Consider the following 138,332-nt stretch of genomic DNA (forward strand, 5'->3'; position numbering starts at 1 on the left):
AAGTCAGCAAAAATTTGTAATGGTCCAGCCACTAACAGATTTAGACGAGACGCCTCTCTATCTTCCAACTACCCAGTTTTGTTGGGTAGCTGTGACAACAGCCACATACAACAGATAAAGGGGCATGACATTATGTATGGGGACGGGAGAGATGGTTCAGCAGTTAAGAGCACTTACCTTTCTTCCAGAGGACCAGAGTTCAGTTCCCAGCACCTGCATCAGGCAGATCATAACCACCTGTAACTCCAGCTCCAGGGGATTCAACTCCTCTGGCCTCTGAGGTGCCTGCACTCATGTGCACATATCCACACATATACATACACATAATTAAAAATAATAAAAAATAACTCATTTTTTTAAAGTATTATCTACAGACACAGGTGGCAAGCTGGATTTGCTTTGAGTGCTGCAGTCTGCACAAGCTGCTCTGCGATGAAACACCCTCTCTTCATCCCCTCCACACCTCCTGGGAAGCAGCACAGCTCAGCACATTTTGGCTTTTCCCAGTCATTTCAGATTTCAACTGGGTCTTCTTTCTTTCTTTTGGTTTATTTGTTTTTATGTGTATGAGCGTTTTGCCTGCATATATATCTATGCACCACAAACACGTCTGGTGCCTGTGAAGATCAGAAGAGGGCGTTGGATCCCTGTAACTTGAGTTACAGATGGTTGTGAGCCACCATACGGGGGCTGAGAACTGAACCTGGGTCCTCTGCAAGAACAACAAGTCGTTGTCTTCCTCTTCTTCTTCTTCTTCTTCTTCTTCTTCTTCTTCTTCTTCTTCTTCTTCTTCTTCTTCTCCTCCTCCTCCTCCTCCTCCTCCTCCTCCTCCTCCTCCTTCTCCTCCTCCTCCTCCTTCTTCTTTTCGGGGTTTTTCAAGACAAAGTTTCTCCATGTAGTTTTGGTACCTGTCTTGGATCTCACTCTGTAGACCAGGCTGGCCTCGAATTCACAGAGATCCACTTGGCTCTGCCTTCCGAGTGCTGGGATTAAAGGCGTGTGCCACTGCTGCCCAGCACAATAAATGTTCTTAATCGTGAGCCATCTCTCCAGCCCATCAACTCAGTCTTGAGTCATCCATCCTCCTCATTTCTCCTCACTTCTCTTGTACATGTGATGACCTCGCCAACCTCAGGACATTTTCCTAGAATCACTGGAGTGAGCCAGAGGCCCAGAGACCAGTGTCCCAGGAGATTCACTGCCTTCCATGTTAGAGTCTACAGAGACACTTGCATTTTGTTCTTCTGATTGTCAAATCTAATCATAAGTGCCCTTATGGGCCTACTAGCCTCTCTTAATCTTGTCCTTCTAAAGCATATAAATTCCAAGGCTTTCCCATGTCACTAATACCTTGAAGAGTCCATGGATTCGCTGTAGTAGCCACAGCACAAAGTACATACACTGCTGCCACCCTGCAGCTAGGGATTCCCGATGGAGTGATCACATGAGACGCAAGGCCAGCTTCCTCTGCTCTGTGTCCCCAGGTCCGAGGGGCCTGTCTTTTTCAAGTCCACCCTCTGGCCTCCAGCATAGGCTTTAACGGAGCCTGGTGTCTCCCAAACGCCAGCCAGGAGTTTGCTGTGGTTACCTTTTATTTGTTGTGATTTTCTTTACTTTTAAAAAAGACTTATTTTAATTTATGTGGCTAAGTGTACGAATGTGCACGCAAGTGCAGAGGCCAGAAGAGGGTGTCAGATCTTCTGGAGCTGGAGATACAGGCAGATGTAAGCTGCCTGCTGTAAGTGCTGGGAACTGAACCACGAAGCCGTCTTTCCAGACCCCTGTTTTGCCTTGAGACAGCATCTCACTTGTAACCTTGGCTATATAGACCAGGATGACCCCAAACTTACAGACATCCACTTGCAGATGGCCCCAAACTTACAGAAAACCTCTTGAATGCTGGAATAAAGTTGGCGATGTCCAAGCCCTTACACTCCCATACCCGGACTGTGCTAGTATCATAACCCAGAAGAAAGCAGTCCCTTTTGAGTCCTGTCAACCTCTAAGTCCTCTACTGCAGCCTGGTGTGGGGTGGTAAAAATTGGGGTTCCAGGGGTTGGCTCAAACTTGTGAAATCTGGAGCAAGCTTCCTGCCCTCTCTGGGCCTCCATTTCCTCACATGTAAAGTGAGGTCATGAGGGCCTCTCTGGCAGACAGTGTTGGAATTAAAGAATCAGAGTGCCTCCATACTATAGGCCTTCAGAATTGAAACCATCCTCCAGTGAGGGATTTGTGTGGCCTTCTGGGGTGGGGCGACCTCTAGGAGGTTCCTGTATGGCCAATGAGTGTATTTCTTTGGCTGCTGGGCCTCGGAGCAGTTGGCTAAGCACTTGGTATTTTCACCTGTTTTTAGGCATGGAGTTAATGGAGTGGATGTGGCGGGCTCAGGGGGTCTGGAAAATTAGGAGGGAGATAGCATTTGTTCCCTTTTAGGAATGAGTGGGCAAACTCTCCCTCCTTTTTTTTTTTTTAAGATTTATTTGTTTATTATGTATACATTTTTTAAAAAAGGTTTATTTATTTATTATGTATACAGTGTTCTGCCTGCAGGCCAGAAGAGGGCACCAGATCACATTATAGATGGTTATGAGCCACTGTGTGGTTGCAGGGAATTGAACTCAGGACCTCTGGAAGAGCAGCCAGTGCTCTTAACCTCTGAGCCATCACTCCAGCCCCTCCCACTCATTCTTTGTGACAGAAGACACAGGCCATCTCTTCTGTGCATAGGTCTTTGATTTCCTCATAAAACACTTCAAACTCAGGGGTTGGGACAGAGGTGTAGCTCGGTTGGCAGGGTACTTGCCTAGCACCTATGAAACACTGCGTTTGATCCCAAACACTGAATACACTAGGTGTGGTGCCATAGACCTGTAATCCCAGCACTTGGAAAGTGGAGACAGGAGAATCAGAAGGTCATCCTCAGCTTCGAGTTCAAGGTTAGCCTGAACTGCATATAGAACCCTGTCTCAAAACAAATGCACAAACTCAGGGATTAACTGGCCACTGGGATATTGTTCCAGACCAAGAGATACTAATCAGTAGAGGCCGCATCTGAGCTTCTACCCTTCCATGAACTATCCTTCTAGGTTATGGCAACCTAGAAAGTCAGGAGTTCATTAGGTTTGGGGGCCTTGCTTTTAATCCCAACTCTTGGGAGGCAAAGGAAAGCAGATCTCTGTGACCTCGAGGCCAGCCTGATGTACATGGTGAGCTCCAGGCCAGCTGGGGCTATACAGTGAGACCCTGTCTCAAAAAAACAAAACAAGGGGACTAGAGAGAAATGGCTCAGTGGTTCAGAGGATCCAAGTTCGATTCTCAGTACCGACATGGTGGCTCACAACCGTTTGTAACTCCAGTCCTAGGGGATCTAAGCTTCTGGCCTCTGTTGGCACCAGACATATGGTGGTGTACACACATACGTGGAGGCAAAACACTCATATACATAAAAATAACACAGTTTTTAAAAATTCTAAAACAAAACAGACAATAGAGATAAAGCCAGGAGCTCAAGAGCCGGAGGTGTTGGTTAGTGTGAAAATACTTGCTAGGCTGTATAAAGCCCTAAGCCAGATCCCCTCTTGGTTCCTCTTCTGCAAGCTATTTCTGTAAATCTCTTCCATTCTTGGGGGTGTAGAGGGGAGGCAATTATTGTACCTGTCTCTCAAGGATTAAAGGACTTAATTTCCTCAAATTCAACGCAGAGAGCCAGGCACAGACAGAAGAGATTTTTCTGTAAGCCTGTGGTCCGGAGGAACTGAGCACCCAAAGTCGGCTTTCCTTGAGGTTTTACAAAGGATAGGTGGGAGGGGCGGGCACGTGTCTCTGGACACCAAGGAGGCCAGAGCCCGCCAAAGGTTACAGAGAAAAAGATCGAGCTGAACTGGAAGACAGATCCGCACTCAAGACAACCGCAGTGCCTTTCCTCAGCTTCTGCGGGTGACGCACCTTTCTCCGCCTCCTCTACTAGTTTGCTTTTCTCAGCTCACCCCTGGCTTCTCTCTAATTCCGTGGTTTCCCCAAATGGGAGGCGGGGTCTTGGAGCAGGAGGTGGGGAGTCCCTGGTCTAAGGTTGGGGAAAAGAGCCTGTAGTTTACTCTGAGAAGGAGGCTTCCCGGAGACCCTGGAAGGAGGGTGAAGTATTCAGAGCCTGGAATAGGGGAGGGGTCTTGTAGACCAAGCGGAGTCCCTCAACCAGCTAGGAGCGGATAGGGAGTCCCTCAGAGGGAATGGCGGGAGAGACTTCATTGGTTCCAGGGGCGGGGATCAGAAAGGGGTGCGGGCTCCCGAAAAGCTATTGGCGTCGCTGACTACAGTTAGGCTAAGCCGCAGGAGGAGGAGCCTCGGGTTGGGCGGGGCCCTTCAGGGGGCGTGGCAGGAGGGGCGGGGCGTGGGGCAAGGGGTGGAGCGTGGAGGTTTGTGTGCTCAACCCTCCCTCCTCCAGGCCCCGAGTGTCCCCGTGACGAGGCTGCACCGAGCAGCCGCGGGCCGAGCCCATCCCGCCGCAGCAGTCCCGGGGTGCAGCAAGGGTGAGGCGGGTGGGGGTGAGCAGCGCACAGAGAGCCCCCGAGCGCCGCCAGGTGAGGCTGGAGAGGTGGAGGGGCAGGGGAAGGGGGGCTGCGCCAAGAGTGCGTGGGGGGCGTGTTTGTGTTTCTGGTGGTGGCGAGGTTAGGGGAGCGGGTCTCAGGGCTAGCGCCTTTGGCTGTTAGCGCGTGGGCGCGTCCCTGCGGTAGCAGGTCGGGGTGTGCTGCGCCCGTCTGGGCACTGCCCGTGGTGCTAGAGGTGTGCGGGACTGTCTGCGCGCGCGCGCGCGTGTTTGCAAGGGGCCGCCGGGTTGTGTATCTGCGTATGCGCTGGGCCGTCATTGTGCCCGTCCCGAGCGCGGGGTGCGGGCCTGCAGCGGCGCAGACCCTCCAGCGTTGGGGTTGTTAAATAGCCTGCGGGGAACCCGCTCTGCTGCGGGGGAAGCCTGATTAGGGAGCGCCGCCCCGACAGGCCTCCTGAGACCGGAGCGGCCTGAGGACCGCAGACAGACACCTGAGGGAGGGAGGGGGCGCGCACTCGGGAGCGATCTGGAGGCCTGCCTGCAGTGCCAGGCCAAGATGAGGAGACTGAGTAGGGTGGATAACAAGAGAAAGGCGAGCGAATAGAGGAAGGCAGGTTGGTAGGAGAAGGGGGAACAGAGTGTGGCAAGAGAAAAGGCAGAAAAGGACAGTGCTGGGAGGACAGAGAGTCATTGAGAACAGACTGACCGACAGAGGCCTAGCCCTGCAAAGAGGCAGAAAGATTAGCGTGAACACATAGATCCAAGAACCTGACAGAGGGGGTAACTGAGGTCTTGGGGTTAAGAACTTAAGCCAGGAACTAAGTCTGAGAGGTAAGGTCCCTTAAGTTCCTGGCTGCCCCTCAGCCAAGCGTATTCCATCCAAAGTTGGTGTATTCCACTGGCCCCATCAAATACCCCGACCCTCTGACTTTGCCATGTCTTTCTTGGCCTTCTCTCACCAATCTCCCTCCTTGGTATCCCAGCAACCTCACCGTTTAGGGGAAGCAGAGTAGTTATTGTAACAAGTGTCGAAGGGTCCCTCTTGCCTTGGCCTAGGGGGCCTTGAGCTAGCCGGAGCTTGAAAGGAGCTTCCGTGGGATGTTGCAGAGTTTTTTCTCCTCTCCCACTCTGCTCAGAATGGTGCTGGAAGGAAACCCTGACGTGGGATCCCCTCGAACCTCGGACCTCCAGCACCCAGGGAGCAAGGGCTCTTGCATCCTCTCTTCTCCTGGTGAAGAAGCACTGCCAGGCGAGGAACCCATCAAATATGGTGAACTCATCGTCCTGGGGTGAGCCTCCCTAGCCCAGGAGTGATGGGCCTTGGGTAACCCCCTCCTTGGGTCAGCCAAAACAACAGTGGCCACCAGCTGCACTCCTCAGGACTCTGCTCTGTTTCTTGTCAGCTTCCCAGATGAAAGACAACATTGACAAAATCCATCTCCGTTCATAATTATATAATCTTTCTGCTTCTCATAAAATTCCTGAGACAATTCTTAACTGCTTGCCAGAGTTTCTAATCAGATGAGAAAGGATCTGTAACATACCCACTATGTGTAGGTGTGTGGGAAAGAATTCTGGTTCTGCACAAAAGTCCTTGGCCCCAACCCTGCTTCTTCAAGTTGCTGAACTTCCCTGTGCCTCTGTTTCTCCATTTTGAAGACAGGGTTGATACTGAGTCACAGCCCCAAAGGTTTTCTGAAGGAAGGAACTTTTGTAAAGTACGTAGACCCAGCACATACCAAGTGTCTGGGAGGCAGGCGATGCCAAGCCTTTTCATGGACATTATTTCATTTCAATCTTCACAAAGATGCTGTGAGGAAGGAGGTGAGGATACCAAGGCTCAGAGAGGGGAAGTGACTGGCCCAAGGGCACACAGCTGGTAAGTGGCAGGGCTGGGATTTGAACCCAGGTCTTCCTAACTGTAGATCTAGCATACTATCACTAAGCTGCAGCTCACTCTTGTGCTACAGATGAGAAAGTGGAGGCTATGAGAAAAGAACTTATGGGCCCTGATGGCTGGACAGGCCCAGTCCTTTCTGGTCTTCGGCTGCCTGGATACCTGCACTTCCCATGAAACTACCCCAGACACAAATCCCTCTCCCTTCCCCTCTGTCTCCTTTTGGCCTTGACTCTGTCCTGAAGACACTACTAATGGGCTGTAGGACCACGATGGAGATTAGCAATGCAGAACAGTGTCTGTCATTTGGTGACTTGTATGTGCCACCTTGCCTCTTTTCAAATAACAATAATTGCTAACTCATATCTTGCTATAGGGGGCTGGAAAGATGGCTCAGTGGTTAGGAGCATTGGCTGCTCTTCCAGAAGACTGGGGTTCAATTCCCAGCACCTACATGGCAGCTAACAACTGTCTGTAGCTCCAATTTCAGGGGATCCAACACCCTCACACAGACATACATGAGGCAAAACACCAATGTACATAAAATAAAAATAAATAACTTTAAAAAAAGGGCTTGCTATAACCATGTCAAACTCTGTCAAGTGTTTTATAGTGCTTTATCTTGTTTAGTTCTCAAAATCAACCTTAAGCAGGGGACTGACAAATGAGCTCCATTTTATAGAGGCTATGTGATGAGTGGAAGAGCCAGGATGTGTTCCTGTGCATTCTTAGCCTGCATCCTGACCTGTCCCCCTGTAGACCTGCCTCTGCCCATGCAGGAGAAGTGTTCAGAAAGGTAAAAGATGTGTTCCTCACAGGGGTGCTTACCTCTGAAGAGCAGCTGCTTTGTGTCCTGATGGAAGGAAGGGCTATTTTTCTGTCTGGGTGCAAGGCTGGGAAGGAGACTGCGGAGACAGAGGAGGGGCCTTATTGACAGCCCTCTGTCCTAAGCAGAGCAGGGAAGCCTCACTCAAGCTGCGGTTCAGAGCTGCTGGAGAACACGTGCAGGTCACACATTGAGTCAGGGAGAGTGGCACACACCTCTGATCCCAGCATTCAGAAGGTAGAGGTAGGAGGCCAACCTTGGTTACATGAGACCTTGTCCCCAAAATCAACAAAAAGAAGAAAGAGGGAAGGAGGGAGGGAGGGAGGAGAAGAGAGAAGAGAAATATGAGATACCGGGAAGAAGCTTACACCGGGAGAGGCAGAATCTCGGGACAGGTCTAGAGAATAGAGATTTTAACAGACTCGCTAAATTCTAATTGGTCCTTGTAGTTGGCTTTTTTTTTTTCTTTTTGAGACAGGGTCTCACATAGCTCAGGCTGGCCCCCATCTATCTCCCTAAGTAGCCATGGATGACCTTGAGCTCCTGATCTTCATTCTTCCCAAGTTCTAAGATTACAGGCGTGTGCCACCAGACTGTATTTATGTGGTGCTAGGAATTGAACCCAGAGCATTGTACATGCTAATCAAGCACTCTAACCACTGAGCTACATCCCTAGCCCTGGATTTGGCAACTACTTATTTCCTTCTCCAAAGCGTTCTGTGACTTCCCCACGACTTACAGAAAAACATTCTTAGCTTGGTATTCATAACTCCATACTATGCTTTACCACTGAGTCACTAAATCCGAGCCTCACCAAACCCTGCCAGTCTTAGGGCCTTGGCTCAGAATCCTCTAAATTGAAGGACTTGGGCAAGTCTAGGTGGAGAATGACTACAATGTGGCTTTTTTACTTTCTTTCTTTTTCTTTTTTGGCTTCTTAGCTTGAGGCAAATCGTTCCTGCCGCCCCACCCCCCCCCCCGCCCCCAGGCCTTGACTTGTCTAATTTATAAAATAGGAAGAAAGACACTTCCCTGGCAGGACATTTTGCAGATTCCATTAGGTAATTAAAAACACGAAGGACCAGGAACAGAGGCAGCAGTCCATGGCAGCAGTCAAGGCAATGACTCACCTCACCGTTGCTTCTCATGGTCCTTCCCCCTGAGGAAGGCTGGAGAGCAAGGTGGGAATCAGACGTGTGGAGATAACGGAGGGAGTGGGATTGGAAGCTGCTTCTTCCTTCGTGGTCATTTATGGTAGTTGTGTGAGGGATGATCCTTTGAAAAGAAGAAGTCTTTCCAGGTCTTCAAGGCCCAGTGTAGGTGTCTGCTCTTCCCGAATTCCAACCCTGGGGTTATTGTCCCACCTACTGCCACTGGGGCTTGAGTGTACTTGACTTGTGCCTGGGTTCCTTGAGAAGCTGGGTCCTCTCCTCCACTGAGGGCACACGACTGTGATGCATCACCTCTACGATCCTAGCACCAGCTGTCACAGCTGAGGCATCCAGGGAACACTGGGCTCACTGAAAGAGGGACCCCATCCCCTGCTCCTCAATGCAGCCGTTGGCTATGCTGGGCTCTTCCGGCTTTGGGTGGTTCTAGCATTTGTTTATCAAGGTAGGGTCTGCTTTGAGTTGACATTTTCCTCCAGGTCTCCTAGGGGCTCATTCTCTTCTTTATCTCCTCCCACAATCCCCGCCCCCCACATCTACAGCTACAATGGGTGTCTGGCAAGTGGGGACAAGGGCCGCCGCCGAAGCCGCCTGGCACTGAGCTGCCGGCCACATGCCAACGGAGTGAAGCCAGACGTCATGCACCACATCTCCACACCACTTGTCTCCAAGGCAAGCAGCTTACCCCAGTGGAATGGATGCCATCCTGTGCTGTGTGCCCAGGCCCAGGTCTTCAGCCTTCCTAGACCTACTTGCCCGTGGCCTTTCTGGAGCAGGGGAGTCCACTGTGTCATTACTCACTCACTGCCTACTGCCTCAGCAGATAAATGGGAATGATGGGGCTGGAGGGATGATGGCTCAGTAGGGTAAGAGGGCTTGCTGTGCAAGGGTGGAGACTGGAGTTCGGATCCCCAGCACTCATGTAATAAAAGCACGTGTGCCTGTAACCCCAACACTGTTGAGGGCAAAGACAGGAGGATTGCTAGGACTTGCTGAGCATCATCCTAACTAAAAAAACACAAGCTCCAGGTTCAGTGAGAGACATGAATCAGAATGATTGATAGAGGACACCATGGCTTTTGTGGGTACACCTGTGCACACATATGCACACCACAGACATACCCCAAAATAGTGATACTAGACATCCTCTGCAGTGTGCCCAGTCCTTAACAGACTTCAAAATGTTTCCTTGACTGCCATACCCCATTCACTGGATGGAAATTTTACTTATTTAAAAATTTTTAAATTTATTTTTATGTGTATAGATGTTTTTGCCTTCATGAATGTCTATGCACCATGAGCGCTGTGCCTGTGGAGGCCAGAAGAAGGTACTGAATATCCTGGGATTGGAGTTACAAACCCTTGTAAGCTGCCATATGGGTGCTAGGAATCAAACCTAGGTCCACTGCAAGAGCAGCAAGTGCTCTTAATCACTGAGCCATCTCTCCAGCACCCATCACCATTATTTTAGAGGGAGCCAAGGCTCCATGAGTGGGATGTAATGTTCACACAGTGTACTAGTCAGGGTTCTCTAGAAAAACTGAACTCATAAAATGAATCTCTACCTACCTACCTACCTATCTGTCTGTCTATCTATCTATCTATAAATAAATATATGGGAGATTTATTTAAATAGCTTACAGGCTGTGGTCCAGATAGTCCAACAATGGCTGTCTACCAATGGAAGGGTCAAGAATCCAGTAGTTGTTCAGTCTATGAGGCTGGATGTCTCAGCTGTTCTTCAGTAAAATCTGGAACCCTGGAAGAAGTAGGCTCCAATGCCAGTGAAGGAATGGATTTGCCAGCGAGAGGGAGAGCGAGCAGGCAAAGAGCGAGAACTTTCTTCTTCTATGTCCTTTAGATAGTCTGCCAGCAGAAGGTGTGGCCCAGATTAAAGGTAGCTCTTCCTACCTGAAAAAAATCTTGATTAAATATTTATCTTTCCACCTCAAATATTTGGATTAGAAGTGGGTCTTCTCACGTCAATGAATTAATTAAGCAAAAAATCCCTCACAGGTGTGCCCAGTGTTTTGGGTTTTAGTTAATTCCAGATACAGTCAAGTTGAACAGCCATCACACGCAAAACCAAAGAGAAAACTTTAGCTTTAGAGGGTTGGCGTGGAAGTTAAGTCTCTGCTGTTTCCAGCTGTGTGGCTGAGGGCCAGTTCTTGTCTCTGACCTGCAATTCCAAACTGTAAAATGGAACAATAGCACATTTTTGAGATAGCTGGAGGATTAAACAAGAGAGCCAGCTAAGAGTTCCTTCTATGTAGTCTCCTCTCCATAGGATGGAGCCGCTCTTTTCTGGGAGTGGCTATTGGGTCTTGAGCTGGCCTCTGGCTCAGAAGTTCTGGCTCAGAAGTTTACACCTCTCCTGTACCCTGGGAAGTGACTGCCTTCTCTCCACCAGGCCCTGAGTAACCGAGGCCAGCATAGCATCTCGTACACACTGTCCCGGAGCCACTCAGTCATAGTGGAGTACACACATGACAGCGACACAGACATGTTCCAGGTATGTCCAGTCTCCCAGCCTCTGTGCTCTGCAGGTGTTCAGGGTCAGGCCATGAGCCCAGACGCCCTGGGAAAGGTGCTTCTGAACATTCACTGTAGTGGGTTGCCCTGCAGATGAGAAAGTAGGATGTCTTAGCCTGGGTTGCTGACTTTGCAGCAGCCCTCTCCTAGAGGTGGAGGCTATACAGCTTTGGAATTCAGAGTATAGGATTAAGCCTCATCATGCCTAGGTTCAGCCCTGTGCACTTACACTGGGTGACTTTGGGCAAGAGTCATTTAACATCTGAGTCTTGTTTTCCTCATCTGTAAAATGAAGCCCATAGTAGCTCCCCCCACACACCATGGGCAGAGTAACTGAGGTCTTGTACAGAAAATGTTTAGCTTAGGCCTAGAGAGATGAGTTAGAGGTTAAGAGCACATATTGTTCTTGCAAAGGAAGGTTCAATTCCCAGCACCCACGTCAGCTGGCTTATAGTGGCCTGCAAGTCAGTTCCAGGGGAATTGATGCCCTCTGGCCTCCACAGGCCCTTGCACACATGTGGTATAATAAAGTCATTCAGACACACATAATATACAAAATAATAAGCGGGTGTGGTAGCTTACACTTTAACCCTATCTTTAATGTGGGAGGTAGAAATAGGCGAATTTGAGGCCAGCATGATCTACATAGCAAGTTCCAGGCCAGTGAAGGCTACATAGTGAGACCTTGCTTAACAGCAGCAGCAACAACAAAAATCTTTAGAGATACATTCTTACTGAAATTTAATTTGCTGTTACTGTTCCAGAATGTCACCTTTTAATTGGTCTATCAGCAGATGAGCTGGTTCTTACTGAGTAGGGTGTTTCTCAGAGCTATGGGGCCACAGAGCAGAAGTTGGCTTCATGCCACAGCTGATCAGATGTAGAGAACCTGCATGCAAGCCCAAAGGGTCTAGAGCAAGCCCAAAGGGTCTAGTTCTCAACCTGTGGGTCACGACCCCATATATCAGATATCCTGCAGAGCAGATATTTACATTATGATTATAATAGCAAAATTACAGTTATGAAATAGCAATGAAATAATTTTATGGTTGGGGGTCACCACAACACAAAGTTCATTAAAGGGCCGAAGCATTAGGAAAGTTGAGAACCCCTGGTCTAGAGAGTTGTGGTGTGCTACCCGCTTTGGGTCTAGCCTCTTCATTGTTTGGGGGCTGCTGAGACACTGGGTGATAAACTTGTGAAATTTCCCTATGAATGTGTTCTTGCCTTCCTCTCCTTGTAGATTGGCCGTTCTACCGAAAACATGATTGACTTTGTGGTAACAGACACATCTCCTGGCGGAGGAGCCACAGAGGGCCCTTCTGCCCAAAGTACCATCTCCCGCTATGCCTGCCGCATCCTCTGTGACCGCCGGCCACCCTATACTGCCCGCATCTATGCTGCTGGCTTCGATGCCTCTAGCAACATTTTTCTTGGAGTGAGTGAGCCCCTGGGCAGGGCTAACCCTTCAACAAAGTGAGCGGAGGGGAGGGAGGCTGGAGAGATGCCTAGAGTGATGGGCCGCATAGTCATCCTCTGCATCACCTACAGCTTAGCAGCTCTCTTCTTGAAGAAGCAATGTGAGATGCAAAGAGGTCAGGTGGTGGGTGCCCAGGACTTCTCTGGGAAACCCCAGACCTTGAAGTGGGGGCAATAACACCTGTGGCGTGCAGCCTTTTGGGAGCTCCTGGGGTTGTGAGCTTATCCTTCATGTGGTCCTAGGAGCGGGCAGCCAAATGGAGGACTCCTGATGGTCTGATGGATGGCCTGACAACCAATGGGGTCCTGGTGATGCATCCAGCAGGTGGCTTCTCCGAGGACTCCGCTCCGGGTGTCTGGAGGGAGATTTCTGTCTGCGGGAATGTGTACACATTGCGGGACAGCCGATCAGCCCAGCAGCGGGGGAAGCTGGTAGGTGGCCTCCTCCATTTCTCCCCACCCTTCCCAGGCCCTCATAATCAGTTCATTGCCTTTCCCGGCTGGGGGATCATCTACAGTACTTCTCTCCATGAGAGTCCCACTAGGTTCCATTTGGTGAACCCCAGGCTCAGCGTGTTCTTGACACTTGTCACTTACCCCGCAGACAGGACCAGAGCAAGGTCCCTAGGCATAGTTTTATACTGCTGGGGATCCAGCAGGTGATATGAAATAGAACTACACAAATGCACTGTGTAGAACCAAATGACTTTGAGGCTGCCAGCAGCTTAGGAAAATCACATCCTCTTCCAAGGGTGACACTTGGTCTGTGTATGAGGAGTTTATAGCCCAGAGTGTTGGCAGCTTGTACTGTCTGTCACATTCAGGGAGGTTTAGTGCTATTATTCTTTTCCAGCAGGAAATGGCCTTTGGAGCAGTTCTTATAGTAGTGGTCCAGAAGTATCCCTCTGGTGCCTTTGGGAGATGGGAGTAAGGTATAGGACACATAGGGCCACGTGGCTATATTCCTTGACTGGACCACACAGAATTCTTCCCAGGTGTCAGCACACGGAAAGGTTATGCGTTCTAGCCCAGCCTGGTCGCAGAGCAAGAACCTGTCTCAAAATCAAACCAGGGACTAGAGAGATGGCCCAGTAGTAAGAGCACTGGCTGTTCTTCCAGAAGACCCAGGTTTGATTCCCAGCATCCCCATGGCAGCTCACAGCCATCTATAACTTTAGTTCCAGGGGATCCAGCACCCTCTTCTGGGCTCCATGGGCACCAGGCACGCATATGGTGTATAGACATACATGCAGACAAAGCACTCATAAAATTCAACAAAACAAAACAAAAAAGCAAAACATACACGTGAACGTTACGTGGATGCACACTTGTTATGTGCCCACTGTATACCAGGCATTGCTCCATGTTTTTGTCTGGTTGGCATAGTCTTCACAAGGCCCACTTGAGATATGGAATCCACTTTGAGGTCCAGGAAAGCAAGACACAGAAGTTAAGTTATTCTCTGAGCGGAGTAAGTGAATGGCAAGACCAGGATTGGGACCCAGGCTCTCTGTCTCTAGAATTCTTGCTGTGATCCGTGACCCCTTAGGACAGCTGCTTTGGGCTAAGTAGACAGTATTCACCGTGGGACGGATTTGCTCCCCCCACTCTATCCAACTTCTGCCATATCGGAAAACATTTCAGAAAAACCTTGCTTTGGGCCAGACCTCCTGGTGTGACCTGTGAAGACACCGAAGCGCAGGTCCTGCTGGGAATAGGGGCTGTATGTACTCGGGGGCATCTGTCCCCCTTGTCTCAGCTGGCCTGCTAGCCCAGGGTGTTCTCCAGGGAATGTCACTGGCCAGACAGGTGGCTTCTCTGGGGTGAGGCCGCCTGACGGCAGGGTCAGAGAGCTCTTGGGCTAAGGCCTTGTGCTGCCTCCGCCAGGTGGAAAACGAGTCCAACATCCTGCAAGATGGTTCGCTCATCGACCTGTGTGGGGCCACGCTGCTGTGGCGCACTCCAGCAGGGTTGCTGAGGGCACCCACCCTGAAACAACTGGAGGCCCAGCGACAGGAGGCCAACGCAGCGCGGCCCCAGTGTCCCGTGGGCCTCAGCACCTTGGCCTTTCCCAGTCCAGCCCGTGGCCGCACAGCACCCGACAAGCAACAGCCCTGGGTCTACGTCCGTTGCGGTCATGTCCATGGCTACCATGGCTGGGGCTGCCGGAGGGAGCGAGGCCCTCAGGAGCGCGAGTGTCCTCTTTGCCGCCTTGTGGGACCCTACGTGCCCCTGTGGCTCGGCCAGGAGGCCGGTCTCTGCCTGGACCCTGGGCCACCCAGCCATGCTTTTGCACCCTGTGGCCATGTCTGTTCCGAGAAGACTGCCCGCTATTGGGCCCAGACACCACTGCCACATGGCACCCATGCTTTCCATGCAGCCTGCCCCTTTTGTGGGGCTTGGCTCACTGGTGAGCATGGCTGTGTCCGTCTAATTTTCCAGGGACCACTGGACTAGGCTCTCCAGGGTCCTTGCTGCCATGCCCGCCTGCCCACCCAGGTCCCCCATCTCCTGCTGTTCAGAGGGAGCTCTGCATGTGGGACTGTGCCTGCTGGCAATAGCCACACCAGTTGGACACATTGGATGGGCTGTGGCCTTCCCCTCAACTCTAGCCTCTAAGAGGATCCCTAAGATCTCCATCCCAGTCATACTGATGGGGACTTTAGCACCAGCTCTGCCCCAGGCTGATGGAGGGCACCCCATGCCGCTGCCTTCCCTGGAGTATCCTACGTCATGCCGCCTACACTGTGCCCCTGGGGGAGTGAAGGGGCCATGGCCCCTGACTTCCAGCTTAGTCTGGTTGTGCCCTGAACCTGCCAATCCAGTAACAGCTATTCCTTCCTCCTGCTGCTGCCCTGGGTTACTCTGTAAACCTTGCTGCTGCTCAGCTGCCCTCACAGATCCACATGTCCCACATGCATGCAATACCTCCAGTCCTCAGTGAGTAATGAGTGAGTAGGGAGTCTGAGGTCAGCCTTTGCGGGCAGGATAGTGCCAAGTGGGGGACACAGGGACAATCAGGTTCTCCACCTGGTGGAGTCCACAGCCTAGTGGAGGGTAGACAGCTTCATGGGTATTAGGATCAGAGAATTCTAGGGCTAGAGAACAGCACTTGCTGGATTGGGGAAAGTAAGAGGTTTCATGAAGGAGGTGGCACAGGAGCTCGGCCTCCATGCTGACTTGGAATCTTCCAGGCCCACACAGTACCCTCTTGGCACAGGCTCAGGGAAAGGAAGCAGGGGTGGAGACACAGATTAAGGGGATGCTGGAGCATAAGGTGTGGCCATGCTTGGTGGAGAATTCAGATCCTCATTTGTGGACAATCAGGAGTCAGCTCCACAGCACTGGCTCTGACCCAAGGGCTACCATCGCTGACTATTCACTGTGTGCCCGCCCCCCATCCTAACAGTAATTACAGCTGTGTTCATTGAGCGCTCACCGGGTACCAGGGCTTTGCTTCTTGGCCGGGGATTTTGTTATCTACTCACAGTGATCCAGGAAGAGAGGTGTCCCCACCTGTGTTTGTAGAGAGAGAAAGTTACAATCTAGTTGCAGGTGGTTATTGGAAGCCACAACTACCCACCTCAGATCATACTAAGGCTGGGCAGGACTGAGGCAAGGCAGTTTAGTGTCTGTTTCGTGGAGAAGCTGAAGAAGAGATAGATGGAGATCTGCCTGCTCAGTGCCCAGCCCCACGCAGGGCCCCAGCACCAAGCAAGGGCTCCCACTCAGAGGAAGCCCTGTGGAACTAAGACCAGAAGCTGATGTCCACATCCCGCTGGCCACCTGTACATGCTGGGGTTGTCCTGAGAACTTTGGACGGCAGAGGCAGGATGGAGTTTGGAGGGCAGTCTGGGTGAGGGCAGCAGCATAGTAAGGTAGGGAAAATGCCTACCAATCAGTAAATGCAGGTCAGCAGAAAAAGAGCGATTGGATCAGGGATGTGGGCTGGGACCTGGTGGGCCTTGGTGACTGTGGAAGTCAGTGCTAAACCCCTCCCTGTTCCTCCTGTTTGTGAGTCAGGTCTTCCTGTGAGCCAAGGGCTGAGCTGGGGTTTCCCCCTGACCATTCAAAGGGAAGTGAACCAGGAAAACAGGTAGATAGACTCTAGAGAAATCAAAGGAGGTGGCTCTGAGTGTAGGTGTGACCTTGTCCTCATTACAAGACAGAAGCCAGAGTTTAGGGAGGTGCAGATTCCACAAGAAACTGTACAAGGCCACACAGCTGGCTGAGGCCAGAAAGACCAGATTTGGGCTGTTGGGAGGACAGAAGGCAGCGATCACAGAGAAGACTGAGCGTCACATAGCTACAGTGGGACGCATGGCAGAAGGGGATGCCAGAGTGCATGAGGAACATTTCAGCCCTCCCCTCAAAACACTAGAAATGAAACTCTACTCAGTTCTTGCTAATGGCCCTGTTGGGGACCAGACAGGGGAACATATTCTGATCTCATTTCTGGTGCTGAATCTCAGACTTTGGGAGGAGGGACAAAAAGGACTTGCCTGGGCTCTGGGAAGAACTCGGGCTGGCAGTGGGAGTCAGCTCTTGGGCTTCAGACGCCACAATTGTTAAATGGAATGACAGTCTCTAAGGCCAGACCTGGTGGCATGTGCTTGTAATTCCAGCATTTGGAAGGCTAAGGAAGGAGGATTGTGTGTTCAATGCCAGCCTGGGCTATGTGGCAAGACTTGTCTCAAACAAACAAAAACAAAAAGTACTTTGTTCACCAGGTGGATGTAAACATACAGAAAAGCCATGACCCATTAATAGAATGTGCTATGGTCAGAGAGGGGAGAGAGAGAGAGAGAGAGAGAGAGAGAGAGAGAGAGAGAGAGAGAGAGAGAGGAGAGAGAGTGTTGGGGCAGGAAGAGGGAACAGTGTAGTGGAAGGTCTTAGGAAATCAAAGATCCTCTTAGTCTAAGTTTTCCAACCTGTGCGATTGGTACAACAGTGATATGCTATCTCAGGGGTTTTGCAAGAATTAAATGAGATTCTATATGGCAAGCTGCTGGTAAAGGACTTCATTCAATAAGTACTCCTATTAATTGAGATTATAAAATGGCATCATGCAGCCGGGCGGTGGTGGCGCACGCCTTTAATCCCAGCACTCGGGAGGCAGAGCCAGGCAGATCTCTGTGAGTTCGAGGCCAGCCTGGGCTACCAAGTGAGTTCTAGGAAAGGCACAAAGCTACACAGAGAAACCCTGTCTCCAAAAACCAAAAAAAAAAAAAAAAAAAAAAAAAAATGGCATCATGCAGCTTGGTTGGGGTCTTGGGTACTGGGATCCTTCACTTGGCTCAGCTACCCCTTGGTGCCTATGGACAGCTCTACCTCTCCTACCTGGTATAGCTACACTTCAACTTCATCTGACTCAGTCAACTTTATACCTATTCTAAAACAATGAAAAAAGGCAAAAGGAAGGAAGGAGAGTTTCCTCAGGACATAAGCATTTTTGCAGAATTCCCTCTTACAATGACAAGCACCAATCAGAGCCAACAGCTACTATCATTGTGGGGACAAGCCAGTCTTGGGTACCTTTTTGGATAAGAAACTGGTGCCTGTGTTGGGCATTGGTTACACTGGGCCCTATACACAGACGTGGCAAGGAGAGTGTTGGATTTTAGTCCAAAGACACTACCTCCTACACAACCCTAGGGGGCAGCACTACCCCTTGATAGTCGCCCATTCCTTGGAGCAGATTCACTTACTAGTTCTTAAGTAAAGCTGACAGAGCTCAAGAGTCAGAGAAATGACCCACCTAAAGTCACATAACCGGTAGGTGAGAGGTCTAATCAGCTTCCAGTCTAACTCAAGCTCTTTGCCATGTCAGTCATTGCAGGAACTTACAGGCACTGGGGGGTCACTCGGACAGACACCACCCTGAGTACTAAAAGCGACAGCATGCTTGCCCTTAAGTAATCGGAGGCTGCTTTTCTATGCTGTTCGGCAAACGGCTGCAAGAAGAAAATAGCAGCTCCTTGCTGCCCTCGTCTTCGCGTGTGTTGAGGAAATGGGGGCTTCAAGTGTTTAAGGGTTGCTTCCAGGCCCATGGCCAGCCAGTGAAGCGCCTGTACCATTTTTCTGCACCCCTGGGTGGGTGGAACTATTTCTGCTCTGCCCGGAGCTTCTTCGCATGTAGCCTCCACTCTTTGCAAGAGCTTTGAAGTCTCCAAATAGCATCTCCAAACCCCAAATCCAGAGAGGAAGGGGATCCACATTGCTACATTCTTCTCTCTACATGCTTGTTGCTAACCGCCAAACCCAGATCGGAGGGATACTAAACCCCGAAGAGGGCAGGGTCCCAGCTACATGTGTGTGGGGGCTCCTGATGTACAGGGATCCTTGTGTTTGGGGACCTTGTCAGTCCCCTCTGTCTGCACCACGCAGCACGGTAACTACGTGGGTTACCGATACCCAAACCACTCCCCCCACCCTTCCCCCTTCGCCACTCCGCCGCATCGAACGTGGCCAGCGGACAAAAGGCCAAGGCTTCAGGGCCCTTCTAAGCAAGCACCACCCACAGCGCCCGGGGGCGGTGAGTTGATGAGGGAGGTGCTGTCCTCAGCTCGTATACTGGCTAGAACCGCCGCCCATCTGAACCCAGGGGCTTGACAATTGGTCGGCGGGGGCGGGGCTTGTGAAGTCCCAATGAATGGGGGGGGAGCCGGAAGCAGGAAGTGAGTTTGCGAACGGAGCAGCTGCAGCAGGTGAGGTGCCGGGCCCTGGTTTCGGGGGTCACGGCGTGTCATCTTCAGGGGATCGGTGCGTGGCCGGGCTGTGCGCGCAAGATCATCCTCTTTCTGTCCACCCTTCAGTGCCTCTTCCAAATCGCTCCCTGCTTTCGGGCCAAGGAGGATTTGCGGGCAGTAAAGAGTTAACACCCCTTTGCGAGCCCCGGCGACTGGGTAGTTGGGGCGGGGCGCGCGATTGGGGAGCACAGAGTCAGGGGCGGGGCGTAGAGAATGTGGTGTGTTGGGAATTCTCTGGGTCCCATCTGGGCTGCAAAGCTTTGGATAAGTTGCTTGTTTTCCAAATGTCAGTGTCTCTATCTGGAAAATGGGTTGTGACCTTGTACGGCTTCCCAGGCGTAGCAACAGAAGAAGGATAATGGAGGGCTGAAGAAAAGGGAGGAGACTGGGGCAGATGCTAGGAAGGAAAAGCATACAAGAACATGAATACTTTTTCGATTTGCTTGTTTTTGACAGGGTTTCATGTACCCCAGACTGGCCTTGGACTCCAACCCAGGGCCTGGTTAGTGTTAGGCAAACACTCTACCAACTGAGTTACATCCCTGCCCTGGGAGTGGCCTCTTCTAACATGCATACCCAGCTGTTGAGCTTGGTGACATCTTCATACTCAGTTTTACAGAGGAGGAAAGAGAGATGCGGGAAAGTGAAGCGGCTGGCTTGGATTTTAGAACTCTCTGATGGAGCAGACTGGAGCAGGGGGTGGATAGGAAGCCGACACCTGCCTTTGTCAGCAGGGATGGGCTGGAGGTGTTGAGTTCTGAACCAAGAGGCTAGGAAGTCTGAGAAGGTGGAGGTGATGGGAGTGGCCTGGCCTGGGAGTCTAACAGTGAGCGTTTATTCTGCTGATTCCTCCTTTGTATGCTTAGAAAAAAAAAAGTCTTGGCATCTTTGAGCCTCAGTTTCCCTGTCTATAATATGAGGTAGTTGGAGTCAGACTTTTAAGTCCAAGAGGCCACAGGCCCAAACTGGCCCACCAAGTATTTGCATCTTTGGATTTCAGCATATCAGGTGAATGGATGCTACTGGATCACCCCTCCTGGGCTTTTGGGTGGAAGAAGTTAGCTCGTGAGAGTTCAGAGACGATGTGAAGATGGTGTGTTCTCTGAAATGACTGTGATGTGTCCTTGCAGGGCCCATGGCAGATACCCAGTACATCCTGCCCAATGACATCGGTGTGTCTAGCCTGGACTGCCGTGAGGCCTTCCGCCTGCTGTCCCCCACAGAGCGCCTCTATGCCCATCACCTGTCTAGGGCTGCTTGGTATGGAGGCCTGGCTGTGCTGCTCCAGACCTCCCCTGAAGCCCCCTACATCTATGCCCTGCTTAGCCGTCTCTTCCGTGCCCAGGACCCTGACCAGCTGCGCCAACATGCCCTGGCTGAGGGCCTTACCGAAGAAGAGTATCAGGTCAGTTCTCACAGGCCAGCCTGGTTTTCTGAGGGGCTTCTAGAAGGGTGTGAAGGACCAGGATCAAAGGGCACAGAGCTCTCTCTTCAGCTAGATAGAGGATTAGACTAAAGGTTGCTAGCTCAAATGCATGTATGCATGCATGCACACACACACACACACACACACACACACACACACCTACCTGTAGCCTCAGACTTCTGATCTGTAGAATAGACATGTAGTCTCCCCTTAGTATTGTGGTGACCTGCTTAGAACAGTGCCCGCTTCAAGATACAGGGAGACAAGTCAGGCTTAGTGGTGCACACCATTAATTCCAGCACTCTAGAGGCTGAGGTGGGAAGATTGTTGTGAGTTTGAGGCCAGCCTAGCCTCCATTGTTCTCGGCAGTCTGCAGTAATTATACAAAGGAATTAGCAGCTGGTATTGAGAGGACAGAAAGGCAGCCTGGGTAGAAATCAGGAAGTTTGAGTTACTCTTCTGCATTGTGAGGAGCGTGGGTAGGATGTTCTACTTGTCCCCTAGTTCTTGTCTGTGGATGTGTTGGCCAGATAACACACAAATTCTTAGTGCATTGCAGCAGTTCAGAAACATACAAAACACAAAAGTCACACATGCACATTGTCTCTCCAGAGGTAGCACTGTGGCCAGTTCTTTTCCGTTCTCTGTCAGTGCATTGGATACGGACACTTGTATGTGCACAGTACATTTATTTAACAAAGATTTATTTAATTTGTGTGTGTGTGTGTGTGTGTGTGTGTGTGTGTGTGTGTGTGTGAGAGAGAGAGAGAGAGAGAGAGAGAGAGAGAGAGAGAGAGAGAGAGAGAGAGAGTGAGTTTTAAATGCCTCAGAAGCAAGAGGCATTGGATCCACCTCACATGGATGCTGGGAACCGAACTCAGGTCCTCTGGGAGAGCTCTTAATTACTCAGTCATCCCTCTAGCCCCCAAACAGGGTCTCATACGGAACTGAAGCTTGTTGACTGACTATAAAGCTCCCAGGATAGCCTGTGTACACACCCACCTTCACAGTGCTGAACTCACATGCGTGCACGGCCATGCCTGACTTTTTTATGTGAGTGCTGGGTATTCAAACTCAGGTCCATCGTGTTCTCAGTGTTCTGTATACTGCCTCTTTTGCAGATCTCTGTGTCCTGGAGAACTTCCAGAGAGTATATATTCATCCGTGTCCTTTTATTGGCTGTGAAGCACTCCCCAGCAGTGTACACTGTAATCAGATTAGTTTTTGTTTTTTAACGTTGGACGTTTGAGACGGTTTCTACTTTTACTTGCAGGCCGTGCCACATGCTCCTCCTTGTATAAGTGTGTGGGCAGGAACTGTTTGTGGAAGTAGAAATGCTGGGTTGAAGGCTCTGCACATTTATAATGAGCTGATTCTGTTAAATTATCTTCTAAGGCCACGTGTGGTGGACACCTTTAGTCTTAACACTGGGGAAGCAGAGGTAGGCAGGTCTCTGTGCGTTCAAGACCAGCCTGATCTACATATTGAACTCTAGACAAGCTAGGGCTGCCTAGTGAGACCCTTTCTCCAAATAAAATGTTTTTTGAAAAATGCATCAACATGTCGTGTTCCCACCAGGAGTGTGTGGACTGGGCCCTGGTTTTCTGTAAGGAAAAGGAAAGGATCAGACTGAGCCAAGGTTATTGTTTCTTCACCTCTTTTGAACTGTGGCTGATGCTTCCTGTCTTTGGGCCTTGGTCTACTGTTTAAAAGAGCAGAACTCTGCGGAAATGCCTGTCAGTGGGAAGTACTACCTAAGTGTCAACTATTTTCTATGGGATTCTTTTGCTCAAAAGTAGCAGAAGCTCAATACAAAGTGGCTCAAAGAAAGCATTATACAAGCTGGAGAGATGGCTCAGAGGTTAAAAGCATGACTGCTCTTCCAGAGATCCTGAGTTCAATTCCCAGCAACCACATGGTGGCTCACACCCATCTGCAATGAGATCTGGCACCCTCTTCTGTGTACATAATAAATAAATAAATTTAAAATAAATAATTTTTTTTTTTTTAAAAAGAAAGCATTATAGCTAGGTGGTGGTGGCATACGTCTTTATCTCTGCACTTGGGAGGCAGAGGTAGGCGGGTCTCTTAGTTTGAGGCCAGCCTGGTCTACAGAGTGAGTTCCAGAACAGCCAGGGCTACCTAATGAGACCCTGTCTCAAAAAAAAAAAAAAAAGGCAAGAGAATTATTAGCTCACATAAACGTAAGGTCCAGGCTAGAAGAGGCTTCAGGTGCCCTTGGATTCAGTTGTTCAATGCTATTGAGATGGGATCTTCATCTCTCAGCGTTCTCTCACCATTCCGGTAATAGAACATGGTGATGTTAGCCAGCTTGACTGCTTATTTAGTTCAGCCTATAGCAAGAGAAGGTCATTCTCTCACTGGCCTAGCAGCTTGCATGCCTACCCTTGGAGCTGTGGGAAGCAGGTTCCTGCTCTCTCCACCCTAGGTGTATTTGGTAGCTGCTGAAACCAGTTTGTCTACATAGTGGGGTCAGGGTGAATTTGATCTGTGACAACAAATTGGGCCAGACTGGGGCCTCCTAGCATCAGGGTTCTGCCCAGAGATTGCCCAGCCTCTTCCACACTGGTATGCCGTGGTGTTCTGGTCTCAGGCTGACATTTTCCTGAAGTCGAAAGGGCGGTGCTTCTCAGGTGTTTGATACTGTGTGGCCTCCACTCCCCAGGCATTCCTGGTCTATGCTGCAGGGGTCTACGCCAACATGGGCAACTATAAGTCCTTCGGTGACACCAAGTTTGTTCCTAACCTGCCCAAGGTGAGTTGGGGAGGGTGGCCAGGAGGCGGAGGTGGGCTGTGGTTGGAGAATGTAGAAGGGACCTTGGTTGGAGTCAAAGGTGCAGACTCAAGCCCTATCCCTGTCAGTGGGACACTGTGACCATGGGTGCCACTCAGTATCCCCAAGGGCTGCAGACACACACATAAAGGAAGAGTACAACCCTCTCAGACTGCTGATCTGAGAGTCAGTCAAGGGCGGGTTGTGTAAATGTGAACTGTTAGATGCCTGCTGGTCACCCCAGGGAATAGGCAGCGCCCATGCACTACTGTTTCTCAGATGTTAACACCTGTACGTGGCCTGGTGATGTTCATGCAGTGTCTGATTGAGCAGGTCCATGGTAGCCTGAGACTCCGCTCTTCTCAGTTTTTGCTGATGCTGCTGTTCTCTGGACTATACTATGAGGTCTTAGGTTCAAGTAGAGGGAGGTACTGGACATTTGAAGGGCATGTGGGCAGGCCAGTGACTTCCTTTTTCCTTGCAGGAAAAGCTTGAACGTGTGATCCTGGGGAGTAAGGCTGCCCAGCAGCAGCCAGAAGTCAGGGACCTCTGGCAGACCTGTGGGGAGCTTATGTTCTCCCTGGAGCCAAAGCTTCGACACCTCGGGCTGGGGAATGAGGTGAGTCCCACCATGCAAGAGCTTGGTAGACTGGAGAGCGTCCTTGAGACTGCTTGGTATGCATGGAAGGGCAACTGATGGGAGGCAGGGGCTCTTCCTCTACTCTCTAGCCAAAGCCACTTGGCACCACAGGCCTGCTTGTCATCTGTAAAATGGGAAGGGAACTGGATGGAATGATTCTAGAATGTTCTTCCAGGTCTGTCCTGCCTTCTGGATATGGGTGCACAAAGAAGGAAGGAAAGAAGAACTAGGAGGAGAAGGGAGTCTAGGAGGGAAGGATGTGGGGGCTCAAGGGTCCCTGCCTCTAGGGATTGCTTGGGCTGCATGGGAAGAGGGGTGGGGCCAAGCTGGAGGAAAGACTGAGTTAGGCATGGCGGCACAAACCTGTAATCCCAGCTCAGGAGGCGGAGTCAGGATGGTTGTGTGAGACCAGTGGGCTGCGTAGTGAGACCCTGTCTCACAGGAGAAAAAACATAAGAAATGTCCAAGATGATAATCTGTTTACAACTCTTCCCCCTGGAAATAGATGGACAGGGTGGAGGTGCTGGGAGGATTTGCAGAGAGCCTAGGAAGGAAGCCATCAGCTGCCGGATGGGGTCCCCCGATCCCCCAGTAACTGCACTCACACCCCTTCCTCACTGTCTCTTCCCCAACAGGGAGTTACCACCTATTTCTCTGGGAATTGTACCATGGAGGATGCTAAGCTGGCCCAGGACTTTCTGGACTCTCAGGTTTGGGAATGGGCAATTTGGGACACTAGTTTGATGGGGCTCCTTGTCCCTGTCCGTTCACCGTGGGCACCTGTTCTTGGGTCCCAGCTTGAACTCAAAAGACATATGGGCATCTTGGGTCCTTGAGGTAGAAAAGACTTAAGGAATCTTTGTGCGTGAGGTAAGCCTGTGCCCGTCAGGGAGACCAAGAAGTTACATGTGTGCCAGGATGCATCCACCCCTGCCATTCCCACACTTCCAAGATGGGGCTCCTGAGGGCCTGTGTTCCTCAGCCACTTGCCAACTCTGCGGCTGTTTCCCAAGTCCATGTCACACAGCTAAGAGCTAGCCGAGGTGCCTCTGTGCCTCACACGGTCAAGCTGATGCTTAGTAAAAGTTACCGCTCACAGGGATGGTGAGTGGTTCAGTGGGTGAAGGTGCTTGCCAGTAAGCCAACGACATGAGTTTGATCTCTGGGAGCTACATAGTCCCTAAGTTATTCTGAGACCTTCACACAAGCACTGTGGCACATGTGTGGACCATATGTGTATATAATATATATAATTTTTTAATTAAAAAATCTGTTTATTTTGTGTGTGTGTGTGCGTCTGAATGTATGTAATGTGTGCCGCCACCTTTATTCAGGAGCCCTTGGCTATCCTAGGGCTGGACTTGGAGATGGTTGTGAGCCAAGCCACCATGTAGGTGCTGGGAACCAAACCTGGGTCTTCTGCAAAAGCAATGCATAAGCTCCTGTAACTCCTGAGCCATCTCTCAGCCCCAGTGTATTAGTTTAGTTTAGTGTTTTGAGGCAGGGTCTCACTCAGTAGACCAGACTGGCCTTGAACACACAGTGATCTGCCTGCTTCTGCCTCCTGGGATTAAAGGCGTGCACTGCTCAGTATTATTATTTTTTTTAAGTTAGCATTTAGTGTGTGGAGCAGTGCATGACAGCCATCCCTGGCCGGCCTGCCTGTCCTCTCCTGGTAGGCTTGGGAAGGTTCCTCAGGGAAGCCCCGGCCTACTTTGCCTCACTGCTGTCCATGGGATGGCCACTCCTCCACCCTCCCCAGTCTCTCTGATCTCCCCATCCCTTAAACCCTGCTCTGGTCTTTTCCAGAACCTCAGTGCATACAACACACGGCTCTTCAAGGTGGTCGACCCGGAAGGGAAGTCCCGCTATGAAGTGCGCCTGGCCTCAGTGCTCAACACAGGTGCGCTCGGGCCCCAGTGTGATGTCAGCCACCTAACAGATGGCTCAGGCAGCAGCCCGGCTCCTCCAGCAGAACGAGTCCTTGGGGCCTGGTTGTCCCTTCATACAGCAAAAGAGTGGCTCTCCACTCGTTTTGGCGTTCGTGAGTGGACAAGGGACAGGGCTCTGATGGGCTCTACCTGGTCTCAAGCCCACCCCAGAGCGAGGTCAGCATCTCCTCAGTCACTCAGAGGGCGAGGCAGCAGTGGGGCTGTTACAGAGCAAGGAGAGTGAATATATTTAGGCCCCTCTGCTGCCCTTTGCTAGTTGTTTTTTACCTGTCCACATCCCCAGCCAGTCCCCAGCCTCCAGCCACGTTCTCCAGCTCCTGATTCGTACATCAAGTCACCAAGGCTTCATACAATTTGTTGCCCACTTCCTGCTCAGAACGACTTCTAGCCTAGTTCATCTTTACCCAGCCAGCTCCTCTCCATCTCACGGCTGGATGTGGATGGCACCTTTTTAGGGACCTTTCCCAGCTCTCCCAGTAGTTTCCTAGTTGGTCTTCTGTGTCTTGACGACGAGCCCTCTGCTAGAAGGGACCATTTGTTTCTGTCATTGTCTTTCCCAGTGCCTAGTGTTTGATAGTACTCGGGTACTCAGTGTGGGAGTGTGGGGTATATAGTGAATGGACATACCATAGGCACTCCAGATAGAGGTAACGTATGAGCCACTGCAGGGTGATGGAAAAGCTTAGGGGACAGCACGAAATCTGTTTTGACTAAAAAAAAGGACACATCAGCTAGAGAGATGGCCCAGCGGTTCAGAGTTCTCCCAGTTCTCCCTGCTCTTCTAGAAGACCTGTGTTTGGTTCCAAGCACCCACATCAGGCCAGCTGTAACTCCAGTGTCAGAGCACCCAACACTCTCTTCCGGCTTTCCTAGGTACCAGGCGTGAATGTGGTGCACATATATATATATATATATATATATATATATATATATATATATATATATATATGCAAGCATTCATCATATACACAAAATAACAACAAATAAATCTTTAAAAAGAAAGCAAAGGGACACAGGTCTGGGAAACAGAAGGAGATCACGATGATGTAGAAACTGGAACATACCAACCACACAGGTTGCAGGGTAGGACGGTGGCCAAGACTGGCTTTGGGACTGGGAATGTGGATCGTGGGAAAAGCACTGGCCTAGCGTGCTCCAGGCCAGGGATTCTATTCCAAGTACTGAAAACTTGCCTTTTCCAGCTTCTAGAAGACTGCCTAGGTGTCTGTTCCTTGTCGTCATCAGCTCCTGTTCCCAGTTACACTCAGCTCTCATGGTTTTTGAGATGTGGCTCTTTTTTTAATTCATTTTTTTCAAAGGTTTATTTCTTCCTATTTTTTCTTTATGTGTATAGTGTGTGTGCCTGTGTGAGTTTCTGTGCACCATGTATGTGCAGGTGCTCGAGAAGGCCAGGAGAGGGTGTCAGGTCCTGTGGTACTGGAGTTACAGATGACCATAATACACCTGATATGGATGTTGGAACTGAACCTGGATCTTCTGCAAGAGCAATATATACTCTTTTTTGTTTGTTTTGTTTTTTTCAAGACAGGGTTTCTCTGTGTAGCCTTGGCTGTCCTAGAACTTGCTCTGTAGACCAGGCTGGCCTTGAACTTACAGAGATCAGCTTGCCTCTGCTTCCTGAGTGATGGGATTAAAGCTGTGTGTCACCACTGTCTTGTCCTGCAAGAGCAATATGTATTTTTTTTTTTTTTTTTTTTTTGGTTTTTTGAGACAGAGTTTCTCTGTGTAGCTTTGCACCTTTCCTGGAACTCACTCTGTAGCCCAGGCTGGCCTTGAACTCACAACAATCGGCCTGCCTCTGCCTCCCAAGTGTTGGGATTAAAGGCATGCACCACCACCGCCTGGCTTGCAATATGTACTCGTATGTACTCGTAACCACTTAGCCATCTCCCTAGTCCCTTTATTATTTTTTAGGACAGAGTCTAACTTTGTAGTTCAGGCTAGTTTGATGGGAATACAGGTGTACACTACTGTGCCCGTCATAACTCTTGGTGTGTGTGTGTGTATGGAGTATTGGGTTTTTGTGGGGGTTATTTTTTGTTTTCTTTTTTTTTTTTTTTTTTTTTTTTTTTGGTTTTTCGAGACAGGGTTTCTCTGTGTAGCTTTGCACCTTTCCTGGAACTCGCTTTGGAGACCAGGCTGGCCTCGAACTCACAGAGATCCGCCTGGCTCTGCCTCCCAAGTGCTGGGATTAAAGGCGTGCGCCACCACTGCCCGGCTATTTTTTGTTTTCTTGAGATAGGGTCTTCTGTAGTCTTTAAGGATACCCTAGACTCACAGTGGACGTGAGAGGCCCTTCGACTCCTCATCTTCCCATGTCTACTTCCAGCTGACGGTGTTGCAGGTGTGCAGTACACACCCTGCTGTTCTGCTGTTTCTTTTCCTTTTAACATTTAGCGTGTGCACACGTGTCCTGGAATAGAAGTCAGAGGACGACCCACAAAGGTTGATTCTGTCCTCTCACCATGCGGAGGACAAACTAGGGATTAAACTCGGGTCATCAGGCTCGATGGTTGGAACCTGTACCCTCTGAGCCGTATCTCCAGGCCCTGTGCTTTTTGAGACAAGGTCTCACTCTAGCTCAGGCTGGTCTCAAACTCAGTGTGATCCTCCTGTCTCCACTTCCCAAACAGGAGGATTACATATGTGCACCTTGCCTAGTTTATGCAATACTAGGTATCAAACCCAGGGCTTTGTGCATGCTACGCAAGCTCTCTGTCAACTGAGCCACATCCCTAGCCCCTAGTGTATGCATGCGTGTTTGAAAAAGAGAAGTTATTCTAATTTCTGTCGGCAATGGGGAGCCTTTGAAGTTCTTAGTGGGCCAGAGTGAAGAGCCTGCTGGGGTGGCCTGGCCTGGCCTTTTCCCTGAGCGTTTCTTCATTCCTTAGACCCTGCTCTCGATTCTGAATTGACTTCCAAGCTAAAGAGCTATGAATTCCAGGGGAGCCATTTCCAAGTCACCCGGGGGGACTATGCTCCCATCCTCCAGAAGGTGGTAGAACACTTGGAGAAAGCCAAGGTAGGGACCTGGCGGGGGGTGGGGGGTGGGGTGGGGCACTTACAACCCTTCTGGGCAGCAAAGGTGGATGGTCCAAGGCTGACCAGAGCTCTTTTACCCCTAGGCGTATGCAGCCAACAGCCACCAGGAACAGATGCTGGCCCAGTACATAGAGAGCTTCACCCAGGGCTCCATTGAGGCCCATAAGAGGGGCTCCCGCTTCTGGATTCAGGACAAAGGCCCCATTGTAGAGAGGTGAGGTGCCAGCCTTTGCTCCCCCTCCATGCCTTCTGCCAGATCTCCTCCATCTCTCCCCTTCTCTCCTCTAGTTACATTGGTTTCATTGAGAGCTACCGTGACCCCTTTGGCTCCCGAGGAGAGTTTGAAGGTAACTTCTCGTGGAGGGGAAGGTTGGGTGGAACTCCCTTTTGTACAGGTCCAAGTTCACACTCCCATTCTCCCTCGAGGGTTCTGTCCTTCCCTCCTAGAAGTAAACAGCAGCCCTGGGGCAGCGGACTTGTGACATCCAGGCCTTGTGTAGCACAAAGTTAACCCACATTGTCTCACTGAGCCATCACATGAGGCTTTTACCATAGTGGTGGCCGAGTCCAGGTACCCTGACTGAGCCATTTGGCTGTTTGGCCTTTTATGCCTGACTTGGCAAGGCTCTAGGTAGACAGATAGACAGACAAACGATTCCTTACTCTGGATTTGCCCGTCTGTTCTGTGATGCCGAGTAGTCAGACCTCTGAGCAGCATGGAGTCTTGTGTGTAGTGACACACTCACCAGCCAGGAGTGGATGTGCCTCTCCCTGGAGACTGATGCAGCCGCCATCCCCAGCTGACGGCAGACTGCCTCGGTCCCCGTCCCACATTGCCGGAGGATTCAGACGGGTCTCTGCCCGCTCTCCTTCTCATTCTGTGTAGAGAGGCTGAATGTTGAGTTGCTAAGCCAGGGACTAGCCTGGCAGTAGAGAGGAAAATGCCAGTGGGACAAGGAGGCTCAGACCTGAGTTCATGGGAACATGAAGGAATTCACATGCCTGCAGCTTTCCTGCCTGGGACCTGGGACCTGAGACCTTGCAGTCCCCTGCAGCCAGCATAGTGCTGCTGCACACAGGAGTGTTCATTGTACGTGGGATGGCTGGAGGAACTGGGTAGGGTGCAGTGGGATCCCAGGGTGCTGCCAAACCATAGCCCCGCCTCCTGGCAGGTTTCGTGGCCATGGTGAACAAAGCCATGAGTGCCAAGTTCGAGCGGCTGGTGGCAAGTGCTGAGCAGCTGCTGAAGGAGCTGCCCTGGCCTCCGGCCTTTGAGAAGGACAAGTTCCTCACCCCTGACTTCACCTCCCTGGACGTCCTCACCTTTGCTGGCTCTGGCATCCCTGCGGGCATCAACATCCCCAACTGTGAGCTTCCTTTGTATCCTCCCAGTTCAAGGAAGTCCCCATATATTCCTCCCCCTCCACACACATTTCTCCCCACAAACTGCCCTTTGCCGCTCACCCTTCTCTCTGCTCCCCCTGACCTCTGCCCTTCCCTGTACCAGCTCTCTTCCTTATCTTCTAGATGATGACCTGAGACAGACTGAAGGCTTTAAGAATGTGTCTCTCGGCAATGTGTTGGCTGTGGCCTATGCCACGAAGCGGGAGAAACTCACGTTCTTGGAGGAAGAGGACAAGGTAAGCACTGGCTGGCTGAGGCTTGGGGCTAGACTACCTGGACCAGCACTGTGGCAAGGTCAGAGTCCAGCTTTGGTCTGGCCTAGCCGCTCTCCTGCTGTTGACCCTTTGTCCCTGAGGGGCTTTCATCTCCGCACAGGGTGCACCGTGGAGGCAGGTCCTCCCCCTGGGTCACTGTGAGTTTGAGTTGGGCCTCTCCGCGTGTGTGGAATGGAGTGAGCTTGGCTTCCAGAAAGCACATTCCCCACATGGGCCTCAGCCTTGCTGAGAGGCCTGGTGTACTATGTGCCCACGGTGAAATGGTGACCAGTGGGGTCTGCGTTTGTCTTGGCAGGACCTGTATATCCGCTGGAAGGGGCCGTCCTTTGACGTACAGGTGGGGCTACACGAGCTGTTGGGCCATGGCAGCGGCAAGCTCTTTGTGCAGGTAAGAAGGGCCAGCAGGGACCTTTTGACCTGTTGCACGCACAGGGAAGCTGTTCCTTTCCAGGGCAGCATGGCTCCCTTCAGGATCTGGAAAAGTACAGGATCCAGGTGCAGAGACAGTGTCACAGCCTTGGCAAGGCAGCGGCAGAGTCTGGCCCTCCCTGGTCTCTGTCTGGGGGCCACCTGAGTCATGCCTTTAAGGGGAGCTTCCCGGCCGGAGCCCAGCAGTCCCCGCTGAACGGTCTTGGAGAGCCCGCTTTACGTATTCAGGCATCCGGGCTCTGGAGCAATTAGGGGGAGGAGGCTCAAGCCAAGTGTTTTCTACTTAAGGGACTGTCTCCCCGGAGCACTTTCCTTTCCCCATTGGTCACAGTGCCTGGAGCCCTTGGCTTGCACTTGGGGAACGTGGAAAGGGCAGACAGTCTTTCCAGCAGGCTAAGGACACTCGTGGGCTCGCAGTGTGGAGCCACATAGCTGAACTATCCCGAGGAGGGTAAGGACTACCAGCGAGAATGGTGTTCTGGGTTGGGCCTGCTCCCATGCCTGGGACTGCCTCTCTAGATGAGGGAGGGCTGGAGCTGGACCTGGTAAGTCAAGAGAATTTGGGAAGCAGCTGAAGAGATAGCAGCCCAGCATGGTGTCTCATCCAGTCTCTACTCAGGCCATGGTCTTAAGTACTTTTCTTCTGGCCGGGCCTCAGTGGACCCATCTGTACAATGGAATTTCTGACGCCATCACATGAACTATTGTGAAGATAAAAGAGGAGGTGAGGCGTAAGCCCTGCACAGTAGGGTTTTAGCAAACGTGTGAGTGTTAGGAGGCAGAGAGGTTGTGCAGCCCGATTCCGTGTGGGGGCTCCTGGTCTCTGAGCCTCCGTTTTCCCACCTGTGATGTGGTGAGGGTGGAGCCTTTCTCCAGGCGGTGGCTGTGAGGAATAAATGTGTGATACATGAAAGACTCCTGGCATGTGGCGGGGGGTGGGGTGGGGTGGTCATGCTGGCAGCATGAGTGTTGGGGCCATGACACATGGGGAGGGCCAAGCTCTTTGGCCTGCCCATCGGCATTCTCCCACACAGCCCGGGTAGTCTGGGTTCACAATTTCAGGTGGTCCCTCCCTTGTCTGGACCCATTTCCCTCTCTGAACAGTGAAGTGAGTGAGTGGTTCCTCTTCTGCTGAGGGATCTGAGGAGGTGGTTGGCATCACAGAGCTCTGAGGGTTGCAGGCATTAGTGTAACGGTGTACTCATGGTTCCTGCCTGCCTGATCCCTTTCCTTGTCTTTCTGAGCCACTTAGATTCTGCCCAGGGACACTGTCCCCTAGCCTACCCCAACATTCATGATCCTTCTTCTACAGGATGAGAAAGGTGCATTCAACTTTGACCAGGATACAGTGACCAACCCAGAGACTGGGGAGCAGGTGAGCAGAGCATCCATGGAGCCAGGCTGCTGGGATGGGGGACACAGGCGGGGCCTGATTCCTGGGTCCTGGGTCATCCTTCTAGATTCAGAGCTGGTACCGGAGTGGAGAGACATGGGATAGCAAATTCAGCACCATTGCCTCCAGCTACGAAGAGTGCCGGGCCGAGAGTGTGGGCCTCTACCTCTGCCTCAACCCCCAAGTGCTGGAGTAGGAACAGTGGGCTGGAGGGGTGGTGGCCGAGTCCCCACACTGGGCAGCTCTGAGGGTGCTGGAGCATAGGGCTAATCGGATCATCCCTGTCTCCCCTCCACCAGGATCTTTGGCTTTGAGGGAGCTGATGCAGAAGATGTCATCTACGTAAACTGGCTCAACATGGTTCGGGCTGGGCTGTTGGCTTTGGAGTTCTACACTCCAGAGGCGGCCAACTGGCGACAGGTGAGATGGGAGGAGCCACCTTCAGGATAGAGAGGGAGCTTGCATGTGGCCACTGTGAGGATTCTGGGTGCAGGGATGGGACAGGTGCACTTCCTAAGGCAGAAACTCCAACCCCAGACTCTACTGTTGGTGGGACAACCCCACCCACTGCATCACTGCTAGAAAAAGAGTCAGGGTCCAAATTCACGCACTTCCTTCTTAGCCATTTGGGGGGGAGGTTGTTTTGTTTTTTGGTTTTTTTGTTTTTGTTTTTGTTTGGTTGTTTTGTGTTTTTCAAGACAGGGTTTCCCTGTGTAGCCCTGGCTGTCCTGGAACTCTCTCTGTAGGGCAGACTGGCCTTGAACTCAGAGATCCGCCTGCCTCTGCCTCCAGAGTGCTGAGATTAAAAGCATGTGCCACTACACCTGACCAACATGTAGTTTGAAACTATGGTAATCAACAGTGATTTAATTTTTTTTTTAATTTATTATTTGTGTGTGTAGAGTTAGTTCTCTCCTTCCAGTTTATGAGTCCTGGGAGTCAAACTCAAGTTGTCAGGCTTGTATGACAAGTGGGTACTCATCAAGCCAGTTTGCTGCCCCCCCCCCTTTTTTTTTTAAGCAAAATCAAGTAAATACAGTTTGAGGAGGCGGTACATGCCATCAAAGGGTCTGCACTATAAGACCTTGCAGCTACTGGGGGAATCGGAGACAGGAGTTTCACCTGAACTCAGAAGTTCCTGAGAAGCCTGGGCAACATAGCAAGACCCCATCACAAAAGAGAAAAGAGGGCTGGAGAGATGGCTCAGTGATTAAGGGCACTGGCTGCTCTTTCAGAGGGCCCAGGTTCAATTCCCAGCACTCACTTGACAGCTAACAATTGCCTATAACTCCAGTTCCAAGGAATCCAACCTTTTTCCTGGATTCCACAGACACTGCATATATGTGGTACACATACATGTAAGCAAAACACCCATGCATATAAAATAAAAATGAAACAAGTTTTTGAAAAACTAAAGAGAGAAAGACAAAGAAAATCGTGTGTGTGCGCATACATACACAGATAAAAGGAAATACATTTTAGAGTCTGGACTGAGGTCTGACCCTGACTGTTCCTTCAGCCACTGTGTGACTTTGGCCAGTCACTTCTTCACTTCTGGGCCTCAATGTTTTGTCATATGTAAAAGAGGGGATAATGATGCCTGTTTGTTTCCATTGCTGAACATGAAGAAGACTGGGAAGGAGCCGGCCGATGGTGGTGCTCACATTTAATCCCAGCACTAGGGAGGCAGAGGCAGGTGGATCTCTGTGAGTTCAAAGACAGCCTGGTGTACAGATCAAGGACAGCTAAGGCTACACAGGGAAATTCTGTCTCGAACAAAACAAAAACAAAAGAGATTGGGAAAGAGAGTCCTCAGTGTCTTGATAGTGAGGGGACCCCAGGAGTCGCTGCTGTCTGGAGCATCAAGAGCTGTGGCACGTGATGAGGGGGTGTAGAGCACCAGGCCCTGCTTACACAGCCTGCCCCAGTGAACAGACTGGGGAGAAGAAAGGAAGGATTGGGGGAGGGGAAGCAGAAGGAGGGAGTAAATGAACGGTGACAGCTGACAGCATGGTGAACACATTAACAAGCTTTGCCTCAAGCACTGAGTAGGCTACACATGACCTCTTTCCCTGGCCTTGATAGGCCCACATGCAGGCCCGGTTTGTGATCCTGAGGGTTTTGCTGGAGGCTGGCGAAGGACTTGTTACCGTCACTCCCACCACAGGCTCTGATGGGCGCCCAGATGCCCGTGTCCACTTGGACCGCAGCAAGATCCGGTCAGTGGGCAGACCTGCCTTGGAGCGGTTCCTACGCAGACTCCAGGTAAGTGGAGGTCTCACCTTGACCCCCTCCAGCCTCATCTCTGGCCCTCCCTCATTCCCTCATTCTGTCAGCACCGCTTAACCTCCTGGCCGGTCCCTTCATCCAGCACGTCTCTAGTGACTGAGAATAAGCGATGAGTAGTTTCTCACATGCTCATAAAGGAATGCAGACATTCATCCATGAATGCAAAAGATGCCATGGCAAAGAGCTGTATGGGTGTGATGGTGAGCGAGATTGGGAAGGAACGGCCGATGCTTGTAGAGCCGGAAGAGGGTGTTGATTTCCCTGGACCTGGAGTTGTAGACAGTTGTGAGCAGTTGGCTTTTTATACTTTTGACAATTTTGGGGGCCCGCCACCCAGCTCCCAAATAAATATAAAACACATGGAGGCTTATTCTTACTTATAAATGCCTGGCCTTGGCTTGGCTTATTTTTAGCCAGCTTTTCTTTTTTTTTTTTTTTTTGGTTTTTCGAGGCAGGGTTTCTCTGTGTAGCTTTGCACCTTTCCTGGAACTCACTTGGTAGCCCAGGCTAGCCTCGAACTCACAGAGATCCACCTGGCTCTGCCTCCCGAGTGCTGGGATTAAAGGCGTGCGCCACCACCACCCGGCCAGCTTTTCTTAACTTGAATTATTCCATCTATCTTTTGCCTCTGGGCTTTTATCTTTATCCTGTATACCTTTCTTTACTTCTTACTCTGTGGCTCACTGTGTAGCTGGATGGCTGGCCCCTGGAGTCTTCCTCCTTCTCTCACTCCTAGATCTCTCTCTCCAGATTTCTCCTCCTATTTATTCTCTGCCTGGCAGCCCCACCAATCCTTTCTCCTGCCTAGCTATTGGCCATTTAGCTCTATTAGCCTATCAGATGTTCTAGACAGGCAAAGTAACACAGCTTTACAAAGTTAAACAAATGCAACATAAAAGAATGCAACTCATCTTTGCAGCATTAAACAAATGTTCGACAGCATAAACAAATGTAACACACCTTAAAATAATATTCTATAACAATTATGAGCCAGCATGTGGGTGCTGGGAATCAAACCCAGGTCCATCTGGAAGAATAGCCAAGTGCTCTAAACCACGGAGCCATTTCTCCAGCCCCTGAGGAACCTATATTTGTAGTATGGTACTTTCTACTAGAACAGGGACATATTGAGTGTTTTCAGCACTACATATATTATAAATCATAAAGTTATGATTCTTTGAATTAGGATCAAAGTATCTCTGTGATTGTATGCCTGTCTGTTTCCAGGAAGGCTCTAAAGAGTCTTTCCATAAAACGTGGGAGTTTGGGGTGATTTTTGTTTTTAAAAATGTGTGTGTGTGTGTGTGTGTAAGAGGCAGGCAGATCTCTGTGAGTTTCAGGCCAGCCTGGTCTACAGAATGAGTTGTTCCAGGATATCCAAGGCTACACAGAGAAACCCTGTCTTGTGTGTGTGTGATATTGAGGAGTTGTGCATGTGCTACAGTGTGTGTCTAGAGGTCAAAGATAATTTGTGAAGTTGATTCTCTCTTGCATTTATGCAGATTTTGGGAATCAAACTCAGGTCATCAGGCTTGTGTGATGATTGTGTTTAACTGCTGGGCTATCGCACCTGCCCTGTCGATTTTTGTTTTTCCGTTTTCATTTATTTATTTATTTATCTATCTATTTATTTATTAGATTTTTTGGGGACCAGGTCAGACATGTATATCCCTGGGAGGCCTAGAACTCCCTATGTAGACCAGGCTAGCCTTGAACTTGTGTCATCCTTCTGCTTCTGCCTCCTAAGTGCTGAGATTATAAGTGCACACTACCACAACCAGCTAAAGCACATGCTTGTAAAGTTAAATAAAATTAAATTAGGGACTGGAGGTAGAGTGTATACTTAAAATATATGTGAGACCCTGGGTTTCATTCCTTCACTACCAAAAAGTAAATAAGGATAAAAGCCACTAGATGAAAAATGTGTCTTCGGTGGGTTCTGGGGTAGAAGGGGCATAGTTGGCAAAGCTAAGGAGACCTAGGTGAGGGCAGGAATTTAGTTAGTGGTAACGGGCCAGTTATGAAGGTGTTGAGGTGAGAAAGCCGTGCTGACAGCCTCTGGGAGCTCACTGTACCGGCTTTAAACTTTTCAATAAATTGAAGATTTTTGCTGCTAATGGCAAAAAGAAGGAGCTGTTCCCAGAGCATTAGCTGTAGGAATCAAGGAGGCTGAGGCAGTAGGTTGTTGTTTGAATCTTAGATGGTCTTTTAATAAAAAGAAATACTCAGAGCCAGATATTGGGGTGAAAGCTGACAGATCAGAGAAGCAGAGGAAGCCACAGCCAACCTCACCTTGCCAACTCCTCAGCCAATCCTGTTGCCTCAGACTGAAAGCCTCTGAGTCCTTACAGGAAAGGGTCTCAGCTGAACTGCCTTAGTTCCTGTTTCCTCACCCCTTATATACCTTTCTCCGGATACTAGGATTAAAGGTGTGTGCCACCACTGTCTGGCCTCTATGTTTAATCTAGTGGCTGGCTCTGTCCTCTGATTCCCCCAGGCAAGTTTAGTAGGGTACACAGTATATCACTACAGTAGGTCCTTTTTCTGTTTTGTTTTGTTTTTTTAAAGCAGGGTCTCACTATGTAGCCCTGGCTGGCCTGCAACTCTCTGTAGACCAGGCTGCCCTCAAACGCACAGAGACTGACCTGCTTCTTTCTCCCTAGTGCTGGGATAGAGATGTTGCCACCATGAGTGACCCAGTTGAGTCCTGTACAGGGGACTGTTGCAGCATCATGTTCAGTGTCCTCAGCAGTGTCCAGAAACAGAGTATGAAGTCATCTTTGATGCAGCTGTGTATTGTGTCAGCCATGTTTTTTTCCTACTGCTATTAACAAAGGTTAGGTGTGTGCCTTTATCTGTGACTTCTTGGGAGCTCTAGCAACAGTGGGCTCCATTCCTATGTGACTAGCTGGCTGGAACTGAGTAGTAGTCCCACATTCAGACATGGCATGGACTGTTCATTTTTCCCGGGGACTTCCTGCTTCTTGTTATTCCTGTAGTCCAATTTCTGTATCCACCAGTTCCACATCCATAACATCCATAAATTCAACCAACTACACACATGCAAAAATATTCAGGAGAATCATCTCATACGTACTGGACATCTACAATATTTTTCTTGTCATTCCCTAAACAGTATGGAATAAGAACTAATTACATATACATAGCATTCTGCTGTCTTGGGTATGATAGTACTGTAACAGGCTGGGCTAGAGGGCATTTTGGTAGAGTGCTTGCCTAGTATACATGAAGCCCTGGGTCCCATCTTCAGAACTATAAAAGTATTGACTCGGACCTGTGATCCCAGCAGTCAGGGGTAGAGGCTGAAAGATCAGGAATTTAGGGTCATCCTTCACTACATGGTGAGTTTGAGACCAACCTGGGTGGACTATGTAGGCTCTGTCTCAAAAAAAAAAAAAAAGTAGGGCTGAAGAGATGGCTCAGAGGGGAAATAGGCTTGCTGCACAAGTGTAAGGACCTGAGTTCCAATCCCCAGAACCTATGTGAAAAGCCAGGCCTGGTTACATAAACCTGTAACCCCAGCACTGTGAGGGGCAGAGACAGGAGGACCGCTGGGCTTGCTGGCTGCCAGCCCAGCTCCAAGTTTAGTGAGAGACCCCATTTCAAGGGAATGGGTGGAGAGAGAGCGAGCAGGTTGCACAATGTCTTTCTCTGGCTTCCTCTGCACACACCAAACACACATGTATATACACTAAACATACACAGAAATCTTTAAGATTTGTAAGAAGTCTAAATGTGATTTAAAATGTACCGTACCAGAAGATGTGTGGAAGTTATACATATATAGCACACCATTTTGGATCAGGGCCTTGAACATTCAGATTCTGTTATCCACCAATGGTACTAGGACCCATTCCCAGGAGACTGTACCTGCCTGAATCACTCCTGATACCACTGGCTCCTCTGGCATCCGTGTTACTAACTCTCCAGTTTGAGCTTCTCAGGTCTGGCTTGTTGGCTTGATGAACATACATTACCAAGAAGTGAGAGAGGTGATCTGAGTCACCCTCCAGGGCCCACGTTGTGGAAGGAGAGAACAGACCCCCACCAGTTGTACATACACAGATTTCGTGTGCACACCAAGTAAACATAAAAATACATTTTGATAAAGAACTAAATAGATTTCCTTGAAATAAACTAGATACCAATGAGATGAACAAAGGAAGGCTCATAGGAAGGACAGATTGTAGATCTAACCGAAGATAAGAAGAAAAAAAATGGAGTAGAAAAAATGTTGGGGGGCAAGATTAAGAATGAAACTTTGAACTTGAGGCTCACTAGGCAAGTACTGTGCCATGGGGCTCTGTCTGAAACTGACTAAGACAAAGGTTAAAAGGGAAGTTAAGCAGTATCCACGAGTGAGACAGTCTAATATAATGGAAGCTTGAGCTTGGGGAGAGACAGTGAGAAGCCAGTGCAGGAGTAGAGCCTATGCTGGTGGAAGGGAAGGGTGCCTCGTGTGGGCCTTAATTCTGTTCACAAAGGGGGAGCCCGGATGCTCTTAACAGCCCCACCTCTTCCTTTATTTTTCATTTAAATTAATTTGGGGTGTGTGTGTGTATGAGTGTGGTGTGTGTGTGGCATATGCACGTGTGTGTCCTGCTCCATCACACTTGCCATGTCTCCTTGAAACAGGGTCCCTCACTGAACCTGGAGCAAGGCTGGCAGCCTGCAAGACCCAGGGACACTCCTGTTTCCCCTCCCCCAGCCCTGGGATGATGGGCCGTGTGTCACTGCCCAGCTTTTTCACGTGGGTGCTGGAGATTTGAACTCATGCTTCTCGTTCTTACCCACTGAGCCATCTCTTCAGCCCCAAAGCCAAACCTCTTAATATACACCAGCCCTCTAAAAATTAGCTATCGGACATTCTGCCACATACCTTTAATCTCACCTGAAGAAGCCAGAAGCAGTTCTGTTGTGAAGCCTGGTTTACATATTGAGATTCCATCTTTAAAAAGCAGGGCGGGAATAGCCATCTAGGATGTTTATTCTAGGATGTTGGTTTTGTTTTGTTGTTTTTTTGGTGGGTTTTTTGTTTTGTTTTGTTTTTGTTTTTTTTTTGTTTTTTCGAGACAGGGTTTCTCTGTGTAGCTTTGGAGCCTATCCTGGAACTCTGTAGACCAGGCTGGCCTCGAACTCACAGAGATCCGCCTGGCTCTGCCTCCCGAGTACTGGGATCAAAGGCATGCGCCACCACGCCCAGCCTGTTTGTTTGTTTTTGAGACAGTTGGGGATTTTTAGCTCAGTGGTAGAGCACTTACCTAGTAAGCTCAAGGCCCTGGGTTCGTCCTCAGCTCCAAAAAAAAAAAAAAAAAAAAAAGAGAGAGACAGTCTTACATAGCTCAGGCTGTACTCCCTATGTTGCCCAGGATGACCTTGAACTCTTGATCTTCCTGTCCCCACCTTCCAAGTTCTGGGTTTGTAGTTGTATGCCATATACCCAGCTAGCTCATTAAATTTTAGCACTGAAATTTTATAGAAGACAAATCATAGTACATCCTATCCAGAGCTAGGGGCAACTGGCCATGATCCCTGGCAGAGTCTTGTGGATGCAAGGTGAGTACCCATCCTAGGCACTTAATTCTCCTTACAGGTGCTGAAGTCCACAGGGGATGTGGTTGCTGGGCGGGCCCTGTACGAGGGGTATGCAGCAGTCACTGATGCACCCCCAGAGTGCTTCCTCACCCTCAGGGACACAGTACTGCTGCGCAAGGAATCCCGGAAGCTTATTGTTCAGCCCAACACTCACCTGGAAGGTAATGGATATTGCACCCATTTGATGGAGCTACCTGGGGTCTTTCCAGAGATCAGAGGCTGCACTTGGTTCAGGGAGGGCTTCTCTCTGCTGTGTTCTTTCTGACGGACCTCAGGCCCAGAACCTTGGCATTTTCCTTCTCACACACATGGACACTGGTTGTCAGGCAGCAGCAAGAGGTCTCAGGAAGGCCAACAGAATAGGAGCTTGTGGGGGCCAGACCAAGGCCTAGAGGATCTGGAAGGTCCTAGCAAGGAGGTAAAGTCAGGCAATGAGCTGGGACTGCACGGGCCAAGTAGGGCCTTCGAGAATTTGAATCAACAGCATTCAGGATAGAGATGTCCTCGGCCGTGCCCCCCCCTTCTCAAGTAACATTTCCATTTCTAGAATCCCTGATCCTGCCTGCATGGTGCTGGTGCCCTGTGTGCCCTTCTACCTCTCCAGTGCACCAATCCACTCTACTCGATAGCCTTTGTACATGCTGTTCCCTTGGCTTGGCATGATGTCCCTCCAGTCTGTCCTGTCTGGTTCTTCTTGTTGATCAGGTCCTTGTTAAATGGCACCTTCCTGAGACATGCTGTCTCCAGCCCCTCAACACGAAGTAACCCCTTCAGTCTCTTATCTCTCCAGGGGAGGCCACTGAGGGAATGGGATCCAGCCATCCCCTGAGGCGGTTCAGAGCGCATTAGGAATGAGAACACTCGGAGATGTTAATCACACAGGGAAATGTTAATGAATGTTTTAAGGATACTAACAGTGCTCTGAACCCTTGGATAAAGAGCCCATCTATATCTTTAGAGTATCCAGGAGAGTTCTTGGGAGGAAGTGGTGATGCTTAAACCATACCTGAGGAACAGGTTGGATTTTTCAAAGGTAGTGGTGAGTTGGAGTATGACCTATGGTAGAGCGTTCACCCAACATGTAATAGGCCCTGGGTTCTACCCCAGCACTTTGGTAGTTGGTAGCAGTGGTGATGGTGGTGGTGGAGGACTTGCAGGTCCCAGGTACTGGGTGAAAACTTTTCACGATATGCTGGGATTGTAGCGAGTGTTTTGCTTGCATGTATGTATGTGTACCATGTGCATACAGTACCCTTGGGGGCCACAAGAGGGCATTGGATCCCCTGGGACTAAGTGGTTGTGAGTCACCTTGTGGGTACTGGAGGCCAAGCTGAGAGCAGCCTGGGTCCTCTGCAAGAGCAAGAAGTACTCAATCCCTGAGCGCTCTCTCTCTCTCTCTCTCTCTCTCTCTCTCTCTCTCTCTCTCTCTCTCTCTCTCTCTCTCCAGCTCCCTGACATAGCACAACATATTAGTCATTTTTGTTAGTGATTGCTAGGGTTTGGTTGGTTTTGTTGAGACTAGAATTATCTAGACTAGCCTTAAAATTAATGATCTTCCTTTCCTCAGCCCCTTGAGTGCTGGGCTATGGTGTGTACTACCATGCCAGACTTAACTCTTGACTTAAGGGAAGGATGAAAGCTGGTAGCAGTTCATTCAAGTCTGCTCCTGTAATTCTGCCTTCCTCACAGGTTATTCTAATGACTAAATGAGATAACTAGCCTAAAGGTTGAAGAGTTTGTGCCACAGAGCTCAGTCAGCAGCACTCCCTGCTCCTATGACTGCTATTATGACTCCTCTTCCCTCGTCACGTCTTTCCGTACTGATGTTTTCTCTCCATCTCCTCGCAGGCTCAGAAGTACAGCTTGTAGAGTATGAGGCCTCAGCTGCTGGTCTCATCCGATCCTTCTGTGAGCGTTTTCCAGAAGATGGGCCTGAGTTGGAGGAGATCCTTACCCAGCTGGCCACTGCAGATGCCCAGTTCTGGAGGGACCAGATCAAGGAGGCCCCAGCTGGCCAGGCTTGAGAAGATTGTGTGATCCCTTCCCCCACTCCATCAAACCAGGGCTGTCAGTGGCCCAGAGCTGTGTGTGTGAGATTAGGAGTTGGGGGAGGGGCAGGAGCTCGGACTCTGGTGCTACCTCAGCTGAGGGTGGTGATACTAACCCTTCCATTTGTCAGCACTTTCTGGTTTACCAAGTACTTCCTCAGTTCCTCGATCTGCACTGCCATCTTTGGAAGGAGCGCCACAGGCTGCCTAGTCGGGTTTCCCACGTGGGGAAGTGGCAGTTCTGAGAAGTGACTGGTCTAAATCCTGCAGGTGGCATGTGACAGAGCCAGGGCTCAAAGCATTCTCACCAAATCCAGCGCTCTTCATGTTTTACTTTTATAACCAGAAAAATAAATACCACAAACAACCGTCCTTGCAGTGTGTGTGATTCTTCCTGTCGGGGTTCAGAGCCTGGGGAGGGCACAGTACCTCGCTTTTGGCTTGCAGTCCACAATAGGATTTTGATGTCGTATCTAAATAAAGCACAAAGGCACAGTGTGAGTGCTGCAGCTCTCCTTTGTGACATATTTTTTTAAGGTTTATTTTTATGTGTGCATTTTCTCACTGTGTGTTGGTACCAGCAGAAGCTGGAAGACGGCATCAGATCCCCGAGAACTATAGACTTATAGAATTGTGAGCTGTCAAGTGGTTGCTGAGAAGCGAACTGGGTTCCTCTGCAAGAGCAGCAAGCATTCTTGTACTTTAAAATGTTCCCAGAATTTAAGAACTAGAACACGCATTAACTTGAGACCCCTCCCTTTAATCCTCGGATCCTGGACCTCTACAGTATGACAATCAGAAAGGACATGACCCTTTTCAATTGGGTTAACCATAAAAATTGAGGCAGTTCATTTTGGAGGTCTTAACCCCCAACAAGGGCCCCTCCCCAGGCCTCGAAGCCAAGGATCCTGTTATTGATGCAGAAACCATAAATCAAAATAATGCTGCAAGGGAAAACGCGGGCAAGGAAACAGGCGCTTTTCTGGTTTGGTTCCAGCCGGGACAATTTCATTCCGGAACGTTTGTTTCTGTACTTTCGGGTGTCCGGGTACTATTGGGCGTTGCGCTACGGCGGAGGTGGTTGCCAAGGCGACGCCAGGAAAGATGGCTGCTGCGTCTTCATCGGATTCCGACAGCGGGAGAGCTGAGAGGTGAAGTCCCGGGTGCTCACGGCTTCCTTTCCCTCAGATGAGTAGACGGTGCCTTGGTGCCGGGTCCTGGACTCTTGCTTTCGGGCAGCGCTGGAAGTTCTGGAAAGGTCCTTTATAAATCAGTAACTGAAGCCGAAGGCCAAGAGTGTCTGTGTGTATGTGATCGGCAGATCACTCCGGGCGGCAATTGATCCCAGATTCGCCTTTCTCCGTGCTCTCAGTCTTAGGCATCCTTTTACTCAGAACTTTCTTCCTTTCCTGTGGGACTCACTTTCCAACTATTCTCTCCTTTCCCTCGCAGCAACGAAGCCAATTCGAAATGGCTGGACGCTCACTACGACCCCATGGCCAACATCCACACTTTCTCCTCCTGCCTAGGTGAGTCTCCAGACCTAGGAACGCCCAGATTTTAGGAGGATGGCAAGATTAGGTAACGGTGAAACCTTTGGGATTCTCATTTACGACCGTCTTGTGTTTTCCAGCTCTGGCAGATTTGCATGGCGATGGGGAGTACAAGGTAAGCAATCAGAAAGTTGAGTGGGGAAAATTCAGAAGTGAGATTCGCGAAGAGGCTCAACATACTCTGGAGCCCACTAGTACTGAAAAGACACATTTAGTTGGAACTTCTTTCTTTCTTTTAATTAATTATTTATTATTATTTTATGTGCATTGGTGTTTTTCGTGCACGTATGTCTGTGTGAGGGTGTCAGATCCCTTAGAACTAGAGTTACAGACCGTTGTGAGCTACCATGTTGGGTGCTGGGACCCAGGGCAGCCAGACCTCTTAACCGCTGAGATATCTCTCCAACCTTGGTATTTCTTTTTAATTTAGAAAGTGAATATTAATTTTATAACATGATCTGTAGAAATAAAACAGAAAGCAAAATGTAGATTCATAATACCAAGACATTAAGTCTCTAAGAATTAATTTGGGGGCCAGGAGTGGTGATGTATGCATGCCGTTAATAACAGCATTTGTGCAAAAAAGACAGATGGATCTCTGAGTTTGGGGCTGGCCTGACAAGTTTGAGACCAGCAGAATTACATAGTGAGACAGACCCTGCCTCAAAAACAAACAAACAAACAACAACAACAAAAAAAAAACCATCCCCATCCCAAAACAAAATTAGCAGCAAAGTTAATTTTGAGATTTTTGTTTATTTATTTAGTGTGTGGGAGGGGACATGAAGTGTGGCGGTCAGGTGGCAGCTTTTGAGAGTCTGTTCTCTCCCATGTCGGTTCCAGTGACTGAACTCAGGTCATCAGGTTTGGTGGCAAGCACCTTTGCCCACTACAGGCCCCAATCCTTTTTGTCTAAGTGTTATTGCTTAATTTTTTAGTTTATCGTACAAAAAAAGGGGGGGCTTAAAAATGAGAAATGATTCACAAAACTGGTTTGTTTTTTTTGTTATTGTTGTTTTGTTTTAAGATAAAGTCTCTCAGTGTAGTAGTCTTGGCTGTCTTGGAACTCTCTATGTAGACGAGGTTCCAGGCTGGCCTCAAACTCACAGAGATCCTCTGCCTCCCAAGTGCTGGGATTAAAGACATGCACCACCCTGCCCAATTTCTGTGTGTCATCTTTGAGTAGAGACTATGCTAATAATCTTCTCTATAACATCCAAGTTTTAGTATATGTGCTGTCAAAGTGAGCATACAGACTCAGAGTTCAGATACTGTGACATGATTCTTTGGTGCAAGGGAAAATACCTTGACTGGGAACAGGCATTAAATTATCATTGGGTATAGGTGCTCGCTGCTAAGCTTGATGACCTGAGTTGGGTCCTTGGATGCATGGGGTAGAAGGAGAGAACCAGCTCTGATCCTCTGATTTCTACATATATGCTGTGGCATGGATGTGCCCACACACATATAAATATATGTAATTTAGAATATGAAGGGAGACAAAACTCAGGGAAGTGAGGTTTTTCTGTTTCTCAAGAGAGCATAAATTATCAAGAGGCTGGTGATTGTAGAAGCTGATAGTGCTTTTATAGGGGTCCATAGTATTTTTCTCTCTACTTTTCCTTATAATTAGAAATTTTCCTTAGCAAAAACTTGATTTCAGCCACGCTGTGGTGTCACACACCTTTAATCCCAGCACTAGGAAGGCAGAGCCAGGTGAATCTCTGAGTTCGAGGCCAGCCTGGTCTACAGAGTGAGTTCCAGGACAGCCAGGGCTACACAAAGAAACCCTATCTCAAAAACAAAACAAAACAAACAAAAATCTTGATTTCAATACAAATATAACATAAATATATTTAGCCTCCTAACAGAGACTATTACAACCGTGTTCAAAGTCCTGGGTTCAGTCCCCACCATCACAGTAAAAGAAAAGGAATGAATGATGGAGAAACCCCTTATCTGTCACCCTGAGCAGTCACCAGCCTCTATAACTCAGGATTCCATTTGATCTTCTCCAGATGTCATAGGGTAGCATTCCCATTTTGCAAGAGAGAAACCTGAGTTCAGAACAGCTCATTAGCTTTCCTAAGGGGATACTTCTTCCAAGCCCACAGCAAAACCTTTGTGCATGTGAGGATGGATTAGTAAACACCAACAGAAAGGCTGAGCCTAAGAAGGTCATTGAAGAAATGACCATTATGCTAAATGGCCTCCTCTCCCTGCAGCTGGTGGTGGGAGACCTTGGCCCAGGTGGGCAGCAGCCCCGTCTGAAGGTGCTCAAAGGACCAGCCGTGCTGACAGAAAGCCCACTGCCCGCCCTGCCGGCCTCTGCTGCCACCTTCCTCATGGAGCAACATGAACCCAGGACGCCAGCCCTGGCGCTGGCCTCAGGACCTTGTGTCTATGTGTATAAGAATCTCAGACCCTACTTCAAGTTCAGCCTGCCCCAGTTACCGCCAAACCCTTTGGAACAAGATCTTTGGAACCAAGCCAAAGAGGTAAGTGACCTAGGCAACAAGATTGCAAAGACAGCAGCTGCTGGATGAGGAGGACCAGACTCAGAAGAGCGGGCTCACAAGTGGGCCGATAGTGGGAGATAGGCTGTGGCCCACCTCTGCCATCAGCAGTGAGATGCTGTGCTCGGCCCCAAGAAATACCTTCCAGGGAGGCACTGAGCCAGGCCCTTTGGAGAGCAGAAACCAGAGAGTCGCTATGCACTAGCCACATCCCCTCCTACCTGTGGGGGAAGGGAAACCGAAGAAGGGAGAGACTCACTATGGAGTGAGTGGGGGATGACCCTGGAGAGTAGGGATCCCTGGGAGAGCAACAGTAAAGAGGATGATAGGCGTGAACATGGTCCTGAGACTGAGTTCAAATCCAGGTCTTGGACTTGGGGTTCATGTCAGGCAGTTAGGAACAAGCATAGAGGAAGAAGACCTGCCCCTTGTCTCCAGATATAGACGTAGTAAGACGGTTGAGGACATGGCTGCTTGAGCTCACAGGCTCTCCCTTCTTTCCATGCTGACACAGGACCGGATCGACCCCTTAACCCTGAAGGAGATGCTGGAGGGCATCCGGTGAGGGTCCGCTTCCCCACTTTCCATGGCTTCATCCCAAAACTTTCCTGTGACCCCTCACTAAAGCCGCCATTTTGGCCATTCTCATTGCAGGGAAAAGGCAGAGGTGCCTTTGTCTGTCCAGTCGCTCAGGTAGGAGTCCTGTGGAGGCAGGGCAAAGCGGGCATCTGTGGACTGGCCCCGGGGGCAGCCAGGCCATGGCATGTAGGTGCTAATTCTGTGTGTGTGCAGGTTTCTGCAGCTGGAGCTGAGTGAAATGGAGGCGTTTGTGAACCAGCACAAGTCCAAGGTTATCAAGCGCCAGGTAACGCCCCTTCTCTTTTTGTTGCCCTGTAAAGGTGCGTACATTTTTTAAATTGTGTATGCTCATGTGTGGGCAGGTGTATATGTGTGCATGCATGGGTGTGGAGGCCAGAGGATGACTTCAGGTGATATCCTCAGAAATGCCATCCAGCTCCTTTGATATAAAGTCACTCTTGACATAGCTTGAGCTCACCAGTTAGGCTACACTGGCTGGCCAGGGAGCCCCAGGGGTGCAGCTGTCTCAGCCTCCCCAAGTGCTGGTATTACAGGGACGTGTCACTCTGCTTGGCATGTCTTGCATGGCTTCTGGGGATCAAATTCAGCTCCTACTTGCCAGGCAAGCATTTTACCAACAGAACTATATCCCCACCTCCAAACACTCACACAAAGAGAGAGAGACCATGCAACATCAGCAGTTAATTCTAACGCTGAACCTGGCCAGTGGCACTCTGCAGTTTTCCTTCCAGCCGTACTCCATGTCTAGGGTCTCAAAGCAGGGTGTCTTCTATATTTGCAGTTAACAGGGATGGCTATGAACAGCTGTGACATGATAGTAATTATCAAACTTGTTTTCTTTTCTTTATTATGTATACAGTGTCCTACTTGCATGTATTCCTGCTGGCCAGTAGAGGGCACCAGATCTCACTACAGAGGGTTGTGAGCCACCATGTGGTTGCTGGGAATTGAACTCAGGTTCTCTGGAAGAGCAGCCAGTGCTCTTAACCTCTGAGCCATCTCTCCAACCCCAAACTTAAATTCTTAAGGGTAAAGATAATAATTCTTATTGCAGAATATTCAGAAAATAAAGAGAAATATAAAGATGATTCCACTACCTAGGGACACCCACTTCTTAGCATTTCTGTACATTTCCTTCACAGATTGTTTTTTTATGCTGCTTCTCTTGAGTAATATTTTGAGAACACCATATTTTGAGCCTTAAATAGCCTTTGAGAACTCTTAACATTAATTGTTTGGTTATTTGTGATTTCTTTCATTTGTTTGTTTTGGTTGCTTTTTTTGTTTTTTGTTCTTGTTTTTGTATTTTTGGCTACAGGGTTTCTCTGTGTGGCCCTAGGTGTCCTGGAACTCACTCTGTAGACCAGGCTGGCCTCAAACGCACAGAGATCCGACTGCCTCTGCCTCCTGAGTGCTGGGATTAAAGGCATGCACCACCACTGCCAGTTTGGATCTTCTTTCAAATCATGTTTTTGTTGTTGTTTAATGAGTTTTGTTTTGTTTAGGTTGTTTTTTGTTTTGTTTTGTTTTGTTTTGTTTTGTTTTGTTTTTCGAGACAGGGTTTCTCTGTGTAGTTTTGGTGCCTGTCCTGGATCTCAGTCTGTAGACCAGGCTGGCCTCGAACTCACAAAGATCCGCCTGTCTCTGCCTCCCGAGTGCTGGGGTTAAAGGCGTGTGCCACCAACGCCTGGCTTGTTTAGTTTTTGAGACAAAGTCTTGCTAGGTGGTTCTGACTGGCCTGGAACTGGGGAACTAGATTTATAAGCCAAGCTCACCTTGAACATGCAGCAATCCTCCTGCCTCTGCTTCACCAGTGCTGGGATTACAGGTATGAGCCACATACTCAGCTCTTAAGTGTGTGGCCATGTTGGTTTTGACTATATGAATAGCTCATAAGTGGTTTAGACAAGCCTCATTGTTTTTGTTTGTTTGTTTGGTTGGTTGGTTTTTGTTTTGTTTTGTTTTTTTCTGAGACAGGGTTTCTCTATGCCGTTTGGTGCCTGTCCTGGATCTCACCACCTGGTGACAAAACTCATTGTTAAGAATTTAGGTTTGGCTGGGCGGTGGTGGTGCACGCCTTTAACCCCAGCACTCGGGAGGCAGAGCCAGGCGGATCTCTGTGAGTTTCGAGGCCAGCCTGGTCTACAGAGCAAGATCCAGGACAGGCTCCAAAGCTACAGAGATAAACCTTGTCTCGAAAAAACAAAAAGAGAATTTAGGTCTGTTGCAAAAACACTTTTGCCATTAACATTCAGAGACGCCTCATGCTTGCTCCTCTTTTGCCCTCTTCCTTCCCTCCTCTGCTCTGGGGGTGTCTGGGGCCACGGTGGAGTCCTTCTGCAGACAGTCATCACCACCATGACCACCCTGAAGAAGAACCTTGCAGATGAGGATGCTGTGTCCTGTCTGGTGCTGGGCACTGAGAACAAGGAGCTCCTAGTGCTTGACCCTGAGGCCTTCACCGTTTTGACCAAGGTCAGTGTCAGGTCACGGTCAGGCTGCATCCTCCTCCTCGTTCTCTCAGTTGTGGGTAGTGTCCATCCACTGAAGGAAAGCGAGAGCTCGCTACTGCTAGATCTAGTACGAAAGCTTTAGCGTGGATCCTTCTAGATGTTCTCACGTGTGGCATGGTTATCTAGCTTGATTCAAACATTCTAATTTTATACAGAGTTTCATGATTGCTGCTGTGGTAAAATACCCTGATCAGGAGCAACTTGGGGAAGAAAGGGTTTGATTGAATTACAACTCCAGGGTCCAGTATATCACTTTAGGGAACTCGAGCAGCTGGCCGCTTGACATCCACAGTCTAGGGCAGAGACAAAGGAATACGCCCATGGAGTCTGCTTGCTTGTGCTTAATCTTCAGCTGCCTTTCTTCACTCAGACAGTTCAGAGCCTGACCAATGAATTCAAGGTGTGCCTTGCCACCTCAATTAACAATCAAGACAATTGCCCACAGGCCAACCTGATAAAGGTAGTTCCTCAATTGAAACTCCTCACGGGTTTTGTTAAGGTGATGTTAAGTATAAGCAGTACAGGGATAAACAGGCTTGTGTGCAGAATCCAACAATTTGTTCTTTCACATTACCATGTGATGTCAGTGTCTTCCTGTGTTTACAAAACCACATCAATCTTTTTGTCTTATTCTTGGCTTTTTTTGTTTTTGTTTTTGTTTTTCAGTGTAGTCTAGGATAGCCTTAAACTTGTGATCCTCCTGTCTCCATCTCCCGAGTGTTGGTATTATGGTGTATCACACCACTCCCAGCTTCATATCAGCCCTTTTAAAGGCCCCACATAGCCATTCTCTATGTAGATACACATGTGAATACATATATAGATGTATGTACCTTGCAACATATTGTCCACTTGAAAGTTTTTCATTATTATTAATGCTGCTACAGCGGTCTTCCATGTTCAGACAAAGTAGACAATTAGATACTTAGATAATTCTGATGCTTTGCTGGAGGCGGCAGAGTTTATCCAAATGGTATAGACTTAAAGCTGTGACCAGTAGGAAGTGAATGAAGCTATTAGGATTTTAACCAAGAATTAACACTTTCTTCCAACTATGGTCAGTATGTTTGGAGCCTTTTCTCTGCAGATGAGCCTGCCCAGTGTCCCTGTCTTCCTGGAGGTTTCTGGCCAGTTTGATGTGGAGTTCCGGCTGACTGCTGCCTGCCGAAATGGGAGCATCTATATCCTGAGAAGGTAGCCACAGTTGTGTGGTGGTTTCAGAGGCTTACAAGATGATCAGGGGGTTGGGGGCTGACTTTGGGATTGAAAAGATAAAAGAATTCGTAAAGGAGGTTGAACTGGTGAGAGTAGAGGGGAGGAGGAGGGTGGCAAAGTGAGAGCCTGGCACAATGGTTGTAATACACAACAGTACAATCAGAGGTGGAGGAAACAGATACAATCCCTTGTGCTTGTTATATTGGTGGGGTTTTTTTTGTGTTTTTGTTTTGTTTTGTTTTTCTTTTTGTTTTTGTTTTTTCAAGACAGGGTTTCTCCATATAGTTTTGGACCCTTTCCTGGAACTCACTCTGTAGCCCAGGCTGGCCTTGAACTCACAGAGATCCACCTGGCTCTGCCTCCCAAGTGCTGGGATTAAAGGCGTGCGCCACCACCGCCCAGCCCCAGATTTATTGAGTATCTACTATGCATTTAGCAGTGTCCAGAGTGTTGGAGGTGATGGAATGCTGTAAACACAGCTCCTGCCTTCCTGGGGAGGACAGGCATCACAGCTATTGCAAGTTAGATGGGTGCTTACTGAGGAGCAGTGGAGGCTCGGTGGGAAGAAACATCCTCTGCGGGAGTGACTTGAAGGGCCGTGCACCTGTAGTCCCAACATTTGGAAGGCTAAGAAAGGAGAATTCCTAGAGCCCAGGAATCTGTACCAGCCTTGGAGCAGAGCCCAGAAGCCAGCGGAGACCCACAGTCATTAGATGGCCTGAAGAAAAGTGGGTCGGAGCCTGGGGTAATTTCTGGAAAAGGAACTTAGATATGTAAATACCTGTGTAGATGTATTTACCTTAGCCACTTGGTGGCCACGTGTCTTTCACTAGTAATGCTGCTACAGTGGTCTTCCACGTTCAGACAAAGTAGATGAACTTGTATGTCTAAATAATTCTGATGCTTTGCTGGAGGTGGCAGAGGTTAGCCAAATGGTATAGACTTAAAGCTGTGGCCAGTAGGAAGTGAATGAAGCTATTAGGATTTTAATCAAGAATTAACAGTTTCTTCTGGAAAAGGAAAAACTAAAATGGAGAGACTGGAAAACTAAAGATCCTTTTCTGATAAACCACTAAACTTCCCAGGTCTAATAGCATTGGCTAGAGTGCTCTAAGGAAAATGTATTCTCAACTCTGAAATCCCAGCTGTTAGACTTGTCACCATTGTGAAGGGCAGGAGGGCAAGGTCACATATCTACAAAGTGGTAGTTGGAGAAATAATCCCATCATCTGCTCAGGACCAGGGGTGCTTTCAGGCTAATCTGGGAGTGCTTAGAAGGGATGGGTCAGCCGGGAGCTAGAGGCAAGGCTCCTCTGGGCAGAGATTGTGTGTTTATTCCACAGAGACTCCAAACACCCCAAGTATTGCATCGAGTTGAGTGCCCAGCCTGTGGGGCTGGTCCGGGTACACAAGACCCTGGTGGTGGGCAGCACCCAGGAGAGTCTGCATGGCTTCACCCACAAGGTGTGGTCTCTGGCAAGCCCCCACCCCTCCACACCATCTGCCCTGTGAGCCCAGAGCTCTCCCTTCCCTTCTGCTCCGGCTGCCCTTTCTTTCCACTTGAAGGCCTGAACTCCCTGCAGACACACTGGCTGTTCCTTGCTAGGGTAAGAAGCTGTGGACAGTGCAGATGCCTGCAGCCATCCTGACCATGAACCTCCTGGAGCAGCGTTCCCGGGGCCTGCAGGCTGTCATGGCTGCCCTGGCCAATGGGGAGGTCCGCATTTACCGTGACAAGGCCCTGCTTAACGTCATCCATGCCCCTGTGAGCACTCCCCCAGCGCTGCTGCCGGCTCTTCTTACCCCAGCCCTTTTCCCTTCATAATTTTTATGTATGTATGTAATTGATGTCATCCACCCACATTCCCCTTTTAACTCCCCACTCCCTGGTACCCTTTTCCCCAACTTTCATGTCTTTTTTTTTTTTTTTTTTTTTTAACCTACTTGCTTTACTCAGGGCTGTTGGCATGTGTATGGGGTGGGTGTATTTACTGACCCATGACCAACTTACCGGTGGCTACACCCCTGAAGAGAAATGACTCCCTACCTCCAGCAGCCATGGACTGCCAATAACTCCTTAGCTTGGGTGGGGCCTCATCCGCCCCTCCCCCATCCACCTGGCCCTGCTTCTTCACTGCCTCTCCTGACCCCGTAGGGACAAGTCTCAGAAATACTGGTTAAACCCATCATGATGTGTACAGTTGCCACAGGAGAGGTGGCAAATCAGTTTGCCAACTGGGTAAATGTCAGAGGAGCACTCTAGACCAGGAACAGCATGAACAAAGGCTGAGGGGCATAAAAGTTCTTTTTTTTTTTTTTTGAGACAGGGTCTAGCTGGCCTGGAACTCACTCTGTGGACCAAGTTGGCCTCTAACTCACAGAGTTCTACCTGCCTTTGCCTCCTGAGTGCTGGGATTAAAAGGCTGTGCCACTATGCCCTGTTCTTTATTATTATTATTAAAATATAATTATATCATTTTTCCTTTCCTCCCTCAAACTCTTCTAATGTACCCATTCTCCTTGCTCCCTCTCAAAATTGTGGCCTCTTTTAGGCCAGGCGGCGGTGGCACACGCCTTTAATCCCAGCACTTGGGAAGCAGAGGCAGAAAGATCTCTGTGAGTTCAAGGCCAGCCTGGTTTATAGATCGAGATCCAGGACAGGCACCAAAACTACACAGAGAAACCCTCCCTGTCTCAAAAACAAACAAACAAACAAATTGTGGCCTCTTTTTGCTTTTTTTTTTTTTTTTTTTTTTTTTTCAAGACAGGGTTTCTCTGTGTAGTTTTGGTGCTTGTCCTGAATCTTGCTTGGTAGACCAGGCTGGCCTTGAACTCATAGAGATCTGCCTGCCTCTGCCTCCCGAGTGCTGAGATTAAAGGCATGCACCACTGCCACCCAGCTTGGCCTCTCTTTCTTTAGTTGTTATTATTTTACACACACACTTATTATCTGATCAGTTCATTTTAGTATGTATATGAGTTCAGAGCTGACTACTTGGTATTGGATAACCAGTTAGAATCTTTTTTTATTAAAATAATTTTGTGTGTGTGGCTGTTTGCCTGCATGCATGTCTGTGCACCGTGAGTTCATAGTTCCCATGGAGGCCAGAAAAGGACATAGGATCCCTTGAATCTGGAGTTACAGGCCACCATGTGGGTGCTGGGAATCAAACCTAGGTCCTCTGGTAAAGCAGCCAGTGCCTTTAACTGCTGAGCCATCTCTCCAGTTCCAGTTCCAGGGCTCTTTTTACACACACACACACATATTCCATGTGAGCATGTGCCAGGTGAGCATGTGGGGATAAGAGGACAAGTTACAGGGATGAGCCCTCCTTCCCCCATGGGTTCCTGGGATTGAACGCAGGTTGTCAGACCTGCACAGTAAGTGCTCTTACCCTCTGACCCATCTCACCAGCCCTGTGTGAACATTTCCTAACGCAAAATTCTAAGTGGTTTTATGAGCACGACATAAAATCTGAAGGCAGTGCTTGGGCCTGATGTACTGGGAGGGTAGGGGTTAGGAGAATACAGGAGAAAACTGGGGAAGGTCGATTGGAGTCTGATGTGGGAGATCTTAAATATCCTGCCAAGAAGAGCGAAAGCCACTGGAGGGTTGTGGTTCTGAAAGGCAGTAGAGACAACCAAGGACACAGTGGAGACACAGACTAGGTGGCCCAAGAGACTGATTAGAAGACCACTCCAAAAAGGGCTAGGGGTGTTCCATGTGGAGCTTAGCAGGGCCGGTGAGGTTGGGAGGGAGATGGATAATCCAAGAAGTATTTCCAAGGCAGCATTGCCACAGCTTCTCTTCACATCTCACCCGTTTTTACTTTGATCTGGGCTCTCCCCTCCGGCCATCTTGCTCTCCTCAAGCTGTTTTCCCCGGTGAAATCTGGTTTCTCCACACAGGATGCAGTAACCAGCCTTTGCTTTGGCCGATACGGGCGAGAGGACAACACCCTCATCATGACTACTCGAGGTGAGCACTCTGGGAAGGACGGGGTGGGCCTGGGGTGAAGAGATGAGATTCTGGGGGGAAGGAGGAGGCTGTGGATAGAAACAGGTGGAAAGCCAGGCCTGCGCACATGTTCTGTGTAAGGTTGGATCAGCTTATCAGCAGTTGGATTTTTCTGCCTAGGAGCTAATCCTGGTCAGGCCGGTGCCTCTCCAGCTTACCCAGCACCCTCAGCATCCACCATAGTGCCAAGAACATCACAGTACTTCATAAACAGCTACTAAAGAAATGAATGAATTGGTGATAGGAGAGTGCTGGAAGCCACATGTGCTGCCACACAGCTGTAATAGCAGCACCTGGGAAGGTGGTCAAGGTCATGTTTTAACACAGAGGGAAGTTCAAGGCTCTCCTAAGCTACATGGGTCCCTTCCTCAGGAGAAAAAAGGCAGACTTGAGATATTTCATTCCTTCTAGAAAGTGAATCTCGTAAGAAAGACAAGACATGTGTGGACATGAATGTAATTGTTTTGAGAAGAATGGGAATGTGGGGTAGGACAGGGGAATGGATATGTTTCTCTTGCCCACTTCTCAGGTGGTGGCCTTATCATCAAGATCCTGAAGCGTACAGCAGTGTTTGTGGAAGGGACAGGTGAGATGGGCCCCCCACTAGCACAGACCACAAAACTCAACGTGCCCCGGAAGACCCGGCTGTATGTGGACCAGACCTTGCGAGAGCGGGAAGCTGGCACGGGTAAGACTCCTGGAAGAACAGAGACTCCCACTGGGGGCCTTGAGCATGGGAGAGACCTCAGCCAACAGGGAAGGCCAGAGGTATAGCCTTCAGGTAACAAACCGATCCTCACGGCAGAGGGTGTGGTTAGTGAGAGTCGGGACCCTTGGCATTCAGAGCCAGCAGTTACTTCCAGATGCAGGAATTCTCGAGAGAAAAGGAGAATTCACCAGCGTTCTTGTTGTTAAGTTTTCCTGCTCACCCATTCATTCGTTACCTATGATACCAGGCAGCTCAGTCCGGCTAACTTCGTGTTGGGTGCTAGATGCTTTCTTCCAAGGGCTGCTGGAGCACAAACAAAGGAGTGAAAAATATTGCTGGGTGTGATGATAGCACACGCCTTTAATCCCGGCACTTGGGAGGCAGAGACAGTAGGTCTCTATGAGTCTGAGGTCAGGGAGAGTTACATAGTGAGACCTTGTCTCAAAAACAAACCAAACAGCCAGGTGGTGGCAGCACACACCTTTAATCCCAGCACTTGAGAGGCAGAGGCAGGCGGATCTCTGTGAGTTCAAGGCCAGCCTGGTCTACAAAGTGAGTTCCAAGACAGCCAGGACTGTTACACAGAGAAACTCTGTCATGAAAAACCAAAAAACAAATAAGCAAACCAAACCAAACAAAATACAACTAAATATGTATGTAAATGTATAAAGTGTCAAAAAATCAGTAGGGAGTTAAGTTCTATAAGGTGACCAGATATAAAAGTCTCAAAGTCTCTTAATCTTGGGCTGGAGAGCTGGCTCAGCAGTTAAGAGCACTGGCTGCTCTTCCAAAGGACCCAGGTTTGATTCCCAGCACCCACTTGGCCGCTTACAACTATCTTGAGGCCTTCTTCAGTGGATCTGATGCCCTCTTCTGGCCTTTACAGGCACTGCACTCACATGCACATACCCACATGTAGGCACACTCATACACATTAAAAATAAATAAATGAATAAAAATTGAAAAACTTGGATGCTTTTTATATGTACCAATAATCTCTGACTGGCAAATATGACAGGAAAATGTCTATTCACAATAGCAGAGAGATCCCTAGAAATAAATATAATGAAAAAAATGTACAAAGGCTAGTAAAGAAAATTATAAAACTATCTTCATGATGGATGTGGTGGCACACACTTATAATCCTATCACTTGGGAGGTGGAAGGTGGGATATGAAGTTCATGATCAGCTACATAGTGAGACCCTGACTAAAAAACAAAAAACAACAGGAAAAACAAACAAACAAACCAGCGCCAGAGCAATTAGAGTGGGGGCTGTGGCTCTAGAGGTGGATTTGAAGAGGGGTCAGATGCATTTGGCAAATGGGTAGGGGTAAGGGATGAACCAAGGGGACTTGGGGACTGGTACAGTGGGTGGGACAGGTGCCGTGAGCCAGTCAGGGTGAGGCTGGTTTCCATTATGTTGAACTTGGTGTGGGTGGGACCTCAGATGGAGATGACCATGAGGCAGTTCAAAGCTGAGGCAGGCTTGGGCACCCACAAGCTGCTAGGGACACACCACACAACAATGTCTACATATATGGAGCTTGGCATGTGGCTATGGGAACAGGTTTAAATCCTTAAGGAGCTAGAAGCTGATGTTCTTAGGGGTGGCCAGAGTCAGAGCAGGTCCTATATTATCCAGAGAACAAGATGGTAGGTGAGAAGACTAAGGTCAAGACCAGCCTTGAAACAGGGAACACCAGTCTTGAAGGCTGGACAGAAGGTACCAGGGATGGAGACCGAGATAAGGAGGAAATAGGGTATGGTCCACCACATCCAGTATGGCACTCCTTATCCCTACATTCCCAGCTTCTGCAGGCCTTGCCTGCCTATCATGTCTTCCTTCTCCTTTCTTCTCACGTGATCTGAACAAGAGTACTCTTCCCCTCCCACTGCTCCATTCAGCCTTCATGTTTCCCTCTGCAGCCATGCACCGAACCTTCCAGACAGACCTCTACCTGCTGCGCCTGCGGGCTGCCAGAGCCTATGTGCAGGCCCTGGAGTCCAGCCTGAGCCCCATGTCAACCACAGCTCGGGAGCCACTCAAGCTGCATGCTGTGGTAAGCACCCAGGGGTAGGGACATTAGGGGCAGGGGTGAGTGGGTCCTCCTGCTGCACAGGTAAGCACCCAGGGGTAAGGACAGTAGGGGCAGGGATGAGTGGGTCCTCCTGCTGCACAGGTAAGCACCCAGGGGTAGGGACATTAGGGGTGAGTGGGTCCTCCTGCTGCACAGGTAAGCACCCAGAGAGGAGAGAGGATACCAAGCCCTGTGCTCCCTTCTTGCCTCCCCACAGATGGAGAGACTGAGGCCCTGTCCTCCTAAGAGGGCTGCTCTTACCTCCTATACTGCTCCTCAGGAGGGCTGCTCAGTCTTCTGTTCTGCCCGCCTGTGGCTGGCTCCAGAGGGAGACATAGTCCCCTGTTCCATGCTGTACCTCAGACAAACCCCCAGGCTGGAGTGGGGTATAAGCACATAGTAGTTACAGTGGGACATTTCTCCCAGGAATCTGGAAGGATTCTTCTGGCCACAGTTCAAGGGAGAGAGTGGTTTCTGTTGGCATGGGCAACCTGGGAATAGGACTGCCTGGTATAGGGAAGGGTTACCTTGACCTGACCCTACATGCCCTGAGCATGTACACACACACACATACACACACACATACACACACACATACACCACACATACACACACACACACACATACACACACACACACACACACACACATACACACACACACACACACACATACACCACACATACACACACACACACATACACACACACACACATACACACACACACACACACACACACACACACACACACACACACACACGCAACCTCAAGGCCCACGGAGCCCCAGTTCTCAGTGAGCCTGAGTGTTGCTGAGTGTTGTTAGAGCCTCCGTGTTCCAGTTGCTCCTTTTCTTTTCTCCCCGCCTCCCCAGACAGGGTTTCTCTGTGTAGTCCTGGCTCTCCTAGAACTCACTCTGTAGACCAGGCTGGCCTTGAACTCAGAGATCTGCCTTCCTGTCCTCCGAGTGCTGGGATAAAGGCGTGCACCACCACGCCTACTTTCATTTGTTTCTTTTCTGAAGAAAGAGGCTGGATACAGAAAAGGTTACAGAGCCACTTAGAATGGGGTGCAGGCTGGTGTTTAAATCGTTGAACCACCAGGATGAGAGTAGGCCGTCAGGCCCTGGGGTCAGTGACGAGCACAGCCGCAGCCCCAAGCCAACTTTACCCACAACTCCTTAAGTAGCCTCTATCAAGACCTTCCCTGATCTTTGCCTTTGCCATCCTGTACGCCTCTGGGCTTCCGTGCCCTTTAAGAAGCAGATGCACAGCCGGGCAGTGGTGGCGACGCCTTTAATCCCAGCACTCGGGAGGCAGAGCCAGGCGGATCTCTGTAAGTTCGAGGTCAGCCTGGTCTACAGAGCGAGATCCAGGGCAGGCACCAAAACTACACAGAGAAAGCCTGTCTTGAAAAAAACAAAAACCAAAAGAAAAAGAAAAATAAGCAGATACACAGAGCTGGAAAAGGGTGGCTTGAGGGCATTGATGTGGAAGCAGCAGGCAAGGTGGTGGTATTCAGTGTTCAAGGCCAGTGGGTCCTAAGGGCCTCTCCATCTACTCTTTCCACAGGTTCAAGGCCTGGGCCCCACCTTTAAGCTAACACTTCACCTACAGAATACCTCAACAGCTCGGCCAGTCCTGGGGCTGCAGATCTGCTTCCTGTACAACGAGGCACTCTATGCCCTGCCCCGGGCCTTCTTCAAGGTACTGGATCTCCACGTTGACATGGCTCCAGCAATCAGGGCTGGGGCTGATGAGGTGCCCCTAACGGTTAGGTTGAGGTAAGGGAGTGGCCAGCAGACCAACACAAGCCAGAGACCAGACTGGGCTCCTGCCTCCACTGCCTTTTTCCCAGCCAGAGAGACCCCAGGGGGCCACACAGAGGAGCTGGGAAAGAGCTGAGTGAGTTCTTCCTCTGCTCCCACCCCACCCGCCCCATGCTGCTGGGGAGGTGGGGGAGCTCCAGAATTCATGCTACCCAGCTGTTCCTGCTGGAGAAGAGGAGCCACCCTTTGCCCCAGTCACTACAGAACCACAGGGCCGGGTTTCCCCCAGGGCTCAAGGTGTCCTCAAGTTGGGAGAAGCAAAAACCAAGACTCTTGAATAGGGAGGAATGAACCCTGGCCTTGGTAGCTGTCAAGGGGTCTAGGTTTAACCAGGCACCCGTGGGCCCCAGCCATGCACTTACCCTCCCGTCACCATGTCCCCTGGATCTGGCTTGTCATCCCTGCCCAGGCTGAAGAGTCCTGAGATGCAGCAGAGAGGACAGGCACAAATGCTTTGAAGGCTAGTTTATTTCTGTCCCTCAAACATAGGTCCCTTTGCTGGTGCCAGGACTCAGCTACCCACTGGAGACCTTTGTGGAGAGTCTCAGTAGCAAGGGCATCTCAGACATGATCAAGGTAGGTTGCCCTTCGGTATTTCAGAGAGCCACGTGGGGCCCTGGGGAGGACAGTAGGATGGGGGTGGACAGGACTCTGGGGCTCTGGGCCGCGGTGGGGTGTGTCAGCACAGCAGAGGCCTCCCAGCCTTCCCGTCCCTCAGACAGATAGGCTGGTAGCCTATCGTTTGAGCCAGCACCGACAGAAGATTTGCTGTTAGCAAAGAGGAGAGGTAAGGTGTGTGCCCCCTTCGCCATGTCTCCTCCCTAGGTGCTGGTGCTCCGGGAAGGCCAGAGTGCGCCCCTGTTGAGTGCCCACATCAACATGCCTGTGAGTGAGGGGCTGGCAGCTGCCTGAGCCCTGGGCCAGCATTCAAGCCTCCGCAGAATGGAGTCAGCCGGATCCAGAGACTTGCAGTGTCCCCAGGCCACGCCCCCACACAGCGATGTAGTGGGCTTCCTGTTTGTCTCTGAAACAGTCCCTGCTCTCCACCTTCGCCACTGGGCCTGAGCCACAAGACAGGGAGTGCTCAGAATCAGCTCCTCCTCCCTCAGACTCCTCCTGAGCACTGTCCCGCAAATCTTGCTGCCTACCAGCCTCCCCAGCTTTTTAAAGAGATCTTGCCGGGTTCCAGGAAGAGATCTGAGGTGATCAAGTGAGCGCAGGCCCAGACCTTCCTTCCTCCCACTCATCTGTTTCAGATCAAGGCCACAATTGTTCAAGGGCGTGGCCTGGGAATTCAGCTGAGACTGAGCCCCTGCGGCCCTTTAAGGTTTTAGGGGCATTGGCTTCTGCCAGCTTAGCTTGCAGGCACACGTGCTAAGCTTCCTCAGATGATTGAGGGGCTCCATTTTCTACCTTGCAGCCCAGGAGACACAGGGCTCTGTCCACAAGTCTTAGACTAGCCACAAAGATTGCCAGAGGAGGTGGTGCAGGGGATAGAGGGGATCCATGTGAGGAGCTCGAGGTCCCAGCCCCAGCCAGAGCTCCCACATAGCAGCTGCTGCTGACCAGAAGCTCATGTCCAGAGACATTGTTCCTGAAATGGAACACCAAGCTAGATAGCAGAGCTGGGGCTGGTGGCACCAGGAGGAGTATTTCTGGGACCTGGGAAGTGGTCCAAGAGGCAGATGCCTATAAGTACCTGTCAGGATGCACTTAGGCCCAGGCCCAAGATGGTCCAGAGGGTGGGATGTTTTCTGTGCAGTGGCCAGAGTATGCATGAGGTCACTGAAAAGTACACGAGTGGTATGAGTGAGGCTCAATATGACATGAAGATGTGTGTGGATCCCAAGTGGCAGCCAACCCTGGCCCTCCTCAAGAACCGTTCTGAACCACTTGAGAACCAGGAGCCCTGCTCCATGGAAACCAGCGTGTTCTCCTGTCTGACCAAGTTCAGCCTGGTGTGTGGCACACAGCTCAGGCCTGCCTCCTGCTTCCACCTCCTCTCCAGTAGAAAAAAAAAAAAAAAAAGAATTTGACTGGATTAATTCTAAACTGCTTTCAGCTCTCAACACCGTCAGGGCTTGGCAGCTCCTCGGGAAGAAGGGAAGAATTGGCCCAATAGGTGATACTAACAAGCTTTTGCCCGCAAGACCAATGGCTCCAAGCTGGCCACCACTGCCCAGTAACAGCTTCTGAGCCCACTTGGGGACTAGGGTAACGCTGCCACCTTGACCCTTCACTGGGGGCCAGGCTAAGAGACAATGAGCCTAGACCAAAGAAACAGCCCATCCCCTCACAGACAGACTGCCTGAGCATGGATGGCAAAGGGTGCCTTGCTATATCAGCCAGTAGAGACACAGCTGGAGCGAGCAGGTCTAATGGAGACGGAAAGATGAGACGGGGAGGGAGTGTTGCTGTCACTCAGAAATCCCAGCCTAACCTGCAGAACTTGGCAGGGATGGAAGGTCTGCTCAAGACGGTGATGGGCCCCTTGTCACGGGGATTATGTGAGTGAGGCTGTGTTATGACAAGGCTAGATTGTGTATTTGGTCAGATGATGTTCCAGTCCCTTTCACCCCAGTCAAGCTGTGAAATCAGAACAAAAATATTTCATGTGCACTCTCTCCATACCTATTCAAAGCTGAGAATTAACCAACCATTTTTGAGCTTTCAGATGTTTTCATGGAATTGGTACCTGCTTTTTTTCCATTGCTTAGTTTTCTAATATACCATTGGAAATTTCCCCATCCAACCTCAGTTCTTTTCTCAGGACACCTCCCTCATACCTTGCTTCTGTGTAGACTCCTATAAGAGAGTTCCCTTATAGGAACTCCCTTTTCCCTTATCCAGGGCTAGACCCCGTCTTCCTTCTTATTCTGCCCTCGTGTGGTAAAGCATAGCCATGGGGAGCTTCTTTTTAAGACCCGTTCTAATGTCGCTTGTCTGGACATTGCTGTCTTCAGCTCACATGTTTAATAGTTCGGGTGGTAAATGAAAGCTGGAAATCGTTTTCCTATACACAAAGCTCCCGTAGCCTCTGGCTTCTGTGCTGTTTCTACTGGTCCTGATTGTTGCTTTGTGAGGTGGGGATAGATGAGCATTCCGTCCTAGGGCTGTACTGTTCTCTCTGGAGCTCCAGTTCAGCCCAACATCTGATAAAGCAGTCATTCCTGAGAGGACTAGATTGATCCTGATTTTCTTCTCTCTTCTTTCATGGTCATTGTTTGCTTTTTTTTTCCGAGACTGAAAATTTTGTGGGCTTTTAAGTTTCAAGCTGTTTTTCTTAGTTCTCAACTCCTCTGTTCAGTCCTCATGGTATCCTTTCAAAGATGTATTTAATCATTGCATTTATTTGTGTGTGTATAGCCTAATAACATCTAATTTAAAAAACTCATACTGAATTTATTTAATTAAACAATCCATCCCCTCTAAAGTCAGAAATGGGCTGGATGGGGGGCGCAGTGATTAAGAGCACTTGCTGATCTTGCAAAGGATCTGGGCTCAGTTCCTGGCACCCATATAGTGTGGTTCACAACTGTCTAACTCCAGTTTCAGAAGACCTGACCACCACTTTTGGCACTAGGCACCCACCTGGTGTACATACATACATGTAGGAACTCATTCACATTAAAAAGTTTAAAGTAAAAAAGCCAGGTGGTGGTGGTGCACGCCTTTAATCTCAATACTCGGGAGGCAAAGGTAGGTGGATCTCTATGAGTTTGGGGCCAGCCTGGTCTATAGCGAGTTCCAGGACAGCCAGAGCTGCTACAGAGAAACCCTGTCTCAAAAAACAAACAAACAAAAAAATGAAGCTGTATTCTATATTGTATAGTGGTCTCATCCATGCAGAGAAGCAAGAACCATAAAAATGTAAAACGAAGCCAGATGCCGGTCACACCTCTAATCCCAAAATTCAGGAAGCTGAGGCAGGAATATCAAAGTTCAAGGCCACCCTGGGCTACATAGTTTCAGGCCGGTCTGGGAACTGCTGTCTCCGCCAAAATAGTCTTTATTTATTTTACTTTCTGACCAAAGCCTCCCCTCCCTCCTCTCTTCCCACTCCCTCCCCCTCCCCCCTTAATACACCCCTCCCCTAAAGTCATTTTTTAAAGGAAGAACAAAGAAAATATGATTACAAATACAGTGAACAGGGCTAGAGAGATGGCTCAGTAAAGGTACCCCCTGCCAAACCTGTCGACCTGAATTCAACCCGTTGCCATGTGGAAAGAACCAACTTCCTCGAGTTACCCTCTGACTCCACGCATGTGCATGGCGTACGTTATTCCTCCCATTCACAAAAAATAAAAACAGATCTAGTGATCTTTATGTGTGCTCAACAATCTTCATAAGTCATGTATAATGAAGATATAAACTACAAAAGTGAATCCACTCAAAAGACATGTTCATCAGAAAAAAAAAAGCTTTATTGAAAATATTTAAAGCTGACATGGTGGTACACACCCTTAATCTCAGTGCTTCGGAGGCAGAGGCAGTAGATCTCTGAGTTTGAGGCCAGCCTGATCTACTTAGTAAGTTCTAGGCCAGCCAGAGCTACAAAGTGAGACCCTGTCTCAAGAACTAAGAAAATATTCAGTGAGGAGATAAACCATGTTCATGACCTGGACAGTTGAATTTCACATAGATGCCAGTTTTCACCAAGCTGTGCCAGTTGTTAGGGTCCACTGATTAGTTCAGTGGAATTACAATGTAGAATGCATTTTCTTGGTCAATAAATGAGCTGGTCCTCGGATGGGTATGGAAGAGTAAGGGCTCCTAGTGGGTGACTCCCACTAAGTGGGAGGAGAAAAAATGACCAGTTCAGAGCTCCATGTGGAAGAGTACCATACCACGACATGCAGTAATTCGAGGACATCTCATATGAGTGAAAAGGCGAGCCACAGAAGAATAAACTTGGTAGGAGTTCATTCATATACAACCAAAGCATATAGAATCAACACAAGCACATGTAGCACAGCAAAGCAAGGTGATGATTAAGATCAGTGTGCCGCTCATCTCCTACCAGGGAGGGCACAGCGGGACTTCAGGTTGTTTTCCCAGACAAGCTGTAGTGGGGGTTCCAAGGAGCCTTTCATATCTCAAATAAAAACATGAAAATTCAATATTCTGCAGGCTGAGGGGGAACACAGAAGAGGACACCAGATCTGCCAAGGCCACACAGCACCAAGGGGTCCTAATGTCTTTCTAAAGCAACAGAGCATGTTGAGGGACAAACAATGACTTCTAGGAGGACAGGCAAAGCCTGTCAGGAGGGTAGGCTCCTGAGGACTCGGCATATGACTATCTGTAGACGACAGCCAACATTTTCTTGCTTAGCTCTATTTTTGATCCAGCCCCCCATTCCTACCTTGGCTGTTGCCCCTGAGATCCAGAGCTTCCCTGGTCCAGTTCGTCCTCATCACCCTACCACCACATCCCAGATACCACCTCATCCCAGAAGGGTGGCTGCAGGGGTGGATGAGGTCTCGGGAACAGCAGTTCATACCTCCTGACGTAAACTGCCAACACCCCAGCCAAGATTAGCCCAAAGCTTCACCTCACCTTTCATAGTGCTGGGGAAGTTCTGCCTTGCTTATCCTCCCCTCTCTTTAGGAACAAGTCATTTTAATTTTTAATTCTCTGCTAAGACAAACAAGCTCCCAATCTCTGTCATGTTTCAAAACATTGTCAGGCTCTTTGGTATACTAACATCTATCTTCTTTCCCCTTATAAATTTATATTATTTTTACTTCTCTATTTTAGAGAGTCTAAAGGCAAACAGATAACTGGGGTGCTGAAGCCTGCCATGTTTAGCTGTTTACTATATTTACATCAGATGCTGGAAGCTGGGTGTGATGGTTCACCACACCTGCATTCCCAGTGATTGGAAGTCTGAGGCAGGCGGTTTGCTGTTGAGTTCCAGGGAAGCCTGGGTTATATAGTAAGTTCCAGGCCAGCCTGGAATACTAAATGAGACCCTGTCTCAATAATAATAATGATAATAACAATAGATTTTAAAAGCAAAAAAGGGGCTGGAGAGATGGCTTAGTGGTTAAGAGTGTATATTACTCTTGCAGAGGACCCAAGTTTAGTTTCCAGTACCCACATCAGGTGGCTCACAAAAGCCTATAAGTCCAGCTACAGAGGATTCAATGCCCTCTTCTGGTCTCCATGGGCACCCATATATACATGACCATGCATGCATTAAAGCACACTCATGTGCCCAGACAGACATACACAAAAATAAATATTAAAAACATCCTTCACAGGCTCTGGAACACCTGGAAGCTGGTTGGTTTTACCCTGATGTTTCTCCTACTCACTTCAGCCGTGAAAAGTAAAGCAGATTAAAAGACCTGGGTTTAACTCTAACCTCTTGGGCCAGGCATGGTGGTGAATGTTTTAATTGTAGCACTCAGAAAGCAGGAGCAAGGGTCTGGAGAGATGGCTCAGCGGTTAAGAGCACAGGCTGCTCTTTCAGAGGTCCTGAGTTCCATTCCCAGCAACCACATGATGGCTCACAACCATCTCTAGGGGAATCTGATGCCCTCTTCTGGCATAAATGCATACAGGCAATTAGAGCACTCATCCATAAAATAAATAAATAAAAGATCTTTAAAAAAGAAAAGAAAGCAGGAGCAAGTCAGTTGTGGTGATGCATGCCTTTAATCCCAGCACTTGGGAGGCAGAGGCAGAGGCAGGATCATCTCTGAGTTTGAAGCCAGCTTAGTCTACAAAGTGAGTTCTAGGACAGCCAAGGCTACAAAGAGAAACCCTGTGTTGAAATTAAAAAAAAAAAAAAAGTAAAAGCAGAAGCAGGTGGATTTCCCTTGAGCATGGTCTACATTTCTACCCCACAATCTTGTCACATGGTCTAGCAGGACTTTATGTTTCTTACAGAACAGAGATCCTAACTCTGGCCCCACATACAGGTGAGCTACAAGAGCTTCCTTGAAACCCCTGCTGCAGAGATGTGTCTACGGAGTGCTATCCTCTAGAGCACACTTGGTTTCTCCGTGTCTGGATCCCACCACACCCTTCCAAGGCCCGTTAGGATCTCATGCCTTCAGTAGTCTCCAGGCCTGACAACCTTGGGAACTGGAAAACAACAAGCAAAACAACGTGAGGGATAGGAACCCAGCAAAGATGGGGGAGGCCAAGAACCAGATGGGCATGGTAGAGGGGCGGACAAACAAGCCAAGTAGACCCCTTGCCAAAGCCCCCACCACTACCACCAAAAGGGGCAGAGTTGCAGTGTCTGAACTCTCCATATGGAAGAGCCCACACTGGGCAGGTCCAAGGAGGGAGCTAGAGCTGCCCACTAGAGGCATGAAAGGCCAACGTGGCCTCCCTCCTGTGGCTGGCATGAAGTTGAAAGCAAGTTCCCAGTGCTCTCCTCTGCTCCCTTCCTCCCTATTCAGTTCTGGCTCTACCTGGACTCAGGAAGCCACAAGACCCATATCAGCTGGTGTCTGGAAAGTGATCCCATCTCCAGGCAAAGGGGAAGCTAGGAAAGGCCAGAACCAGACGAGGGCCCATCTCGGACCCAGGGCTGCCTGCAGGTTGTGACAGGTGCCCAGGTCATAGGAGTGCTGACCCCGAGCCCACTCCCAGGTGGTCTGGCCTCGCAGCAGGAGCATCCCATGGAAAAGCAGTCCAGCACCACACAGAAGTGCACCTGCCACACATGTGTCCACCACAAAAGCTAAGGCGAACTGGGCCAGAGACACTTTGCCTGTGGAGAGAAAACAGAAAGGGTCTCAGGGCTTTTGGCTGGCCTTCCCAAACCCAAATCCTGCCTTCCTCCCACCCAAGAAGTGGGACTCATTCCTCCATTCTGTAAATTCAGTTACTTAGTCACACCTGCGATCTGTGTTACATGGGAAAGTATAGCATCTTTTACCATCTTGGCCTCAGCAGGCAGCTAGTTCCTGCTGAATTGACCACCAGAGGCCATGAAACATTGTGCTAAGTGAAAGAAGCCAGGCATAAGGGGCCATGGGTTGTGGGATGTGCTTTCTGTGAGCTGCCTTGAATGGGCAAACACATGTAAAGTAGACTAATGATTGTCAGGGCTTGAGGAGATTTAGGGAGCCACACGAGGGCTGTTTACTGGTCACAGCATTGCTCTATGGAGTGAAAATGTTCTGAAATATGTGGTAATGATTACACTACACTGTATACTAAATACAGATATTTAGTATGTTTAGAATACTAAAATCTACTGAATTGTACACTTCCAAATGACTGAAGTGATGTGTTTTGTATCAGTAAAACAGTACTTGGTCTGAGGAAATGGCTCATTCAATGAACTGCTTGCCTTGCAAGCATGAGACCCTGAGTTCAGATCCTCAGGACCCCCATAAAAATCTGAATGTGGTGCCATATGCCTGTTATTCCAGAGATGATAGGACGGGAGGCAGAGACAGGTGGATCTCTGGAGCCTATTGGCTAGCTGGCCTGGCCTACTTGTCAAAGTCCCAGGCCAATGACAGACTCTGTCTCAAACAGAAAGTGGTTGTTTTCTGACCTTCACATGCACACGCGTGCATGCGCACGTGTACACACACACACACACACACACACACACACACACACACACACACACCACACCAAACCATAGCAGAAATGCTGTGCAAAAAATACTAAGGGTAGAGGAAATAGACTTCATCTATTTTGATGAAAGGAGGAGAGAACATCCTGCCCAGGAGAGACTCCTAGGAGACAGTGTCAATGGTCTGGCAGTTTAAGAAATCCTGTTGCCCAGCAGATCTGTGTGCAGAAGAAACCTGAAGTGGGGCGGGCTCCGTGAGCAGCTGGACATGCCAGAGTGTGTGGAGGGAGAGGGGAGGACTTTTCCACTCAAGTACAGGATACAGAGTCTGTGGAGAGCAGACAAAAGGAAGATCAAAGGGAGACAGAGATGGAAATATCCAAGTCTGAGCTATAGGTGAGGCCAAAGGCAAAACACGTCAAGAACACAGTGCTGGAAGCTCCTGAGCCTGAGAGGTCCCCTAAAAGCAAGAAGAGAGCTGGATTTCCTAGAGACAGAGCCTGACTTGTACCACTCTAGGTGGAAGGGCAGAGCAGAGGCCAGGTGGGAACAAGGAGAGGCAGGAGGCAGGAGAAAGCAGCTGTGGCCTACACAAGTCCTTTGGAAGGAGGAGGCAAAATAAGGAGAAGGACTATATAAGGTTAGGGAACCCCAAGAAAGCCAATGAATAAAGCTGGGGCACAGGAAGAGGCATGGACCAAACAAGCAGAGGCCTCCAGCAAGGGGGGCATCAGCTTCCCAAAGCCGTGGACCCTCCAGCCCGCCAGGGGGAGTTGAACACAGGAACACTATTGTTCTCTGTTTTTGAGATAAGGTCTCAAAATATACAGCCCAGGCTCACCTTAAGCTCTATATGTAACCCAGGTTGGCCACAAACTCTCAGTGTTCCTGCCAACCTGAGCTTCAAATGGAGAACAAGGTGAACCTAGCCGTGAACATGACATCATGTGTATCTGAAGCTCTTAGTAGCCAGGGGAAGGAAGATGAGCTCAGATGCTTGAGACTGGCAGGAGAAAGGTGGAAATGAAGGGCGCGAGGCAGGAACAGTGCAGATGGGACAGGGAAGATGAATAGAACCAGGGAGAAAGGGCAGAGAGTAGAGGGCACAGAGAGGGACCCCCAATGGGGGTGGCACGTTCTGGGTTCTGACAGGAAGCAGGATGTGAGAGTTGGGGAGTGAAACACAGATAGGGCCAAGAAATGGGAGCCAGGAGTGAGCACATGCCTGCAACCTCATCAGTGCTTGTGAAGCTGGGGAAGAGGATTGTGAGTTCGAAGCCAGCCTGGGCTACACAGCAAGATCGTGTAGAAAAGAAAGAAGGAAGGAAGGGAGGGAGGGAGGGAGGGAGGGAGGGAGGGATAGCAAAGTAAGCCATCTGGGCATGGATAGGGCTGTCGACAGTTTTGTTGCTTTTGGTTTCAACAGGTCCCAGGTTTGACAGGCTGGGAGCCCAAGTCAGTGAGAGGGAACTGTGAGGTAGGCTTATAATGGCTGCAGAAAGGCACCTAGCCTCGGAAAACACAGAACCATCGAGAAGTGTACAGAAGAGCCTGTAAAGGAAACCAGCATGAGCACCTCAGTGGCTTCTAGAGGCTGGGGGAAGGGATATTTGGGACAGAGGACTTAGGCCCATCTCCCTCCCCTAAGATAACCCTCTAGCACCCCAACAACCCATGGACTCTCATACTAGCCTTTCCTCTTCTGTAGCAAGCTCTGGGACCCTTGATTCTGGGGGCTAGAACTCTGCTCGTCTTGGAGCCCCATGTAAATCACAGTACTTCACACTCAGTACGTAGGAGGCTTCCCTCTCTCCTTAAATGACAGGGACTCCAGAATATTGCCCAAGAGCACCAGCTGGACACACCCCCTCCCATGGGTAGGGGCCTTGCTCCCCAGCACAGTGCAAGGTTCAGAAAGCTCCCCACCTGTGAGTAGCATGAGCCAGGGCAACAGGAGGAGAGCCACCGTGTAGAGGGCTGAGTGGGCCCGCAGCAGAGCTGACAGGGCAGGGCTTAACAGCGCTGAGACGTGGAGCAGGACCCCAGCCGCGTGAAGCAGCAGGCACAGGAAGGGCCGGTAGTTATGGAAGCCCACACAGCGGCCCAGTAGGCGGCAGTGGTGGTCACGACGTAGGATGCACACGCGGCAGGCAGAGCAGTGCCCACTGCGTGGTGGCACCTGGCTTTGGCACTGGTAACAGTAACTGCAGAGGCAGGGGAGGGGGAATAACCACGTGTTAGTGCCTCCAACAGCTCTCTGTGCCCCAGACCATGCCCAACCTCAGCCCCAGAGACCATCTTGGCGAAGCAGGAACAGCCACTGTCCTGGCCAGGCACCTCCAACTCCAGCCTTGCAGGTCTGAGGTGACTACCTCCTGTGACATATCCACTGAAAAACAAAGTTTTGAATGGCTTGGAAGTGCTTCCGCCCCTAACACCTCTTTCCCTCTCTCCACTCCAGCCACTGCCCTTGTGGTTCTGGAATATTCTGGACACACAGTGGCTTCTGCCTTTTTGTGGTCCTGTTTCCTCCTTCCAGAAACCAGTTAAAAAAATTCCCAAGTGGCTAACTCCACCACTTCTTTGTACAAATGCCTCAGTGAGGTCCACCTTGACCACTTATTTATTTTAATATTTTAGTTTTTACTTGCAAATGGATGAGTTAGTCTTAATATATTTGCAGGTGCTGTGGCTTTTTGGTAAAATGTGAATGAATTAAATCAAGCTAATTAACAAACCCACCACCTAAAATTCTTGTGCTGAAAATTGACCATGTATTTAAAACTGAAACTTTGGGCTGGGGAGATGGTTCAGTGGTTAAAGGCATTTGCTACACAGGCCTCAAGACCTGTTCAGTTCCCAGAACCCACATGCTAGAAGAGTGAAAGTTGCCTCCAACCTCCACATGCGCGCCTGGACTAGGACACACGTCATAAATACAAACAAAAATAACTGAAACTTATGCTCCTCGCCTTTTTTACACTGACCTATTTTTTTCACACCATCTTTTACCGTCCATCTTATGCAATTTGCTTATTTATTGAGCTTGTAATTTATTATCTGCCCCTTCTGCCTCTGAAATCAACTCCAGGAGGTCGGACATTGTTTTTACTTGAATCCCCGGAACAGTGCCTGATCAGTATCTGAATGAGTAAGTAGCTAGCGGATGGCAGGTTCTAAAGGAGTTCTTTGGCTCTAACAACCCGAATACTAACGTCATCTGGTTTCTGACAACTCAAGTCCTGGGGCCTCTCTTGGTCCCAGCCCCCCACCCCCACCCCGCTTCTGCCCGCAGACCCCGGTGCCCGACACTCACGCCCAACCCTGGCCCAGGCCGCGGCCAGCCAGCATCACTCCCCGAATGCTGGGATCGGAGCGCAGGAAGAGTCCCACGTTGCCCAACAGGTTCAGAAGCTGATAAGCAGCCAGCGCCAGTTGCAAGGCCCGGGCCAGGGGTCCCAGCGGGGGCGGCCCGGGCCCCAGCACCATCACGTAGGCCAGCTCCAATACCACAGCTGCAGCCCACAGCGAGGTGAGCACCAGTGGCAACCGCGCGGGAGCTCCTTCTGCACCCCGAGCCGCCCAGGGCTCCCCCATGGTTCCGACCCACCCGTTGTCGGACCCCTGGGACCCCACCGCTTCCGTATTGGGGAGGGCATAGCAGCGGACGGACGTCTGCCATGACCAATGGGAGCTCTGCAGGGTGCGTTGCGCTCAGAGTCACAGGGCGGAGCCACAGATACAGAGAAGTGATTGGCTAACAGATCAGATTTCGAAATCCGGTTGGTGCTGCCTCCCAGTGTCAAAGTGAAATGGACGCCCCGCGTACCTCAGGGACCACGCCCCCTGGTGTGGCTGGTTGCCACGACCAAAGGATTGAGTTGCAACCCCTGTGGCGTCGGGGTTTCCCGGCTCAGCACATTCTCCCTACACTCCTCTACAGCCGCCCCAGTATTAATAGACCTGGCTGGCCCTATCATCTGGCCGTGAGCCTTTCCCCATGCTCGGGTGTCTCCATCACCCTGGAAAACTCCCCAAACAACTTGTTGCCTCAGTGTTACTGTGAGATAGAAATAAGGGTCTGTTTCTCGCGCGCAGTGCTGGAAGCGGGGCAGACTCGGGTCCAAAGGGCAGCCTTTAGGGTGGCCTGCAGCCACCACCTGGACTCCAGTTTACAGATGTGGAAACAGACAAGGTTCATGGCTCTCCCGAGATCACACAGCAAGCTAACCACAGAGCTGAAATGCGAACCCGCTGTCAGGGCCAGTAGTCAGTCCAGCATCCCCCCGCGATTCCGCAATCTTTGACTCCAGCGCAATCTCTTCTCTGGTCCAGACCCAAGCTCCCTCGCCCCCTATCTGGCCCCACCCACCTCCCCCATATTTAGTACGAATCTGATCTGGGGCTGGGATGGGCCCTACTTAACCCGGCCTGAGCGTTCAAGAGCTCGCCCAGCAGAGCGGAGCAGAGCCAAGATCCTGAGCAAGATGATGATGGTTATGCAGCCTGAGGGTCTAGGGGCCGGGGAGGGGCCCTTCTCGGGCGGCGGGGGCGGCGAGTACATGGAACAGGAGGAAGACTGGGACCGTGACTTGCTGTTGGACCCGGCCTGGGAGAAACAGCAGCGGAAAGTGAGTGCTTACCCATTTCCCAAAGGCAAAACTGAGGCTAGAGGCCAGGTAGTTCTTCCTCGGCCTTCTGGGCAGTTCAAGGGCAGAGCTTTTCTGTAATCTAGACTGCCACTCCCCAATCCAGGCTCTGCCCCATCAGTCATCTGCTGTCCCCGAGGGCTAGAAAAAAGGCTGGGAGTCCTCATGCGGGTTTTAGAATTTCGAGGAGTTCCTGGAATCCTAGCGATCCCCCCCAACTCCCTTGAGCCCACTGCCCCATTTCTGCCGGTGAAAGTAGATTTTGGACAAGGTCCAGAAGATCCAACTTGTTGGGTGGGAGGTGAGGAAGTTTCAGGAAGTTATGTCCCTCTATACACCCACCCCACTCTCCAAGCTAAGTATCCCCAGACCCCATTCTGAAAACATGCCAGGCACACAGCCAGTGTGCGATGTAAGGGAGAAGAGCCATCAAGTACTCTTCCCATCCTCTACTATGTATTCTGCTGAGGGTGGTGTCCACAGTGCCTCTATTGGCTTGACAGTTGAAGAAACTGAGGCCCAGAAAACAGCAGAAACGGGCAGCCTATTATATACTATGAGAAAAAAGAACCCCCCCCTCCATGAGGGTCTTTGTCCCTTGCCCCACCCCACTCCCTGCCTTAGAAGCCCTGAGTCTGCTGAAAAGGCCAAAAGGTCGGGAGGAGGGGAGCCCTGGGTCCCCTTACCAGTAACTTAACCCGGGGGCCCAGATGGACACTTGTGCTGAGGCAGCGCCTTTGGGGGAGGCTCAAGAGGGCCATGTGGGCAGCTGTTGCCCAGGCCCAGCCTTGTAGGGCACTGCCCCCTCCCTCCCTGAACTATTTTCACTCCTAGCTCCCCTGCGGAGGGAGCAAGACACCTGGGTTCCCTAAAGAGAAAATGATTCCAGCTGGACTGAGAAAATGTTGAGGAGCAGCAGGCCAGGCATAGGGAAGGCACCATGTGGCCATTGGACATGCCTTTTGCCGACTATGTGTGATTCCAGGAAAGGGCAAGGCACTGGTGTACCCAGCGGAATTTGTAGGACCTAAGAACCCCAGAATTTCTGCTGGGTTAGATGACAGAAGTTGACTGCCAGGGTGGGGAGACTGAGCTGACTGGGTTGAGGTGCCTGGGGTGATCCACCCTCTACCCTGCCCCACCCCCACATCCCTGCACCTGTCTCCAAGCATGGCTGTGGTCCCTGAGTTCGGCAATCCCCGGGTGATGTCATCCCTGCTCCTGGCTCCAGCTGCCATTTGCTCCTCAACAACTCTTGTCTCTACCCCCAGCCATCCAGCCTTCTCCCAGGTCCAAGTCTATGTGTCCCTACCGGTCTCTTTCTTGCCTTTGTCATTTAAAATATCAGAACCATCTTTTCATTCCAATTTATAGCCACCCATGTCCATCAACAAGGTCCACCCACAACCCCAGTCCACCGGAACAGGGTTGATGCTCTGAAAACCAGTCAGCATTCCCTATAGTTGCACATGTGGGCTATTTCTTCCTCATTCCACATTGTTTAATTAATAAATAATTAATTAATAAGACTGTAACATCCTTGTGGTCAGACACCGCTCTGCCCCATCCATCCGTGCTCCTACATGCCTCTTAGTGACTGCTTCTTTGCTTACCAGTGACTGCAGTAGCCAGGGTCTCCAGCTTTGGAGCACTCCTGCTCTCTCCTGATACCTGAGTCCTCTTCAGTTGACCACATTAAAAAACAATCAGCTTAAAAATATTTCTTGGCTTTTTTAAGGTCTCATGTAGCCAAGGATGACCTTGAACTGATGATCCTCTGCCTCCTCTTTCTTTTTAGACATTTTATGAGATTTATTCATTCTGTTTTACGAGGAGTGTTCTGCCTGTGTATATGTATGGGCATCACATCCATGCTTGGTGCTTGAGGAGGTCAGAATAGTGCATCAGATTCCCTGGCCCTGGAGTTATGGGTGGGAAATGAACCACAAAGTGGGTGCTGGGAATCAAACCCTGGTCTTCTGCAAAAGCAACAAAGCAACAAGTGAGCAATCTGTCCAGCACTTCCTCCATTTCCTCTTCCTTTTCTTTCCTTTCTTTTTTTGTTTTTTTTTTGTTTTTTTTTTGTTTTTTTTTGTTTTTGTTTTTGTTTTTTTTTGAGACAGTGTTTCTCTGTGTAGCCCTGGCTGTCCTGGAACTAGCTCTGTAGACCAGGTTGGCCTCGAACTCAAACTCATAGAGATGGAGTGCCTCTGCCTCCCTAGTGCTGGGCTCCTTCCTCCACTTTCTGATTGGGGGTTGCAGGTATGCACTACCATGCCAGGTCTGAAGTGGTGCTAGGAGTCAAACTCAGGGCATCTTACATGCAAGGCAATCACTTGCCTACTGAGCTACATCCCAGATGTTCCATAAATATAACTCTCCTAAAAAATCTTTTCTTTAAAGCTGGGCAATGGTGGCTCATGCCTTTAATCCCAGCACTTAGGAGGCAGGTGGATCCCTGTGAGTTCAAGGCCAGCTTGGGCTACCGAGTGAGTTCCTGGACAGGGTCCAAAACTACACAGAGAAACCCTATCTCAAAAAAACAAAAAAAAATTTTTTTCTTTAATGATGTATTTTTATTATGTGTATGTACATGAGTGTCCATGGAGACCAGAAGAGGGTGTCAGATTCCTGGAGTTGGAGTTACAGGCAGTTATAAGCCTCCTGACATGGGTGCTGGGAATCCAATCTGGGTCCTTTGGAAGAACAACCAGTGCTCTTAATCACTGGGCCATGATTCCAAACCCATAAATAGGTCATAAGAAGATCCGGAATCAGAATAAAACAAAGCACACCTACACACACACCTCCTCATACCCACTCTCATGTCTTTCTGTCCCTTGTATCCATTCTCACCTCCTCATTTTTCACTTCTGTTCTGACAACCATTGTCCCTGCTCTGCAACCAGAGTGAGCTTTTAAATTTACAGCCCTGGGCTACATTTGGGAGACGGAGGCAGGCACATCTCTCTCAGATGGTCTGTTCCATATAATGAGTGTCAGGATAGCCAGGGCTGCATAGAGAGGCTTGTCTCAAACATAATTAATCAAGTTCTGGTGCCTCCTCCCTTCTGCATGAAGCTTCGCCAACTCTCTGTGGCTCTCAGGATCAAGTTCAAACTCCCTGGCTTAGCACCCAGAATCATGCATGACCTGGCCCCTGCCACCCCTCCGGTCTGTCTCTCCCCACCGACACCCCAACACCTCCAGCTGCATTCCAGCAGAACCCGCGATGCTGCAGCTCCACAGACAGAACAAGTGTTTCTCACTACACCTTCTCCCTGTGCCTGCCCCTGCCTGGCATGCCCTTGTCTGCCCTTCCTGGGCCTGCACAAGCTCCTGCTCTTCCATCACAGCTCTGATTCAAATGTGAGCCTCCATCAAGAAGCCCCTACCTAATTTGGACAGTCCCTCTCCACCCCAGATTCTTCTGCATGTCTCTGCGGGTATACCTCAGAGACCAACATGACTCTGATTGGCTGTGCACTCCTTCAGGGCAGGGCTACAACTTATTAAAACTCATATTTGGGGCTGGGAATGTAGCTCAGTTGATTAAGTTCTGACTTAGCTTAGCATGAATCCCCAGCTTGGATCCCCAGCATCAAATAAACAGGGTATGGTAGTGCATGCCTGTAACCCCAGGACTCAGGAGATGGAGGCAGGAGGATCAGAAGTTCATTGTCACTACTGGCTACATAGTAAGTTCAAAAATACACGAAACCTTGGAATACATAAGACTTGGTCTCAAAAAAAAAAAAACCAAAAAAACCAAAAAAAACTCTCGTGTTTGTCTCCCCCCATCCTCCAAGCCCTCCCACCCCAACCCTCAGCCAAGCTGTCTGGCCTCCTGCCATTTGTAGACCAAGGGCATCTAGACTCTGATGGGAGAAGCGGCTGTAGAAAATATGAATGCAATCTTCTGTGCATGGGTCCCCGTTGCCTAAGGACCCACTTATACACCCCCCTGTAACAGAAGCTCACCATGTTCCCTTAGCAATGACAGGCGTCCAGATTTATAGCATTCTCTTCTACTCCAGCTCCTAGAACACCTGGAAATCTGGCTAAGGAGAGAATTCTAAATGGCCTCCAGGGCTACCTCTCAGGATCATCTGTTTTATGGTGGGAGGAATGATGCTTTTCGGTCAGCTTAGTGGCTGCACATGAATCTACTGATATTTTAATTATTATCTGTGGCCCCAGAGCCCCATGGTCAGTGCCCTGCCAGCCACTCAGGCCAAGGCCTGGCGGGCCTTCCAGTCCCTTGGCCCTGGTTTTGCCACAGCCATGATATGTAGGTTTAAATTAAGTCTCTCTTGTTCCATTTATCAATAAGACTTGGGAGTCAAAGGCTGGAGTGAAAACCTGCTAGCTCAGAGAAGCTGAGTAGCAACTAGCTGATCTTGCTTATTGGCCAAAGACACTGCAAGAGACTCATCTCTTTCCTCATCCCAGAAGCAAAAAGAAGTGCCAAACTCAAGTCCCTGTCCTTACCTCCCTGCATGTCTTCTCTATCCAAATTGCTGACTTCTCTATGGCCAGTTCTGATCAGCTGGTTGCTGGCTCTGCCCTCTGATTCAAGGTATAACTTTATCGGCAAGTCTCGGGAGTGTCAGAGTGTGATCAAAATATTCCACAACAGAGGAATGTTCTGAATTCCTGGATCCTGCCAGGTTAAAGGAAGAATGACCAGAGACATAATAGAATCTGACCACCACCCTTACTTGGACAAATACAGAAAACAAACCACAGAGAGGTTAAGGGCTGGCCCCAGATCACAAAGAGGGATGCCATTTGGGGTTGGAGCTCAGCTGTGGACTCCATCAAGGATCCAGAGCCAGTGGTAGCACTCAGGGTCTGAAGGCCTGGTTGGTTGGTAAGTATATGCACACTCATAGGACAACCCCATTCCCAATAGATACAGCCATATCCCAATCCTCTTATCTCAGGTGGAAGCTGAGGCTGGTTGTAGGGAAGGGGGTCACTGGTGCTGGGAAAGAGGTCATGTAGATTGCAGTACCTGGTCAACTGGTCACTTCTATAAGACCCAGTGGGGATGATAAGGTGTTTAATAAATCATTCTGAATTAACAATAGACTGTTGATCACCTGTGTAATGCTTTTATGTCCAGGGTCTCCCTGAGCTGATTCCCACCTCTCATCTAGATATGATTCCCTTGAGGAGCTCTCAGTTTAGAGACCGTATCTCTGGGCTATCTGGACCCTCAGGGAACTCCACACTTTGAAGTGTGTTAATGTTTTTTAATTCTATCTCCGGTGATGAAGATTAGACAAAGCTGTGTATCAGGTTTTTTCTTTGGGCCACCAGCTCACACACAAAAAATGATACAGAGACTTATTATTAATTATGAAGGCTCAGCCTTAGCTTAGACTTGTTCCTAACTAGTTCTTACAACTTAAATTAACCCATATTTTTTAATCTACGTTCTTTTACGTGGCTCGGTTACTTTTTCTCTGTACTGCCCATCCTGCTTCCTCAACATCTGGCTGGTGAATCTGCTTTCTTCCTCCCCGAGACCTCTCTGTCCCCAGACGTCCTGCCTAACCTCTTCCTGCCTAGCTATTGGCGATTCAGCTCTTTATTAAACCAATCACAGTGACACATCTTCACACAGTGTAAAGAAATATTTCACAACAAAGCTGGAGTGCTGACCACAGGGAGATCCCAAGTCCAAACTGGTACCTACAGAAGGCCCAGCGCCATTTCTCTTCTCTCAGTAGAACTAAAACTCCAAGAGGGAAAGACGCTGAAGGAGGATACATAGCAAGACAGTGGCTGAACCAGGATCTACATCCAGGGCCTTGAGTCCTAAGACCTATCTTAATGGAGCTAGTTCTGTGTGCACCAGACTCGGTTCCAGGCATTCCCCATCCCTAGATCTATTCTCGATGTCCAATCACTGTCTTCTGTCCCTAGACCTTCACTGCATGGTGCAACTCACATCTGCGCAAGGCAGGCACCCAGATCGAGAACATCGAAGAGGACTTCCGAAATGGCCTCAAGCTCATGCTGCTCCTGGAGGTCATTTCCGGTGAGGGCACACATCTGTAGCCAGGGAAATCTGGAGAGTTGTGGGAATAGTAGCAGCAGAGTGCTGGAAGGGAGTTGTACTGGAGAAGGGAGAGCTTGGGAATGGCACTTTTACATTAAAAATTTCCAGTGCTGAGAATCAAATCTAGAGCTTAAGTCAGGGTAGACAAGATTCTACTACTGAGGTACATCCCGACCCCTTCCAATAACCTTTGACCCTTACCCTCTCCTCTTCTACTCAGGAGAGAGGCTGCCCAGGCCAGACAAAGGCAAGATGCGCTTCCACAAAATCGCCAATGTCAATAAGGCCCTGGACTTCATTGCTAGCAAAGGAGTGAAGCTTGTGTCCATTGGTGCTGAAGGTGAGAAGGGGACAGGACTGGCATGGGCAAGGACGCACGGGAGTCAACAGGCTTCTTCTGCAAGACCCAGTGGAGATAGTTATTCCTGTCTATCAGAAGTAACAGCACCCTGCAGGTGTTCAACAAATCATTCTAAAATAACGCTAGATGACCATTGAGTGCTTGCTAGGTGTTTACTAGGTACCAGACCTTGGGGGGGACACAGGGCCAGGAGGCCAAGCTGGAGGACCGTGCACTGAGGCCTGGGCACAATGGCCTGGAGTCCAACCCTGACCCCTGTCCATGGCAGAAATTGTTGATGGGAACCTGAAGATGACCCTGGGCATGATTTGGACCATCATCCTCCGCTTTGCCATCCAGGACATCTCTGTAGAGGGTGAGCAGAGGAGGAGGCAGGTGGAGAGGGCCAGCTCAGACTCTTTCCCAGCTAACACTTCTGTCCCTTTGTCCTCCAGAGACCTCAGCCAAAGAAGGCTTGCTTCTCTGGTGTCAGCGGAAAACAGCACCATACCGCAATGTCAACGTGCAGAACTTCCATACCAGGTCTGTTTGATGGCATCAAGGGGCACAGTGAGCAGCTGTGGTCCATGAAGGTGTAGACTGGCCCCATTCAAACCTCAGCAATTGGAGGGGCTCCAGTTCTGGAACAGCCTCTGAAAAGAGGACTCAGGGTATAACGAAGTGAATGGGCCAGAACAAGGAGGGTTGCAGACTACTCCCGGGGCAAGGAGCAGTTGTGACAGCTGTAGAAGCCTATTTCAGCCAGAGAAGACCTGGATACCCCACACATCTAGAAACTGGTCTGGCCTGAGCCTAGGAATAGGAAGGGATTTTGAGGAGCTTTAAAGAGATGGTCTGGCAATGGGGACAAAGGAATTTGTACTTGACTGCATTTCACAGAAAAGGTGGTCCTGCTTGGGGGTTTTTTAGGCTGAGGGCAGGACATGGCCTCAGCCTGAACCCAAGCCTGACAAACCTTTCTGTCTGTCCAGCTGGAAGGATGGCCTGGCCCTCTGTGCTCTCATCCACCGCCACCGGCCAGACCTCATTGACTATGCCAAGCTGCGCAAGGTGGGCCTCTATAAATTGCAGATCCAATTCTGCAGTCTCTGCCTTCAGCTGACCTTTCCCCTTTCCCCTTCATGCCTCTCTAGGATGACCCAATTGGAAACCTGAACACCGCCTTTGAGGTGGCCGAGAAATACCTGGACATCCCTAAGATGCTGGATGCAGAAGGTGAGATCAGCGGATGAGAGCAGTATTAAGTATACACTTGACGCAGTCCAACCTCCACATAGTGCCCCGCTCTCCCCTCCTCCAGTGATATTTTACTCCTGCCCCCTACTCTATCCCTACTCTTCTTCCTTTTCAAAATCTTATGGTTTTGGAGCGGAGACTCATGTAGCCCACGCTGGCTTCAAACTCAGTATGTATCTGAGGCTAGCCCTGAACTCCTGATTTTCCTGCCTCGACCACTCAAGTGCTGGGATTATTGGATGTGCTACCACTCCCAGCTCTTCTCACAATGTTTCATACTATCATTTCTCTTCTCCAGGAGCTTTCCATTACACACCCCTGCCCTCCAACTCCCGGCTTTCCTCTATGGAATGGCTCTGCCCTCTGTCTCATATCCCAGACTCCTGGTTATCCAGGATAATATTGGTCCCCAAGACTGGAAGCTTCTCTGGGGCACATTCTGCCTGTGGTCCCTGAGCCCAAGCAATGTTCAGTCAACGAAGCAGCAAATATTTTCTGAGCAACCACTGCTTGGTATCCTGGATGTCTGTGCACCAAGGAGAACTGCTTCTGGCCCCAGAGGAAATCACAGTACTTAGAGAAAAGGCAGAGAGACTGAGTTACAGACTGGCTCGGGGCACTAGGCAGAGTTCAGAGATCCCTCATGAGGGCCTCAGTAGCTGCACACTCATGCATGGCCTCATACCAGGCCCCGGGGTGATCATAGAGGGCTTCCTGATGGAGGAAAACCCTGCGTTTGGGGTAGCTGGCAGCCGGTGACTAGAGTCCCGTTTGTCATCCTGAGGGTGTTCTCTGCATGGGAAGGAGAGTCTTGAGTTCATTCCCCACCCTGGCTTTGGTCAACATACACTTTATAAGACAAGAATTGAGTTTGTTGCTGAGTGGTGGAACACTTACCTATCATGGGAAAAGCCCTGGATTTGATTCCTATGCCAAAAACAAAAAACCCAAAAATAAACAAAACACCGTACACCTTGCTGTCCTCCCCCAGACATTGTGAACACCCCCAAACCAGATGAGAAAGCCATCATGACCTATGTCTCCTGCTTCTACCATGCGTTTGCTGGGGCTGAGCAGGTAAAGGAAGACCTCATTGCTGCCCCACTGAGGGCACTACTGCCTAGGTAAGGTCCAAGGGCCCAACTTTGGTGTTAGCCTGGCATTTGGAGGTGCCAAGGCATACAAAGTGGGAGGGCGGGATGCTGTCTCAGTTGTACACAACGTGTCTTCAGGGAGCTCAGGGACAAAGGCCTCTGTCCTGAAAGCTCCCTCCCACCTTAGCGATGTGATCACCCCGCCTTCTGGATTTGAACACAGGCCGAGTTTTTGAGGGCTTTACATGGGAGGCCAGGTTGGGGTGTCTGGAGTAGCTTGTCCTAAGCCCTCTTGCTGTCCCCTTTCCAGGCAGAGACCGCTGCCAACAGGATCTGCAAAGTGTTAGCTGTGAACCAAGAAAATGAGAAACTGATGGAGGAGTATGAGAAATTAGCCAGTGAGGTACGGCTAGGGCCAGAAAGCCCCTTCCCACCGTACTCCTTACCCTGTCCCCGCTGACCATCCAACCTTAGCCTCTGGCATGAGTCTGCGGAGCTCTTTCCAGGTTCTCTCTGCCCCTGCCTCCCCACCATCTCCTGCCCTTCTGTCAACCAAAACTCCTGGTCATTCCTGATTCACTTATTGTTCATACATTCACTGATCCTGTCCTTTCCTTATATTTAGGAAGCCATATGTCCTTTTTATACATGCCAACCTATTTTGGCCCCTGGACTCAGAGATTGACTGTTCTGGAACTGGGATGTGGCTGAGTGGTAGAGTGCTTGTCTAGGCTATCGGAAATCCTGGATTCAAGTGCCCCACCACCACCACACACACATATATACTTAAGCATCCTATTCTTTCTCTGACCAGTGAGGACAGACTACCCCATTCTGTTCTCCATAGTTTTGAAAATCCCTCCCATGTATTTGAGGCCTGGCCCTCTGGCCACAGCCTATGTGTGAAGTGGAGTGGGTGAGGTGAGGTATGAAGGTCAGCTCGGAACTCTGCCTTGCTCTGGTCCTGGCAGCTGCTGGAGTGGATCCGCCGCACCGTCCCATGGCTGGAGAACCGCGCAGGTGAACCCAGCATGAGTGCAATGCAGCGCAAGCTGGAAGACTTCCGGGACTATAGACGCCTGCACAAACCTCCCCGTGTGCAGGAGAAGTGCCAGCTGGAGATCAACTTCAACACACTGCAGACCAAGCTGCGCCTGAGCCACCGCCCTGCTTTCATGCCCTCTGAGGGCAAGCTGGTTTCGGTGAGCTAGTGCCCTGGGTGACCCCGGGTTCTCGATCCCCATCTGCATAATGGGTGAACTATGATGGAGGCCATCTTTGTTTCCACACAGGACATAGCCAATGCCTGGCGGGGACTGGAGCAGGTGGAAAAGGGCTATGAGGACTGGCTGCTCTCGGAGATCAGGCGTCTGCAGCGGCTTCAGCACCTGGCTGAGAAGTTCCAACAGAAGGCTTCCCTGCATGAAGCTTGGACCCGGGGTAGGTATATGTCACGGGGCTGGACTCCTTCCTGGGACAAAATGCACAGAATAGGGGCAGATGCTCCGCAGGGAGCCAGAGACCAAGGCCGCACCCCCCTCCCTTACCTCCCCACCCCTCCACCACCCCCACACCTCCCCCCCACACACACCCGCCACTGCCACTGAAATTGTCTTACTATATAGTGCGTATGTAGACCAGGCAGAGATCTACCTGCCTCTGCCTCCTGCTGGGGGTGCTGGGATTAAAGACATGAGCTACCAAACCTGGCTGGACCAGATTTTTCATTCCATCCTGACTTGCCGCAGGGCAGTCTGGGCTTCTCTTGGGACTAGTTTCGTGATCTATAAACTTAATCTCCCTCCTCTCAGGCTCTGGCCCTCTGTAATCATCTCTGATTAAGTTGTCACTTAGCTTTTGTATATGGAACAGGTGTCCAAAGATAAGTCCCTAATCTCAACATCACTATGTCATATTCAAAGTATACTGATGTAGAATACTGCATAAATCAGATATATCACTCTCCACAAATAATGCCATCCATTCAGGTTTATATCAGAGATTTCAGTCCTACAAAAGAATGAGTCCTTGGGGAGGGAGAGGTGGCTCAGTGGTTAAGAGCATTGATTGCTCTTACAGAGGACCTGGGTTCAATTCCCAGTACTCACACTGTGGTTCACAGCCATCTGTAACTCCAATTCCAGGGCATCCAACACACTCCTTTGGCCTCCTTGTGCATCAGGCATGTACATGCTGTACATATATATGTGTAGATAAAACACTCATAAACATAAAAATAAATATTAACAAGAACAGCTCCTTAAAAACCAATCTGTTAAACCAGGCGGTGGTGGTGCACACCTTTAATCCCAGCACTAAGGAGGCAGAGGCAGGTGGATCTCTGAATTCAAGGCCAGCCTGGACTACAGGACAGCCAAGGCTGTTGTTACACAGAGAAACCCTATCTCAAAAAAACAAAAAAAACCCAGTTTGTTTTGTTAAAAGAAATAAACAAACATTAATGATGGATTATGGCATAGTGAATAACAATAGTTTGGATATTTTTATAAGAATTCCTGAAGTTGCCAGGTAGGGTAGGTAGTACACCCATTTAATCCCAGCACTCTGGAGGCAGAAGCAGGCAATCTCTGAGTTTCAGGCTGGTCTACATAGTGAGTTCCAGGACAACTAGGACTACACAGGGAAACCCTGTCTCAAAAACAACAACAACAAATTCTTGAAATTTACAGTTTAGGTGACCTTGAAGCAATCTCTGAACTTTTATACCCGTCACCTGCAAATCCAGGTGTCCTCAAATGAGGTGTCCCCACCACTACTGTGATGATGGTGGTGGTCTTTATTTGTAAAATTATAGTAATTATTACCTATAAAACACTTTCACCAAAGACACTTTTGCATTTATTATTCATTCATGCAGTAATTATTCACGGACGCTCTGCCATCCACCAAGTATCAGGCACTGTGCCAGGTGCTGGGAAAGCAGATGAGCAAATGAAGCCAGGTCAAAAGATTGAGGAATTCACAGGAGCACCGAAAAGTAGTTCGAAGGCTGGGCGCTGTGGTGCATCCCTTTAATCCCAGCACTTGAGAAGCAGAGGTGGTAGATCTCTGAGTTTGAGGCCAGCCTGGTCAACATACCAGGACTACATAGAGACTCTGTCTCAGAATAAAACAGAGGGACCGGCCGGGCGGTGGTGGCGCACGCCTTTAATCCCAGCACTCGGGAGGCAGAGCCAGGCGGATCTCTGTGAGTTCGAGGCCAGCCTGGGCTACCAAGTGAGTCCCAGGAAAGGCGCAAAGCTACACAGAGAAACCCTGTCTCGAAAAACCAAAAAAAAAAAAAAAAAAAAAAACAGAGGGACCGGGGTGGGGTGGGAGTGGGGTTTGATTATCAAGCAATTCCAAAATTGTAGCAAAGGTCATCCTGGACAGTGCTGGGTCAGAGGACACTGACTTCATTGGCAAACAATGCTAAAGTTCCGGCTGGCATCTCAGGGTATGTTGGGAAACCTCACACTCCAGCCATGGCGGCCTCTGGGTGACAGGACCTTGTTCTCTTTCCGAGCAGGCAAAGAGGAGATGCTGAACCAGCATGACTACGACTCAGCTTCGCTGCAGGAGGTGCGTGCGCTGTTGCGTCGCCATGAGGCCTTTGAGAGCGACCTGGCTGCGCACCAAGACCGGGTGGAGCACATTGCTGCACTGGCCCAAGAACTCAAGTAGGCGTGACCAGAGACCCAGCCCCGCCCCTCCTCCTTGAGCCCCGCCCTACTCCTCTGTCATATCGTTGGTAACTAAGTAGTGGCACCCTGCTTCTTTTCACACCATTACTTTCTTACTGAAACACTGTCTCCAACCCCTGCATTTATCCACTGGTATTCATCAGTCCCACCGCACGGGGAAATCTGTCCCCCATGACATGGAGACCCCCCTTCACCTCAGAATATTAGCCCACCACCCCATCAGCCTTGGCCTCACCAACCACCTCCTCCGGTTCTCCTTCTCCCACAATTCTGCTTCTGAAACCCAGGCTCCACATCAGGACACCTCCAGACACTGAGATCCCTGGAAGAAAAGTTCCTCTCTGCTCCACACCTGCTTTGGCTGCCTAACAGTCACTCCTGCACCCTCACCCTGCCTTGGGTTCCACCAGGGTTCAAGTTAGGCCAGGGTCTGCCTCTACACTCATTCCCCTTTAACTCCATCAGTGAGCTGGACTACCATGAGGCAGCCTCAGTGAACAGCCGCTGCCAAGCCATCTGTGACCAGTGGGATAACCTGGGTACACTGACCCAGAAGAGGAGAGATGCGCTAGAGGTAGGCAGGTGGGCCAGGGAACCAAGGGCAAGGCGATGAGGCCAGCAAGCTGCAAAGGTCTGATCCATGGTCCCCTGACCCCTAGAGGATGGAGAAGCTCCTGGAAACCATTGACCAGCTACAGCTGGAGTTTGCTCGGCGGGCAGCACCCTTCAATAATTGGCTGGACGGGGCTATTGAGGACCTGCAGGACGTGTGGCTAGTGCACTCTGTGGAAGAGACTCAGGTGAGTGTAGGCATTCTGGGAGAAGTGTGGGAGGCACTGGATGTAATGAGAGGTAAACTGGTCTCACATCCCATCAGCCATACCTTTGGTTGCCTGGGTAACAGGAATAGGAAGCAGGAAAAAAACCCAGTTAGGGAGTGGTAGGCTGGCAGGCAAGAGGCCTAGGTTCTTAAACCAGTCCTGCACCAACCACTAGATGGCCTAGTTCCCTGTTCTGCCTCCTCTATTGCTTGCTGGTAAGTGGGTGTGCTGTCTGATCCTTCCTGTTTTCCCCCAGAGCCTGCTAACAGCACACGAACAATTCAAGGCAACATTGCCAGAGGCTGATCGAGAGCGAGGGGCCATCCTGGGTATCCAAGGAGAGATCCAGAAGATCTGCCAAACGTACGGGCTACGGCCAAAGTCCACCAACCCCTACATCAACCTCAGCTCACAGGACATCAACACTAAGTGGGACACGGTCAGTGCTACTGGCGACCCGCACGGTCCCCATTTGCTCTTGCACATTTGAATCCATGAAACCTCTGGTGTCCCAAGATGTGGGGAATAAAGCTCACTGCTATCCAGATCTGGGGTCTGCCACAGATTACTCATGGCCTTGGGTAAGCCTCCAAGCCTATCAGGACTGACTGACATAGAATTTATTGTGTGCATATCCTCCACAAGCCCACCTATACTAGTTATGTCACTGGGCACATTTTACAGAGGAGGAACCTGGAGCCTATAAATATGAAGTCATCTGCTTCATGAGGACAAGAGCTGAGGTCTGAGGGCCTCAGGACCATCTCCTGGCCCCCAGACTTGGCCATGGTACAACTACTCTCTTTCCCAGGTCCGAAAGCTGGTGCCCAGCCGTGACCAGACCCTGCAGGAGGAACTGGCACGGCAGCAGGTGAATGAGAGGCTCCGGCGACAGTTTGCAGCCCAGGCCAATGCCATAGGACCCTGGATCCAGGGGAAGGTGGAGGTAAGGGCTTGGAGAGCGGGGCCAACTCAGGGGATGGGATTGAGGGCTGGCCCACAGGGAGTTGAGAGCTCTTGTTCTGCCTGGGTACCCCTGCAGGAGGTAGGGCGGCTGGCAGCTGGGTTGGCCGGCTCTCTGGAGGAGCAGATGGCTGGTCTACGGCAGCAGGAGCAGAACATCATCAACTACAAGAGCAACATCGACCGGCTGGAGGGTGACCACCAGCTGCTGCAGGAGAGCCTGGTCTTTGACAACAAGCACACAGTCTACAGCATGGAGGTGAGGGGCTCACCCTTGGGAGAAAGGGAAGGGAAGCCTGATATGATCATAGCTGGATAGAGCATGTCTGTCCCAGGAGGGTCACCAATTCAGCCTGGCAAGCTTTTCCAATGCCCCATGGTAATATGGCTATCCAGCAATGGAAAGTGACTTGTCCAGGCTGGGTGTGATGCAAACCTGTAATGCCACCACTTGAGAGGGGAGGCATGAGGACCAGGAGTTCAAAGCCATTCTCAGCCACTTAGCAAGTTCAAGGTCAGTCTGGGCTTCATGAGGCAAGGGAGGGGGAGGAAAAGAAAGGAAAAGTGACCTGTTCAGAGTCATAAAGCATCCTAAAGCTAGACCCCAGAATTGTCCACGGCTGGTTGATCAAAACTTAATACATAATAAGCCATCAAACTTTAAGATAGAAAGGGCTGCTTAGAGTCACTTAGGGGAACTTCGAGATGGGGACAGAGGCCCAATAAGGGGGAGGACTTGCCCAATGCTATATAATAGATTAAGAATACAACTAACTGGATAGCCAGGTGTGGTGGTGCATGTCTTTAATCCTAGCACTTGGGAGGCAGAGGCAGGTGTATCTGTAGGTTTGAGGTCAACCTGATCTACATAGAAAGTTCCAGGACAGCCAGGGCTACATAGAAAGACCTTGTCTCCAGGTGGTGGCACACACTTTTAATCCCAGCACTCGGGAGGCAGAGCCAGGTGGATCTCTGTGAGTTCGAGGCCAGCCTGGACTACAAAGGGAGTTCCAGGAAAGGCGCAAAACTACACAGAGAAATCCTGTCTCGAAAAAACCAAAAAGACCTTGTCTCCAAATGAGCACACACATCCAAAAAAAACGAGAAAACTGGACTAAGGACAAAGAGCTGGTCACCCACTGACTGCCTTGTCTCTTGCTCTCTAGCACATTCGTGTGGGCTGGGAGCAGCTGCTCACCTCCATTGCCCGCACCATCAATGAGGTAGAGAACCAGGTACTGACCCGAGATGCCAAGGGCCTGAGCCAGGAGCAGCTCAACGAGTTCCGGGCGTCCTTCAACCACTTTGACCGGGTCAGCAGGGCCCAAGTCCTATAGGCTGAGAGGGGAGCTGGTGGGATTTGGAGAGCAAGCCTGATACCCTTTTGCCCTCTACAGAAGCGGAATGGGATGATGGAGCCTGATGACTTCCGAGCTTGCCTCATCTCCATGGGTTATGACCTGGTGAGTTCCCTAACCACTTCTACAAGTACCATCAGTTCCCCTCCTTCTGCCTGGCTCCCTGTTCACACAAACCTTCTCTGCTCACCACACCCACACAAAGGCTATCTAAAACACAAAGGAAAATCCACTCGTTCTGTGTGACTCCCTAAAGCCAAGCTGATTAATGTCTTGGGAAGAAGAGAGTATGTTGTCACTGCGGTGATATAAGCCAAGTATGGAAAATCCCCAGGAGGGGACAGGAGCCCTCTTGGCTTTGGCACTTGTGGACACAGTGCCTGCCCTCTGTCTCTGCAGGGAGAAGTGGAGTTTGCTCGCATCATGACTATGGTGGACCCGAACGCAGCTGGGGTTGTGACTTTCCAAGCCTTCATTGACTTCATGACCCGAGAGACCGCCGAGACAGACACCGCGGAACAAGTAGTAGCCTCCTTCAAAATCCTGGCAGGAGACAAGGTGACTACCATGTGGTGGAGGGGCTGGCAGGCGAGGGCATGACTCAAGACCTGTGGACCAATGTCTCCCCTTCTCTAGAACTACATCACCCCAGAAGAGCTGCGGAGAGAACTCCCAGCCGAGCAGGCTGAGTACTGCATCCGTCGGATGGCGCCCTACAAAGGATCTGGGGCTCCGCCCGGGGCCCTGGACTATGTGGCTTTCTCCAGTGCCCTCTACGGAGAGAGTGACCTCTGACATTCTTAGCAGAGAAGGAAAGAGGGCACTTCCTGTGGCGGATTCCACTGTCCCTCGGAGCAAGGGCCTCAAGATCATCCAGCACTGTGTTCTGAATAAAGACCAGGCTGTGGGCCTCTCCCATCTCCTCTTGGTTCCTGACCCCACTTGACCCACTAGGGGTCCCTCGGACACTAAGCACTTACACCACACTGGAGAGCAGGAGACCTCTTTATTGCTCTTAGAGAAGGCTGCTTACAAGTTTCCTGGGTGTGGAAGGGAACCAGAAACTTTACAGTATCAGACAGAGGAAAACAAAGGCAGGAAGCCAGGGCCTGCTGAAGACCAAGCGAGGTTTATGATGAGAATATTTTCATTCTGCACCTTACCCGAGCCTGGGGTTCTTGCCCCAGCGCTGGCTTCCATGAAAGCCTCCTTCACCTCAGGATCCTCCTAGCTACCACAATTCAATAAAGATGCAGCTAAGAAACTTCAGGTGGACATGAGAGGGAGAGAGGGAGGAAAGAAGGGGCCCAGGGCCCACTGCTCACCCTGAGGTACCAAGTGCCTGTCCCTCAGCCAGCTGTGCCTCCTGAGGAGGGGCCTGGGGGATGAGTCAGGCTAAGGAAGGGGCCACTGTGGTCAGCATCAGGTCCTGTGCCAGCAAGTCCCTCAGTTCACCACTGCTGAGCTGGCCATGGTATTCACACCGCAGGCTCCAGACCCACGATACAAGTAGTAGTAACCCTAAGGGACAGTGGGACTTGGTGAGGGTGCTTAGGTAGAGTGAGGCTGGAGGGTCAGGGGCCGACCAGGCAAAACTTACCTCCTCACCCCAGTTACTGCCCCAGCTGTTCTTGATGATCCAATAAGGAGTGTTGGAGCCTGGGGAGCAACACAGAAATACAAGGAGTCAGAGGCCCCAATTCCCCACTCAGAGACTCATACACTGCACCCTTCACGTATCTGCAGTGGGCCTACAGTGCAATAGGAACTATGAAAACAGCAAAGAGCCAAGAGGCCCACCTACCGTCCTCATAGAGACCCCATGCATCTATAAGGCTTGGAGAGAGCACTTGTCCAGCTGCCTCTAGAATAACCTCCCACAGCCCCAGCTTTCCTGTCTACAAAAGGCATGTGTGTTTCTCTGAGGCTGGGATTCAGGTTCCCAGGCATTACCCCGAGGTTCCCCTCAGAAGGCCTAAGAAGCTGCTATCTACCCCGACTATGGCCTGGGGTGGATGGAAGGATAAGCAGGAGACCGGTGGAACTCACGGTTGCCATAGCCCACCAGCAACACAGCATGGTCGATGAGCCAGGGGCTGCAGAGGGGCCGGAGAGGGTGAGCGATCCCATGGCGATAGAACTGACAAGAAAACAGGGGGTAGAATGCCAGCCTGAAAGGGTGAGTGCGGGAGGCAGAGACAAGAGAGGGGACAGGAGCTCAGAGACCAGGGCCTCACCTGCATGCCAAAGGCATTAATGGCGACTGAGATCGGTCCTTTCTGAGCCAGCCAGGCTGCCATCTCTGAGAGGGGAAGGCAGCGTCAGTGGTTACTTGGGCCCAGCAGCATCAACCTGGACCCACTCCAGCCCCTACTCACTGTTCTCATTCTTGCTCAGCTCCACTGAATCATTGATGTAGACTTTTGCTCTCTGTGCCGAGAAGCTGCAGGTCTGAACATGGCCCTGGTAGCTGTAGTCATCCTCTGTCTCTAGCCCTCCTGGAAAATGAGGAGACTCCTGTTTATCACTCATTCGTGTCCTCCCAGACAGAAGGGTGCCAAGCATCCCACAGACATGAAGCCACACGTTCCTTACATACTCCCAGGGCCCCAGGCCTCTGAGGACTCTCCTCAGACTAGAGATGACAGAGCTCGGGATGAAAGGATGTGGGGAAGGGGCTACATTAACCAGCATGGACAGGACTCCGCTCCCATCTCTGCCTCCTCCCAGGCTTCCTGGTACTTTGTCCTTTGCTGCTTGTCCTGCGCTGACAGTCAGTCTATTGCTAATGTAGCTCAGACCTTTGTTGGGCTCCTGGACCAGTTTCTTTGTAAGCTACCTCAGTCAGTTCTTTAGCTCACTATCCTTCTACTACTGCAGCCCACGGCTGAATTTAATACTTCTCCTCGGGAGAGAGATGTGTTACTGTCCAGTTTAGCATAGTAAGAACACAGACTTCCAGGAAGTGAAAACATCAAGATCCACTGGGTCCTTGTCATGTAACAGAATCTTGACATCTATTTTCTCACTTAACACTGAGACAATCATACAAAGTGGACACTGTATATCCCATTTCACAGCTGAGATAACTAAGGCTCTGACAAAACTGACTTGCTGTAGAACTTCGGCCAAAAAGGGTTAACTTAATTTAAGGACCAGGACCCAGTTCTGGGTGACTCCCACGCCCATCTCTCCCTCTTGCAAAGGGGCGGCACCTGCTGCCCCGCCTGACCAAAATAATGCATACCCAAATTCTTTATGGCTGTGTAGGCACTGGAGGGCAATCCACCCAAGCAGGCCTTGTCCATCTTGTCACAATCCAAGAGCTCTAGGAGACAGAAGGCTGGTTCCAAGCGGTCCTCTGGAGAGGCTGGCCTTAATGTCAGGGGGCTGGAGCAGGATGCTCACCCTGCTCTGACAGGGAGAGCAGAGTCCCCTGGTTCAGGAACCACTGGCCCTCCACATTGCCTGTGACCGAGAAGGCCCAGCAGGAGCCACACATGCCCTGCAAGACAATGGACATGGTCAAGGCTCTCCCTTTCTTCAGGGCCCCATGCAGTTTGCCTTCTCATGCCCACTTCTGGGACTCCAACCTGGTCCTTCACTTCAGTGACAGCTCCTTTCTTCCTCCAGTCCCATTCGGGCGGGGCGAGATCATCTACGGGCTTGGCTAGACTCATCTTCCTGCCAGGCTCCTTTTGTAAAAGGGGATTCAGGTAGATGGTGTAGAATTCCTCCTCTGTAGGTAGAGGTGGGCAGGGCAGAGAGGGGTGAATATTTTATGCTAGCCCAAATGAGGAGCTTCCGGAGCAGGGCCCAGTCTCTTCCAAGTTCTGCGAGGGCTCTGCTCACCGTCCCCACCTGTGAGGTCACTGAACTTGGTGATCCCATACTGAGCTGTGCCACGGTCCAGGGCCTGAATCTTCTGTGCTCGCATCATGTTTCTGGTAAAGACAGTCAAGCGCCACTGGGCTTCTGAGGACCAAAGAGAAGGAGAGAGGCTTGAAACCAACCAGATCATAAAAGGAGACATACATGGGATTAGCAAGCCAAGTTTTCCCCAGGTGAGAGGTAGACTCTGGGTTGAGCTTGAAACTTTTGAGTGTGTTAGAGTGAGTGTGGTGAGTGTGTGTGTGTGTGTAGATCAAAGGACAACCTCTGGTGTCATTCCTCGGGGTCTTTCACTTGTTTCACAAATGGTCTCTTACTGGCTTAGAACTTAATCAAGTAGGCTAGGCTAGCTGGTCATGAGTCTGTTTCTGCCTCCCATTTCACTGCTGCCTAGGCCACCTTGTTGGGCTTTTCTGGTGGGACCTGGGAACTGAACTCATGTCTTCACACTTTCAAGGCAAGGGCTTTATTAACTGAGTCACTGCCTTAGTCCCTGAAACTGTTTGTAAGGACAGATCTCTGGGGTAGGTAGAATGCGACATGGGGAAGCAGACCACAAAGTGACAAGGTGGGAGGTATGGTCAACTTTGGGAGCCTAAACCGGAGCACTGACCAAAATGAGACCTAAGGGTGTCACCCAGAAGAGGTTATGGAAAAGGCCATGATGACAAAGGAAATCCAACAGAGAAAATCTGGTCTCTGCCTTACCCGACCCTGCCTGGAGGGACGGAAGCCCATGGTTTCTGGCCAGGAAGGTAAGATGGAAGGAGGGGACAGTCCACTCTTCCTTGACAAGATGGCGGCCTAGAAAGCTGGGTAAGAACTCAGGGATTGGGGGTCCTTGAGAGACACAAGGTCCTTGTGTCCTTTCCTTCCTCAATATCAAAGTGCCATGATAGGAGAAGGCCCAAGTCTGACTGGGACAGGTACAGACAAGGCTGGGTCCTACCTTCCTTTGATTCGTAAGTGCGGTTATAGGTATTCATGAAGTCCTCGAAGACTGTGGCCATCTTTACAGAAAAGTCCTGGGAAGGCAAAAGGGTGTTTGTTTACAAGGCGTTCAGCCTGACCCCGGGGACACGAATTGAGGGTAAAGGGAAGAGAAATAATGGGGCAGTTGGCTCTCCCAGATACAGGCTCCTCACCTGGGGGAGGGGATCCTTGTTCAGCATCGGAAGGAATGAGCTGAAAGTCTCATTTCCATACTCTGGATAGGGTTGGAACAGAGAAGCAATCAAGGCTGAATTCTGAGTCAAGTATGGTCTGGGCTATCCCAGTCTCCTTGAGCTATCCCAGCACCTGTAGCCTTCGTATTCACTGGGCCACAGTCCCTCCTCAGCAGCATGTGTTTTCCTAGCTCATCCAGGACTTCGAAGCTGCAGAGCTGGTGGGAGAGAAGGAACAGTCTGGGGACAGACTGGAACAAGTTCCTGGCAAGAGCAGCCAGCCGCTCCTCAAAGGAGGGCCACACAGAAGGCAATCACGACTTGGTGGAAGGAGGCCCTGGCCAGCAGCAGACACCAGCACCCAAATACCCACCCTTTCAGAGCATCTTGATCTCTAACCAGTAACTCAGGGTAACCTCTGCTTCCTCAGAGGACCCATCATTCCAATTGCTTGCCGGCCTAGGGCCAACAATAGCTGGGAGCACATCACTCACCATGGTTTTCTTGGTCACGGGGAGCAGGCACACCAGCGGATCATTGCAAGGTGGCTCCTCCATTGTGGCTTCCAGGGAGAACAGAGAGCCCCGACCCACCTGGATGGAGAAGGAGGTGAGGCTGGCACAGCTATCCCCCACTCTGCTCCTCTTAGGAGCCTGTAGCCCACCTGTGCTTCCCTATCCAGTCTTAGCCTGCACCGGTCCTTCCCTTCACGGTCCAGGACAACAGCCAAAATTTAAGTCAAACTCCACCTTGCATCATTCCTGGGCCCAGGCCCCGCGCCCGCTCCCCACGCGTCCTCACCCGGCGGACGCGCCCGCGTACGGCCCCCAGCACGGCTCTCATCCCCGCAGCACGGCCGTAATTGTACATGTCCAGCGCGAAGCGGGCGGGCGCCAGCAGCTCCGGGGGCGACAGATCCCAGGCCTGCTCGTCGTCGGCCCGGGGCTTGGCGGGGACCGGGACCAGGGCCACGGTCTGGAGCAGCGCCAGCAGCCATAGCAGCTGCAGCAGCGGCGCCATGACGAGGGCGAAGCCCCTGGCCCGGACTTAGCGACCCACAGACGCGCGGATCAACCGACCCGGGGCGGAGCCCGCGGTCAGAGGCCACAGAGTGTCTCCCCACGGCCCTGGACAGCGCCGGGGCGGCCAATGGGCACCGATTCCTGGCGCCTGCGCGCTCGCTTATTTACGCGAGGCACGTGGAGCACGTGGGGATGGTGGGGCGGGGTTATGGGGTCGGGAGAAGGACACAAGGCTGAGAATAAATCTCGAACCCACCACTTATTCCATCGTTATCTTAAGCAATAAAAGACAGATCCCTTTAATCATGGCAGACCTGTGAAGTTAGGTGGTGTCCCGTTTCACAAGTAAGGAGAGAAGTTTACAGAGGGCTCTGTTAAAGAGTTGAACTTGAATCCAGGCAATTGGCTCCAGAGCCTGGCCTGGCGGCTTGATTGCTCCTTTGAGGCTCCTATTGTCATTCAGAAGATGGTCAGTAATATTACAGGTCCTAGGACCCGAGGATGTAGCTCAGTTGATAGAGTCTAGCGTGCACCAAGCCCAGCACAGCACAGAATAAACCTAGCATGGCGAGGCTCTTCTGTTATCCCTGCATTCTGGAGGAAGAGACAAGATCTGAAGTTCAAGGTCATTCTTGGATACATAGTGAATTTGAACCTAGACTATATAGGTCTGAGTCCCACTCCCAACCCCCATGCATCTGAGTCCCACTCCCAACCCCCATGCATCTGGCTGTTAGGAAGCAATCATACAAGTAATCAACAAAGCAATGTGCACAAGGTGGGATCGTGCTTTAAGCACCGTGTTCCAGGGCTGCCAAGGGACAGCATCAAAACCTAAAACAGGGGAAAAATAAAAAAAATCCAAAGTGTAGAAAAGCATGTGGGAATAAACAAAAGGACCATAACCCAAGATGTGTGCTATAAGCCTCAGGCACACTTGAAGAGGGACTGGAATGGAGGGCTTTTATTACTAGAAGGGAATTTTCCACAAATTTTTGCTTGGATACAAAAATCTACTGGTTTTGGAGCAGGAAGGCAGGCTTTACCCTCAGTTCATTGGTGAGGGAGCTGTTGGCCAGAGCATCTTGTCTGAATCCTTGCCGTTAAAGCTGTTAAAAATAAACCTGGGTGGTGGTGGTACATGCCTTTAATCCCAGCACTTGGGAGACAGAAGTAGGTGGACCCCTGAGTTTGAGGCCAGCCTGGTCTACAGAGCAAGTTTCAGAACAGCCAGGGCTACATAGAAACCCTGTCTCAACCCTGCCCACCCCCAAAGAAGAAAGAATAAAAAATACAGCCTATTGCTATTGACCTTGGTTGGCCCCCAGAGGTGGAAGGTGAGTCCCTGTGGCTGAAGACACCATACTCTTCAGAAACAGGGCCCAAAGGCCCCTGAGCTGGAAATGACCTGAATGCCTCCTTCCTGAGGACCAGCTTTCATGTCATACCAGGAGGATCCACGCAAGGTTCCATGGAAGGAAGGAGGGAAGCAACCGGTAGACCTATGACACCGTGCGCCACATCAACAACCAGCACGGCACGATAACCCCAAAGGTACAGTGGTGACATGTGTACCTTGGTGGTAACCAACAGCTCTCTAGTTCGACTTCAGACCCACTGAACAAGAGGGGAACAATGCCTGGTGCTGGGAACTTAGCCAGCCAGCTGCTCAGGACTAGGGAGGTCAAGGAACTTGGAGGAGAACCTACAATCCCAGGATTATCCCTGACCACAGTTTAAATATTTGTCCTGATTCTCAGACAAGTGTTGTCCTCACCCCTCATCAAGGAAACTTCTCTTTGAAACAAACAGAGAGTAATATAGAAAATCACAACCAATTAAAATGTAGAGTTGTGTAGAGATGTGTCCCAAATGGCTACATTTACAAAACACTCCCCGACCTAAGGCTCAGGGAACATTTTGGAAGAGGGGGTGAAAATATTGCTCTTTAATCTTACAGAGACTCAGAGAGTTTTCTGTGAGATTGTGTCTTCTAGTATCCTCAGAAACTATACCCATAAAGTCTTACCAAAATGACTCCCTAAACATGAGCTGAACTAGGACAACATTAATAGACCTGTTAAAGGGAACGGGGTAGGGGGCCAGGGGAAGCCCACAAGGCCTCAGATCTACAGGCAACTAAGGAAAGCTGAGAGTTGGAGAAATAGTCTTCTGCAGGGAGGAGCATGCCAACTGGTTGTCTAATACCAAATTGTCAGCCCTAAAAACGTACTTATAAATAATGTTACTCAGTCAGGTGTGGTGTTTAGTCCCAACACTTGGGAGGCAGAGGCAGGTGGTTCTCTGTGAATTTGAGACCAGCCTGGTTTATACAGCCAGTTCCTGTAGCCAGAGCTGTATAATAGATTGACCCTGTCTCAAAAATAAACAACAAAATAATAAAAAAAAAAAAATAACGTAATGTAGACTAAGCAAGTTATATTTAGGAACATATATGTATATGCATATATCCATGTAATAGTAATTAGTGATAAAAGATGCTATGAGTTTGAAAGAAAGCAAGGAGTGGTATATGGGAGGGTTTGGAAGGAGGAAAGGGAGTGAAGAAATGTAATTATAATAATCTTGAAAATGAAAGAAATAAAAAGTAAGTACAATAAAGGTTTCATTATGACATCCTCAAATAAAGGTAGGAAGCGGGGTGTGATAGTATGCACCTTTGATTCCAGCACTCAGGAGGCAGAGGCAGGCTGATCTCTGTAAGTCTGAGGCTAGCCTGGTCTACATAGTGAGTTCTCGGCAAGCCAGGGCTGCTGTAGTGGGTAGCCGTTCCAGCTTTGACCTGGAAATACCACCCCCTTTGAGGCTTAGGTAACTGTCACACCTACAAGGCAGAGCTGAGGGAGGACCCCTGAAGACCCAAGATCTGGATGGGGGAGCTCTCTTGGTTCCTGGATCCTGGACGCTGGAGGTAGACCGAGCAGAGTTCTCCAGAGAACACCGCCGGACTGCGCTACACCTTTCCCAGACCCTGTAACCTATCCCTTCACTTGTAAGTTACCCCATAAAATAAACTTCCCTTTTAACTACGTGGAGTGGCCTTAATAATTTCACCAATACAGGGCAACATTGTGAGACACTGTCAAAAAAAAAAAAAAAGGAGGTAAGGAAAAAGATACAGGGCTAGGGGATAGCTCAGTTGGTAAAGTGTCTCCATGTAAGCATGAAGACCGAAGTTTGATCCCCAGCTCTTGTCTAAAAAGCTAGGCATGGGCTGGGGGGCAGAGGTAGGTGAGTCACTGGCCCTGAGCCTGGCTTACTGGCTGAGCTTCAGGCCAATGAGAGATCCTGTCCAAAAAAATAAAGTGGAGGACTCCTAAACAGTTACACCTAAAATTGACCTCCAGTCTAAACATACACCCACAACATACCTGCGTATGTGCACACACAAAGAAGTGTGTGGTGTGTGTGTGTGTGTGTGTGTGTGTGTGTGTACACTGTGCTCATGGAGGCCAGAGAACAACTTGTGGGAGCCAGTTCTCTCCTTCCACTCATGTAGGTCCTGGGGATTCAACTTCGGTCGTCAGACTTGACAGCCAATGCCTCAACTTGCTCAGCCATCTTACCAGCCCACAAAGAAGAAATTTCATATATAGTTTTTTTGTTCGTTTGTTTCTTTGGGTTTTGTTTTTGTTTTTGTTTTTGTTTTTGTTTTAGACAAGTTCTTGCTTTGCAGTCCAGACTGACCTCAGATTCATTACATAACCCAAACTGGTATTGAACTTGTGGCAATCCTCCTGCCTCATCTTCATGAGTGCTCTGATTACAGGTGTGTGCCACCATGTCTGGCTGACAAAGGAGCTATTTTTCATTTCTTAGATAATAAAGCTTTAAAAATTAAAATTAAAAAATTATCCTTAGGTTGAGCATGGCTGTGTAAGCCTTTTATTCCTGTACTTGGGAAATAGAGGCAGGTGGACCTCTGTGAGTTGGAAGCCAGTCTGATCTATGTAACAAGTTCTAGGCCATCCGGAACTACATAATGAGCCCTGTCTCAAAAATAATTACACATTCCACCTCTAGGAACTAGAGACTTGCACATGTTAAATGCATGTATATGATTTTCAGAGCATTCTTTTTGGCTCAAAATGTCCAGTAACAAGGGACTCATTAAATGAAATATATGCACAGAGTACTGTATGGTTGTCAAAAGAATGACATAGCAGTGGGCTATGGAGAGAGTTCTAGGCAAGCCTGGGCCCCACAGTAAAAAATAAAATGAAGCAGCTATATTATATATTGCATACATTCTTATTAATATGTTAGTATATAAACCTATATATAGGGAGACAAAACTATATATATAGAACCTGAGGCAGTTTATAAAAAAGGCAAGGGGAAGGGGAGCCAGGGAGAAAATAGTGTACCACTGTCCAACTGGTGTAGCTGTAAATACTTAACACGTAATGCATGTATATATGCTTCCTGTGTACGTAGGCAGTCTTTGAAACAGTGCTTACGATGGCTTATCAGACCTCACATAGTCTAGCTTGCCTTTTGGCATCGTTGTTTTTTAAAGACTTTGTGTGTGTGTGTGTGTGTGTGTGTGTGTGTGTATGTGTGTGTGTGTGTGTGTGTATGTGTGTGTGTGTGTGTGTGTGTGTGTGCATTCATGAGTTTATATGCATCATGTGTATACCTGGAGCCTGATAAAGTCAGAGGTCATTGGATTCCCAAGTACTGGAATTACAGGAGGTTGTGGGCTACATGATGTGGGTGCTAGGACCTGAACTTGGGTCCTGTGGAAGAGCAGTGAGCACTCTTAACTGCTGAGTCATCTCCCCGGCCCTGCCTTTTGGTATCTTGCAACAACTTTGTCTGGTCCACCTCTTCCTCTTATTCCCCTCCTCTGGCTCAGGACATCTTGCTGTCCATGGAGCAGCCTGAGCATTGCTGATTTGGAGCTAGTTCCTCAATGGCTGTCAGGAATGTTCTCCCAGGTGTCTATAGGCTTTATTTTTCACCTCTGCCTTTGCTCAGATTTTGTCTTCTTGGTGAGGCTTGCACTGATCACCTTAATTAAAATATTACTCACCCTTAATTTCCCCTTCCCTTAATACTTTTTCTCTTTTTCCCCACAGTACTCACCACCATAGAACATTGTATTATTCCATGTGCTTAGTGCCATGTTTATGGTCTGTTTATTGCCAGTAGAATGTAAACAAAGAGAAGAGATCTTGTCTACAGAATGAGTTCCAGGACAGCCAGAGCTACACACAGAGAAACCCCCTCTCAAAAACCAGAGAGAGAGAGAGACAGAGAGACACAGAGAGACACAGAGAGAGAAGAGCTCTTTAATTCACTTACTGATGGCATCATCATTAATACGGTTAACTTTACAGGATCTAAGATCACCAAAGAGACAGGTCTCTGGACATGTCTGATAGATTATCTAGATTAGATTGAGTGGGTGGGGGCAATGCTAAATGAGGTAGCATCATTCCAAGGACAAGGGTCCTGGGTTGCATAAAAAGAAGAAAGATAGGCGCTGTGGATATCGTTCTGTATGCTGTGAATGTGTTGCTCTGATTGGTTAATAAATAAAGTGCTGATTGGCCAGTAGCCAGGCAGGAAATACAGGCAGGACAAAGAGAGAAGAATTCTGGGAACAGGAAGGCTGAGTCAGGAGTCGCCAGCCAGACACAGAGGAAGCAAGAATGTGAAGGCAGAACTGGGAAAAGGTACCAAGCCACATGGCTAAACATAAATAAGAATTAAGGGTTAATTTAAGATGTAAGATCTAGCTAGCAAGAAGCCTGAGCCATTAAGCCATACAGTTTTAATTAATAAAAGCCTCTGTGTGTTTATTTGGGTCTGAGTGGCTGAGGGCCCAGGCAAGACTGGAGAAAACTCCAGCTATAGATAGGTCAGCCATGGTGGTGCACACCTTTAATCCCAGCACTCAGGAGGCAGAAGCAAGTGGATCCCTGTGAATTTAAGTTCAGTCTGATCTATATAATAAGTTCCAGGACAGCCAGAGACTCTGTCTCAAAAAACCAAAGGAGGAGGAGAGGAAGAAGAGGAGGAGAAGGAGGAGGAGGAGGAGGAGGAGGAGGAGGAGGAGGAGGAGAAGAAGAAGAAGAAGAAGAAGAAGAAGGAGAAGAGGGAGAAGGAGGAGGAGGAGGAGGAAGAGAGGAGGAGAAGCAGCAGCAGCTTGTACAGATTTAGCCTTCCTCTTTCTCTGTAGATGTAATGTGACCAACCATACCCTGTGCCTGTCATCATACCTTCCCTCCATGATGACTGTATTCCCTGGAACTTAGTGCAAAACAAACAAAAAAACAAAAAGAACAAAGAGGAAAGCAACATACAGATTATGAATTTAACACCTTGTGGATGCTCAACAAATATTTGCTAAATACAGAATATGATAACAATTGTTATCTGCAAGGAAGGAAATTGAGGATTGGAGATAGAAAAGAAACTTACTTTTTGTTTTTTTATTGTTGTTGCTATTATTATTGGTTTTCCAAGATAGGGTTTCTCTGTGTAACAGTCTTGGCTGTCTTGAAACTTGCTCTGTAGACCAGGCTGGCCTTGATCTTTCAGAGATTTGCCTGCTTCTGCCTCCCAAGTGCTGGGTGGGATTAAAGGCATGCACCACCACCACCTAGCTAATTTTTATTATTATTATTTTTTTTTTTTTTTTTTTTTTTTGGTTTTTCGAGACAGGGTCTCTCTGTGTAGCTTTGCGCCTTTCCTGGGACTCACTTGGTAGCCCAGGCTGGCCTCGAACTCACAGAGATCTGCCTGGCTCTGCCTCCCGAGTGCTGGGATTAAAGGCGTGCGCCACCACCGCCCGGCCTAATTTTTATTATTTTTAATTGTGTAGGTATGAGTGTGCATGTGTATGTCTGTGTGCATATGTGCAGGTGTCAGATGATGCCAGGAGTGTCAGATGCTGGAATTACAGGTGGTTGCAAGCTGCCTGATGTAGATGCTGGGAATCGAACTTCAGTCCTCTGGAGGAGCAGCACATGTTCTTAACCACTAGGCTGTAGTGGTATTGTGTTCCCCAAAATATTGTGTACCTTAATAAACTTATCTGGGGTCAGAGAACAGAAAAGCCACAAGATACTTAGGCTAGAAAATGTTAGCACACACCTTTAATCCTAGCATTCCAGAGACAGAAATCCCTCTGGATCTCTGTGAGTTCAAGGCCGCATTAGAAACAACCAGGCATGGTGACTCACGCCTTTAATCCCAGGGAGTGGTGGTAGAAAGCAGAAAGGTATATAAGGCATGAGGACCAGAAACTAGAAGCATTTGGCTGGTTAAGCTTTCAGGCTTCTAGCAGCAGTTCATCTGAGAGCCATTGGCATGAGGACACAGAAGCTTCCAGTCTGAGGAAACAAGACCAGCTGAGAAGTTGGCCAGGTGAGGTTAGCTGTGGCTTGTTCTGTCTCTCTGACCATCCAGCATTTCATCCCAATAACTGGCCCTGGGTTTGATTTTATTAATAAGACTCTCTAAGATTCCTGCTACACTAGGCTGTCTTTCCAGCCCCAGAAACTTACTTTTCAGTACACACTTTTATATACCAAGTGCTTTTATTAACAAGTAAAAAATCTAATTAAGGATGTTTTAAGCTGGTGGCTGTGCCACACGCCTTTAATCCCAGGACTTGGGAAGTAGAAGCAGGCAGATCTCTGAGTTCGAGCCCAGCCTGGTCTACAGAGTGAGTTCCAGACAGGGATACACACAGAGAAATCCTGTCTCAAAAAGAAAAAAAGAAAAAGAAAAAGAAAGAAAAAAATGTTTCAGCCCCGCCAACAATGTGTGAGCACTGGAAGTAACAACTGGGACCTAACTCCTCATTTGACAAGTACCGAGAAGTTTAGCAACTTGACCTAAGCCATACAGACAGGATTTACATACATCTGTTAATATCAGAGCTGTAGCACTTAAGTATTATGCTATTGAGCCTAAACACGAGTGACTTGGAGCTCTAATCAGCCAATTTAATATAGTAAGATAGTGACACTAAACTGAATTGTTTTCAAGATCATGACTTGCTCTGTCTGACCTTCTCTGTTATAATGAACTCCAAGGGACCACCTGATAAGGGATTCTGGTTGTACTGTGCAGCACTGTTGACATACATGGGGTACCAGGTTTGGGGAATCCTTTTATCTAGAGTGCCAAGACAAACAATCTCAGTCCCTTGTAGAAATAGCCATAGTTGTTCTAAAGCCATTGAGAGGTCTATGTGAGTGTCTGGGTGTTTGGGAGGTGAGGAGGGGCTTTGAGGACATTTGGTCTCCTTAGCGGGCAATAGGACTATTCCCAGGAGCTATTAAAGCCCGGCTGCGGCTCCTTGCAAGTAGGGACGGTTGTTGGAAGGTTCTCTGGGCCCGGAGCAGATTGCGAACCCGCCGCTGCTGCTGGAGCCAATAGAGCATCTCCACTTTGTCCTGCTTCATCTTCTCTAGATAAGGCCGCCCTTTGAAGGTCACTGGCTCCCCAAACACTAACTCTATCTTTTCCAGCAAGGAAATCAAAGAAGACTCCATTAGACTGAGCTTCCTTCGGATATGGCTCCGGATCTGATTCTCCTCCAGGAGTCGACTCAGCATCAAGTCAGGCTTTTGGAAGAACCGGTTGGGGTCGGAGGCTTGTCGTTCAAACCACTCCAGTCTCCCTAGCAACAACTCCCGGGTCTGAATGGGCTTCAGGACCCGCTCCCAGGCCCTGATCAATGCTGGTAGCTGCTGCAGGCGTGCGTTGGAGCTGTACTTAATGACCATGTCCAGCCGGCTCTGGTCAGGGACTTCCAACACGACCCACAGTCGTTCTAGACGCTGCTGCAGATTTAGGATGTGGGCTTTCCCAGGTCCTGAGCTGTCCTCTATCACTGAACTCCAATCCCACTTTCCTGGCACAAAGTCTGGCTCTTCATCATCCAGCAGGGGAGGAGGGTGCTGAATCTCCAGGGACTCTTTGGCAGGGACCGGTATCTCCACAGAAGCCTCTTCTTCATACATTTGGAAGATGACATGGAGGAAATCTGTCTCCTGAGTGATGAGGTACTTTAAGTAGTCTTCCGAAGACACAGAGGTTTTCCACCAATTCATCCATACAGTCTTGTTTGGCCACTTGTCCCAGCTTCTGCCCTTTTGGAGTAATGTGGGAGAAGGCGTCTTCTCAGGGCACAACAGCTGAGTGCTTGATCTCTTGGAATAAAGTCCAACCAGATCATGGTTGATGACAGGGTTATGTTTATCTTGGTATATAAAAGCAGAGGACAGGTAGGTGGACCAATCTTTATCTGCCGAGGGCTCAATCTGGGGTCCTTCATCAAAAGAGAGGTGACTAGTAGAGACTCGGCTCATCAATTCCTTGTACACCTCTTTGGTGCTATTGCCAACAAGACGATCAGAATCCATTTCTTCGATGGCTTTGCAATCCAGTTCCCCAGCCAGATGGTTGTATAGGACTCCAGCCCCCTCAACGTGGAAAGTGTCAGAAAAGTATCTGTCAGAGAGTTGCACAGTAGCTACTTGGACCACGACCTGATTTTGTAGCTTCAAAGTAATAGTCACTGGCTGTGGGTGAAGTGGAGCGATTCTTGGGGGGCGGAGATCCCACTGTCCGGAGGCTTCTTCTTCCTGCAGGCTCTTCAGCATTTGCTGCAGGTTCTCTATGTGGTGCTGGGCAGTTAGGCGCCTGGTAAGGACCCCGAGGAGTGGGGGCAGGCCAGATTCCAGTGGTGAGTAGCGAGCCCACTCCATTGCCATAATCTTTGTCTTCTGCTTCAGATCCTCAGCCGCCAGGTCCCCAAACGGCAGTGGTTTACTCTCTGGAGCCAAGATCAGCGGGGTGAGAGGATGAGGGGAGAGAGGAGGGAGGCCCAACTCATCTGCCAGATTCCACCCTTCACGAAGACAGGGCATGGACTGGCCCCTCAGGAGCCTGGGGTAGATTGGTGAAGTGGGGAAGTGGGAAATCTCACTGCTAGGAGGAGAATGGCTAGGCAGTGGTACCATCTGTGCGGAACTCACCTCAACTTCCTTTTCCTTTTTTGCGGAGGGCACCCAGAGGAGCCGCTTTTTACCCTTCAGCTGGGGGATAGATTTCAGCTCCTTCACTGGATCAGGTTCGGGCTCACTGGGGAAATCACATGGGCGGCTGAGTTGGACAAGGTAGTTCAGGTTGAGGCTAGAGCATGGCACTTGGTCCAAGCCGGTGCTGTGGGGCCAGGGGATTGGACAGAGTTTGAAAGTCCCAGGGGGACAGACTGGGGGGCGCAGCTTGGATATGCCTCTCCGGGTCTGCTCTAAATTCAGCAGGGTCTGAAAATCAGCCAGCAGGCAGCGGTAGACATCGGGACTGGTGAGGAAGATTGTGCAATCCCTGGCAAGGTTGGCTGCCAACCGGCTGAGGGTGGCCGACTCAGTGAAGACCCTTCTAGTGGCCGGCAGGGTCACCAGCAGGTGCAGGTAGCGTATGAAGAGCTGCTCACTACAGATCAGCACGTAGGACTCCAACCGCTTCCGCAGCTTCTGGTTGTTCTCGTAGTTCAAAATAGGTTCTGTAGGAGGTTCCTGCCAGCTGCACTTCAGCTCATCTAGGATAACCTGGGTGAGTCGGAGTCGATCCTTGGGAGTCACCCGCGCCGCCCGCCCGCTGCCTGCTAGTCGCTTGGATACCTGGCGGCACAGCGGCCCCACTTTTAGCTTCGCGAGCGGGATAGATTGCAAAGTCGAGACCTCCTGCGAGCGTCTCTTCGGAGGCTCTGGAGGCGTCGCCTTGCGGGGGAAGAGAGACAGCGGACTCAGCAACCGGTGGTAAACCGGCTTGAGGTCGGGCTCCTGATTCTGTGGCTCCATCTTTACGCATGTGGCGCCGCTGAGCCGGTAGAGGACGCCAAATGGTTACTAAGGAAACCAGGGCCAATGGCATCAATGCGCCTGCGCAGCCGGTAGGCCTAGGGCCTAGCATGCGCACGCGCCAAGGAGGTGGAGCAAAGGGTGGCTCTTGAGGCTCCGCCCACCCCACAAGACGGAGTAGTGTTGGTCTCTGGACCCTAGTTGTTTTGCTGCCCAGGCAGTTGACTACATCCCAGATGGCGTCGGATTCCGGGGACGGTGGGACCATGTGCGCGGTGAGTAGAAGCTTCGTGTGAAGCCTCGCATAACTTCAGCTCTTGGGGTGCTCGTTATCTTGGGAAGCCAGGAAAGAGCAGGCTCCTGGGGAGGGATGAAATCCCGGGGTGGGGATAGGTTTGCCTCTCGCATTGTGGGTGTGGGACGATGAGACCACCATCCTGGAATGCTCATGAGATAATGAAGAAGGAATTTGAACAGAAGTCATCTTTGACGTGTGCCCAGAGTCATCCTAGGGAAGGTGGTGAATCAGGATAACGCCTGACATGTACCTAGCCCTGCTGCCCTTACAGCTGGAGTTTGCAGTGCAGATGACCTGTCAGAGCTGTGTGGACGCGGTGCACAAGACCCTGCAAGGGGTGACAGGTAAGAGCAGGATAAAGCTTTCTGGGGTCAGCCCAAAGGTTTATGTTTAGCCTTCTTCCCGTTATACAGATTTAGAGAGATACTTAGAGAACGAAAAGAAACTTCTCAGAGTCACACAGAGACCCAGAGGCAGAGCCTAGAGGCCTAGAGTGCAGGCCTCAAGCTTGGCTTGCCAGAGCTCTCTCTACTAACTCTGCCTCTCCGGCCTGCTGAGCCTCAGGACCCAGCAGCAGGAGTTGTATAGCTCCTCCTATCGAGGGCGGTCTGAGGGACACCTGAGGTCTTGCTGTTCTGATAAAGCAAACAGCAGTCTTGGCCCAACTTAGGGAGTTTAAGCCAGGAAGTTTGCGGCCTGGCACAACTAGAAAGATGAAAGGCAGAGTCATCTTCAGGACACTGGAAACTGGCTTTCTTTTTCTTTGGTTTTTTTTTTTTTTCTTCGAGACTGGGTTTCTCTGTGTAGTTTTGGTGCCTGTCCTGGATCTCACTCACAAGGCAGGCCTGGAACTCACAGAGATCCGCCTAGCTCTGCCTCCCGAGTGCTAGAATTAAAGGCGGGTGCCACCACTGCCTGGCTCATGCTTCCTTTCTATGCCTCTGTTTCTGCAGTGTTTGAATGGTGTTCATAACTCAGGATTGTCATGAAGAATGAATTTGTTGATGCAAGTCTCGAGCATGTAGTGAGCGCCCAGTTAATCTCAGGTGATTGTGAGAGGAAAGGCCTAGAGGCAAAGGTGGTGGTGTGCTAGGAGGTGACTGGGGAGCTGATTCTCTCTCTCTTTCTTTTTCTTTTTTCTTTTTTTTTTTGAGACAAGGTCTCTATACATAGCCCAGGCTGTCCTGACCAAGTTGGCCTTCAACTCACAGAGATCTGCTTGCCTCTGCCTCCCTAGTGCTGAGATGAAAGGTGTGTGCCACCACGACCATCCTGGAACTGATTTTTTTTAAATTTATTATTAGTGAATTTGTACATGATGTGTTTGTGGGAGGGGGTTATGCATGTGGAGGTCACAGGACAACTTTGTGGTGTTGTTTCTCTGCTTCCAGCTGTCAATCTTGTGCCAAAAATAGTTTACCTGCTGGGGCTAGGGAGATGGCTGAGCTGGTAAAAGTGCTAGCTGCATCAGTATGAGATTCGCAGCACCTGCGTAAATGCCAGACAGGGGTGGCAGCCCACCTGCAGTCCCAGCACTCAGAAGATAGAGATGGGGATCCCAGGGCAAGCTTGCTAGCTAGACTAGCCAAATCAGTGTACTCTGATTCAAGTGACAGAACCTGCCTCAACAGAAAAGGTAAGAGAGCAATCAAGGAAGACATATGGCCTCCATATGCACCAACCTAGTATATGCCCCCAGACTCTGGAACATGCATACACACACACACAAAAAAAAAAAAAAAAAAAAAAGAAAGAAAGACCACCTTGGCAAGACACTAAAGCAATGGTTCTCAACCTGTGAATTGTGACCCCTTGGGGGCTGAAGGACCCTTTCACAGGGGTCACATATCAGATATTTACACATTACAATTCATAACAATACCAGAATTACAGTTATAGAGTAGCAACAAAAATAATTTTATAGTTGGGGGGTCACTACAACATGAGGAACTATATTAAAAGGTTGCAGCATTAGGAAGGTTGAGAACCGCTGTACTAAGGCGTCAACAAAGAAAACAGGGAGCCCATAGATAGGGTTCTTGAGCAGGCTAAGGAGAAGTGAGGTGTCTAGGATAAGTGCTGAGGCCTGAATGTGTTTTGCACATACAGCAGATAAGATTTTCTGATAGCCTGGCCTGGGCATAGGGTGGATTCCCAGACCCAAGAACTCCCAGGAGGAGCTGACACTGTGCTCTTGATGTGGGAAGGACAGAGCAGAATGCTTTGTGACTATCCCCTCTTAAATTCCTGGCTCAGTCTGCTCCAGAAGAAGGTAGTGTTTCCAGCAGAGCAGAGGTTCTGTTTGACAGGTGGCTCTTGGAGTATGGCCAAGCCGTGCTTTGGTAGGGCTCGGTGAGGAGAAAAGAGAGGCCACAGTTACTGTAGGGCAGATGTGAAGTTGGAGCTCCTCCCATTTGCCCCAGGGAGGAGAGTAAGGCTCTCTTTCCCAAGGCCTTGGGCAACTTGCTCGCTCGCTCAGTGTATTCTGTACACTGAAACTCTCCTGCCCAGCTATGAGAAAGCCAAACTGGTTCTTACTCAGACCAGAAAACATAGTTATCAGAAAGTCTCTTTTTGATGCCTAAGAAACCCACTGAAGCCTTGAAATTGCTCTGTGTCCAGCTGAAGCCCTGCTTGTCTGTTTTTCCAGCAAGAATGCTTTATAGGAAGTAGCAGGCCCTACTATATCTTGGAAAAGCTTTGGCCAGAGTGTGCTATCTTAGTGGAATGGCTCCTCCATTAGATTTTCTCTTACCATTCCAAAACATACAAAGGATTATAGTCAGTGCAGGTGGACTGCTCAGCGGAGGTGGGGGGGGGCATTGGGGGAGTCCTAGGAAGCCTGCGCTAGGGGCTCTTCTTAGGGTGAGTAGAAGGTTTGGGTTCATTGTTTTTGTTCTGTAGCTAGGCTCCCTGGACTGAGTTGCAGTTCTGCAATCTACCTGCTTTCAATAAATTGCTTCATTGTTCTGTGCCTTGATATCCTTATCTGTAAAACAGAGATAAATTCCCAGGGTTACTGTGATTATGAAATAAAGCCATGTAGGTAAAACGCATCAAAAAGGGCTTAATGGGCTGGAGGGATGACACAGGGGTAAGAACACGGGCTGCTCTTGCAGAGGACCTAGGTTCCGTTTCTAGCACCCACATGATGGCTCACAGTGGTCTGTAACTACTTCCAGGGGATCCATTGTCCTTTTAGGGCCACTGCAGGCACTGCCTGCAAATGGTGCACATATATACATGTGGGCAGAGCACTCATACACATAATAAATAAATCTTAAATAACACAGAGACTGAGTTCGTGGTACGTGCTCATTGTCAGCTCTCGGGATGGAGCAGTGGTCCCCTCTTTCTTAGTGTGTGCAACAGCTTTGTTGAGCTAAAATTCACATGCTACAAAATTCACCCATTTGAAGTATACAGTTCAGTTAATTCATTCAGTGAGCTATCCAGCCAGCATCTCTATTGGTTGTATACTCATTACTGTCTAAAGAAATCCTGTATCCTCTATCACCTTCCTGTTGATATCACACACACACACACACACACACACACACACACACACACACACACACTCCGTCCTCTAACCTATTTCCTGTCGATATCATATACTCCATGTGGCCATTTGTGGCTGGTTTGCATGTAGCAGAATGATGCCCTCATCTATGCTGCAGCATATGTTTGTACTTCATATCTTGTCACGCAGTTGATGGACATTTGGGTAATGTTCAGCTTTCAGCTGTTATTAATAATGCTGATATAGGGCTGGAGAGATGGCTCAGAGATTAAGAACACTGGCTGTTCTTCCAGAGGTCCTGAGTTCAATTCCCAGCAACCACATGGTGGTTCACAACCATCTACAATGAGATCTGGTGCCCTCTTCTGGCCTGCAGGCTGAACACTCACTGTATACATGATAAATAAAATCTTGGAAAAAAAAATAATGCTGATATAGTTAGCCCACTTTTAAGATTTATTTATTTATTTGCTTGGTGGGGGACACCCATGCCACAGCATGTATATGGAGGGCAAAGGACAACTTTGAGGAGTCAGTTCTCTTCTTCCACCTTTATATATAGGTTCCAGGTTAGCCCACTTTTAATAAAAAATTTTTATAAAGAATTTTTGCCAGGCGGTGGTGGCGCACGCCTTTAATCCCAGCACTTGGGAGGCAGAGCCAGGTGGATCTCTGTGAGTCTGAGGCCAGCCTGGTCTACAGAGCAAGATCCAGGACAGGCTACATAGAGAAACCGTATCTCAAAAAACCAAAAAAAAAAAAAAAAAAAAAAAAGAGAATTTTCTATGTTTCAAAAGTTATAAGCCAGGTATGGTGGGACATGCCTGTAATCCTAGAATTTAGAAAGTTGAGGCAGAGGAATCACCTCACCTCAAGTTCAAAGCCAAGCTAGGCTAAATATTGAATTCCAGACCAGCCTGGGCTACCTAGTGAGACCCTGCCTCAATAAACTAAAAAGTAAGATAATATCTGACATGTAATAAGAACTCAAAAAATGGGCCAGAGTGTAGCTCAGTGAGTGACAGGGCACTTGCCTAGTGTGTGAGAGGCCTTTGAATTCCACTCCTCACATTACATACACACACGGGACTCACAAAAATACCACACCTAAGTTCTTAATAATAGAAGGAAGCTCCCAGGTTTTACCTCTGGCCATGCAAAGCTTTGTAAAAATGAGGATGGGGAAATGTTGTGCTACCATGTGATGCCGGCCCTCTGCTGACCTCTCCCTCTGTCTCTACCAGGTGTCCAGAGTGTGGAGGTGCAATTGGAGAATCAAATGGTGTTGGTGCAGACCACTCTTCCCAGCCAGGAGGTGCAAGCACTCCTGGAAAGCACAGGGAGACAGGCTGTACTCAAGGGCATGGGCAGCAGCCAGTTACGTGAGTGACTGCTTATAGTATTGGCCTTGTCCTCTGGGGTTGAAGGGCTGGAGCAAGAACTGGTGTAAATCTAACCACAGGAGTCTCAGGACTGGGCTGGATTGACTTTGGGGAGTTATGAAAGTTATGTGAGATTCCTTCCCTGCCTGTCCAAGGTGCTGAAAGGACAGGTTGTTAATCCTGTGGAACGAGAGTAAAGACCCAAATTCTTTAGTCGAATTAAGCAAGGTTTATTTTTTGTTAGATAGGGCTATCTCCCTAAAGCAAGGTTCTCAAATAGCTTTGAACATAAGAAAAAGTGGGGCTTATATAGCCCCCAAAAAACTGCAAGACTAGGAGGGTTCCAAGGCTTTTGGTAACTTGGCAGAACATTTTATCTTATGAAGGTGAAGGTCAGGGTGCAGGGTGTAGAACATGTCAGATTCCAGAAAATGGGTCAATACATGGTCAAACCCAAGTTTTACAGAAAACAGGAATGAACTTATTTTGACCTTGTAACCAGATGACTTTTATTCTTAAAATGGAGTCAGGCTGGTCCATCAGGGGCTGGGTGAGATGGAAAGACAGTGAGCATTTCATACCTTGCAGAGAACCTAGGAGCAGCAGTAGCCATTCTGGAGGGCCGTAATGCCATACAGGGCGTGGTCCGCTTCCTACAGCTGACCTCTGAGCTCTGCCTGATTGAGGGAACCATTGATGGCCTGGAGCCTGGGCTGCATGGATTCCATGTCCATCAGTATGGGGATCTCACAAAGGATTGCAATAGGTAAGTCATCTGTAACATCCCTGTAGCTGCACACTTTCACTTTCTGTCCTCAAAAATACTCTCGTGGGGGCATATAGACACAGGCCCAGTGTACAGATGAGGAAGCTGAGGCTTAAAGAGGTTAAGTGGCATATGAAAAGCCTCAGAGGATTGGAATCAAGATCTGAGGTAGAGAGTGACTCCAAAACAAAGGGAAGGAAGAGACCCTATGTTTATCGGTGTCTTCTGTAAGATGATTGGTTGTTTTCTCCTGTGTCTCAAGGAAGGCATAATCAGTGTGCTAGTTTCTATGTTCTTTGCCCAAATCCTGGCATAGAATAGGTCTGTTTGTTGAATGAATGAATGAATGAGTGACTGAATAAAGGTGGTCAGAGAAGAGGGCCTAGACACTATTATTTGGATACCTATTTGCTAATTTTCATCCTTAGCTGTGGGGACCATTTTAACCCAGATGGAGCATCTCATGGGGGCCCTCAGGACACTGACCGGGTAAGTGTAGGTTTGGGCTGGGTCTGAGCATAGAGAAAACCCAGGACTCAGAGGTAGGCAGGCAGTTCTTGGGTCTTAGACTGTGATTGTTTTGTGTGTGGGTCTCTCCTTCTCATCTGACTGATGAGCTTAGTAACTTTACTTGATGCTTCTTGTGATCAAGGTCCTAGGGATACAATGCAGTACAGCCCAGTGCCTGCCCTGAGGAAGTTCACAGTCTACTAGGGAATTCTACGGTTGCGTAGAAAGATACTCCTGGCAGGAACCTTTGGGGCTTCTTTCTTTTCCTGTCTTCTTCCATCCTTGCCCCCTTTACCCCCTCTTCCGTCAGCCCTTTCCTTTCTTCTAGTGCTAGGCTTGGAACCTAAGGCCACACACATGCTAGCTAAGTGCTCTGCCATTGAGCTGCATTCCCAGTAACACTTGGGGTTCATTTTCCACCGTAGAATTCTTCTGTCTTCAGGGAGTTTCCTGCCACCTTAGTGATCTTTGTCTTAACTGACTGTATCTGTACTGTAATTATTCCATTGTTTGATTGAGCAGGAAGGTCACGGTGGAGAGAACAGTTCACATCATGGTAGCCAGAAAACAGAGAAAAGGGTCATAGGAAGAGGACAGGCAAGATACTGCCCCAAAGGACATTTCCCTAGGGATCTATTTCCTCCATTCAAGCCCCATCTCCTACCCTTCACCATCTCCCAGTAATACCAACCTATCATGAATGTATCAAGGGATTAATCCATTGATTATGTCAAAGCCCTCCAGAAGTGTGCTTTACATATCTCTTAGGTATTTGTCAATCCAATCAAATTTACAATCAAAATTAGCCAACACAAGAACATTGCTTTTTTGCTCAGAGATTTTATGTTCCTGGTTCCAGGAGCTGGAAAACCCCCAGTTCCTTCTTAGATCCTCTCAAGATTCCAGAGTTTGTTTTAATTTTCTATCATTTTATTATTTTGTTTGAGATAGGGTCTCAAGTAGTCCAGGCTGTAACCCAGGATGACCTTGAAGTTTTGATCTTCCTTCCTCTACCTCTTAAGTGTTGAGATGCTGGGCATGAGTCCCTGTGCCCTGCTTTTTGTCTTGATGTCAATCCACAACTTCCTGGCACAAAAATCAGTGGAACCATGGTACAAGCTGGGCATCCCAAACCCATGGAACTGTGGTACAAGTTGAACATTCCTGTTACAGATCCCACATCTAGATGTTACAAATTCTAAGACTGATAAGAGTTTAGGTTATTTTTAATTAGGAGTGCTCAACGAGTAAAGTATGAAAATGTTTTAGAATTGTGGGGCTAGAGAGATGGCTCAGTGGTTAAGGGTGCTTGCTTTTCTTTCAGAAGATCCGAGTTCAGTTCCCAGCACCCATGTTGGGTGGCTTACAGTTGCCTGTAATTGCAGCTCCAGGGGATCCAATACCCTCTTCTGGCTCCACAGACACCCGTACACAATGTGCTATACACACATATATAGACATATATAAATATGAGTAAAATAAAAATAAATCTTTAGAGCTGGCCATCATGGGTACACTTTAATCCTAGCATTTGGGAGGCAAAGGAAGGCAGAGCACTGTAAGTCTGAATCTAGCCTAGTCTACCCAGTGAGGACCAGCCAATTAGGGTTACATAGTGTTTCCGGATATTTGATCTCACTGTGAAACTACGAGACTGTGCTAATAAAATTAACTTTGGGTCACGGGGCAGAGCCAGTGACTAGAATTAGCCATAGAAAGTACGGAGGACCCAGGGAAATGGACGGAGAAGATGCTAAGGAAAGACTTAGAGATTCCTGGTCTTTTTGGTCTGGGGCATGTGGAGAGACAAGCTTGCTGGGTCTCTGGTCAAAAAAGGAAGGTCAGCAGGCCGCTCCTCTGCTGCTTCTCTAATCTAGCAGGTTTTTTACCCCAATATCTGACTCCTGAGTCTTTATTGGTAATAGAACAACTTAGATAAAAACAAAATTTGGCATCCAATGAATGAGTGGTACAAAGTTACACAGCGGCTTCTGAAGCTGCCACTTCTCCCTTACTCCTGCAGCAGCCATTTCTCAGGCAGCTTCCCCTCCCCAGGATTGAGGGCTTCTCCCACTGCAAGCACTGGAAGTTTGAATCTAGCCTGGTCTACACAGTGAGTTCTGGGGCAAACAGGGGTACATAGTAAGACTTGTCTCAAAAAAAATTTTTTTTAAAGAAAATATTCTAAAATAAAACAAAATGAAACACCACCACCACCACCAAAATCCACGGACATAATAAGACATGCTGGTTTAAAGCATTTCACAGCCTCTGTCTGTCTGTCTGTCTTGTTCTCCTCCTCCTTTTTTTTTTTTTTTTTTTTGGTTTTTCTTTGAGATAGTTTCTCTGTGTAACAGCCCTGGCTGTCCTGGAACTCACTCTGTAGACCAGGCTGGCCACCGAGATTTTCCTGCCTCTGCCTCCCAAGTGCTGGGATTAAAGGAGTGCACCACCACTACCACCACCACCACCACCACCACCACCACCACCACCACCACCACCGGCAGCCTGTGTGTTTCTTTTTTTTTTTTTTTTTTTTTTAAGATTTATTTATTATGTATACAATGTTCTGTCTGCATGTATCCCTGCAGGCCAGAAGAGGGCACCAGATCTCATTACAGATGGTTGTGAGCCACCATGTGGGTGCTGGGAATTGAACTCAGGACCTTTGGAAGAACAGCCAGTGTTCTTAACCTCTGAGCCATCTCTCCAGCCCCCTGTGTGTTTCTTAATGCATGTAACTCATCGTTGGACTTTTGACAGCTCCATACTTTTCTAACAATCAAAGTTTTTCCTCCCGCTCTGAGGTGGGATAGAACTGTTCTTTTGTCTGGTCCATTGCATAATGCCATGCTTCTGCTCAGTATGTAAGTTATGTTGACTGGAATTAAATGCCAGTAATATTGGGTCATAAAGTGACAAGCATTTATCATCTCCCAGTTTCTCTGGGGCAGAAACCAGGGTGCCTCTGGCTCAAAGTCTCTTGGAGCTCAGTCATGGAGTTCAACATGGGAAAGTCCACTTCCCCGATGCCTATTGGCCGCTTGCAGTCAGTGTTGCTGTTGGCAGGCCTTGGCTGTTGGCCAGACATCAGTCTTTTGCCACAGGAGCTTCTCTGTAGAGCAGCTCACCACACAGCAGCTGGTGTTTCTCAGGACACGTGAGTGAGAGGATGAGAGGGCATCCAACATGGAAGTCAGATCCATGCTCTAATCTAATCCAGGAAATGACGCTTGATCCAGTCCACACCAAAGTGAGTAAATCATAAAGAATGTGAATACGGGAAGGGGCGTCTGTAGGGTCTCTGCCTCCTTGGGTTTGAAGGATGAGGATGAGGAGCTCTCCATGTGGACGAGGTGAGATTGGGGGTGGCAGATCTGGCAGAGGAAACCAGCTAAGTCATGACAGCAGACATGTTCCTAAAAGGCAAAGATTGTCATGGTCCTTGTGTCCTTGCCCTCCGACCCCACTTGGGATGGGATCAGAAGGGACCAAGGAAATAAAACTAAGAGAATTGTCCTAGGTATAGTGGCACATGCCTATAATCTTAGTATTGAGTTAGGAAGATTGGGAATTTAAGGCCAGCCTTGGCTACAGAGCAAGTTCAAGGCTACTCAGGGTTACATGTGACCCCATCTCTAAAACAAAAACAAAATGGCATAAAGACATTTGTTGCTGATCCTGACAACCTGAGGTTGACCCAGAAACCCACAAGATGGAGAAAACTGTCTCCTGTAAGTTGTCTCACTTCAATATGCACAGATACAGACACACACACACACACACAGAGAGAGAGAGAGAGAGAGAGAGAGAGAGAGAGAGAGAGAGAGAGAGAGAGAGAGAGAGAGAGAGAATAAAGGTAAAAATAAAACCCAAAAAATTATGGATGTAGCCTATTTGTAGAGCATATACATAGCATGTATAAGACTCTAAAATTATTTGAATTTTAAATCATTTGAGCCATCTCTCCAGAAAATGGACTAAAAATGAGCAAGAGTGGCGTAGTGGAGACAGCACGGTATTCAGCAACTTTCTTCTGGGTGTCAGCGCCTGGCCTGTCCAGATGGAATTAAAATCAGCATGGGAAATTACATCCAAGCCTGGCTGTCTCCTGCATACCTGCTAACAGTCTCTCTCAGGTTCCTTCCCCTCTCTCTCTCTCTAGTCCTTTCTACTATACTATGGGATTCCTCTGACATATAAAGGAGCCTTGCCTTGCACCATGTGGAAACCCTTCTTGGTTCTTTAGGACCTAAAAGTACAGGCTGGGCCCAGCATCCTGGGGTGGCATTGAAGGCCTCTCTGACCAGTTCTTGGGGAGGGATTGAAAAGACTTTTCCCTGACCCCCTTGCAAGGTCATGCCTTCAGTCATTCTGCCCGGCTTATTCTTCAACCCCAGAAGCAGTTGGCAAGGTCCTCTTCATCTTCCCCATCTTGAACTCTCTTTAGCATATGGCAGTGTGACAAAAAAAATGCCAGGTGCCTGCCAACTGTTCCTCTAGATCAGATAAAATAGAAACCAAATGTCTTTTTTTTTTGTTTGTTTTTTTGAGTGGGGGGGTTATTTGTTCGTTTTTTGTTTGTTTGTTGTATCTTTTACATGTAGTTTCTCTATGTAGCCCTGACTGTCCTGGAACTCTCTGTGTAGACCAGCTTGGCTTCAAACTCACAGAGCTCTGTCTGCCTCTGCCTCCTGAGTGCTGGGGTTAAAGGTGTGGGCCACTATGACCAGAGAAGCCACTGACATTCTTAAGTGCTCAGCTGTGAGACTATGGGAACCAGCTCACTCCAACCTAGGCATTTGCATCTGCTCATGAATCAGTTTGGAAATGATTTTTTTTTTTTTTTTTTTTTTTGCACAGATGTAGGTTTCTGTGGCTCACCACTTGGGTCTTGTCACCTCAAAACTCAGTATCTGTTGTCCTCACTCTGTTCTATATTGGACACTTTTAAAAGTGGGGAGTGTGTACACTGCTCACTATACCTGGCAGAATGTCTTCACTGGGAAGTACACACACATTGTGTGTGTGTCCTGTGTCAGGGGAGGCCTGTCCCTGTGTGTGTGGAGGCCAGAGGTTGACTTCCGTTTCTTTCTTTATTGCTCTCCACTTTATTCGTTTGAGACAGAGTCTCTTCATAGAAACCGATGCTTGCTGTTTTCACTAGATTGGCTGACTGGTGAGCTCCCAGGACCCACCTATTTCTGTACCCCTAGCACTGGGATTATGGTCATGTGATAAGCTTTCACATGGCTGCTGAGAATCTGAGCTCTGGTCCCGTACTTGCATAACAACCATTGAGCCATTTCCCTAGCCTCTGTGACCTTCTTGTTACCTTCAAGGGAGAGGTGGGCAAAGCCATCTCTGCCCACTCATATTTCTTCCCTCTTGTTCCTTGAGGCTGGGAGTCAGGAAAGTAGTGCTGGTCACTGTGATGGTCAGAAAAGCCAAACATAGCCAACTTAAGCCTTGGGGAATGGAGGCTTGCCTAGGGCTTCCAGAGCAACTGGACCTTTGGGCTTAGGAAGGAACAGGAACTTAGCTAATTGGGAATGGAAGCCAGGTAGACAACAGGTTCGTAGGGAAAGAAGTTGAGTCTAACAGAGAATGCTGGTTCTTTTCAGCATGGAGGCTTTCTGCCCTGGATTTCACTCCCGGGGAAGGGAGTGTCCAGGATCTTCTTTGAGTCCTTCCAAATGACACCTGCAGGAGGAAATTAGAAGCTTGGGGAGATGGGATGAGGAATCAGGTGCTGGGAAGGCAGAAGATACCAGCCGTGACTGTGTAACTTTCTTTTCCCTGTGGGGTCTCATTCCAGCACCGGGGAGATCTGGGCAACATCCTGGCTGAGGCTGATGGCCGGTCCACCTTCCGGATAGAGGATAAACAGCTGAAGGTAAGATGGGAAGAATGTGGGGACCCTCCTCGAAGAACAGCGGAGTCGAGACTGTTGTTTCCCTTCAAAGGTGTGGGATGTGATTGGCCGCAGCCTGGTTATTGATGAGGGAGAAGATGACCTGGGCCGGGGAAACCATCCCTTATCCAAGATCACAGGGAACTCTGGCAAGAGGTGAGTCTTGCCACCCACAGCAGGAGGCATTGATGTGCCAGTAGGGCACATGGAACCCTGAGGAGGCCTAGAGAAGGCCCATGCTGACCATACATCCTTCCACAGGTTGGCCTGTGGCATCATCGCACGCTCTGCTGGGCTTTTCCAGAACCCCAAGCAGATCTGTTCCTGTGATGGCCTCACTATCTGGGAGGAGCGAGGAAGGCCCATTGCTGGTGAAGGCCGAAAAGACTCCTCACCCCAGCCCCCTGCTCACCTCTGATCAGGGCCCATCTCAGGTTATTTTGTCCCCCTGGCTGAACATCTACCTGCAGAGGGAACAGGGTAGAGGTTGCTGTATTCTTAGCAAATTAAATTGTTATTTTCATATAGCACTTTGTGTTTCTGTGTCTCTGTGTCCTTGAATGGGCTTGGTAAGTAGAGTCTCTCTGCTGTCCGCATCCAGAGCTACCCATTGGAATTTGTACCAAATAACTTTAAGTCCATATATATATATATATATATATATATATATATATCCTGAGTATTCCTTATCCTCCTTGGAGTCATGATAAAGGGCTATAGTAGTTACATGTTTGTGTGTGATCTCCCTAAGTCCCTCACTACTACTGAATAGAACTAAAAGAACTCTTTTTTTTTTTTTTTTTTTTTTTTTTAAAGATTTATTTATTTATTTTGTATACAGCATGTATGACCAGAAGAGGGCACCAGATCTCATTACAGATGGTTGTGAGCCACCATGTGGTTGCTGGGAATTGAACTCAGGACCTCTGGAAGAGCAGTCAGTGCTCTTAACCTCTGAGCCATCTCTCCAGCCCCTAAAAGAACTCTTGACCCAACCTGGGCCTGTGTCTCCAAGAAATCTGGGATCTAGCATTAGGTCTCTTTTCTCTGTGGATGGGGACAGTGAAACAGTGACCTTTTTCTCTTCCTCGTCAACTGAGTATCAGAAAAAAAAAAGCCAGGCCAAAAAGCCAGAGGAATGAGGCAGATGCCTAGAGAAAGCCCGAGAGCTGCTGGAGAGTCTGGCCACCCTGCAATCCCCAAATCGGGTCATGGTGTGGCCAGCTGCCTCCTGTCCTGGGATTCGAGGTATGCCTGTGTCCCCTGCGATGCATGTCCCTTCCCCTTTAAACACTTAACCTCTTGAGTTGTTTTCTTTTACTCTTTTTGTGTGTATGTGTATGTGGTATGCATGGCTGTGTGCATGCATATGGAGAGGAGAAGTTGACATCCTGTTGGTGTTCTGTTTTGCATGGGCCCATGGAAGAATTAGGATCACTCCAAGATGAATTTTGGCTTAGCAGAGCAGCAGGGGAGCCAGCTTCTGGTGAACTGACTACCCATTGCTTCACAAAAACCTTCTTTTATTGTTACATACTTTACATCTCTTAGCAAGTCAATTTCCAAATACCAAAACCTCTTATCTGGAGTTGTTTGAAGGAACCATTTGCCCAAGCAAGTTTTAGCTATGAGACATCTTGGTTTTCTAAGTCATCTCATAACTAAGTTTTGCAAAGGCTCTGACTCCTTCAGGAAGAACTCAGATAATAATCAAACACTTCAAACAAAGGTAACAATCACAAAAGACAATTACAAAAGGCAGTTCAAAGCCTAGGTGCTAACGTTCTGGAATTCAAGCCAGATGCAATGCTCTTTGAGATCTCTTGCTACAACATCCATTGTCTTCCATAGTTATTTTCTATGTTAAATACTGAAACAGAGTTTGCTTATTTGGCTATGCCAATTTGCTCCACAAACCTCCTGTCTCCATCTCCTGAGCATTTATATGGATCCTGGGGATCCGAACCCAGGTCTTCAAGCTTGTGTGGCACAAGATTTACGTATTTTTACTTGTGTATTTTATGTATATGAGTGCTCTGTATGCATGTATGTCTGCACAGCAGAAGAGAGCATTGGATTCCATTATAGATGGTTGTGAGCCACCATGTGGTTGCTGGGAATTGAACTCAGGACCTCTGGAAGAGCAGCCAGTGTTCTTAACTGCTGAGCCATCTCTGCAGCCCCCATTTTTACTCTCAGTTAATCTAATTTTTTTTTCATGAAACTTATGCCTTTTTTATTTGGTTATAAAGAGGATCATACATAAATGTCTGGTTATAATATTTTTATACATAATGTATATTGTGTATCATAATTACATATTACAGTATACTATGCATTATTGCATGTGGCTATTTTTATTACTGTGTGCATACACTTGTGACAAGGCAGGCATGTGGAGGTCAGAAGACAACTTTGTGGAGTTGGTTCTCTCCTGTCTTTATGTAACTCTAACTCAATTTGCCAGATTCTCATGGCAAGTGCCTTTACCCACTGAGCCATATCATTGGCCCTTTTATTACACACTATCTTATAGATCATTATTTATATTATACATATTAGTTAGATTACTAAAATATATTTCTATTTCTTTCTCCCAGAATATATTGTTTGTTTTGGGGCAGAATCTCTCTATATAGCCCTGGATGTTCTGGAGCTCACTATGTAGACCAAGCTGGCCTCAAACTCAGAGGGATTCACCTTCCTTTGCCTCCCAAATGCTAGGATTAAGGAATGTGCCGCAATGCCCGCCTCTCCTAAACTTTAATTTTTTTTTTTTTTTGGTTGTTGTTTTTTGGTTTTTTGAGACAGCCCTAGCCATCCTTTGTAGACCTGGCTAGCCTCGAACTCTTGTAATCTAGGTTAGCCTCTGACTCCCTCTATAGCTGAGGATGACCTTACACTCTTGATCCTCCTGCCTTCTCCTCCCAAATGCTAAAATGACCATGCCCTGCTTTCCGCCTAATTAAGAAATAATGCATGGCACAGAACCTGAGATGTACAGGTTAAGGAAGCTGTGGCTATGAGCCTGAGACTCCATGGAGTACTCGAGGGAATCCCAACGAAGGTCTCTTCTTGGCAGATGGCTGCTAACTGGGAAATGGCTGTGGGTCCTAGATTCAGGCTCCCTACTATCTATTCTGTCCCCAACAGCATTCCGTGGGCCACATCAGGCTTGCTCATCCTGACAAAGCTGTTTTCATGACTGGGTGAGCTGTCAGACCACAAACTTTGTCCTCTCTGCCACCTGCTTAGAACCGGGCAGTGGTTTTTATAGCTGGCCTTGACTTTGTGCCTCCTGGCTCCACTCCCAATTCCCAGCCTTACCTCTTTCCTGCTTCAAGGTCACTGCAGTGGCAGGCCTTGGACCCTGTTCCTTCTGGCTGTTCTGCTGGTTTTATTTCTCCCCTTGGGTCCAGTGCACCAATCTTTTGAAGCTTGGGCCTAGGACCCCTTTCCCTACTTCCTGGTCATTTGCATGCACTCTTGTGTGGGGGACTCTTGGAGGTAAAGTAAGTCACTAAATGTAGCTGAAAAACACATTTCATTTACATTAATGATTAAAGTATTCACATGGTTTGGATTCTGGGCCCTCATAGATTATCAAAATTCATGAATGCTCTGCTTTTGTTTGGAGGAATTTGGGTATTGTTACTTTGGGTTATAAAAGCAGTGGAATGCTTTAAGCACTGCTTGATGGGCCATACTAGTAGGGGCATGAAAGACAGTGATGCTAAGAGTGATTTGAACTGTGGGGGAGCTGCCTCAAGATGTTTCAGAGGAGAAGAATTTTAGTATGTTGCCTAGAAATCGTTCTTGTGATGGTTTGGTGAAGAATGTGGCTGCTTTTTGCCCTTGTCCAAAAAGGCTGCCCAAGGCTAAAGCAAAGAGCTTTGGAATAATTCCCTTGGCAGCGGATACCTCAAACCAGCCTAGTATTGACTCTGTTGTGTGGTTACTAGCCTTAACTCTAATGAAGGCATATAGTGAAAAGGAGCGAGCTGAGCAAGGAAAAATATTTGAAGAAAAAAGGAGCACCAGGAAGTGGAATGGAGCTAAATCCGGTGTTCAAGAAGATAAACAGGCCGGGCGGTGGTGGCGCATGCCTTTAATCCCAGCACTCGGGAGGCAGAGCCAGGCGGATCTCTGTGAGTTCGAGGCCAGCCTGGGCTACACAGTGAGTTCCAGGAAAGGCGCAAAGCTACACAGAGAAACCCTGTCTCGAAAAACCAAAAAAAAAAAAAAAAAAGAAGAAGATAAACAGATTAAGAAATGGAATAAAGGGACTGGTGACCTCAGGGCAAGATCCCACCCAGCTAAGTTTCCAACTTGTGAAAAGGAATTAAAGAAAATCTTAGAGCTGAGTGTGATGGTACACACCATTAATCCCAGCACTTGGAAGGCTGAGGCTGAAAGATCCCTGAGTTTGAGGCCAGCCTGGTCTACAGAGCAAGTTCAAGGACAGCCAAGCTTAGACAGTGAAGGAAAACAGAAAGCTGGTGAAGATATAATTGAACAAGAGGACCATGTTCCAGCCCCAGCAAGCAGCAGAACTTGGCAGCTTCAGCCAAGGTGGTTCTGGAGTTAAGGAAGGATAGAAAAAATGGAATATGGAATTTGCCTCTGCATGTAAGGAAAACCACTGAGGCCAGGCATGTATCGGGGTGTCCCTGAATGGAGGCCTAGAGAGGCCATTGCATGAAGCTGTGAAGTTGAAGCCTGGATTGCCTTGGAGACCCCAAGATGTTGGAGATGCCAGAGCCGTGGGATATCTGCTGAATAGAGCTGCTAACAGGGAGTGGAACCAGCCCAAAAGAAAGAAGTGTGTTGCAGTCAACAAAGCTGAATGGAGTTGGAGTTCTGAAGAGTGTTTGACATCAGAGATGAAGATGCAGAGTTTCGAATTTGCCCAGCTAGTTTTCAGTCTTGCTTTGGTCCCGTATTTCCTCACTATGCTCCCTTCCCTATCTTTTGGAATGGTAATGTATATCCTGTGCCACTATATGTTGGAAGTGTGTGATCTTTTTTATTTCGATTTTATGTTGGAAGGCTTTGCTGGTCAGAGGTTCTAGTCTATCATGGCCTGGCAGCTTTTTCCAAAGCTCAATGATATGGGGACTCCCCACCCCCGACCTTGCCCCCAAGAGACTTCCTGCTCTCTACCTGTCCTTATCTGGAGAATGTCTCTGGGCCCAGAGGACTGACATTATCTGAAAGCTGTTTCTAAGCCTGGATGCCTGATTGCCTGATTTATCTCTAGGGTGACCCTTGGCACAGTATCCTGCTAGAAACCTTTTTCATGCTGCACATGTGGTAACTAAGACTTGTACTAGGAGCTCTGCTATAGGATCCTGCAGCTACATACAAAGCCTTATGACAGAGCATGCCACTTAATGCAAATTAGGGTTGGTTCCCAGGCTTCCCAACCCTATATATGCCTTATACTCTGGAATAAAGTTGAGCTGGTTCAACAAAGTCATCTCCCAGAGGGCTGTCTCTGTCATACCCACAGCTGCCTGAACCCTGTTCCCTGCTTCTGCTTCCTCCTTTCTCATGGAATAATGTACCAACGATCCTGAAGAAGAGGCAGAGCCACAATTCTACAGGGGATTGTAGTTAAGAGATTGTATGAATCTCAGAAGAGACTTTGAACTTTAGACTTTTAAATAAGTTTGAGACTGTTAAAGATTATGGGGACTTTTGAAGTTGGACTGAATGCATTTTTTGCATTAAAATATGGTTACAAGCCTTTGGGGGCCAGAAAGTGGAATGTGGTGGTTTGAAAGAAAATAGCCCCCAAAGGGAGTGGCACTATTAGGAGGTGTAGCTTTTTTGGAGTAGATGTGGTTTTGTTGGAGGAAGAGTGTCACTGTGGAGGTAGGCTTTGAGGTCTCATATATGCTCAAGCCAGTAAGACAGACCACTTCCTGTTGTCTGCAAGTCAAGATGTAAGCCACTCGGCTACTTCTCCAGAACCATGTCTGCCTGCATGCTACCATGTTGCACCATGATGATAATGGACTAAATCTGAAAATGTAAGCCACCCCAATTAAATGTTTTTCTTTGTAAAAAAAAAAAAAAAAAAAAAAAAAAGAAGTTAGTGGGAAATAAATTACAATGAAACGTTAAAAAAAATTCATGAATGCTCAAGTGCCATAAAATGGTAAGGTATTTGCAATGAACCTATGCACGCCCTTCCTCCCAAATACTTTCTTTGACAGGATCTCACTGTGTAGCTCACTGTGTAGCCCTCTACTTGCTATGTAGACCAGGCTAGACTCAAACTCACAGAGATCCACTTGCCCCTGTCTCCTGAGTGCTGAGATTAAAGACATGTGCCACCAGGCTTGGCTCTCCCATATACTTTAAAAGATTTGAAAAAATGTGTTTGCCTGTGTGCCACATGCATACCTGGTGTCTATGGAGGCCAGAAGAGATCATTTGACCTCTGGAACTGGAGTTACAGATGGTTGTGAACTACCATATGGGTACTAGGAACTGAATATGGGTTCCCTGTAAGAGCAACAAGTACTCTTAACCTCTGAGCTATTTCTCTAGCACCTCTCCAATATGCCTTAATTCATCTTAATTTTTTTCCATGAGGCCCCTTGTATAAAGGTACAGAAAATAAGTATTCAAATCAAACACTACTAATAATGAATTATAAATAAATTTATTTAAAACAATTTTAGTATGCAAATAATTGGATTGTTTTATGTATGAATGTTGTGTGTGTCTGATGCTTAAAGAGCTCAGATGAAGTTATCTGATCCCTTGTCAGAACTGGAGTTAGGGATGGTTGTGAGCTACCATGTGGGTGCTAGGAACTGAACCGGGGTCCTCTAGAAGAGCAGTGAATGCTCTTAACTTTGAACCGTCTCTCCAGTCCTACCTCCTACCCACCCCCAACACATACACATACACACACACACACACACACACACACACACACACACACCCTTTTTAAAATTGGGTCTCACTGTGTAGCCCAGTTAGCTTGAAACTTGCTATATGTACCAGGCTGTCCTCAGATTCACAAGATCCACTTGTTGCTGCTCCTGAGTACTGGGGGTAAAGGTGTGTGCTACCACTCACAGCCTGACTCATGATTTTGAGTTGATTTTTTGGTCATTGTGTGTGACCCCATATAAGGTTTGACTCACAGTTTAGGAGGCTTTTCTTTAAATCATTATCACACCCAATCAAATGAATGGCTTTGCACATAAAATTTAGCATGCATGGCTTAGGGAACAATGTCAAGGACAAAGGCTATAGGACACATTTTTTTCCTCAAGATTTTTTTACATTTATTTTTTAAGAAGTTCATGCTTGCTGGGCATCAGTGGCACACACCTTTAATCCCAGCACTCAGGAGGCAGAGGCACAAGGATCTCTGTGAGTTCAAGGCTAGCCTGGTCTACAGAGCGAGATCCAGAGCAGGCACCAAAACTACACTGAGAAACCCTGTCTCAAAAACCGCCCCCCCAAAAAAAATTCATACTTGAGTACTGTATTTGCATTTCCACCCACCCTGCTTGAATATTTTCAATGTGTGGTTGGTTGAATCTGTGTGTGAAAAACTCAGTTTATCTCATTTACAAACAAAATCTTAACATTGAATTCACTGCATTTAATTTTATTCACAATTTTAGAAAGCACTACCTGGGACTGGAGAGATGGCTCAGCGGTTAAGAGCACAGGCTGCTCTTCCAGAGGTCCTGAGTTCAATTCCCAGCAACCACATGGTAGCTCACGACCATCCATAATGAGATCTGGTGCCCTCTTCTGGCCTGCAGACAAACATGCAGGCAGAACATTGTATACATAAATAAATAAATCTTAAAAAAAAGGAAGGAAAGAAAGAAAGAAAAAAGAAAGAAAAGAAAACACTACCAGCGGTAAAATGGCAATAATAACCATTTGATTAGCATTTGAGGCTGACCAGAAAACGTATTTCATCAAAATCACTTCACATGAAGTATGTATTATTAGAAATGCCTTTCATGGACTAGGGGAATGGCTCAGTGGTAGAGCAGTTGCTTAGAAATATCTTTGAGGTTAGTTCTCCCATTTAATAATGGTTAGGGTGTTTGTACAGACCATGATAGGCCCATTGAAGTCATTCTGGACAACAGAAGCCCTAGCTCATTATGTCCACTATTAGCAGAAGGAATAGTCCTTGGTCAAATATGTCTTAGCTCTACATTTATGACTGACAGGACAAACAGCAAGCACTTCTAACTTTTCATTGGCCAGAGTGAGTCATATGGCCATGACTAACGTGGGTGAAATCTTTGATGTACTTTTGATCCCAGCATTCAGGAGGCAGGGGCTTAAACGCTTTATATATATATATATATATATATATATATATATATATATATATATATATATATATATATATATAAACATTTATTTATAACTGTGTGGGGGAGTAACATGAGGGAATCAGTCCTCTCCTTCCACCATGCTGTCTTGGGGAGCAAACTCAGATCATTGGACTGGTTGCAGTACCCTTATCAACTGAGACATTTCACTGACCCTCAAAGGCTATTTAAATCAGAACTTTTTTTTTCTTTCCATGAGGCCCCTGGTATAAAGATACATAAAATAAGTATTAAACATTTACTAATAGTAAATTATAAAATTTATTTTAAAACGATTTGACTATGCAAATAATTTACTTAATTTTTTTTTTTTGAGACAGGGTTTCTCTGTGTAACAGCCCTGGCTGTCCTGGAACTCTCTTTGTAGACCAGGCTGGCCTCAAACTCACAGATCTGCCTGTCTCTGCCTCCTGAATGCTGAGATTAAAAGTGTGTACCCACCATGCCCAGCTCTACTTAAAATTTTTGATTGATTATTTCATATGTATGAGCAAAATCAGGTCATCAGATTGGTAGTAAGTACCTTTACCAACTGAGACTTTTCACTGGCCCTCAAATGTATTTATACACTCATGTTCTTAGCAACATTATCCACTATAGCCAAAATTCAACACAAAGTGTCCACTGATGGAGCAATGGATAAGAAAATGTGATATACATGCAATAGAATATTATTCAGCCTTAAAATGGAATTTTGATACACTATAATATGAAGCTTGGATACATTATGCTAAGTACAATAAATCTGTCACAGTAGGATAAATATTTGTATAATTTACTTCTTTGAAGTACTCAAAATACGCAAATTTACAAAGAGAAAATCAAATGGTGGTTTCAAGGATGGAGAGAGGATGAATGGGTTCATGTTGATAGGACAGAGGTTCAGCTGAGGAAGGTAAGAATGTCCTGGAGGTAGATGGTGGTGGTATCTGTACAACAATGTAAATGTACTTGATACCACAGAACTGTATACTTGAATATGGCTAAAATGGTCTGTTTCTGTTATACTTTGTTGTGGAGCTGTTTCCTCTAGATTGAAACATGGTTTCCTGGAAGGAAAGGGGAGCTCACAAGAATAAGAAACCCACAAGGGACTGGAGAGATGGCTCAGCAATTAAGAGTACTGGGAGAGCTTCCAGAGGACGAGGGTTTGACTTCCAGCATCCACACGGCAGCTCACAAACATCTGTGACTCCAGTTCCAGTGGACATGATGTCTGTCCTGTTTTAGCTTCCACCAGCACGCCATGCAGGTGGTGCATGGACATATACAGGCAAATATTCATACATATAAAAAAGTAAAAGAAATCCACAAGACTCCAGAGGCCCCTCCCCAAGGTTATTTATTTATTTATTTGACATAGGGTCTCATGTATCCCAGGTTATCTACAACTTGGGATGACCTTCAACTTCTGATCCTCCTGCCTCCTCCTCCCTGAGTGCTGATATTACAGGGGTACACCACTATGCCCAATTTATACAGTGCTTGGAATGAAACACAGGGCCTTTTGCATGTTAGGTAAGCACGCTACCAACTGAGCTACATCCCCAGCACCTCCCAACCCAAGGTGATTTAAGTGGTAAGCAACTGCTGGGGAAGGGAAACCATGTAGTGATACAGCTGCCTGCGAGTTGGGCAAGGGACCACCTTGATGCCAATTTTATGAGTCATCACTCATTTGAGGGAGGGCTTTTCAGGATTACAAGCTGCCCAAGAGTCACCTCTATTCCTGTAACAAATAAACTTATGGGCTCACCAAGCAGGACATGGATGGGATTGTTTCTTTGCTCTGTCTGGGGTGAACAGCAGTCTTTCCAGCTAGGAGTGATGAATATTTCTCTAGAAGGAGGTAAAATCCACACTATCAACAGAATGTATGTGTACCTTCTTCCTCCTTTTCAGCAGTAGATAGTATAACTCTTTAAATATATATCCTGGCTATGATGATCTCTTTTCCTTTATCAACTAGTAAAAGAATGTGTTAACAGTGGAGACCCTGGCAGCAAAAGTAGCTACCACAGTTAGTTAATCTTTCATTCTATTGGGCATGATAAATTTAATTCGATAGTTATATACATTTCGATTGGCTTTGAAAGTTATACATTTATAAACTCAAATTCCATTTGCTTTTGGGATACCATCTTACAAGAACTCCAATTTGCAGTAAAGCTTGTTAAGGAAGGGAATGGCTCAGTTGCCTTTAGCCTACTGGCTATGGGTGGGTTAGGACTTCTGTTGGTCTTTTCTGTGTCGAACACACAGATTGCAAGCCCAGCACCACTTTGAGATCTTTGGCAGCAGTTAACTCTGCAGCTCACACACGACTGAACCTGTATGATAATGAGTATTCAGAGACGGGTAACGCCTGGGGGGCGCTCACCAACCTAAGACAGAGCGCCTGTGTGGCTTGGGCAGGTGTCTCCATTACAGGTAAGGTGACCTGCTGACATCCCAAGCAACCTAAGTCAGAAGCTCATTTTTAGTAAAAAGGGGGACCTGTAGGGCCCTGGCTCCCGTTTTGGGGTAACTGTTGCCTTGCTTGCTGACCTTAACCTTGATATCCTCCTTATGCTAATTCCCTGCTGGGTTCCACCTTCCTGAATGCTTAAGGGAAATTCCTTGTCTGTGTATCCTGCATATTGGGTATTAATAGCTTAGATGCAAGATTGCAAAACATCAGTAGTGAACTTCTGCCCTCCGGGGTTCTCCCATTCTGCTGTAAGCCTGTATTTAAGACCTCCTCCCTCCTTCAATAAATGGCATTTGGCATTCAAAAATTAAAAATAAAAAAAAAGAATGTGTTAAATACCATTACATTGGTGATTAGGTTTCAATTTAGGCCGAGTGTGGTAGAGCAAGCCTTTTAATCCTAGCACTTGGCCAGGCGGTGGTGGCGCACACCTTTAATCTCAGCACTTGGGAGGCAGAGCCAGGCAGATCTCTGTGAGTTCGAGGCCAGCCTAGGCTACAGAGAGAGTTCCAGGAAAGGAGCAAAGCTACACAGAGAAACCCTGTCTCGAAAAAACAAAAAACAACAACAACAAAAAAAAAATCCTAGCACTCAGCAGGCAGAGACAGGTGGATCTCTGAGTTCAAGGCCAGCCTGAGCTACACATAATGAAACCTTGTTTTCAGAAAGACAAACAAACAAAACAATGACAATAATAACAACAACAACAAAGTTTCAACATATGAATGTGGGGGGAATTCAAACATTCAGACCATAATGAGTGAAAATTGACTTTCTGATCATTTATAAAAAACCTGTTTCTCTCACAATGTTCTCTATCTCAGTAAATGCTAACTCCACGCTTCCATGTGCTCCATGTCACCTTTGACTCCTTTCACAACGGACATATAATCATGTATGACAAGGGCTCTAAAGAATCCCAGATCTGACCACTTTTTTTTTTGTTTGCTTATTTTTGTTTTTGTTTTTTTGACAGAGTTTCTCTGTGTAGCCTTGGCTGTCCTGGAACTCTGTAGATCAGGCTGGCCTTGAACTCAGAGACTTAACTGCTTTTCCCTCCCAGTGCTGAGATTAAAGGGGGGAGCCACCACGGTCTAGCTTCTGACTGCATTTTATTCTGCCGTGGCAACATTCATCACATCACCATGTCCTGGACTTTGGCAGTAGGAATTATTATCCTGTGCAAGCCATTGTTCTCTGTTTGTTTTCACCCATCTCAAGAGCAGCCAGAACACTTATAACCATGCAACCTATGCCATCACATCGCTTCTGTCTGATGCTCTCTGTAAAGGTCGTTTCAGGGTAAAAGGTAATCATTCCAGTGACCCACAGGGTCCCACACAGCTCTTCTCCTTTCTGTTCTATTAGTCACTGTGCCTAACTCCAGGCCCATTGGCTTTTGGCTCTTCCTTGAACCAGCCAGACTTGCTCTTGTTCCCAGGGTTTTTAGGCCTGTGCTTTCTGACTGGCATTATTCCTTCGCTATTTCAAGTCTTTATCACTGTCTAACATGCTTAGATGTCTAACATGTTTATTATTTATTGAATTATTGAGACAGGGTCTTACTCTATAGACCATGTTGGCCCTAGACTCCGAAGTGCTGGGCCTACAAGAGTGAGCTACCACCCTTGGCACTGTTTCCCTTACTGCCTTTCTCTCACTATAATATATAAACTCCACAAAAGTTTAGGTTGTCATTTTGTTCAGTGCTTTGTTCTTGGCCTTCTCCATATGGAAGATGTGTAGTATGTTGAGTGAAAATGTGGGCAAGTAGTTAATGAGTTTATGCTATTGACAACTTGTTTAATTTTTTTTTTTTTTTTCGAGACAGGGTTTCTCTGTGTAGTTTTGGTGCCTGTCCTGGATCTCGCTCTGTAGACTGGCCTCGAACTCATAGAGATCCTCCTGTCTCTGCCTCCGCAGTGCGCCACCAGCATCCGGCAATAAAAAGGTAGCTGGAGAGACAGTCGTGGGTACTGGGAACCGAACTCTTATATTTTTGGTTGTGAGCCTGTCCTTTAATGGCTGAGCCATCTCTCCAGCCCTTTGTTAAAACTTTAAAATCTCACGCTGTGGCTTGGCCTGAAATTCGCACTCATCTTTTTCCTGCCGCAGCCTCCGGAAAGCTGAGGTCACAGCAATGGGCCACTTCGTCTAGCTCTTCTTGTTTTTTAAAATTGTTTTTAGGTTTTAATTTTTAAAATTTTATTGGTTTATGTGTGTGGGCGTTTTGCCTGCATGTATGTCTGTGTACCACATACGTGCAGTGGACAGAAGAGGGCATCGGATCCCTTGGAACTAGAGTTAGCTGGAGCCACCTTGTGAGTGCTGGGAATTGAACTCAAGTCCTCTGGAAAAGCAGCAAGTGCTAGTAACCAGTGAGCAGGCCCTCTAAGGTTTTGTTGTCTTTTGTTTTTTATTTATTTATTTGTTTGTTTGTTTGTTTGTTTATTTGACACAGAGTTTCTCTATGTAGCTTTGGAGCCTGTCCTGGAACTCACTATGTAGCCCAAGCTGGCCTCGAACTCACAGAGATCCGCCTGCCTCTGCCTCCCGAGTGCTGGGATTAGGCGTGGTTTTGTTGTTTTTTGAGATAGGGTTTCTACATAGCTCTGGCTGTCTTGGAACTCACTATGTAGACTAGGCTGGCCTCAAACAGTCCACCTGCCTCCAGAGTGCTGTAATTAAAGGGGGTGCGCCACCACGCATGGCTCCCTCCGTATTTTTTTTAAGCCCCCAACGTTTGGCCTCCCTGGGCTGACTGCTCTTCTATTTTATGAAACATTATATTGTGAAAATCTTCATGCAAACAATAAACAGTCACCTCTGTATTTCTCGATTGGAAATTCCACCAGGTTTGTACAGACGCTCAGTTTCCACTGTCTGCAAAATCCTCCAGAACCTCAGCAACCCCAAGTAATGTGCTTGCAAACAACAAACTACTCAGGGGAGGCGCCTCTCTGGTCCCCTCAGTCTGCCGAGTACAGTATCTGATCCGAGTACAGTTACTGATCCTAGACTGAAGGCGTTTGTCCTGGTTTCTCCCGCCAGGCCTGGCCTTCCGGCAGACACTCCACCACAACCCTCGGGGGTTGGCCGAGGCAGCTGGAATGCGGGAGCCCTGACTTCCCCGAGAGAACAAAGTTTTCCTTGGGGCCCTACGGGTTTGCCACACCCCGGCCAGAGGCCGCTTTGCAGACTAGGCCTCTGCCGACTCAGCCTGAGCGCGCTCCCTCGCCGCTAGCCCTCCTTTCCCCTCCCCCCGGCGGCGGCGGTTGGTCGCGCGCCTCCGTGCCTTTTCCACCCCCTCCGATAACCAGCGGGCTGCAGGCCCTCTGGGATTGGCTGCGTCAAAGGGCATCTTCTCTCAACCTCTTTGATTGGCTGCTGCAGGCGCGGGATGCAGTCTCCAATTGGCTAGGTTAGAGCGCCTGCGCGGCGGGGTTCTCGGTCGCCAGCCATTCCTGTGGAGGACTGCGGGTCGTTCGGACGTTTTGCCTGTCGCTGTAGGAGAGATCCCGTCTCTCCGGGAAGGCGGCTACGGCGGCAAAATGAAGATCTTTGTGGGCAATGTCGATGGGGCGGATACGACGCCGGAGGAGCTGGCAGCCCTCTTCGCGCCCTACGGCACGGTCATGAGCTGCGCCGTCATGAAACAGTTTGCCTTCGTGCACATGCGCGAGAGCGCTGGCGCGGTGCGCGCCATCGAGGCCCTGCATGGCCATGAGCTGCGTCCAGGTCGCGCGCTCGTGGTGGAGATGTCGCGCCCAAGGCCCTTGAACACTTGGAAGATTTTCGTGGGCAATGTGTCGGCTGCATGCACAAGCCAGGAATTGCGCAGCCTCTTCGAGCGCCGTGGACGCGTCATCGAGTGTGACGTGGTAAAAGGTAACGCGGGAGCGCGCTCGGGGGAGGGGACGCGCGGTGCACCCAGCCTATTAGCCACGCCCCTTACCCGGGGGTTGGTCCTTGCGGTTGGGAATGGTGGGGACGTGCGCGGGAGCGGGGCCTGAGGTGTTGGGGGCGAGCCGGGTAGAGCCACCCTCCCCTGCGGTCCAGGCAGCATTCATCAAGTGGGAGGAGTCGGCTTGGGCGGGTGCAGTGGCCACTGCGAGCCGGAGCCACGGGGGCTGGGGACGCGCCAGAGATTTGCGAATGTACCGGGTTGGGGCGGGGGTGCATTTTCCTGGTTGCAAGGGCCTGGTACCAAACTGAAATTGGGAAGTGACGGGCACCAACCGGACCATGGAGCGGGGAAGATTTCGCCACTTCCCCACTTACTCTCCACACATCGGTCAGATCAAGGGAAGAGGGAAAAAAGGTGGAGGTTAAAGCCCCAAGGCCTTCCTGGGGTTCCCTCCTGACGAATGCTCCCAAGCGGAAGGTAACGGGGCCCTTGGTCGTTTCTGGGGTTGCAATCTTTGTTAGCATTGTCTGTCATGGATCTGCTTGTACCAGAAGGGCCTTTTCCAAACCCATTTGGCCTTTCACTATTTGGTGGGTTAGCCTTGGCAGTTTTGTGCTTTCCAATTCTCGGGTTCCTCCCCACCCCTCCGCTTTGTGTTCAGTTTTACGTCTTATCTGCTGGAAAGCCCTAATTTTGTTTATTTTTGCATGTGGAAGTGGGCTTGTGTTATGAAGCCTTCGCCCCAGATAGCCTTTACTTGCCAAATTGGTGCCTCGGGGCACATCTGTTTTATAAGCTTGGTGAGATTGCAAAGGGGTATACTCTGGCTTTGGGAGACGTCGAGAGGCGTGTGGGGTCTCTTGTTAAACTTGATATAAACATCATTTACTCAGTAGTCTTGCTTGAATAATACTTAGGACAGCTCCCTAGTTTTCATTTTCTCTGAGGAAATGTGTCTTTTTGAGACACATTTTAGGGTCTTATTACCGCTTATCTCCTAAATGCTGTTCTTTTTTGGTTGGCAAGATTTGATGGGACAACCCAGGCCAGTGTCTATTTCTCTGATCGGAGTTAACTTTGCCCTGTCATTTTCAACAGTGCAACCTGGGAGTGATGTCCTGTTCATGTCTTACTTCTGTTGGATTCATGTCTGCTCATGCCCTGTGGGAAATTTTGAGGACAGGAAATAAATGCGGGTGTAGATGCTTGCTCATTCTCATCAAATAGTTCATTTGCTATCCAGGAAAGTCACACGTTTTGGGCCATTTCTTGTCTTTTCTGTAATGGGGGCGTGTTTAAAGGGTCATAGGGTGTGCATTATTAGGAACACAATTTTTATTCTGCATTGATACTGCATTCTATTTCTCAACTCAGGTTATATCTGGAATGAGACTTACTTGCAGACTTTAAGCAGACTGTGGTGCATGGAGTTTTGCCTCTGTTTAGAGTAAAAGAGTGGAAAAGATCTCACTTTGGGTACTTGGCCAGCAAAAGGATGGGGTATATGAGTTTTTATGAGTTTTGTGTTTAATTTACCTGTCTAGTTTCTTCTGTAGTTTTTAGGTAGGCTGGCTGCTGGAGTGGAAACCTAGAATTCAGTACCTCAAGGGATAGTCTCCATTGGAATTCATATGGATCAATAAAATGGTAGGCCAGCAGTTGGCCTGACTTTGTTTGGGGCTGACAGTAAGCAGCAGTGAGGGTGGTGGTTGGTAATAACTTCACATACGATGTGAACTCTAGGCGGATTCCCTGTGAGAGTAAGTTTTGTGCATTTTTTTCTTTTGGAAACAAATATTTATAGCAGAACTACTCTAGGCTGATATAACACAGATTCTATATTTTGATAGAAAAGATTTGGTGAGGATCTGAACATACTTCCACTGATGCCATTCTCTTTTGGGATGAAAGCTTTTTAAAGTTGGGAGTGTACCAGAAGAGACTGGCTCTGTAAATACCTTACTCAATTTTGGGAGGGGAGGCTGAAGATGGACATTTGATTGAGCTGTCAAGTCTTTGAAAAGTACAAAAGCTTGATCTTACACAGAATGGCCAGCCCTGTTTTATTTCACAGGAAAAAAACAGTTGCTTGGTTACTTGAGCTTAGGTATGATTTGTAAAACAAAAATCCCCATAGCAACAATAACTATTCTCCACAGCTATATACTGTTGAATATTTAAAGATGAACAATTTCAGGAAGCATACAGGTTTCAAGGGAGGTCTGAATATCAGAAATACTTTTTTTGTTTTTGGTCAGCCATTCTTTCTGTATACAGCTTTGTAAATTCAGTTAAAAGTGTTTAGTTTTTGTTTGGGGAAAACTCATAGTTTCTAGTGTTCTCTTAGCTTTGGTGCTAGAGAGATTATGGTGCCATCGCGCCATAGAAGGTCCTGAAAACATCACTTGCTAATCACACCCATTCCCCCCCCCACCTCGTGCGCCCCGCCCCCTAGGGATTCTCTGTGTAGTCCTGGCTGCCCTGAAACTTGCTCTGTAGACTAGGCTGGCCTCAAACTCAGAGATCTGCCTGCCTCTGCTTCCAAGTGCTAGGACTAAAGGCGTGCGCCACCACCGCCTTGGCCCTACTTGCTAATCTTAAAGCAGTGGTTTCTTTGAAGTAGTTCACCAGGCAAGTGGCTCTTTGTCGTCCTAGTGGTGGTTGGGTTCTGAGAGTTTTTGACAGATCTGAGTTTGGCTGCGTACTGTGATGATGAAACTTAGCCCTGTGCAGTCTCATAAACTAGGTAACAGACTTCCTGGGCTTCTGCTAACTGAGGCACATCTTTACCATGCACATACACGCTCTTTTAGGTCTATTTTATGTGTATAAATGCCTGCATGTATGTAAGTGTGGTACATGCATGCCTAATGCTCACAGAAGTCAGAAGAGGTTATCTGATTGGTTGTGAGCCACAATGTGAGTGCTGGATACGGATTCTGGATTCTCTCCAAGAACTACTGGTCTTGTAGAGAATTCAGAATTCATCTCTCCAGTCCCTGTCCCTTTTTTGAGACAGTGTTTTATACAGCCCAAAGCTGGTTTTGAATTTGCGAAGCAGCTGAGAATGGCCTTGAAGTCCTGATCTCAATTACCTCTACCTCCTACAAGCTATTATTGTAGGTATGTATTGCGATGCCCACCTCACACTTCCAAGATTAGACTGAGACATTTCCTGATAAAAGCTGACTGTATTTGTATCAGAGGCCTTCCTTTATTATGGCTCATTTGAAAGTGCTGTTCCTTTTTCCTTCCTTTCGCCTCCTTTTCCGTCCTCCTCCCCTTGCCTTCCCTTTTTTGTGGTATGGGGGGGCGGGTCAAACTGAGGTCCTTATACTTGCTATGCATACACCATCACTGTGCTACATCCCAGTTCTTAAGTCTTTTTTTGTTGAGTTGTTTTCAAGACAGGGTGTCACTATGTAGCACTGAGTGTCCTGAAACTCACTATGTATACCAGGCTGGCCTCGAACTCACAGAGATCCACCGAAGTGCTGGGACTAAAGGTTCACCACTACCACTCCCTGCTCCTTGCCAGTTCTTAAACCTCAATTTTCTGATTTGCCACTTAATTTAAGCTTTTTTTTTGTTTGTTTAAGACAGGGCCTCACTGAGTAATCTAGGTTGGCCTCCAACCTCTGGTCCTCCTTACCTTTCCTCCGAATTGCTAGGATTACAGGGCTGCTATCACATGCTGGGCAGCACTTCATTTTTTTAAACTCAAAACCATGTGTAAGGTGTAGATGATGGGAGATCTAATTTCTCTTGTAAACCCATTGAAATTTTTGTTACATGTTTTTCCTAGCTCATTTTTGAATAGAATGATAAGGAAATGGGTGGGTGGTCATGGTGGTGCGTGCCTTTATTAATTTACTTATTTAACATTTATTTTTTGGGTGCTGGAGAGATGGCTCAGAGGTTAAGAGCCCTGGCAGCTCTTCTAGAAGGTCTGAGTTCAATTCCCAGCACCCACATGGTAGCTTACGACCATCTGTGATGAAATCTGGTGCACTCTTCTGGCATGCAGGCGTATATGCAGGCAGAACACTGTAATAAATAAATTAAAAAAAAAGATTTATTTATTTTTTTTAAATTATGTGTATACATGGAGTCTAGAACTAGAGGACATTGGATCCCCTGGAGCTGAAGTTACAGGGAGTTGTGAACCACTTGATATAGATGAACAGAACATGCTCCTAACCACTGAGCCATCTCTTTGGTTCCCATTGTGTGCCTTTAATTCCAACATTTTGCGAGTCAGGCAGGCAGGTCTCTATGAGTTGGAGGCTAGTCTGGTCTATGCCAGCCAGGGTTTCATAGTGAGGGAACAAAGTTCAAGAAAACAGCAAGGTTTCTTTGTCATTCAGGGTGTTTGATTGTCTCTTTTCACCTCACCTTCCTGCTCCATCTACCTTTAAGCTCCAGCTAATCTTGATGTTTTCATTTGGAGTGGGTGTTTCTGCCTGCCATTGCAATTTCCTGGTACTCTTGTCATTCCTGAGGTGAGTTCAGCCTCCCCCCCCCCCCTTTGGCAGTGTCTTTGTAGCTCTTGTTGGCCTCTAATTCATCTGTGTGTCTCACCTCCTGAGTGCTGGGGTTGTAGGCAAGCTTTACCACATCTGATCTCTGATCTCTCTGTTTTTAAAAGATATCTTAGACTACAACTGCTTTTTTTTTTCAAGACAGGGTTTCTCTGTGTAGTTTTGGTGCCTATCCTGGAACTCGCTCTGTAGACCAGGCTGGCCTGGAAACTCAGAGATATACCTGGCTCTGCCTCCCAAGTGCTGGGATTAAAGGCGTGTGCCACCACTACCTGGCCACAACTGCTATTTTTAGCTGATTCATCCCAAAATGGAGATCAGGAATCAAAGGACAAATCAAATACCCTGTGGCTAGGTGCAAAGGAACATTTAGCCTTTCATAATTGTTAAAAAAGAAGTCAGTTTTTGACTATGGGGTTATTAAAGACTAGCATTTGTTAAACTAGGAGCATCAAGCTTGGTGTTCATCTTGTTCTTAAAAATTAAGCCTGGCATAATGGTGCACACCTTTAATCTCAGTACTCAGGAGGCAGAGGCAGGGGGAATCTCTGAGTTGGAGACAACCTGGTCTACATAGTGTGTTCCAAGACAGCCAGAGCTACACAGTGAGACCCTGTCTCGAACCCCCCTCCACAAAAAAGTATTATTTTATGTGTATGAATGTTTTGCCTGCATATATGTGTCTACGCAGCTCAGAAGAGGGTGTGGGATTCTTTGGAGCTGGAGTTATAGACAGGTGGTTGTGGCTACCCATGTGGGTGCTGGGAACCAAACCTGGATCCTCTAGGAACAAGTGCTCTTTACTGCTGATCCAGTTCTCTAGCTTCATTTTGTTCTTTTATTGTATAAAGCAGTTTTCAAGTTTATGTGGCATTATGTTTTATTATAGATGAAAAATAATATTTTCTAGGGAAATAAACCTCTGGTTAGTTTAGGTTTGAAGAATTGTCATAATTCTCCATTATCTACATCCATTTGCACCTCATAAGGCATTTCTGTCTTCTTACTTGAACCTCTAACTTGAGGTTGGTAGGGTAATTTTTCTAATGGGGAATAAATGGTAAGCTCTCTAGGATCACCTCATGAGTCAGTGATTGAATGGATCTAAGGCTGGGCCTTGAGTATAGTCCAGGATCCTTTACATTGTACTCCACTTGGCTTTTGCCTTTTGTTTCTTGGGAGGTGACTTGTTCTATAGGAACAATAGCTTAGATAAGGCATCTCAGAATGAAAGTCCTAAAAGTAGGACACTTGTTTGGAGGCCATTCACAATAATCTTTTATAAAAATAGAGCCTTAGTAATTCCATCCAGATAACTCTTCATTTCTTGAACTGATATGACAGA

General features: G+C 48.6%; 9 protein-coding genes across 12 annotated transcripts in view; 6 read left to right on the forward strand and 3 right to left on the reverse strand.

Moving 5' to 3' along the window:
- The first annotated feature begins 4,404 nt into the window (after positions 1–4,404).
- Positions 4,405–17,426, forward strand: Peli3 (pellino E3 ubiquitin protein ligase family member 3). The gene is made up of 8 exons (XM_059263073.1): positions 4,405–4,577; positions 5,680–5,832; positions 6,351–6,422; positions 8,978–9,107; positions 10,846–10,947; positions 12,211–12,405; positions 12,690–12,878; positions 14,334–17,426. The coding sequence occupies exons 2-8, from the start codon at positions 5,681–5,683 to the stop codon at positions 14,901–14,903; spliced, it is 1,410 nt and encodes a 469-aa protein (XP_059119056.1). The 5' UTR covers positions 4,405–4,577; position 5,680; the 3' UTR covers positions 14,904–17,426.
- Positions 17,427–19,106: 1,680 nt separating this feature from the next.
- Positions 19,107–42,892, forward strand: Dpp3 (dipeptidyl peptidase 3). The gene is made up of 18 exons (XM_059263077.1): positions 19,107–19,153; positions 20,326–20,600; positions 23,308–23,397; positions 23,900–24,034; positions 24,691–24,765; positions 25,865–25,958; positions 28,920–29,050; positions 29,154–29,284; positions 29,359–29,417; positions 30,243–30,437; positions 30,598–30,710; positions 31,045–31,137; positions 32,491–32,553; positions 32,639–32,763; positions 32,871–32,991; positions 34,657–34,836; positions 40,475–40,637; positions 42,325–42,892. The coding sequence occupies exons 2-18, from the start codon at positions 20,331–20,333 to the stop codon at positions 42,498–42,500; spliced, it is 2,214 nt and encodes a 737-aa protein (XP_059119060.1). The 5' UTR covers positions 19,107–19,153; positions 20,326–20,330; the 3' UTR covers positions 42,501–42,892.
- Positions 42,893–43,469: 577 nt separating this feature from the next.
- Positions 43,470–62,950, forward strand: Bbs1 (Bardet-Biedl syndrome 1). Its single transcript, XM_059263084.1, has 17 exons — positions 43,470–43,675; positions 43,977–44,053; positions 44,158–44,192; positions 46,303–46,575; positions 47,108–47,154; positions 47,248–47,286; positions 47,386–47,458; positions 49,537–49,668; positions 50,794–50,900; positions 52,265–52,385; positions 52,528–52,686; positions 54,831–54,900; positions 55,469–55,627; positions 57,578–57,711; positions 59,300–59,434; positions 60,046–60,132; positions 60,382–62,950. The coding sequence occupies exons 1-17, from the start codon at positions 43,629–43,631 to the stop codon at positions 60,466–60,468; spliced, it is 1,782 nt and encodes a 593-aa protein (XP_059119067.1). The 5' UTR covers positions 43,470–43,628; the 3' UTR covers positions 60,469–62,950.
- Positions 62,951–64,094: 1,144 nt separating this feature from the next.
- Zdhhc24 (zinc finger DHHC-type containing 24) lies at positions 64,095–71,745 on the reverse strand. Its single transcript, XM_059263092.1, has 3 exons — positions 71,424–71,745; positions 70,034–70,311; positions 64,095–67,288 (listed from the first exon to the last, which is right to left on the reverse strand). The coding sequence occupies exons 1-3, from the start codon at positions 71,702–71,704 to the stop codon at positions 66,993–66,995; spliced, it is 855 nt and encodes a 284-aa protein (XP_059119075.1). The 5' UTR covers positions 71,705–71,745; the 3' UTR covers positions 64,095–66,992.
- Positions 71,746–72,340: 595 nt separating this feature from the next.
- Positions 72,341–89,281, forward strand: Actn3 (actinin alpha 3). The gene is made up of 21 exons (XM_059249044.1): positions 72,341–72,738; positions 78,691–78,805; positions 79,047–79,166; positions 79,456–79,542; positions 79,622–79,709; positions 80,159–80,237; positions 80,321–80,402; positions 81,415–81,500; positions 81,828–81,920; positions 82,489–82,719; positions 82,810–82,957; positions 85,047–85,197; positions 85,687–85,795; positions 85,881–86,021; positions 86,299–86,481; positions 86,854–86,988; positions 87,085–87,264; positions 88,172–88,318; positions 88,403–88,468; positions 88,763–88,921; positions 89,000–89,281. Exons 1-21 carry the CDS (start codon positions 72,595–72,597, stop codon positions 89,156–89,158), a joined length of 2,703 nt encoding a protein of 900 aa, XP_059105027.1. The 5' UTR covers positions 72,341–72,594; the 3' UTR covers positions 89,159–89,281.
- A 69-nt stretch (positions 89,282–89,350) lies between these two features.
- Ctsf (cathepsin F) lies at positions 89,351–94,579 on the reverse strand. 2 transcript variants are annotated; one of them, XM_059249058.1, is made up of 14 exons: positions 94,222–94,579; positions 93,915–94,013; positions 93,554–93,638; positions 93,400–93,461; positions 93,204–93,279; positions 92,216–92,338; positions 91,957–92,102; positions 91,772–91,868; positions 91,611–91,691; positions 90,742–90,861; positions 90,601–90,665; positions 90,413–90,503; positions 89,964–90,022; positions 89,351–89,884 (listed from the first exon to the last, which is right to left on the reverse strand). In XM_059249058.1, the coding sequence occupies exons 1-14, from the start codon at positions 94,438–94,440 to the stop codon at positions 89,810–89,812; spliced, it is 1,398 nt and encodes a 465-aa protein (XP_059105041.1). In that variant the 5' UTR covers positions 94,441–94,579; the 3' UTR covers positions 89,351–89,809. The 2 variants fall into 2 exon arrangements, with proteins under 2 accessions (XP_059105041.1, XP_059105048.1); XM_059249065.1 differs by having other exon boundaries at positions 92,225–92,338; positions 94,222–94,576.
- Positions 94,580–101,994: 7,415 nt separating this feature from the next.
- Positions 101,995–105,516, reverse strand: Ccdc87 (coiled-coil domain containing 87). The gene has a single exon (XM_059263099.1). It carries the CDS (start codon positions 105,290–105,292, stop codon positions 102,728–102,730), a length of 2,565 nt encoding a protein of 854 aa, XP_059119082.1. The 5' UTR covers positions 105,293–105,516; the 3' UTR covers positions 101,995–102,727.
- On the forward strand, positions 105,338–118,209 carry Ccs (copper chaperone for superoxide dismutase). Its single transcript, XM_059263108.1, has 8 exons — positions 105,338–105,567; positions 105,862–105,934; positions 110,355–110,492; positions 111,081–111,258; positions 111,687–111,747; positions 117,587–117,664; positions 117,735–117,838; positions 117,944–118,209. The coding sequence occupies exons 1-8, from the start codon at positions 105,529–105,531 to the stop codon at positions 118,098–118,100; spliced, it is 828 nt and encodes a 275-aa protein (XP_059119091.1). The 5' UTR covers positions 105,338–105,528; the 3' UTR covers positions 118,101–118,209.
- A 13,739-nt stretch (positions 118,210–131,948) lies between these two features.
- Positions 131,949–138,332, forward strand: part of LOC131911192 (RNA-binding protein 14) — a 58,226-nt gene continuing 51,842 nt past the window's right edge. Inside the window, exon 1 of one of the 3 annotated variants that reach the window (XM_059263177.1) lies at positions 131,949–132,427. In XM_059263177.1, the coding sequence (XP_059119160.1) occupies positions 132,091–132,427 (337 nt within the window). In that variant the 5' untranslated portion in view covers positions 131,949–132,090. Of the gene's footprint in view, positions 132,428–132,457; positions 132,924–138,332 lie in introns of those variants that run through there. The other 2 variants (XM_059263140.1, XM_059263147.1) reach the window with 2 other exon arrangements.

This window comes from Peromyscus eremicus, chromosome 1 (assembly GCF_949786415.1).
Source record: "Peromyscus eremicus chromosome 1, PerEre_H2_v1, whole genome shotgun sequence".
NCBI lineage: Eukaryota > Metazoa > Chordata > Mammalia > Rodentia > Cricetidae > Peromyscus > Peromyscus eremicus.

Excerpts from the sequence above, each read along its gene's own strand:
- Peli3 (XM_059263073.1), top strand. The coding sequence starts at position 5,681 with ATGGTGCTGGAAGGAAACCCTGACGTGGGATCCCCTCGAACCTCGGAC. Across the intron at positions 6,423-8,977 it reads GGCCCAAGGGCACACAGCTG|CTACAATGGGTGTCTGGCAA; the intron begins GTAAGTGGCAGG and ends CCACATCTACAG. Across the intron at positions 12,406-12,689 it reads CTAGCAACATTTTTCTTGGA|GAGCGGGCAGCCAAATGGAG; the intron begins GTGAGTGAGCCC and ends ATGTGGTCCTAG.
- Dpp3 (XM_059263077.1), top strand. The coding sequence starts at position 20,331 with ATGGCAGATACCCAGTACATCCTGCCCAATGACATCGGTGTGTCTAGC. Across the intron at positions 24,766-25,864 it reads AGGACTTTCTGGACTCTCAG|AACCTCAGTGCATACAACAC; the intron begins GTTTGGGAATGG and ends GGTCTTTTCCAG. Across the intron at positions 31,138-32,490 it reads GCGGCAAGCTCTTTGTGCAG|GATGAGAAAGGTGCATTCAA; the intron begins GTAAGAAGGGCC and ends CTTCTTCTACAG.
- Bbs1 (XM_059263084.1), top strand. The coding sequence starts at position 43,629 with ATGGCTGCTGCGTCTTCATCGGATTCCGACAGCGGGAGAGCTGAGAG. Across the intron at positions 46,576-47,107 it reads TTTGGAACCAAGCCAAAGAG|GACCGGATCGACCCCTTAAC; the intron begins GTAAGTGACCTA and ends ATGCTGACACAG. Across the intron at positions 47,287-47,385 it reads TTGTCTGTCCAGTCGCTCAG|GTTTCTGCAGCTGGAGCTGA; the intron begins GTAGGAGTCCTG and ends GTGTGTGTGCAG.
- Zdhhc24 (XM_059263092.1), bottom strand. The coding sequence starts at position 71,704 with ATGGGGGAGCCCTGGGCGGCTCGGGGTGCAGAAGGAGCTCCCGCGCGG. Across the intron at positions 70,312-71,423 it reads GGCCTGGGCCAGGGTTGGGC|TTACTGTTACCAGTGCCAAA; the intron begins GTGAGTGTCGGG and ends CTGCCTCTGCAG. Across the intron at positions 67,289-70,033 it reads CTGGCTCATGCTACTCACAG|GCAAAGTGTCTCTGGCCCAG; the intron begins GTGGGGAGCTTT and ends TTCTCTCCACAG.
- Actn3 (XM_059249044.1), top strand. The coding sequence starts at position 72,595 with ATGATGATGGTTATGCAGCCTGAGGGTCTAGGGGCCGGGGAGGGGCCC. Across the intron at positions 81,921-82,488 it reads ATGAGAAATTAGCCAGTGAG|CTGCTGGAGTGGATCCGCCG; the intron begins GTACGGCTAGGG and ends TGGTCCTGGCAG. Across the intron at positions 85,796-85,880 it reads AGAGGAGAGATGCGCTAGAG|AGGATGGAGAAGCTCCTGGA; the intron begins GTAGGCAGGTGG and ends CCTGACCCCTAG.
- Ctsf (XM_059249058.1), bottom strand. The coding sequence starts at position 94,440 with ATGGCGCCGCTGCTGCAGCTGCTATGGCTGCTGGCGCTGCTCCAGACC. Across the intron at positions 93,280-93,399 it reads ACAAGGATCCCCTCCCCCAG|GACTTTTCTGTAAAGATGGC; the intron begins GTGAGGAGCCTG and ends TTGCCTTCCCAG. Across the intron at positions 90,862-91,610 it reads CACAGCCATAAAGAATTTGG|GAGGGCTAGAGACAGAGGAT; the intron begins GTATGCATTATT and ends CTCATTTTCCAG.
- Ccdc87 (XM_059263099.1), bottom strand. The coding sequence starts at position 105,292 with ATGGAGCCACAGAATCAGGAGCCCGACCTCAAGCCGGTTTACCACCGG.
- Ccs (XM_059263108.1), top strand. The coding sequence starts at position 105,529 with ATGGCGTCGGATTCCGGGGACGGTGGGACCATGTGCGCG. Across the intron at positions 110,493-111,080 it reads CATGGGCAGCAGCCAGTTAC|AGAACCTAGGAGCAGCAGTA; the intron begins GTGAGTGACTGC and ends CATACCTTGCAG. Across the intron at positions 117,839-117,943 it reads ACAGGGAACTCTGGCAAGAG|GTTGGCCTGTGGCATCATCG; the intron begins GTGAGTCTTGCC and ends ATCCTTCCACAG.